At 57.9% G+C, this 134518-nt stretch overlaps 6 protein-coding genes and 1 long non-coding RNA gene across 31 annotated transcripts; 5 read left to right on the top strand and 2 right to left on the bottom strand.

Annotated features, from left to right (window-relative positions):
- The first annotated feature begins 12616 nt into the window (after nt 1-12616).
- Nucleotides 12617-22053, top strand: LOC110364622 (uncharacterized). The gene is made up of 3 exons (XR_002423528.2): nt 12617-13144; nt 18203-18432; nt 20923-22053. It is a non-coding gene; the product is annotated as an uncharacterized LOC110364622 (long non-coding RNA).
- Nucleotides 22054-22485: 432 nt separating this feature from the next.
- On the top strand, nt 22486-60893 carry ATP2B4 (ATPase plasma membrane Ca2+ transporting 4). 7 transcript variants are annotated; one of them, XM_065038981.1, is made up of 22 exons: nt 22486-22657; nt 38780-39231; nt 41785-41982; nt 42644-42901; nt 43702-43827; nt 43944-44069; nt 44393-44428; nt 45975-46136; nt 46238-46452; nt 46544-46786; nt 46899-47140; nt 47436-47670; nt 48021-48200; nt 48464-48551; nt 48691-48797; nt 49556-49747; nt 49860-50073; nt 50477-50688; nt 51037-51144; nt 51889-52071; nt 54082-54171; nt 58861-60893. In XM_065038981.1, the coding sequence occupies exons 2-22, from the start codon at nt 39036-39038 to the stop codon at nt 59164-59166; spliced, it is 3717 nt and encodes a 1238-aa protein (XP_064895053.1). In that variant the 5' UTR covers nt 22486-22657; nt 38780-39035; the 3' UTR covers nt 59167-60893. The 7 variants fall into 7 exon arrangements, with proteins under 7 accessions (XP_064895053.1, XP_064895051.1, XP_064895052.1 ...); XM_065038979.1 differs by having other exon boundaries at nt 54082-54274; XM_065038980.1 differs by lacking the exon at nt 44393-44428 and having other exon boundaries at nt 54082-54274.
- Nucleotides 60894-64765: 3872 nt separating this feature from the next.
- ZC3H11A (zinc finger CCCH-type containing 11A) lies at nt 64766-81332 on the top strand. Of its 13 annotated transcripts, none has more exons than XM_065038993.1 (19): nt 64770-64932; nt 69674-69729; nt 71097-71149; nt 71509-71705; nt 71829-71948; nt 72384-72507; nt 72940-73143; nt 73470-73586; nt 74069-74146; nt 74576-74686; nt 75416-75478; nt 75739-75834; nt 76043-76108; nt 76613-77113; nt 77538-77608; nt 77770-78094; nt 78331-78500; nt 78903-78970; nt 79512-81332. In XM_065038993.1, the coding sequence occupies exons 4-19, from the start codon at nt 71652-71654 to the stop codon at nt 79768-79770; spliced, it is 2427 nt and encodes an 808-aa protein (XP_064895065.1). In that variant the 5' UTR covers nt 64770-64932; nt 69674-69729; nt 71097-71149; nt 71509-71651; the 3' UTR covers nt 79771-81332. The 13 variants fall into 13 exon arrangements, with proteins under 13 accessions (XP_064895059.1, XP_064895065.1, XP_064895058.1 ...); XM_065038986.1 differs by having other exon boundaries at nt 74069-74149; XM_065038983.1 differs by having other exon boundaries at nt 64816-64932; nt 70725-71149; nt 74069-74149.
- A 90-nt stretch (nt 81333-81422) lies between these two features.
- Nucleotides 81423-83488, top strand: SNRPE (small nuclear ribonucleoprotein polypeptide E). The gene is made up of 5 exons (XM_065038996.1): nt 81423-81554; nt 81758-81784; nt 82151-82213; nt 82457-82535; nt 83225-83488. Exons 1-5 carry the CDS (start codon nt 81501-81503, stop codon nt 83278-83280), a joined length of 279 nt encoding a protein of 92 aa, XP_064895068.1. The 5' UTR covers nt 81423-81500; the 3' UTR covers nt 83281-83488.
- A 1776-nt stretch (nt 83489-85264) lies between these two features.
- SOX13 (SRY-box transcription factor 13) lies at nt 85265-117817 on the top strand. 6 transcript variants are annotated; one of them, XM_065038971.1, is made up of 14 exons: nt 85265-85485; nt 111785-111986; nt 112512-112617; nt 112837-112923; nt 113152-113324; nt 113660-113728; nt 114071-114185; nt 114265-114347; nt 114428-114587; nt 114924-115033; nt 115156-115252; nt 115334-115477; nt 115807-116023; nt 116144-117817. In XM_065038971.1, exons 2-14 carry the CDS (start codon nt 111786-111788, stop codon nt 116415-116417), a joined length of 1836 nt encoding a protein of 611 aa, XP_064895043.1. In that variant the 5' UTR covers nt 85265-85485; nt 111785; the 3' UTR covers nt 116418-117817. The 6 variants fall into 6 exon arrangements, with proteins under 6 accessions (XP_064895043.1, XP_005510389.3, XP_064895042.1 ...); XM_005510332.4 differs by lacking the exon at nt 85265-85485 and adding an exon at nt 90156-90174; XM_065038970.1 differs by lacking the exon at nt 85265-85485 and adding an exon at nt 97982-99321.
- Nucleotides 117818-118343: 526 nt separating this feature from the next.
- ETNK2 (ethanolamine kinase 2) lies at nt 118344-126443 on the bottom strand. 2 transcript variants are annotated; one of them, XM_065038972.1, is made up of 8 exons: nt 126153-126443; nt 122328-122587; nt 121725-121862; nt 120520-120662; nt 120336-120419; nt 119920-120089; nt 119588-119661; nt 118344-119435 (listed from the first exon to the last, which is right to left on the bottom strand). In XM_065038972.1, the coding sequence occupies exons 1-8, from the start codon at nt 126426-126428 to the stop codon at nt 119363-119365; spliced, it is 1218 nt and encodes a 405-aa protein (XP_064895044.1). In that variant the 5' UTR covers nt 126429-126443; the 3' UTR covers nt 118344-119362. The 2 variants fall into 2 exon arrangements, with proteins under 2 accessions (XP_064895044.1, XP_064895046.1); XM_065038974.1 differs by lacking the exon at nt 126153-126443 and adding an exon at nt 125756-126083.
- Nucleotides 126444-128847: 2404 nt separating this feature from the next.
- REN (renin) lies at nt 128848-133689 on the bottom strand. Its single transcript, XM_065038568.1, has 10 exons — nt 133682-133689; nt 133008-133164; nt 132755-132878; nt 132359-132477; nt 132026-132222; nt 131240-131248; nt 130788-130910; nt 130103-130247; nt 129928-130026; nt 128848-129501 (listed from the first exon to the last, which is right to left on the bottom strand). The coding sequence occupies exons 2-10, from the start codon at nt 133146-133148 to the stop codon at nt 129340-129342; spliced, it is 1119 nt and encodes a 372-aa protein (XP_064894640.1). The 5' UTR covers nt 133149-133164; nt 133682-133689; the 3' UTR covers nt 128848-129339.
- Nucleotides 133690-134518: the final 829 nt, after the last annotated feature.

Genomic DNA, 134518 nt, shown 5'->3' with positions numbered 1-134518 from the left:
GGGGTGGATGACACATGGATGGAGGGACACTGGCTGCCGGGGACATCCGTCCCCCCAGGCTCGGTGCTGTGGTGATGAGGTAATGGAGGGTTTTGCTGCAGTGGGCCGTGGACAGCTTTTCTAAGCATCGGCTCCTAATGCTTCCCTGAATAGCCAGGCGGGCTCTCGGGCGCATTAGGAATCGATGCACATCGCAAATGGATTGCCTGTGCTCTCTCCGGCTGTCTCTGTATTTGCCCCCTCCTCAGCATGTCCAGGGACCAGCTCTGTCCCCACATTGTCACCCAGATGATGGGGGGACACCAGGGATGATTCCCCCTGTTCAGGGCTGCAGCAGACAGCTCCATCCCCACCCTGGTCCCACCAGGATGGACCATCACCTCCGGGTGAAGCTGCGCCCCCTTACTGTCTCCCCGGGGACTTGTAGCCCCTCATCATCTCTGGGGACTTGCAGCAGACAGGGACAGCGGATGGAGCGGGTGACAAGCGTCTGCTCGGGCCAGCCAAGCGGAGAGGATAAACGATGACCCTGGTGAGCGCAGGGATGGGCTCTGCATCTCAAGTGGCTCCCTGGGACATGCCAGACGGTCCCTCCCGTGGGGACCCGGGACCTGTCACCTTCCAGAGCTGGGGGGGAGGAAGGAACGGTGTGATGGCACCGCGAGTTCGGCTGCAGAAGGTAGAAGCATTTGGGAAAGGGGTTGCTCTGCCTTGGGGCTCGTGGGGAACCCGCCCGTTCCCCAGCCGGCTGCTCCGCACCGTGCTGCCCAGACCTGGCGGACACTCACGTGGCTCCGCTGATCAAACTTGCATGAGGACATGCGCAAAAATCAATGGTTGTGCTTATGAATTAATGATCGCTGAGCAGGTCGATGCAGCCTGCCCGTGCACGCTGGATTGTTAATGAACAGCAGCCGTGGGAGCGCAGGCAGGGTCAGCGCTGCTGCAGTGCCTTCTGCATCTCTGTTTATTCATGTTTTAAATATATTTATTTTGTGTTTGCTCCCAGAGCTACTTCAAGCAGAGAGCGGGTGATTTCCATGAGAGGGACCTGGCGTGTGTGTGCTGCAGGGACGCTGCTGCTTTCTGAAGCTGGGGGGACATTGGAAAGGGCCGATGGCTCTGGGCTGTGCTGGAAGGGGTTGAATCAGAGGCAGGCTCTATAAATATGCATGTGGGTAATTTCTAATCGAACGCCACAGCTCTCGGTGCTGGCATGTGTCACTCCCGTGGCATTATCTCTGCAATTAGAGCTTTTCCCCACAATTGCATAAGAACGTCTGGGTGACTCACCGGGTTTGGGGGGGAGATGCGAAGGGCTGCGCCTGCGCGCGTGTGAGGTGTGAAAATCAGCCGCTCTGGGCTTTGCAACTCGTTCCTGAGCAAACCTCCCTCCCAGCGATTCCACCGCCCTCCCCTCGTCACCGCCAGCACCCTGCTCTGGGGACACCGGGCTGTCCCCTGCGCGAGCTCCCAGTCCGCCCAGCAACACCTGCTGCCACGGGGCTATTTCTGTCCGTGTTATCGTGGCCCTGTTTGCACACTGACGACCCTTGGGCACCAATAATAGCATGTTTCACATCCCTGATTAAAACCACCGCGGTGTCAGGATCGATAAGAATTGGCAGTTGAGACCATAATAGGTATAATAATCCCCATTAGGGTAAGAGATGCAGGGGGGAGTGCGGGGCTGCTGATGTGGTGATGGTGAATCTGCTTCGATCGGCTGGAGCCGCAGCATCGTCCCCGCGAGGGGCAGGGACCGCAATGCTCCCGCTGTTTGGGGTCCCGGCATCGGCAGAGCCCCCGCTGCTGGTGCTGTGTGCTCTGGCTTGGAAACCTGGCTTTGCAATGGTGATCATTGTGGTGTCCCCAGGGTGGGAGGGGGGACAGGGCTTGGTGCAGCCGGGGTTGTTGCTTGTCCTGCCCCAAACCCCAAAGGAAACTTAAGGACTGAGATTATGAAGCAGGGGAAATTCCTTGCTCTGACCCATACTGCCACTGTGTCTTGCAGCGACGGAGCGTGGGGAGGGCCGGGAGGGAGGGGAACACCAGTGGCATTCAAGTAGCTGCCCAGAAGGAATATAAAAATCAATACGTAATTGTGGCCCCATCGATCTGCGGCTCCACCGCTGCGGCTCCCCGCCGCGCTCTGATCGGCGCTCACGGTCGCAGATGAGAGTCCCAGCAGCTGGGGCATTAAACAACGCCAAACAGGTGAAAACTATAGAATTTTTCCTTATATAAACCTAAAATAGAGGGGCAGCTGTGGAGACGGGGGGACTGGAGCAGCCGTGGGGCTGGGCACCCTCTGTGCAGGATTGCATCCCTGAGAAAGCAGAGCGATGTTATGTGCCCATGGTGGCTGCTTGGTCCCCTTCGACTCCAAAAAACACCCTTTACACCCAAAAATCTACCAGCCAAGCCCTGCCGTGAGTCCATGGCCATGGCAATGCCAACAGCGATGGGGCTTGAGGGGCTGTGCGTGATTTGGGGACAATACCAAACCATGTGCCATGGGGACAAGACCAGTCCCAGGCAGAACAGGTTGGTAATTTTTAGACAAATTGTTTTTGCTCGGAAAATGGAGGTTGGTTGAAACCCAGCGTGTTTATAGAAAAACATCGGTTTTGACAGATTCCTCTTTCAACATGTTTTTTAGAAGAAAAAGGAAAGCTTTCCAAATTGTCAAAAGACCCCAGTTGAACACTTTTGCAGCAGAACATAATCCATTTCGCAGCTCCAAATGACTTTTCATTTTGCAATGTAAGTAAACGCGTTGCAAAATCCCCTTTTGCAAGGGGGCTGGAATCCTTCAGAAACAGTCGAGCTGGATCTCGGGATTAACTCATTCCAGCCTGGGGTCTGGATTTTCAAACAAGGTCCTTTTTCCTGCTCAATGATGTGTTTTCATCCCACTGCAGGATGAATACCAGCAATTCCTTCCTGGTGTGGAAATTGCTTCATGCGCAGGCACTTAATATTAAGGGCTGGCAGGGGACCCTACGTGGGGGCAGAGTAGCTCATTTTGTGCTGGTTTTCTCTGATTTACCTGACTTCTGCAGCGTTTTTACCGGCTTGGGCAGGGAGAGGATGCTGGTGGAGGGTTTGGGCCACTGCAGGCATTTCTCCTGTACCGACGGGCGATGCTTTGTGGCCAGACCGCTGGAGGATCTTGTTGTCGCACTGATCTGGTCATAATTCCCTCCAGCGAGGCACGGGATGGCATCTCGGATGGGGGCACCTCCATCCGCACAGGTCTGCAGGGTTTTCCTTGGGAGCGCTGCTGCAGCCCGGAGCAAGGCCCTCCGCTTGCTGGGGAATTGGGATGCTTCATCAGTGTGCACGATGGAATACAATATGCAAATGGGAGATTTATTCTGTTTAATAAACTGGCATCTCTGTAGATTTTGCACTTTTCCAATCAAATTAAGAACTTAATTCCAGATGTTAGTTTTGCCACAGAGGGCTGAGAGGGATGCTGGGGCAGAGCGAGGGCTCCTGAGGTCACAGTGGATGGAGTCAGGGCCATAGGGATGCAGGAGGATACGGAGAAATATCTGGTTTGGTTCTGCACCCAAAGAATTCTCCCAAAGCAGCTCCTTCCTCCCCTGCACGAGCTTTTCCAGGCACAAGAGGGGTTTGGATTTGAGAAGATGGGTCAAGGTGGGTCTGGAAACCCCCAAACAGCATCATGTTCCTGCTGCAGTTGTGTTAACAGCTCATCAGCAAAGTGGTGCCTGTGTTGGTGAGCGGCCAAACTCTGACCTGCTCGTGTCTTTATTATATCTGCTGGCAGATCTCATGCAACGCTTTAATCAAGTATTTCAGTGCCTCCATAGAGCCGGAAAGGATTCGGAGAATGTTGCTGGGTTGTTTGCAAACTTGCCGAGCCTGGTGGTGCTCGGAGCCTGCGGGGGCACGGGGACAGGGCTGGGACCTTTGGAGCTGACCTAAGGTCAGGTTTTGGTGTCCACAGGGATTTCGGTGGCTTTGGGTCTCGTGCCTCCCCCGCAATGAAACAGAAACCTGAAATTATACCAAGCTCATAAACACATCAGCTGGGGAGTCTGCGATGGGTCGGCAGTGGGATCTCCAGTTCCCAGCTCGGGAAGGTTTGAGGAGGGCGGAGGGATGCGGGGAAGAGCCGGGAGCTATTTCGGCTCCCTGTGCCACCCCCTTCCTCCTGCTGCTCCAACTCGGGTGCGAACAAACACTTGACGGGTGCTGTGCCAGCGATGCCGGGAGCACGAGAGCAGCTCCTCGCCCTGCCCGGGGAAACCCCCGTGATGCTGAAGTGGCTGCAGGGGGAAGGACGAGGAAAACACTGCGGAGGGGTAGGGGCCATCCCCGCCCTGGGGACACGGAGGGGACTCTGGTGCTGGAGTGTAAACCCTGGAGAGGGGTGAAGATGCCCAGCACTTGGGGGGCAGCTGGAAGAAGGGGCAGAGTCTGTTATGGACAAAACCCAGGGTTTTACAAGCACCTTCTTGTTTTCCCCTTCCTTCTGCCTTTGTGGAGCGAGAAGCAGCGCTGGCAGCCTGACAAAGCCGCAGTGGCCTCTGGTAGCTGCTGGGGTGTTTTCTGGTGGCGGGGAGGGCCCGAGCGGTAGCGCCGAGGCCGTTCAGTGTTGTCATCCGTGACGCAGATGTGTCACGGTCCCCTGGGGTCCCCATATACCGGCTTGTGCCAGCTCCTGCCGTGGCGACAGTCTCCGTCTCCACACGCGCAGGCACCTGGGGCAGGAGCGTCTGTTCCTGCAGGGGAAGCTGGGCACGACCAGGGCTGCGCGGGGATGGAAATCCCTGCCTGGCCCCAGGGAGGTTGGGGAGGATGTGCTGGCTCTGCCGTCCCCTCCGACACCTCCCTGCCAGCGTGAAGAGAAACTCCGAAAACACAGAAATGTGCTGGTGCAAAGGTTGTGTCTCCTTGGGCTTTGCCAGCCCTGCATGTCCAAGACCAGAGTGTGTTGCCTTTCCCAAAACCGGAGGGAAAACCATGGAGCTGGGGTTAAATCCCTGGGCCAGGTCTCAGCAGACAAAGCATCTGCTCCACGCCACGGTGCCTCTGTCCCCCCATGTCCTGTACCCCCAAATCCACAGGGCTGAACCCCCACCGCCCCTCGGTCCTTCTCAGGTCTCGAGCCCAGGTCGTTGCCAAGGGTTCCCCCGGGGACCTGGCTCCTGCCGTCCCCAGCAGCCGCCCTGCAAAAAACGCTTTCCTAAGAATTCTGGAATAAAAAAAGAAGAAACAGCCCCCTTGTTCTGCTGCGATGAACTGGCTCTTTTTCCAGTCACAAGGGTGAGCTGAAGCAAAACTTTCCATACTGAGCAGGAACAGAAAGAGAGAGGGAGAAGTAACAAGCCCTCCTTTAAAAAAGTTGGGTTTTTTGTGGTTGGTTGGTTTGTTTTTTTTAAATAACCAAAACACCCCAAAAAGCACTAAAGCCAGCAAACCCGAGCTCTGTCTTTTCCCCATCTCCCTCCTTGTTGGAAGAAGCTGAAGGGTTTGCAGAAGTGAGTTTTAAGCGGGAGCAGATGCCGACGTTCCTTGGGCAGGGAGGGCTGAGCCGAGCCCAGGAGGGACGCGCAGATAGAAACCAGATTGCACTAAATATTTGTGTATTTAATTGGTGCGTGGGATGGTGGCGCGAGGGGCACCGAGAGCCGGCTCTCACGCGTTCAGTGCCTCGAAATACGCATGTTTCAGGGATTTTCTTGCCCCGTTGGTGTGTGAGATTTTCCTGGCTTGCTTGCTGCAGGGGCCAGAGAGCCAGGAATGCAGTTTGAAAGCTGAAGGGCCCCGAAAAGCCTCAGGATGGCGGGACCGGGGCTGTGGTGAAACGCTGACTGTCACAGATGGGTATCTCCACCTTTTGGGCTGGGAAATGGGCCGGGAGGTGCTGGCGGAGCCTGGTCCGAGGCTTCGCAGTGGGAGGGAGGGATGGGATGAGATGGCCACCCGGGATGTGCCAATTGGGTTTTGCAATGAACCTGTTCTTCCCCAAATCTCGGCTACAGGTTCCTCCCATCCATGCCCTCCGTGTCGCTTCTGCTAAATCATTCATCCCGGACACTCTCGTTATTGCTCCCATTACTCATGCTGACATAAATTCTTCTTTGACAAAACGCTATGCGGTTCTCATCAACTCCGCACGGCCCCGATGACTCGTGGCCTTAAATCCTGGCCTGAATTATGTGACTTTTCCGCAAACCCCCTTCCCAGTAACCGAAAAATGATGCACCTGCTTTTGCTTTTTAGCCCATGAAAGAGGAAAGAAATAAAACAGGGTGAGAGCAGATGTGCCTCTCCTGGCTTGTCCCTAAGGAGAGACAGGGACACTCCAACAGTGACAACCCCCCTGAGAACTTCTTCCTTGCCCATCTTTTCCCAGTGCCAGCATCAAACACCAGGCCGGGTGGTTGGTGCTGACGCTCCACCGTCGTGCCCAGGGCAGGGAAAGGTGTTGGCACCGGCACCAGGGAGCAGCCGCCCAAGGTGCTCCCGCCAGCTTTCGGGAAGGTTGGATGTTGTTTGTGGAGATGATGTGGGAAAGATGAAGCCCCTCGGCGGTGACCCTCCCCGGGGAAGCGGCGCTTGCTGGGAGCCGACTTCTGTCGGTTCGGGAAAGTGGCGCTTTGAGAGAACTATTTATAAACCGAGTTTTCTTTAACTCCTGAAATTGAGCCATAACTTCAGACAAACAGAAAAAAAAAGAAGAAAAAAAAGGAGGTGCAGGCAAATAAATGCAGGCAAAAATAAATATACAGGCAGCCTTAACTTGCAAAGCAGTTCATGGTTCTGAAGGGTCCTGGTTTGGAGGCATCTGCAATGGGGCTGGCAAAGTGTCGTCTCAAAAGGCTTCCAGGGGCCGGGGGGCTGAGGACCAGCAGCGCTGTCACCTCGGGATGGGGTGCTGGGATTCTGTCCAGCGCTGCAACCACCCCGACCGAAATCCTGCTGGTATTTCGGCCCCACATCACCTCTGCCCCTGGAAACCACCAGGCAGCGTGGCCCTTCTGTGCGGCTCCTACCTGGAATTGCGTGGGGGATTTATGGCCCCGCATCTCTCAGGGTTTTACAGCCTGGTTTGTCACCGTGGCTCGCGATGCCAGCAGGGCTGGGTGACACTGCCCAGCCCGTGTTGTGTGTCCCAGGGCATGGTCAGGACAGCGTGAGCTGCCCTGCGATGCTCCTGCATCCCACAGCACCAGGGGCTTGTTTGGGGCCTTTGGATGGGCAACACCTCCCCTTCCTACCAAACCACGGCTTTTATTTTAAGCCTTCCTTCCAGCCCGTGCTGCCATGGGACTCGCTGGCACGTGCCTGCCTTTGGTGTCCCCGCATCTCCCTCCTGCTCGTCCCCATTCCCCACCAGCACCCCCAGCCCACCCCTAAACACTTCCATCTATTTCTGAGAGCGCAGCTTTGGGAAACAGGTCCATAAATCACCGGCAATGCTTGGAAATAAGAATCATTATTGTGATGAATGGGATTTTATTTCTCTTTTAGGTAGAGGGATCATGGAAGGCTGAGGCAGAGGAGAAGGAGGAAGAGGAGGTGTTGCGTTTTCTATTTTTGACAAGTTAAGGGGGATAAAGCTAATTGCATGAGAACTGTTTGAAGAGAGAGAGGAAGAAACAAGGGTTTGCTGCGTGTCCCTTCTTGGGGTTGGAGGGAACACGAGCGTGTGTGAAGGCTTCCCGTACAACTCTGAATTATTAGGGTAATATATTGCATCCCGCAGCACTCGCATCCTGCAGCATCAGCTCGGCTCTTGCTGGCACCACAGACACGGGGCTTGGGGAGCAGCTCCCACAGCCAAGGGGAAGCTTTGCACAGAATGACTTCAGGATTTGGCCCCGGGCTTGTATTAATTAAGCAGCAATGATCCAAGTCGTGGGGCATTTCCTGGGGATTAATGACTGGCAGGGAGGAGTTAACGACTTGAGATGAATCCAAAAATCCCATTTACTCCAACCGGTGCTGAGTCCCAGCACTCACTTTGTGCCAAGGTCAGCACCACCATTTTAAGGCAATTTTTAAAATTGTTATTATTAATAAGAATAATAAATTGTTGGAGATGGATTCTCCTTCCCGCCACGGCGGTGCAGCTCAATCGCCACGGGCAGCCCCAGGGATGATGGGAACCCCCGCATTGAGCCAGTGTATCACATGGAAAGAGCATCCCTGTCCCTCAGCAGGAGCCTGGGGACAGGAGGGTGTTGGGGACAGTGTCCTCAGCCTCTGCTGGCAGCTCCCAGCCCAGCGGCACCAGGGTGGTGATGCTCAGAAGATGCAGGTTTCAAAGACAAGAGGAGCTGGTGGGCAGAAGAGAACCTGCCGCAACCTTGTGCCCAGAGTAGATGAGGATCCAGCCCCTCAGCAATTATCCCTGATTGAGGGTTGTCATGGCAATGAGAGAGCTGGGCTGGTCCTTGGGTTGCTTTTCTTCAAAGGAGAGAAAGTTTGGTACCTGACCGCAGGCGCGAGCAGCCCGACGGGTGCTGGGTCTCTGCGCTGCCAGCCCCCCAACGCCTGAACACACACCGGAGTAAACGCAAACCGGATCCGTCCCCGGGAGGCAGAGCACCTGCAGCACCGGGGTTCAGCTCTGGCTGCTCCCCTGGGCTCCGAGCAGAATGCAAACTGGGATGCAGCTTGCAGTGGATGCAGCCAACATGACGCTCAGGGAAAGGCGATCTGAAAAATTCCCTTCCCAAGCATCACCTCTTGGTGTAAACCAGCCCTGGGCAAACTCTGCCCTTGGCCTTCCCCCTCAGCCCAGCCGAACGAGAGCAGCCCTGGCACGAGCAGACGGCGATGCCAGGGGCACCGTGGCAAAGAGCGTCCGGCGCAGCGAGCATCACCATCCCCAGCCAAGGGGACACCTCCAGCCAAGCGGCTCATCTCTCTCTGGAGCCAAAAGGCAACTCGGCGCTTTGTGAGCAGCCGGGGACCGTCCCGGCCCTTGGTGGGAGCTGCACTTGTCTCCTAAACCCTGCTGGGCACCCAGCACCACTCCCCTGCTCCAGCCGGGAGCCTCTGCAGCTGCTCATCCCACTCTCACTCCTATTACTGGAAAGTTTTATAGCTGCTCACTGTTTGTGATTAATCATTTTGGTTTAATTGCTGCTCCTCTGGCTGGCAGAGGCTCAGAGGGGATTTTATGCCTCTTGGCTGCTTCTCCCAGGTATGTTCCAGGAGCAGCAGCAGCAGCCCCATGACAGCGGGTGCCCCAGCTCTGTGGGGTGCAGGTTTGGGTGGTGTCTGTGCCCTAGCGAGCAGCACCCCAATGGAGACCCAGTGTGATGATTAGCTCCTGCAATAATGCAGTTGGACTTGAGGCAGCAGCCGCTCTCCCTGGGACCATGGGCTGCAGCAGGGGTACGGGGATCAGGGATGCTCTGCACCCCCCGTGCTCCCCATGGGTGCTGACAGCCTTCTGCCAAAGGCTGGGAGATAGCAGAGGAGGGGAGAGACCAGGGAGCTGCTGGATAACCCTCAGTGGTGTCTCTGCACACAATGGGAGCAGCAGCTTCAGGAGGGAAATAGGAAACCCCCAAGCTGGCCTGTGCCCAAGAACGGGACGGTCCTGCCCCTGCAAACAATGCAGTGCTGGGGTGTTCCCAGGCTCGAGCTGGTCACAGCTCCGCGTTGCTCTTTTGTGGGGAACGATGGCGTTTGACAACGTGATTTTGATTCGAACAACGCTCAGGGTTTGATCGTCAGCTGGGAACTGACGTGCTCCCCTTAGGGATCCCCGTGATGGGTGACACTGCGCAGCCACACGCGTGTCACACGGTGCCTTGTGCCACCAGGGCAGAAAGGAGCCGGAGGGGCAGAGACACCTTTGGCCAGAGCCCTGATGAGCTGCAGCCCACATAACTACGTCGCAGCATTGCTCCATCCCGGAGAGGATTCACTTCTCTCTCCCTTGGAGGGTTCTCATGGGAGATAGCATGAGTTTGCCTACAAAACAGCTTTTTCCCTGGAGGTTTTTCCGGCAGTATGGGTTGGAGAATCTCTAGTTGGCTCTGCCGGGCTCCCCAGCCATCCCCAGAGCATCCGCGGCACAGGCGGCCGCCGTGTCCTTTGGTGCCACGGGGACAACTCGGCAGCCAGGACACGGCTGCCCGCGCTGCCTCCACCTTGCCTGCGCTTCCATGCTGAATAATTGAAAGCTCATGCAACGGCCACAAATATTTAATAGCTTGTTCATCAAAAATTTACCCTTGTTAAAGCTGTCATTTTAGATGTCTGACAGGGCTGGGGAAAAGGCAGCAGGGAGGTGGGAAGGGGGCAGCAAGAGGGGCCAGAAGGAGCCGTAAAGGATGGAGAATTCGGGGATGCTGTGGTCCCATGGGCAGTTGGCCTGGGTAGGGGGCTGCCCCGGGGGTGGGACCCTCCTTTGGGATCAAAAGGCACCTGAACGTGGTGGTGCCACCATCCCATGCTCTCCCCACTCCATCTGCTCCGCGGCAGCATCCCTGGCTCTGGGGAGGGCATTGCATGGACTCAGCCCCTTCAGTTAATTCCCTGTCCCTTGTTCCTGGCTCCAGGCCATCTCAGGGCCCTTCAGGACCCTGCACGGTGTTGGATGCACCCTTGTGGCGCTGGTGGCCGGTCCCTGGGCTGGGTGCAGCGCTGGCATGGCCGGGGCATGGAGCTGGTGCGAGGGCAGCCCGGCTGCCGGCACTCCTGTTGCTTTTCTCCTCAGCTGCCAAGCAAGCAGTGGGGATGTCTTGGAGGCCTGGAGCCTCCACAGCTACCGGCAGTGATGGCAGAAAGAGATATAAAAGGCCGTCCTACTTAACAGGGTTTATATAAGGAGACGTCGCCATGGCAGGATGGGAAAACAGACGGATATTGGAAATGATGCTCTGAACGCTGTCTTTGCAGGGCCATGCCTGTTGAGGGGTGAGGTGGCACCTGGAACCCACTGCAGCATGTGGGGGTCCCAGCCACCCCCTACTGTGTCCCCGCTGTGTCCCCACTGCAGCAAGAGCTGCCCATGAGATGGGTCCCCAAACAGGGCTGCCCTTCTGCTAGGGGTGCACAGGTCAGCCAGCTCCTTTCCCTCCCACTTGCTCTCCCAAAGCCTTCTCGTCTCTAATTAACACTCTCATTCATTAATTTATTTAATGGCATCTCTGCATTCAGCTCGCACAGCGCTGTGAGCACCAGGTCAGTCTTTCCTGCTGCGGTCACAGGTGGTGAGTGGAGCTGCTGCACTAGTGTGGGTGGGTTTGCACCCTGCCGGGGGGACCCAGCAGATATTGGGGTTCAGGCTCTGCAGGAGCCCCCGCTCAGTCCCCGGTGACCCTCGGGGCTGGAAGCCAGCCGGGAGCGAGCGGCACCTCAGCCAGCAGCGTGCGGTGCCGGCAGGTTCGCTCCCCTTATGGAATGGCATGTTGTGAGCGGGCGCGCAGATGTGTTTATTCCTGTCAGCCCTTGGCGGGTGGCACGGAGCAGGATTAGCTGGGCAGGAGCGGGTACCTGCTGCCAAGTTCCCCCCGAGAGGTGCGTGGGGCTGAGCACGGCCACAGAAAATAGCTGGTTGGGGTCGGGGGGTCCTGTTTGCGGCGGGGTGAGGGATGGGTGCTCTGTGTCAGCCGAGGGCTGTGCCTTGGCTGGGTGGGTGCCTTCCCCATATCCCATCGCATCCCAGGGACCTGCTGCTCCTGGGAGGAGCGCAGCTCTGCAACCACAGAGCCTGCAAATTAAAGTGAGGAAAAGGAAAGAGAAATGCCCATAATGACAGGGCTGTGGGAGCGGAGGCTTTCGGGGACGCTCCTCCGGCAGCCAGCCCGTGGGCCGTGGCACCGACCCAGCTCAGGCGGGGGAGCGCCAAATGCTCAGAAGCGCTAGTGAGGTGGCAGCTGTTGAGATGGTGTCCTCTGCAGGGGGACAGGGTGGGTTTTGGGGCGCACTGGTGGCGGGCGGAGCACTGAGCTCCATTGGCACCGCCTGTGCCCCGGTGCGGGCTCTGCCAGCCCCCAGATCTTCCCAAATGGGGAACGCTGTCCCCAGGCTGTCCTCGCTGTCCCCAGGCTGTCCTCGCTGTCCCCAGCTGCTCATCAGCTGCCAGACAGAAGCAGCAAATGAGCTGCTGGGGGAACTGCAGTTTTCCGGGACTGGCCAGGCTTGGAGCCGCTGCCTTGTGTGGAAATCTGTCCCCACTAAGCGCCGGGCCAAAAGCCACCAGGTCCTTGTCACAGAGCCTGTCACCAGTCACTCAGAGCCAAACCAGCTCCCGGGAGAGCTGGAACCAGTCGGTCATCCCCAGTTTGAGTCACCCAAGCTTCCCCTGTCAACCAACAACAAACAGCTACTCCCGCTCAGAAGTTGCGTCCCAGTTTCTCTTGCTGTTTACAGTCGTCTACCTTCAAGGGTTTGCTTTGCTCCATTTTTTAATGTAATTTCACCAGCCTTCAGCCCACAATGCAGCTCAACTCCTCTGTCACGTCACACTTTGGTTTTGTGCTAAGCATCTTCATCTGGGAAACCGGGGAGCTGCTTTGGTAGCAAAGGCACCGATGGCTCCGGCGCCTCGCGGTGACCTGGCAGTGACGGAGGGAACACGGAGCTTCTGCGTCACCAAAACAGCCTGGTTATGGTAAAACTGCTGAAAACCAGCTGTAAGTGCATCCTTGAGCAGCGGGGAGCATTGAGCTGCTGCTCCCTGGTCGTGGGGAACGGCCCTACGGCTCCTTCACCCGCAGGCTGGTGCTTTCCTGGGGGGCCTGGGTGTAGGAGGGTGAATCTGTTTCCATGCAGATTGTATTAGGAGGGAAAAGCCAACGCTGAGGCACAGAAACACTTTCGCTTCCCTTCACGCTAATAATAGCGCTCAAAGCTGTCAGCGGCGACTGAGCCGCCAGGCTGCCTGTGCCTGCGGTGCGGAGCTGGGGAAACTGAGGCACGGAGATCCTTAACCTGGTTTGAGGCTGGGTGTGGGAACGGGCTTGTCCCAAGCCGGGCGCTTTCTGCTGGAATCCACCAGCCTCCGCTGTCCCCTGGCAGTCACCACCGTTTCAGTACTCTCCCCGTTCGTTAAGAACTGATTAGCCACTCTGCTGCCTCCTTTTCCAAACAGATCATCTGTGATACCTAATGAATGACTCCAGCTATTAATTGCAGGGTAAGTCCACTCCTAATTAGGAACTGATTTAGGGAATGAGCACTGGGAGAGCTCTTTGGCTGCTGGTTGCCTTTGAGTTGAGACTGGGGACTATGGTCTGTGGGGCTTTTAAATTAATAATTGAAGAGCTGATTAAGGCTTAGCACACTGGAGAAAACATCGTGCTGTGCCCAGGCCTGGCTCCCCTTCGCTGGGGACGCCCGAGGACCCACGTCCACGTTGGGTGCAGGGGAATGTGGCACTTTTCCTTGTGGATCTCCTGCTTGGTGCTTGCTCAGAGCAAAACCAAGCGAGTCTCCTGCTCAGAGGCAACATTGCGGTGCCAGAGATGATGCTCATCCTCCGAGAGCGGTCGGTTCAGGGCAGATGATGCTAGGAGACAGCTGGAAAAGAAATAAAAAATAAACCCAAACTCAAACAAACACCCAGGAGAGGCCACAGACCGGGCGAGTTTCCGTCAGCGCTGCAGAATGAGCGGTCACTGGAAAATCTTAGTGGGGACTAAGAGGAAAGGAACCAGCTTCTGCTTTCTGATAGCGGTTCCTGCTGCAGCCCGGAGCAGAGGGAGCGACTTAGTCACCGCGGGCAGATGGTGCCGCCTGTGCCACCGGCCCCTCCGGCCGCCGAGCCCGTTCCCTTTAAAGGCATCGCCTGAATTCCGCTGCCCGCGAGGCTGCTCTTCGTCTGGCTGCCCAGCCCTTCGTCAGCTGCTCGTGAATGACAAAAAGCATCTGATCTGTGTAAAGCTGGACATCGACCTCCTGGGCTGCCGGGGGGACTCATCTTGGCCATGCCGCTGCCTTGGCTGCTTTTGCTTTGCTCGGGGATTTGGGTCCAAAGCCACATTCCCAATCACCACACTGGTCAGCTGGGGGAGGACAAGGCTGATTGCTGGGGCGGGGATGGAAGGAAATCAATCAGAGGGGACCAGGACAAGGGAAAAGTGCTGGGGTGTGAGTCTGGCAGGGCTGGAGGGTTCCTCCCATGGCCGGTTTGGTCAGGGAGGGTTGAGCCCACACCTGCTGCCATGGTGGAGCCGCGGGGCCGCATCGGTTCTTCTCCCCGGCTGCTTGCGGTGTTGCCCACAGTTAATGACCGAAAAGAGAGTCTGTGCTCCAGACCTGATGCCTGAGTGATGGTATCTGCAGCCAATTTCCAGCTCGGCAGAGCAGAACAATTTCTATTGAGCTCGGTAAAGAGCACAAAGGCTCTGCTCCCCAAAGGTTACGCTCCCGTGCAGACAATTGCAGGCACTTGGCTCGCGTCTTCCTCTGCAAACCATGGGCTTAATGTATTTACAAATATGCGTACGAAGCCGCGCGGCTGCCAGACCACACAGCACACAGCCCTGGCAGCTGCTGCCCCGGCAGCCGAGCACACGAGCATCCTGGCCACGGGCTTGTGTCCCTGCCCTGAGCACCTGCCTGGGATATATGCACCCTTAACCATTTGTACACAGCATCCTGGTTCTGCAGAGCTGTGTGCAGCTTTGCCCCTTGTCCCATCTGGTGGGGTGCAGGGTGTGCACAGGGAGGGGTGCTCACTCACCCTCCTGACTTCCCTCCCCAAAGCGAATGCTGTTTTTTTGCTGGGAGCTCTGCTCTAGACTCATCCATACATATCCCTTATGTATGCGATGTGTCATGCGTGACCCGGGTTCACCATGAGCTGCCAGCCCAGCCCTTGGCCCCTGTTAGCTAATTGCTCCTTGGGAGCTGGGGATGCGCCAGCCTTTGCGCCTCGCAGCATCACCCAGGGTGCTTCAGCCCTGCCTGCCGCGTCCCACATGGAGCAAACTGGGGCTGGCAGAGAAAAAAGGGAAGGAATAGAACATATTGGTGCCACTGGAAATTAAGGGCAGGTTCACACGTCGCAGCTGAGGAGCAGATCAGCCGTCTCAGCAGTCAGCGGGGAAATAAGTTGCTGGCGTCACTGCTGATGTGAGACACATGCACGTCTTGCAGAAGAGCTACATCTGTGCCATATTTGCAGCACTAGCTCTTCCACCTTGTGTATTGGCATTAGGCGTTGCAGCGTTAGGTTTGTCGGCATTTGGGATTTGAGGTAATTCTGCCCTGGGGCTGGCTGCATCGCGGAGTCTCGCAGCAAGTGCTGGGGGTCGGGAGGCTGGGTCTGGTTTGGGGGAGCAGAATCTCTGGCATCCTCGGGGACCCTGGTGTTAAAGCTGGGGTGCCACCACGCTGCTCACTCACAGGGGTGCGGGGGGATGGAGCTCAGCACCAGGGGAGGATGGCTGGTCAAGATCCAGGAAAGGCGTTTGGAGCCTGACCATCGACAGGTCCCCGTCGCCTTCCCAAACGAGGCCAGGACGTCTTTCCAAGGCTGGTGTGCCTGGATGCTGAGGTGATGCAGGGACGGGGTCTGCTCTTAGCTCGGTGCGGATGCTCAAGACAGGGCCAGGGCAGGTGTCCTCACCTGCACAGTGGCTGTCACACAAATGCTCAGGTCCTCCAGCACACCTGCTGGGTCTCCTGGGCCTTGGCTGCTTTCCATTTCATCTCCACCCTTTCTCCAGGTGCACCAGAGATGGTCACAGCTCTAGCCAGCCCCGACCTGCTGCTGGCTCCTTTCTCCAGCGATTCACAGATGCCGTGAGCTTCATCTCTCCCTGTCATGACTCATTTCTTTCTCACTGAGGCTTTAATTTTTAAAGAGGCGCTCTGAGGAGCAGAGGTTTTAATACCTGCAGGGGCTCCCAGCAGGTGCTGCTGAGCTTTTCCAATCCGTGTGGATGGGGAGATGACACGGGATGCTGGGGCTGGTGGCCCTGAGCAGGGCTCCAGCTGCACCCAGGACCAAGCTGGGACAGGTGCACAGCAGATGGAGACCAGGTTTGGAGCTGGGAACGCGGGTCCCACGCTGTTTGCCGGGTTGTCCCTCTGCTCAGCCCGCAGAGGAAGGCGGCAGAGCGGATGGGGATGTCCACACCGCTGCAAAGCGCCTGGGGTGGCTGGGACTCAGCTGAGAGGGAAAGAGAAAACATTTTGGCTTTGGGAGGACTCCCCGGGTCCTGCAGTTTCTGATAAGCCACGGCCTCCCATGCTGGCTTTGATGGGCCCCGGGGATGGAGCAGTTTGTGAAGGGTGGGGGACGGCTCCAGCTGCCCAACCAGCCTTGACTTCCCTGAACTCCAGCTCTGCTGGGGCTCCCTGGGGAGTAGGTGAAGCCGCCAAGGGCAAGTGTTTGCTCTTCGTGGGGAGACAGCAGGTTTGCTGCCTTGGTCTGGGTATCAGGAGTGTTTGCTGGGGGGCTGGTTCCCTGCTCCCATCCCAGCAGGGCAAAGAGGGGCAGGAGGTCTGTCTGGGGACAGACTTATCAGTAGAGCCTGTTGCTGTAGGACAAGGGGTGATGGTTTTAAACTAAAGGAGGGAGATTCAGGCTGGACCTGAGAAAGGAATTGTTGGCCCTGAGGGTGGTGAGAGCCTGGCCCAGGCTGGCCAGAGAGGTGGCGGATGAACCAACCCTGGAGACATCCCAGGCCAGGCTGGACGGGGCTCTGAGCAACCTGAGCTGGTGAAGATGTCCCTGCTCATGGCAGGGGGGGCACTGGGGGAGCCGGGAAGGCCCCTTCATCCCAAACCATTCTGTGATTCTGCTAGGCGAGGGAGGGAGCGAGGTGCCGCCAGCCCAGCACCTGCCTCTGTTTGCTCCTCTCCGGGTAGCGGGGCCGGTGTTTGGATAGCGATAGGAGAGGTTGCCAGCTGGTGTTTGCTCGGCGTGTTGGCTTTGTGAATGTCAGGCTGCGAGGTGCAGCAATATTATCCTGCTCCCTGGCCTCTGCCAGCAGCTGCGAGAAGGGTTCACGGGGTGCAGCACAGAGGGGGACGGTGCCCGAGCCCCTGGACCAGCACATGCTGCAGAGCCCGTGCACGGGGCTGTTCCCGCTGTCCCGGGACACCCGCGCTGTAAAGGAGCATTTCCAGCCCCACCTGCGGGGTTTCTTGGGGTTTTCCCAGTAACTATTTGCACTGTGTGTGCCCGTCCCAGACCCAGCACCCAGCTGAGGTTGGTCATCGCCACCGGGTCACCCTCTGGAGCAAACCCCAAACTGCCCACCGCCAGCACCCAGGGACCCTCTCGAGTCGGTGTGGGTGGGCATGTGCTCCTCGAGGAAAGTTTCTCCTCTGTTTGTGTGATTAATTCCTCCCTCCCACCACGGACGCCCGCAATCGCATCTATATCCGTGCCTCCCCACTCCCCCTCGACTGTAAAATATTTATAACCCCCTGCATTAGGGCTCTTCTTTTTTCCTCCTCGCCTTTTTTCTCCTTTTATGCCTTCCACCCGGCTCCCCGGCTCTGCGGAGCCACGCCGCACCAGGAACCGCTTCATTTCAATATAACTCAGTGAGCGGAGAAGCTGTGAGGAATAATTTAGATTTTGCTCAGGGAATGCAATGCTTTTTTTAATTGCAGTCATCTTCTTAGCAATGTATTATTGATGGTTATTATTCAAATAAAACAGTGGTTTCTTTTCATTTTCTAGGGGATGCAGTTGCCAGTGTTTATGGTTTTATCTTTTCTTAATTTTGGGAAGAAGTCACCTTTTCATCTTTTACCTTTTCAGGCCCTCTTTGCCAGGTCTCTCCCCATCCTGGGGGGTGTTTGGGGGCTCAGTTCTCCTCAGCTTTGCCCTGCGGCATCGACACCAGCAAAATACCAGCAATGCCTCTTCATTATATTGCCCAGGGGCCCAACGTGCGGCTTTAACACAGGGTTAGGGGAGGCTTAGGCTGTTTGGTACCAGCACGCTGAAGCCTGGCTTTGTGCGGTGAAGCATGCGGGAGCGGAGGAGATGGGGCTTTGTTGGGCTCCACATGGTCATGGTCACCCAGGCTGGACCAGCAGCATCTCCAGCCCCAGGGGAGATGCCTCTGGCACCAAACAGGCTTTTTCCCTCCATCTCTGGGAGGAAGGCACCAAAGTAGGACTCGGGAGCCCGGGTGCTCCTCCGCCTCCCCAGCTCCGGGACTGACAGCTTGCGAGTGATGGAGAGCGGCTCTCCCGCGCTGTCACTTCTCTCTCTCCTCTCTTTCAGCACTACCCACCGCGTTGTCACTGCCGGCAGCAGGGACTTTCCTCAGTCCCACCGAGGTCCCGGAGGTGTTACCGTGATGCAAACACCGAGTACAAGGTTCCTCCTTGATGTGAGGAATGAAACGAGGTCAGAACTGGAGGGAGAAATGTTCATTTTGAGATGGAGCTGAGGATCCAGCTATTTCCCTCTGACTCTCCAGAGGGGACCGGGGGGTCCCCCAGATCTCAAGGGTGGGTATTTGTGTTGCTCCAAGCACAGGGTGCCCTGGTGGGTGCCCCATGGAGAAGGAAGGAGCCCCCACCGTGCCAGCAGCCCTGGCGAGGCTCCATCGCATCCCCGCGACAGCATTTCCCCTCATCCTGCCCACGGGTGCTCGGGAAGCAGCAGCTCGGAGGCTCTCCCTTACAAATATTAGGGGTTTAATCACACGCACTAATAGACCCAGAGCCTGTCGTGGCTCCGGCTCCGAATGGGAACGTGTAGGGGTGGGAGAGGAAAAGCACCGTCAGTCACAGGGCTCCCAGGGAAAACACAGCGTGTCTGGCAGCTCCAGGCAGCTCTGTGACGAATTCCGTAGGTAAGCGAACAATTTTTGTCTCCTAATTACATTCATAAAGCAAAACGGGGCCCAAATTTCTTCTCTTTTGCTTTTTATTTCCAGCCCCCCTCCCTTGATGAAGTAGCTGCTTAATTAGAAATTAACAGGGCTGTTAGAGTAATTGAGAGCAGAAATGGTCTAGGAGAGGTTTGTTAGCAATAGCATGGCAATGGGTTTATTAGCAATGGGTTTATTAGCGATGCCATGGCTGTGGGATTTTTCTGGGCTGCAAAGCTGTGGGGAGCTACCCTGGAAAAGGGGAAAGCCCAGAACCAAGTGAGACAAAACAGGGAAAATACAGAGGGAGCTGGTGTGGCCACGACGGGACCCTCCCCAGGGTGTGCTCCTTGCTCTGAGCATGAGTCTGAGCCTCGCAACAGGCACCTGTGGGCGCTGAAGCTCAACAGCACACGGGGCTGGGCAGAGAGAGAGAAAAGGGGAGAAAGAGGCAGAAAAACCCCCCAGACCCTTTTGCAGCAGCCCCGTACAGCTGCAGGCAACACCTGGGAGCATCTCACCGTCACCCTGCAGTCCCCCGCCTGTCCCTGCCCCGCGGGAGGGGACCCGAGCAGCGGGACCCCCCGCCAGCCCCCGTCATTTCCAACAAAGCCTCTCCCACAGCAGCGACTGGGGGTTTATTTATCCCTGAGCACTGAAAGTCAAATTACTGGCACTCTCTCTCCCTATATTTAGCCCTTGAATGGAGAGAGATTTTACAGGCGCTCGACGCTGCCTTGTGCTTAAGAGTCAGTCAGTGTTTCCATTAGAAACCCTGGGGTCCAATCCTGCGCTCTGCTCCCGGCACCATGACAAAAACCTTCCCCGCTGATTCCAGCGGAGCGACGCTGGGTTTATACCCGCGGGGATGAGATCAGGATCTGGCCTCGGGTTTTGATGGGTTTGTAGCTTGGCTGATACAACTTGGCTGATTCAATTCATTTTGGGCTAAAACTCCACCTACAAGTTCCCAGCCTGGGAGACATTAAAGGCAAATTATTGCGAAGTTTCGTACTGGTTTTAAAGGGGAATCATCAGTTAAAGCTGATTTTTACAGAAGAACCTGGTGGACTGATCTTTTCTGTTTTGGGGTTATTTATCTTATGTTGCTGCTGGTCTGTTCTAGGCCAGGCACTGCTCCGGCCAGGGACTGCTCGCTGCTTCGCTTACAGAGCGCCCAGCAGAAGAGCATTTGGAGAGGAAAACAAAATATATCAAAATATGGATCAGAGCTGAGGTTCCCATCCCTGACCGTGGGCTGTGATGCTGCTGGTCACTGGGGGAGCCTTTGCTCCTTTTCCCAAGCAGCTGAGAGATGCGTCCTGGTCTCCTGCATCACCCTGCCTGCGTGCAACAGGAATCGAGTGGGAAGAGTCAGCAAAGAGGGTTGAGCAGTGGGGGGCAGTGCTCCGTGCGCCCCGGAGCCGGGAACGTGAGCTCTCTGGCCATGGAAACCGATGTTGTCCCTGTGCCACCTTGCTGCGGTGCATGGGACGTGTCCGAGGCGATGGTCCCGCTCCCGCTGCCACCCCAGCCAGCCTTTGGATCTTTCCTCCATGTGCTTTTCCTTAAATGTCAAATGGAAGGGGCTTTCAGCTCCGTGTTTATGGTTGCTCTCGCTGTAATGGAAACACGGCAGGCAGGGGCTGCTGAGCACCAGCTCTGTAATTGCAGCCTGCCACTGCATAGGAAGCATGGTTTTTGAACACATTTTGGCTAGTTCCTTCAACAGCAAGTGCCCGGGCTGTAAAATCTGCCTTTTCCAATTCCAGCCGAAGCCCAAGGAGGCTGCAGATTCTCAGCATTTCTGAGAGCACAAATTGCCCTGTTAACAACAGGTTCCCGGAGGCAGGAAGGCTGATTTCCTTTCAGGAGTCCAAATCCAGATGGTCAGAGATTCCTTCCAAGCTCAGAAAAACCTGTTTTAAAAGGCTATTATGTCTCAATGGCAGTTTCGCATCCCAGCCCAGTGGAAGCACTGTCTGCCGTCTGCACCGCCATCTATTTTTCAAGCTCTTTGCCAGTCACCTCGACCCAATGTGGTCAGCACTGTCTGCTTTCCATTTTCGTGGAGGGGGAGCCGGGCACCCGCTAAAAGCCATGTGTTTGTTCCCATTTTCTGCAGTGGGCGAGCCATGGAGCAGAGAAATGGAAGATGCTTGAGCTTGTTTCGGGATACAAGGTTTGCTCTTGTCATGAGAGTCTCCAGCCTTGGAGTGTTTTACGTTAAGAAGGAATAACCCCATCTGCCTCCCCACGAAAATGCCAGAGCACCCCACCACTGAGGATGAGCAAGGAGTTGCCAGCCCAGGCCCCTTCCCTCCGCTGCAAAGCACAGGAGCAGGCTGATGTGCTGCAAATTACCGAAAAGATGCAGAGACTTCAGTACATCCAGCACTAGCGGCTCCAAAGCCATTCAGTTGACTTCAAACAGCTGCCCGTGCACCAAATCTGCGCCGCGGCCAGCGGGCCGGGCGAGCAGCTCCGCTCCCCGCCAGCCGGATGGCAGTGGTTTACTGGTGCACGGTTTGGATAGCGGCTCTGCAAGGCCGGGGAGCAACTCCCCCGGCAAAGGGCCCAAGGCGTTTGCTCTCCCAGCACAACCGGCCTCCTGCAGCACCGCGTTGCCCTGGGACTGCTCAGGAATGCAAAATTATTGAGGTGCAGGCCCTCAAGGGGGGAAAAACAGCGTTACAAGCGCTAATTAGGGCTTGTGCGTGCACAGATGTTCCACTGGTTTAACTTGAACCGGGTTGCGTGCCCAAACGTGGGGCTACAGACAGGATTAAGGCTGATTTAAGGTTGCCTACACCCGGCGCTGCTGCACCGATGCCACGCTGTGCTGTCGGTTCAGCCGCAGCGTTTCACGCACTTCAGGCACGTTTCAGGGAAGATTTTTCTCCTTTTTGCTTCTAAAATAAAGGGTGAGGATCGGATCTGCCCTGCTGAAGGGACAATTCTTTATGTTCAGCCCTCTGCAGCTCCGAGAGTGCGTGTTCCGCTCCCGAATGCTGCTGTCACCCAAGGGACAGTCGCTCTCGGGGGATGTCAGAGGACTGTGCCCCACGGTTTGTGGGGCTGGACATACCCCAATGGGCACACGCCAGCTCCTGGTGATCAACCACAGTGCCCATGGGGAACCCCAAAACCACAAAGCCCATGAGGAACCCCCAGATTACAGTGCCTGTGAGGAACCCTGATTCTGTCACTGCTCACGGTGCTCTGGAGTGGGAGCTCCAGGACTGCAGCGGGGAGGGCTTTGTGCATCAGGACACCCCCACTTCTTGGGGTAACTCTGCTGCCCGGTGCGGGGACCCTCCCTGCTTGGGAGTGCGTGCACCTCACTGCCGTGGGGGGGTACCCACGCTGTTGGGGGGGTACACACTGCAGTGCCGTGGGGAGGGCCCCATGCTGGCTAAGGAGTGCTTGCACAGGGGGTCCCCATGCTGCTTGGGGGTGCATACACCACCCTGCCCGGGGGGGTGTCCCCAGACTATCTGGGGGTGCATGCACCGTACTGCCATGGGGGTCCCCATGTTGCACACACGGTTCTGCCCGGGAGTCCCCGCGGTGCACCCACAATTCTGCCCGGTTGGGGGGTGCGGACCCCGCCCGTTCCCTCCCGTCCCCCTTAAGCAGCCGACGGGGCGGGCCCGCCACCTTAAGAGAGCCCCTCCCCCGGCGGGCTGGGACGAGCCTTCCTCGGCCGGGCTCTGCAAGGCTCGGCTCGGCACGGGTTGCCATGACAAGCATTTTCTCCCGCTAGCTCCGGGACCGCTCCTCCGCCGCCCCCCCCCCCATCACCCCATGGCCAGCCGAGGGGGCTTCGCCGCCAGCCGGGCGCCGTGGGGGCTTTGCCGGTGAGTGTGGGGTGAGGGTCCCGTGGGTGATTAACGGCTGTTTGGGCAAAGCAGCGATCGCACGGCCCCACCCGCCGCGGGTGGGGCCGGGGGTTTAAGCACCCGCCGCGGGTGGGGCGGTATTTTCACCCACTCCAGTCTCTCCCAGTATGTAACGTTTTGTGCGCTGGGGTGCAGCAGGTGGGATTGGGAGGGGCGGTTTCCCGGGTGGGTTGGTTGCCCCACGGTCCTTTTGTGCGGGTGGGGGTGTCTGCGAGGCCCCCGGTTTCTGGGGGTGGGTGGGAACGCACTCCGGTTGTATCATGCAACTTGTTGCCTGCCCTTGATTGGGGGGGGCGTGGGGCTCCCTGTCGCGCGTGTTTTTAGAGGGCAGCGTGTTGTGGCCATGCAAAGGGGGGGTAAATGGGGGGGTGGGCAATGATGCGACCACCGTCTGGGTGATGCCACCATCCATCCCAGGCCACGCTGCAGCTTGGCACTGGAGGGAAGGGCGGGGAGGGGGGAGCGCTTTGCGGCAGCCCCAAGGACAGAGCGGGGGAAGGTGCTGCGGGGGTGGCTGTGCCCACATGTGGGGCAGCGAAGGGTGCTGGTCCCTGCCCGGAGTGGGGTGAACCCGGGCGGGGTGTGCGTGGGGCCCGATCCGGACACGGGAGGGGCGGGATGGCAGAGAGGAGCGAGTCGAGGGGGGCTGCTGGGTGTTTGCCCACGCCAGGGCCAGGCACGACCCCTCCAGCCTGCAGCGTTTGGTCTGATCAAACCCACGGGAGGAATGGAAAAATTAAAAGAAGGTAAAAAAGAAGCAAAGCGGAGAGGTTGTGGCCCACATGGGCAGCAGGCAGAGCCTCTTCCGCCTCCTGCCTCCAGTGCTCTGCCCGCATCCCAGCGCTGCCCGTGCCACGGGCTGCAGCCTCCCGGCATCCGTCCTGGGGGGACACAGCCGGGATCGTGCCCCTCGGGGGTTCTGGGGGAGCCCCTGGCACTGGGGGGTTGTGTGGGGCTGGGTGGTCCCTCCCTGCTCTGCCGGAGCTCTTGAGTGGGGAGGGAGCCGAGGAGGGACAATAGGTTATTGTGCTCTTATCTCTGGAGACCTGAGGTTGGGTGGGGGTTTGGATTGCAAATCTCAAACCAGTGCAGCCTGTTTGTGCCCGTGGACAGGCCGCCCGGCCAGGACAGGCGGCAGCGGGCTGGGCTGAGGTGAGTGCTCAGAGCTGGGGTGCCCAGAGCTGTCCTGGGGCTGGGGGGCACCATTCTGCACCCCCACCTCAAACGGGCACGCCTGTGCTGTCGGCTGCTCCGGCGGGCAGGCTCTGCGCCGGCTGCCTGCTCTGCCTGGCTCCAGACAGTGCCCTCAATCTTTCGCTTCCTTGAGCACCGAAACGCACCTAAATTATTTAATCATGAGCGAAGAGAAGCTGACGCCCCCGCGCTCCACCAGCCCCACCCCGCAGTGGCATGGGGTTCCCTTCCCAGCTGGGTGTCCCGCGAGCTGTCCCCTCGGTCACCCCCAAGAACTCCCCCCATCCCTGGGGATGGCGTGGGGTCAGGGCCGGCTGCAGGTGCCCCCCAGCCCCAGGTAGCGGGTGCTCTGCCAGGGTGAACAGAGGGAGCTGGGTGGTCTCAGAGCCTCCCAAAACCTGCGTGCCCTTTGATCCCCCAAAGCCTGTTGGCAGTGGTTGACTCAGATATGTGGGTTTTCTGCCCTGTGCCAAGGCGGGTGCTGCACAGGAGGTGCCTTTGCCAGGACAATGGTGCCAGCAGAGCTGGGCAGTGCCCAGGGCAGCGCGGTAGAGCTTCCCCGTACCCCCACACCCCTTGGGGTGCAGGTCTGTCCCACCCTCGCCAGCGGGGCCGCGGGTGCTGCCGAGGGAGGGGACACGCGGGACCTCTGCGAAGCCTCGGCGCCCTCCCCGCGGGAGGGGAGGTGGTGCAAGCGCTGCAGGTAGAGGCTTGAGAGGGCAAAGGGTGGTGTTGGGCGGTGGTGTTTTTTTCGGTTGAGATGATGACGGAGGGAATTCCCTGCCGTGGGTCCGGCTCTGGCGCGCTCTGCGTGCGGAGATCTCTGGCTGTTGGCGTGTGCTGCGGCTGGAGCGTCACCTTGCGCCCCGGGAGCTGGGACCTGCCCGCTGGAGCCCCCCGGGGACCGGGCAGGGAGGGGTGAGCTGTGGCACAGGTCCTTGGGCAGGGTGAGTAAGAGCAGGGAGGGACTGCTGCTCCTCTCTGCTATTGTTTTGCAGCAGAAAGAGCTGGGGTGGAGCTGTGCCTGGAGTTCCCCCTCTCCCCCAAGGCCTGCCCCAGCTGCCTGCGCTGGGAGATGAGTCTGCTCCTTCCCTGCCTGCGCCTCGCAGGGGCTGCGGGTTCCTTTGGCTTGTTGTTTTTCCTTTTTCTTTCTTTTTTTTTTTTTTTTTAATTAATTCCCTGCTAGGCCACGAGTGGAGTTTGCCCGCAGTGTCTGCACACGCCTGTTGCAGCAGCGCTGGAAGGGGCCCGGGGGTTTTGGGGATGCGGGGTGCCCGGTGCTGAGCTCTGCAGCAGGGACTCGCTGCCGATGCTGTTCGCTGCTGCTCCCCCGGGAAGGACCGGCAGCTGCTCGAGTTCCTCCTTGCCCAGGGCCCCTCCCTGCCGGGGATGGCTGCGCCGCGCTTGGCAAATCACCACTGCTCTCCGGGAGATGGAGGAAAACCTGGGTTAAACCCCCGGCGAGCGTGGGGAGGGAGCCCCGCTCTGCTGGGGTGCAGCTGTGCCAGGGACCAGGCTCGTGGTGGGAGCCCAGGGGAGGAATGCGGTGATGCTCGGTGTGACCGTGGCAATGGGATGCAGATCCTTCGGTGGGGAGGCGGCTGCTGCAGTGCAGCACCTCTGTGGTGCTCCCCAGCTCCTCGGTGCTCCCCAGCTCCTCGGTGCTCCCCACCGCCCGTGTCTGGCTCTGGACTCCTGGGAGCGGGTCCAGGCAGGGGGAGGGATGCTGCGCGATGCCTGTTGGCTCCCTGGAGCCCTCCTGCTCAGGGTGCATGGTTTCAGCAATGTTGTTTCTGTCGGACAGGTGGAGATGTGGTGTGCGAAGGAGGAAGTAAATCGGTGTGGGTGAGCTGGGAATTTGAACCTGTCCCTCTCCACCTTGTGCTGTGCCTGGGAGGGGACAAGGACCCGTCCTGTGGTGCTGAGGAGAGCGATGCTCCTGGCTGGGGAAGTGGCGTTGATGGTGGGAGGCTGGTCCATCTGTCTCCAGCCTCCTCCTCTCAAGATCAGTGCCTGTGATGAGCAGTGAGCGGCTGAGGAGAGGGACAGGCAGGTGACAAGGTGACAGCACCATGCCCCTCTCTGCCCAGAGCTCTCCGCTGGGTTTGCCAGCGGCACTGGGATGGGGATGGTGTTTCGGGGTGCAGGTCCAGCCCTGGGGTCCCTTGGTGCATCAGGCTGTGGGAGCCCCGTTCCCTGCTACCACCTGCCAGCGCTTTCTGAGCCCGAACTAATGAAACACTGACTTTGATGTTTTAATTAGTTGCTTTTGGCTTTAATGCAGAGGGATAATAGAGTTTCTGTGGACTTATAAAACCTGCCCCTCTATTTGTTCATTAGAAAAAGGAAAAAAAAAAAAAAGCAGCTAACCCTGGATAGAGAAAGGAAGAAAGCGAATGCCTGAGACATGTGGAGCACATGACAACCCTCTGGTGTGTCACCCACCTGGATGGTGACTCTTTTAAAGCACTAATTAAGCAACTTAGATCCTCTGAGAGCTCTCTGTGAGTAACAGATGAGTTGGGTGTCCTCCTGCATTTGTGAGCTTCTGGGAGGCGTCTCGGATTTACCCAGGACAAGCTGATGCACAGCGACGTGGCCCTGGGGGGTTGGGAATCGGGGGCACGGGGTCCTGGCCGGGAGCATCGTCCCTCTGCCCACAGCACCTTGCCAGCAAATCAAGGGGCTGGCACCGCTCTGGGATGCGTGGCCGTGTCACCACAGCCCTGGCAGATGGAGAGGGACATCAGGACCCCAGCGCAGGCGTGGGGTGGGATGGCAAGCGCTCCTGCGCTGGCTCGCGGGGACATCTGTCCTTCTGCACTGTGCCATCCCATCCTAAATGCTGTATGGAGTGGGGGGAGCTGGGCTGGGGAGGGGGCACCATGCAGCTGTGCCACCAGCTCCGCATGGTGTCCTCAGCCAGAATGCTGCGGTTTGATCGCTTTGGGCACGGGAAGGATCATCCTGCCGGGCAGTGCCAAGGGCTGGCTCGGGAGAGCTCCGGGGCTCAGCAAACCCTTCCCTACCCACGGCACGAGGGTCCACGGTGAGCCTGCGGGGACACGCCGGTCCCCTGACACAGGGAGTGGGACAGTCCCCCGCACCCCCGCCCATGGCGGGCACCCGAGCCGGGACATGGCAGGTCCCCAGGACGGGGACTCCTTGCCAGGGCGGCAGGAGCCAAGTCAAAGCTTTGGCCGGTTGTCCGTGTTTTATGCTGACGGGGAAACTTTTGCTTCTACGCTTCCATGGCAGGGATGAGTCGGCAGCTGGGCTGAGCCGAGGTGCCGACAGCTCGAGGAGCCCAGTGCTGCTGCTGGGGGGCAAGGCTCCATCCCCCCCTTTTCTTGGTTTTATTTTACGCGCTACCCATGTGTTTTCCCAGGGCGTGCGGGCAGCAGCGAGCGGCTGCTGTGCCTGGGCAGCGCGGCGCGTAGGAGTCCCTACCCGGAAGAGTTTGTCCGGCGGGGCCGGGGAGGGAGGAATCCGATCCCTCCTTTTCCCAGGCTGGGATCCCGGCTCGCTCCGCTCCCCGCGGCCCCAGCCGCTCCCCGGCCTCCGCTCCATCCCGGCGAGGGCTCCGCGCTGCCGATCCGCCACTGCTCCACAGCCGCTGGCATCTCCTCTTTGTCTCCTCAAAAGGTCAGCCCTGCCGAACTCACCGCCATCCGTTAAGGAGCCGTAAATAAGCCAGATCCTTCTGCCGTGGGGCCGTGGCAGCCGCCAGCTCCTGGGCTGGTCCCGGCATCCTCCTCTTCCTCCCCAGGGAGAGGAAGGGTTCGTGTCGGGGAAGGGATTGGTGATGCCAGGCGGGGGCTGAGTGTGGAGTCTGGGGAGTGGTGGGGTGGGCTGAGGCCCGAGGCATTTGCTGCAGTGGTAAAAGCGGCGAGCCAAGGGCTGCTCGCGGACTCCTGCCTTCCCCCAGCTAAAAATAAGCCGCCAGCCCTCGGGGTGCTGCCTCTGCTCCCACCGGGGCCGGGGGTGGGCAGGGGGCGAAGGCGGAGGGGATGGGATGGCGGGGGAGCTCGGCTCCAGGGTTGCAGGGCTCGCCTGGGGCTTGGAGCGACCTTTGCTCTTTGAGCATCAGATCCAGTGATCGGATTTTCAGGTCTGGGCTCAGATTTCGGACAGAAGGTGTCTGATTTTCAAGACGGTTTCCCGAGATGCTAATTAAGGACCCTGCTGCAGCAGCCGGAGCTTTACTGTCCCTTCGCCACCTCTCGCTTGCCCGGGGGGTGCTGATGGCCCTGGCCAGCCCCCCGGTGTGCCCTCGGCTTTTCTTGCCCTTTTTGCCAGCTTGGAAATGCTGACGCTTCGTCTCTCTCTGCTCCAGCCCCCGGAGCCTTTGTAGCACAGTGTTGCGGTTCTCCAGCTCTTCATCTCCCTTCCCACCATCTCAACTGCTACTTAAAAGTGACCCCGGGTGGTTTGGGCACTTGGCTGCTGCGGGCAGGTCTCGGGCAGCATGGATGGTTTTTAACGGGTGTTGGGAAAGCTGCTGTCTTGCTTGTGGCATCTTGCAGGCAGCTGAGGGACACGAGGGCGAGTGAGAAGGTGGCTCATCCCTCGAGCATCGTCCCGTCTCATCCCCTCTGTGCAGGGGCTGACGCTCGCGCTCTGGCGTTGGTTCTGCACCGGGCTGTGTCCCGGGGACATGATGGCTCTGGGCACAATCTGCTGGCTGTGAAATTCAGGGCAGGGTGTCTCATGTGCTACGTGGGGCTCCCAGCTGAGCGTGACACCTGTGTGTGTGCCGGGAGAGCCGCCTCGGCTGTGTACGGACCCGTGCCGTGCCGTATCGCTGCAGCTCCGGCGGTGCTGAGCGTCCCGGTGCTGCCCACTCTGCAGGGGCTTTGTGCCGGTGCTGGGCTCTGCCGCGGGCACGTGGCTGTGCCGGTAGCACGGCCCCGGCACGGCCCTTGCTGTGGAGACAGCCTGGGGGTGACCCAGGCGGGGAGGGAGCTCGTGCTCCAGCGTGAACCCAAGTTAAATATTACTCCTGCCTCTGGAGCAGGGAGGCTGGTGCGAGGAGGGAGTTTGCAGGGAAATGGGGACAGGCTGGATTTGTGGCTGTGCCGGGGCTGTTTGGTGATGCTGGCAGCCGGTCGTGCCAGGCTGGTGATGGAAGAGTGCGGCCAATCTTCCCTGGGTGTCCCGGTGCAGATGTGGCCGTGAGTCACATCATCCTGGTTGGGAAAGCGCGGGGACCCAAAACTTCAGTGGGAGCAGCTGCGCAGGGTGCTGGTGGCCCCAGGGCTGGGTCCCCAGTGGGTCCCGCTGTCCCCAGCCCTTATCCCACGGGAGCAGGGCTGTGCTCACCACTGGGGCACATCTGCAGAGCTGGGGGGACCCTTCTCATAGCCAGAAACCCCCGTGTCCCAGTGTGAGCTACGAAAGCGCAAAGCTCCACAGCCTGTGTTTTCCAGTGTGACTTGTGCCGGCTATTTTTAGTTGTCCAAATTAAGCTTGCCTAAATGATGTCTTTTGAGGTTTATTTGAGGGAGGAGGCCTGAAGTGGTGTTATTTCCCAAGTGACGAATTGCTCTATACGCTGACCCCAAATGGACTGTCCAAAAAAGCGAAGGGAAGGACCAAACCAGCTGACTGTTTGGGCAGCGTTTCCTCCCCGAGCGCCGCCGGGCACCTGGGGGTGTTTCCCGAGCGAGCAGGACATCTCCTGGGGGAAGGAGAAAGCGAAGCAGCCAAGACTTGCTTCACCTCCCCATGGGGGAGAAACCAGCAGAACCTCATCCCGCTCCCTGCTCCCGCATCCCCAGGGATCTGCCATGCAAATGCGTGTCTGCCCGGCGGGGCATTCAATCCACAGGCTGCTCTTCCCAGGGGCAGCTTGAATTATTTGGCATGTGCTGGGTGCCAAATGGAGCCGGCTGTGGCTCCCGGAGGAGACGGCTGTTTTGCCTGATGGAGGATGAGGCTGGATCTGTGGGCTGGGGGGTTGAGATTTGCTCTGGAGGTGCCTGTTTTGGGGAGACTTGCCTGAGGGTGGTGGAGAGGTGGCTGCGCTGGTACCCAGCACATGCTCAAGGGCTGGGTGCAGCTGGTCCCTTGGGTGCAACCATGGGCCAGGCTCTGGTGAGCCAAAACCCTTCAGCAACGTGCTCCAGCTCTGTCCGCCGCTAAATTCCCTTGTGCTACCTCCCGACCCGCTGCCTTTCATCTCTTTGCTTCCCTTCTTGGTGGTGTTTCCCACTCTTTCCATCTCTCCCCATCCATGCCCGCCATCTGTGGACACACTCGCCTTCTGTGCGCCTGGTTGCACTTCGCTGGGCATCAGTTTGGGTGTCCCACAGCGCTGTTACCCAGCACTGGCTGCAGGAACAGCCCTTCCTCCTCCTCCTCCTCCTCTCCCTCCCCGCAGCACCGGGGTGTTTCTCTGCAGGGCAGCAGCCGGGGAAACCTCTCGCTCCTGCAGTTGAACGTGAAATGCATCAAATCCTTGCAAGATGTTGCAGACGGTGCTTTGTGCAGCACGGGGGGAACTTGTGCTGCGTGCAGGTGTCCTCTGCTCTCCGCGAGCAGATGGAGCCTGGAGGTGTTTCCTGCCTTGCCTGGCGCTTCCATTCAGGGGACTGTCCCTTTTCCCTTTGGAAAGGACAATGAGGGATCCTCCCTTCCTCCTCCCGCTCCCCCGGACGCAGCTGCCCGCGCTGTTTCTCAGCCCGAGGCCTTGCTGTGCTCCATCCCCGCTCGAGGTGATCCATTTGGGGAAAGAATCGCTAAGAAGGGACCCAGAAAAGCAGGCAGGGAGGGTGGGGGCTCCCTGAATCTCAGCCTCCAGTACACTGGGTGTGGGGGGCAGAGCAAGTCCGAGTGGTGCTGGGGGACCACGAATCAAGTGATGAGACTTGCTTTTTGCATTCCCACTGTCCTTGTTATGCAGAGAGCAAAGAACACCTGCCCTGAGCTTGCCTGGGCTCAGAGGATGGTGGAAAGGCTGATGGAGAGGATGGTGAAGGACCAGCCGGGAAAATGTGGGGGCAGAGGAGCCCGAGCCTTGGGAGCGGAGGGGATTAGAGCTGCTGAACCGCCCTGGGTAGGACGCTCGGGGCAGGGGGCGGGGGGGAATCCTGCCCACACAGAACCCCGGGCACCGGCTGGGTTTTGCATTTTCCCAGCTGGGTGGTGAGCGTTCCCAGCACGTCTGTCCCCGCATCCCCAGCACCAGCCCAGTGACACTGGGGAGCCGATGGGAGCCGGGTCGCGTCGCCGGCCGCTCGCATTGCTCCCTGCAGATCGCCTCGCTCTGTTTGCCTGCCTGCTGCGCTGCTTATGCCAACAAAACGCCCCTAACACCCGGATTGCGGCAGTAATCTCTGCCCTATCGCTGCTAAAGCTGCTATTATCCCCAGATTAGCGGTGGTGCTTAGATACCCACCTGTATAAATGCCGGTGATAGGCAGGGACTGTTCCAAAGCCGCCCACGGCTCCTGCGCCTCTGGGTGCAGCCAGGACAAAGTGGCTGGTGTCCGGCTGTCACCTCGGGTGACCCCGGGGCCGTGCCGGGCTCCGCTGTGCCACGCGGGGCTGATTTCTTCCTCTTGCTTGGAGGCTGGGTGGAGATTTTGGGGGCTGGGGTGATTTTGCTGTGAGATTTTGCTCACTGGGGTGGGGGTGCTGGGTGGTATGAGCCCCAACACGCAGTGGGGTCCTCTGCTCCCCATCGCCTCTGCTCCCCATCACCTCTGCTCCCCATTGCGTGTGGTCCCCGCTCTGCAGTGTCTTTGCATGGACTCAACCCAAGCTTTGGACCCTTGGCTGGATTGTGGAGTCGGCGGCATGGCCATGTCTCAGGTCCGGTTTTGGGGACTGGAGGGGACGGTCCCCAGCTCCCGCTGGGAGCGGCGCACACGGTGCCTGTGGGGACGTTGGTGCCAGTGCCATCGGCACCGAGCGATGCAGCAAACCCTGCGGCCGGGCGCTGAGCCAGCCTCTCCACAAGGGCTCAGCATAGGTAGGGCGACTTTTAAATATATCAGCACTTAATTAAAGCACGTTAACGGTTTTAAAATGCATCAACACCTAGTGCAGGCAGAGGACATAATGAAGCCGGGAGTGCGTTAGCTGGCTGTGGGTTACCTTGGGGCTGTGGCTGGCGCTTGTGGGAAGTGCAGCTCTAACAAAGAAGCTTTGAAGAGCAGATCAGGTGCGTGTTTTCCCCATATTTTCCCCGCCCAGTGTGACGTGACTCCCCCTGCCCTGGGCCAGGGCTCCGGCTGCAGGATGTGGGGGACAGGGACCCCAAGACCATCCTGTGACACTCTGCCTTGTCCCACCACTGGCTGGGATCAGCTCTTCCTTCCCCGGCCCCTCACCGTGCTCTCCTGGCCCATCTGGCTCTCTCCTCTTATTTATTGGGACATATTTTCCAGGCTCTGATCTGCCTCTTCTGCAAAGCTGCTGCTTTGCCCAGATTTGATCTCCCGATGATATCACGGGCTTTGCTCTGCAAGGGTCTAATTTGGTGCCCGGGATGCAAGCTTTCTTCCCTCGTATAAATATTGCCTTTCGGTCCTCTGCGTCTCTCCCGCTCTCCCTCCCTCCCTTTAATTAGACTTCTTACTGCATGGAACAGTTTGCAGTTATATATGGAAAACAGCCTACACTTTCCCAGGAGCGGGGCATGTCGGGAAGGGAAGCGGCGAGCAGCCGGCGCGCTCTCCCTGGGAGCGCCTGTGTTTTTCCTATCGCAGACGCGCTTTTTGCTGGCTTTATTTTGTTTAACCCTTTGGGGCGGGCAGGGGGCTCATGGCCCCCACTGGTTGCTTCATCTTCACCTGCAAAATCCCCTTTCTGCTTGGATTTTTAAAGGAAAGGCTGGGCAACCCACCAGCTTTCCCTGTGGTCTCAGACTCGCCGTCCCCTGCCTCAGTTTCCCTCGCTGCAAATGAGAGGGGGACTTTTAAATTATTATTATTGCTGCTGTTTTGGGTTTTTTTTCTCTTCCTCCCCACCAAAGCGGGGCAGGAGGAAGCCGCTCATCGTGGTGCTTTGGCAGAGGAGGTTGGTGCTGCGCTCACCCCGGTGCCTCCATGGGTGTTGGGGTGCTGTGGGGCTCCCCTTGCAGCATCGTGACACCCCGAGGGCTCAGCCTCTCCTCCTGGCCTCCAGAAGCAGCAAATGCTTCTCCCAGCACTGCTGGGAGGAAGTGACGGGACCTATTTTAAGCCCCCGGGGATGTTCAGGGTAGGAATCCCCTGTCCCTGTGTAAGACTGCTAAAAATATCCCGGCTGTACCCTCGTGTCCTGGCCGATCGCTTGCTCGTTCTCTGGGTCTTGTTTGGCTTGTGAGACTCCCTCGTGCTCTGTAGGTCGGGCTTTGCTTGCTGGTTTTTGCTTTATTTTAAGCCAAGCTGTGCCTTCGCTTCCTGGACAGGGTGCAGAAGGGTGGGAGCCGGGTTCTCCTCCCTGCTGCTGCGCTCAAGCGTGGTGCTGCCTCAGTTTCCCCATCTGCGTGTTGTCATTGCCAGGGAGGTGCTCATGGGCTGCCCTGTCTGCTGGGCACCCACAGGGGCGCCTGAGCTGCCCGGAGCATCCCTGCCTGTCCCCTTTGTCCCCTCAGTTTAAATCCCGTCCTCGCGCCCTCCCCTCCCGCCGCCGGGACGCTGCTCCGGCCGCTCCGTGTGCCCGAGGCTGGGGGGCTGCAGGTGTCGCGTTTGCTGGCGTTCGCTGTCTGTGTGCTCGCGCATTCCTCCGCTGCCGCGCTACCTTGTAAAGCACAAAAGAATAATGAGAGGAGCTGGGGTGATTTAGTGCAGGCGCCGGGAGAGAAATACCAAGGCCTTAGATGGAAACATTCCCCTTGACAGCTCGCCTGGAGGCTCCCTCTTTTTTTCCCTCTCCACCCCCCTGAAATTCCTGGGCTGTGCGCTCTGTGCACTCCTCTGGGCGCTCCGTGGCACCGGGAAGCCCCAGGGGCAGATTCCTGAGCCCCTGACATGGGTGTGCAGGTGGCTTTGGGCACGTGGATGTGTCCCACTTGGGCAGTAGGTTTTGGGGAGCAGTGGGTTTTGGGGAGCAGCACCACAGCTCACTGCATCCCCAATGTTCCACGCCTCCGCAGCGCGCCCGGTGCTCTCCTGCCTCCAGCCTCTTCCCCGCCTTTCGCTGGAGCTAATTGCTGCCTTGGGCATGCAAAAAAACCCAACAGTTTTCCTACCTTCGTTAAGAGGAGGTGAAATACTCGCACAAACGGAGCTGCGGCAGCTGTAATTAGCGGCTGATGGCAGCTGCTGGCGTTCCCTGCGGAGTGGCCTGCGCGGGGAGATGCACTTGTGGAGGAGATCACCTCTGTCTTTCACTTGTGCTTTCCCCATGACCTTGATCCCTGGTGACATCCTTGCTTTTGGTCCCCGCAGCCCAGCGGGAGGCAGGAGAGGAGGAGGAGGATGGTGTGAGGGTGTAACGCAGCTCGGTGCGGGATGACACCCCGTGTTCTTCCCCATCCATGGTCACTTCAGCGCCGGTGTTCGTGTGTTTTGCACCCTGCATGGGGATGAGTGTGCAAACCCGGCTGGGGGGTGGCATCTTGTTTGGGGACATGAGCCCTGACCTGTGCCGTTGCACGTGGCGGCGCTGGGCGCGGGTGCCGGCGGTGGCTGTGTGCGCGGAGCTCGCCGTGTGGTCCTGCCGCGCTCTTGGCACCCGAGCGAGCGGGGAAGCGTGCGCCTCGGCGGAGGCGCGTGGGAGAAATACTACGGGCTCTGCTGCCCGTGGGCTGGTGCAATTCATGCTGCAGTAGCAGGGGAAGGTGAGGAGCTGGTGACGGTGACACCTTGGGGCCGGCAGCTCCTTCCCGCGCCTCCGACAACATGTGTCACTCCACGGCAGGGACCGCACGTGACAGCGTTACACGTTGCCTACGGTAACCGGGTGCTTTTTGTGTGTGTGTGTGTGTCCCCCTCCCACCTCCGGCGTCCCAGCGCGCAGACAGGGGGTGCAGAGGAGTCGGCACCGCGTGGGAGTTTGGGAATTTGAACTCGCCGCCATGGGGCCAGCGGGTCCCGCCATGGGGATGCGGGAGGAGGAGATGCTGCTGTTCCCGGGTGCTGCCGCGGGGCAGCCGGTGGGTCAGTGTAGGAGAAGCCTTGAGCTCCTGCTGACCCCGCAGCGAATTTCCACCGGAGTTGGTGTTTGCGCGGTGAGAACGGCAGATCCCGGGCTGCGGCGTCACCCCCGCGCTGTGCACCGCGACTCGCTTTTCTTGGCTCGGTGTTGCTGCTGCTGAGCCGTGCGAGGCCCCAGCACTTCCTGGGTGTTTGGCTGGTTCCATTTCCAGCTGCAGTGCCCTGGGGGGCACGTTTAGTCCCCACAGTGTTGCAAAATGAAGGCTGGGAGCTTCCTCTCCCACTGCATTCCAAGGAAAATGAGAAGGTGTTGCAGTCATTGAGGTTTCTCTCATCCCGGGATTTTGGCTCGTGCGTTTACCCGTCCCCGTGTGCAGTGCCCTGGGGTGCCGCAGCTGTGGGGCGCGTGTCGCTGGGGTTTCCCACTGGGGAGGGAAATGCTGCCGTCCCCTCCCCGCGGAGCAGCAAAGGAAGTGGATGCCGCGGTGGGAAGAGGCACCAGCGAGGAGGTAACGTCCTGTGGGTGACACGGTGCCAGCCCAGGGGAGCCCCAGTGGGGGACCGTGGCCGGTCCCTTCCTCTCCCGAAACACCCTGCTCCAGCAGCAGCGCTTAATGGCTCTCATGGTGATTTTCCTGGCAGATGCAGACACCCCCGTGGCTTTTCGGCCCCCTCTCCCATCAGAGCATCGCAGCTCCCAGCAGTGCTGGTGGGTGCTGAGCAGTGCCGGGGTCCATGGGAGAGCCAAGAGATCTGCAGCGTCTCTCCCGGGACGTTTTTGGATGAGCAGACAGGGAAAGGTGCTTCAGGGCCATTGTTCTGCTTTAATTGGCTCCTTTGGCTTTTGGAGCCTGAGTGTCGGTCTGTGAGTTGGTCTGTCCATGCGGCTGCGCTCCGGGCTCGGCACCGCCTCTCCGCTGGGGACCGAGCTCGGCTTCGGGTTTCCACAGAGAACAATCTGAAACCCAGGCCAGGGAGGGTAATTTCAGGGTTTGAGGTTTGGTGGTTTTTTTTTTCTCCCCATTTGGCAACATAAACAGCATCCCTGACAGCTTTACACTGAGTTTGCCATGGCAACATACAGCAGCCGTGTGTTCCAACACCCCAGCCCGGAGCAGAAGACGAGATGGACCCGGTGGGTGCTGCCCGAGGGGCTGGATGGCCCAAGGGAGGGCTGGCGTGGGGTGGGGGTAGCGCCTGTCCCAGGGCGGCCGGGCAGGCCTGGAAAAGGTGATCAACTTTGATCCAAATAACCTGAAGTTTGCTCAGTGGGCCCGATCCTGTCCGTCTGGGTTTGCAGTTCTGGGCAGGGCAGATGGTGCTGGGTGTTGCTGCTCTTTGCCATGGTGCTTTCTGCTCCGGATGGTGGAAGTTTGGCAGGAGCTTGGTTTTCCACCTTTTTCGTGGGTGAAATAACCTATGAGCTCGGTCAGGGCTTGTTCCATGTCTGCTTACCCTCCGGGGTGGCCGGGGTGCCCCTGTGGGGTTTGGGCAGAGTGCGCTGAGCTGCGCAGGGATCAGGGACCAGAACTGGCATCAGCAGGACCGCTCGTGGCTTGGCCAAAGGTGCCACATGTGACGTGTCCAGCTGGTTTTTCTTCTATTTTGTCCTTCTTGTCCCTCCCCGAGCAGCCCGCTCTCCTCTCCCCCACCCTCAAACCCAGCGGGTCCCTTTCCTCGTGCCAGCAGCCGCTTCGCTGCCCACGCTGGGGGTGCCGAGCGCTCCTGGGCCCCGTCGCTGGCCGGCGGCCACTCTCCCCAGCCAGGACGGAGGTGTAATGCAGCCGTTTATTATTCCGGGCAGGTTTGTCTGCAGCACCGCATCGGCCTCTCTGCTCCTTGCCAGCGCTCCCTCCTTCCCGCAGCCTGCACGCTCCTTCCCCCGGCTGCCCATCGCTCTCTGGGTCCAGGGGGTCCGTGTCCTTTCCCACCGCCACCCCCAAACACCTCTTTGCCTGCAGGGACCCTTGTCCTGCTCGGGGACACGGTTTGGGATGTGCCAGAGCGCTGCTGGATGATGGGGATGGATCCTGCCCAGCCTGTCCCGTGCTGGTGTGATGGGGCAGAGAGGGGCCAGGAGCGGGTCTGTGACCCCCCGGGCTGGGGCTGGAGGAAGATGCTCCAAGCAGGTGGCAAGAATCTTCCACGGTCCCTCCTGCATCCCCAGGGCCAGCGCTGCGGGAGGGAAGGAGCCTCACGCCTGGGCACAGGCTGGGGATGATCGGTGCCCCGTGGGCTCCTTCAGGGGTAATTATGGGTTTGGCCGTTACAGCATTAATTAACTGTCTTTCTCTTAACCTCTGAGCTCTCCTCAGAAGATGTTAGTTGCTATGAAAGAGGGGAAAATTAGTGTGTTGAGGTGGGGGGAATTATCCTCTTTTTCTCTTGATCAGCAGGAGTCTACTTAATTGGAGCTGCCGTCTTCTACCTCCCGCTGCTGGCAGCTTTTGTGCCTTTAAATGATGGATGAGCTCGGCTCCGCAAGGAGCTGTGGGGTGACCGGGCATGGGCAGGGATGCTGGTGCCCCAGTGGGTGCTGTGATCTCTGCTTTATGGGGCAGCAGCAATGCTATGCCCCCAGGGTGCAAGTTTGGGTGCCACAGGTGCCGCAGTGTGGCGGGGGGAGCGCGTCCCTGTGCTCCCATCCCTGCGGCTGCTGGATGGGACCCTCCCGTGCCGGTGGCATCGCTGGTGTCCCTGGAGTTCAGTTGGTGCCTGTTGCCTCCTGATAACGCCGAGAGCCGCCCTGGGCGCTGCTGGCGGGGAGGAGAGCTGCTCGCAGGGGTGCCTGTGCAGGGAGGGGTTTGCTTTTTGGGGGTCTTGCTGCCCCAGGGGTTGCAAAGCTGGTGTGACCAGGGCTGGAGTTGGGGCTGTTTGCTGTGGGGTGGTGCTGGGACGGCTCCGTGGTGACCTGGTGCCCGTCTGTCGGGTTGGCGAGGGCTGGTGCATCCCCTGTGGGCCTGGGAAGCAGCAATGGGCGTTTTCCATCCTTCTGTTCTTGTCTGGCCACTTGCTATGCCGCCTCTGGATCTCTGTCTCGGTGCTAATGCTGCCTGAGTGGCCATTCCCCTTTTGTTATTCATTTATATCGCTCTAGGAAAGACTTTATTTTCTCACCGTAAAGAGCCTCGCTTGCAGGCTCTTTGCCTCCGCAGCGCTGGAGAGGAGCCGGGAGCATCGCTGCTGGCAGCCGAGCTGGGGAGCGGAGCTGGAGGGCACCTTGGCCAAGAGAAAACCCTTTCCCCCTGGAAAACCCTTTCCCCCTGGGGCCGTGCTGCTCTGCTGCTCCCTCCGTGTCCCGGCTGGCTCGGGGACGCTTGCCCGTACCTGGGGCAGCGCGGTGAGCCGGCGCTCCGGCCGGGACCGCGGCCTGCCGAGGAAGCAGCTGTTTTCCGCTGCCGAGATGTATTTTTAAACTGAAGCAAACGGGAGCGTTTTTCTGGGCCGGGCAGCTGGGGTTGAGTGAAGAACCACCTGGACGCCCTTCCTGCCCGGCCCCATGTGCCGCCGGAGCTGCGGCCGCCGGTTCTCCCTGCGGCACGGCCCGTGAAACACCCTGGGCTGTACCCAACCGGTCCGAGCTCCCTGCAGGGCCAACTTCTGCTCATCCAGGTTTTTTGGTCAGATCGTGCTAATCCCCGGGGCTGGGTGAACAAGCTGGCGCATCCAAACCCCATTATTTCTGGTGGGTGCCTGCTCTTGGGTGCATTGCTCCTGCTCGCCCGTCCCATGGGGTGTGTGCATTTATTAACAGGCCTCCTAATGCCGGTATTCTTGTTTCCCATCCTTGTTTTTGCAGCTCCAGTTGCTGTGGTATCCAGGGAGCCCTCCTCCTTCTGTGGGAGATGCACGCTGGTCGTTGCTAAGGTCGCCTCCGCGGTAACATGCACATCCTGTTTACACCTTTATCCGGAGAAGTTGGGCTTGGTTAGAGGCACCCGCTGCACCTGGGCAGTCCCTGGGGAAGGGACCGCACCGAGCATCCCCCCACCGGACCCTCGAGGGAGGGCACTGAAGGAGCCACCAGCCGGTGTCACCGTCACTGCACCAGCAAGATGACGAACAACGTGGCCGACCACCACCCCGCGAACTCGGTTGCTGAAGGCAACCATGAGGGGGACTTTGGTTGCTCCATGGTGGAGCTCAGGAACCTCATGGAGCTGAGGAGCGCCGAGGCGGTCGCCCGGCTCAATGACTCTTATGGCGGCGTGCAGAATGTCTGCAAGAGGTTGAAGACGTCGCCAGTGGAAGGTAAGCGACCGTCCTGTGGTCTGCGAGGTGGGACCACCCGCTCGGGTCCGGCTGGAGCTGTGCGAGGTTCATGCTGCTGGCTGGGGGGTGAAGGCTCAAATCGCCCTCCTGGCGGAACTCGGAGCGTGGTCCTGTTGTGTCCGTCACGAGTCTTGTGGGAGATGGCTCACTGCATCTCAACAGAATGGTCAGTTAGGGTAGAGAAGGAGGAATAGAAAGAGAAAAAGAGGAGAAGCATCTTCCTGAGGGTCGCCCTGAGGCGCATCCCTGCATCCCTGGGGAGGATGGAGCGAGGCGGGATGCGGGGCTGACTGGCCATAAGAGGGTTGCAGGGGGGTTCCTCTCCGCTGCCCGTGGTTAATGGCTTATAGCGTTAATGACTTACAGCGCTAATGACAGGGCCGCATGCTGTCTGGGTGAGGGGGAGCGTAAAGGTTGGAGTGTGGCTGGGTGCTGTGGAGCTCGTTTGCGGGGTGTCAGCATCTCGGCCAAGGGACAGGCAGGCGGGGGGTCGCTGCTGGGGACGGGGCCGTACCTGTGGGCTCCCCGGATCTGCTGGGCTTCTCGTAAGGACCTGGCTGGGTGCTTCTGAGCATCCCAGGGTTGAGCAGTGGCAGTGATGCTTGCCTGTGGGTGGCAGGTCGCTGTTGGGAGGTTTTGGTGGCAGAATGTCCCCTCTCCTCCCTATGGCCTGTGCTGGCACTTTGGGTCCCCTGTATCGAGGGGAAAGTGCCGGGGCTCCCGGTGCTGCACCCCTTCCTTGGCACTCACAGGGGTGCAGGGGCACAGAGCCCCTGTGTGCAGCACTGAGCGTTTACCTGGGGCTGGGGATGGCGCTGGCAGGATTTGGCTGTGCGCGGTGGCGACGTGGCTGCCCCCAGCCCTGCAAACTCGCGGGTTATTATTAGTGCCGTAAGCTGGGGATTAGCGTGTTTCCCAGCTGTGAGCGGGACCGGGAAGGGGAGACAATATCGGGATGTCATTAGAGAAGGGGGGGGAGTCCCGGTGGAAATACCAAGTCCAGGGCGCAAAACAATGTGCGTGGCCCTGCCAAACTGGGAGCGCGTTGTTCTGGGGGTGGGAGGAGAGGGGAGGGGGAGTGAACCCAAAAGGCTCTGCCTCGGGCTGAGGGTGAGGCCAGGACTGTCCCGCCATCCCGAGCCGCTCCCAGCCTCTGGCTGATGTCGCCGTATCTCATGTCCCCAGCGTGTCCCTGCCTCACCCTCTTGCTCTGGAGGTGAAGCTCCTTTGCCTGTCCCAAACCCCATTCTGTTGAGCCCAGATATCAGAAAAGGCTTTGGAGGAGCCACATTTGCGCTATCCCATGCCCCGTGGCAGCATCCCATGTGCGTCCCACAGCACACGCCGTGTCCACCCGGGCCCTGGCGCCGGCATGAGTCATGCCGCGCTGCTTTGCCATATTTTCCATCCGTCCCGCCGCAGACGTGGGGCGGGAAGTGTTCCCGCATGGGCTGGGAGATCCCGGGATCGTCACGCTGGGTGGGGACACCCGGGCTGCTCTGCCAGCGCGTCCCCTCCCTGCAGCCGCGGGGTGTTGTTGCAGCAGGAAAGGGGGTGCATGGGGGGCAGAATGGGATTCATCCTGCTGCGTCCCCCCCCAGGCTGGGATGCAATGGAGCTGGTGGAGAGGCCTCAGACCCCAGGGGGGCAGTGCTGCCAGGCTGCTCCAGGCACCGCGCTATGTCCGGTGCGTCCCAGTGCATCGCGGGAGCTGGCAGCAGCCCCACAGCGTCTTAAGGTGGAGAGGGTGGGGGGTTACTGTGGGGCTCGGTTACTGCGGTGCTGGACAGGGGTGGCCACTCTCATCTTGCACCCCATCAGCTTTTTAATGGCTTTAATGCAGGGGATGACCGGGGTGGGGGGTGAATTGTCACCTGCCATCACTGGCCCCTGCCCTGGCATGGGAAGGCTGCTGTGCTCACAGTCCTCGCTACCTGGGGGCAGGGGCTCCCCCTTTTGGCCCCGGTCTCCGAGGCTGCTGCATGCAGCTGGGGGGAGCAGCAGCCCAGCCCGGGGGTGTCCTGCCCCTCTCCTTGCTCCCACCTCCCCCTGTTTTCCACAGGAGCAGCCCCATGTGCCCCCCCAACTCCCCACAGGGCTGCTCCAGACCCCGCGGCACATCCGTGGGGCTCAGCCGAGTTCGGAGACGCTCCCGCTGCGCCCAGTGACTCTGAGCGGCGGCGGCTCCTCCGAGCTGGCAGGAGCAGAGGGATCAGGTGGCTCCGGCAGCTCCGAGCGCCGCTCACGGTGCCAGATTTACGGCTAATTTGATGCAGCATGTAAACAAGCCGGCCAGTGCCAACTGGCATTAACTGGCACTCGGGCGCTTTGCGAGGCTGCGGCAGCAGGGAGAGGCGGCTCGGCATGCGCGCTGTCCCCTGCCCTGAGGTGACAGGAGCAAAGCCTTGGCTGCTCCTCGCCTGCACCTTGTGCACCCCCTGGAGCTGCTCCTTGCAGGGCTCCCACGGGTGCTGGTGGGGGCTGCGGGGCAGCTGGGGGGGTTTTCCTCATCTCCATCTCTCCTCACTCCAGGCCTGTCTGGGAACCCGACCGACCTGGAGAAGAGGCGGCAGGTCTTCGGCCAGAACTTTATTCCTCCCAAAAAGGCCAAGACGTTCCTGCAGTTAGTGTGGGAGGCACTCCAGGACGTCACGCTGATCATCTTGGAAATCGCAGCCATAATCTCCCTGGGCCTGTCCTTCTACCACCCTCCAGGCGGTGACAATGAACGTGAGTCCCTGTGCTCCCCACGGTGTGGTGGGGTGCTCGGTGGGGACCCTGCAGGAGCAGGGCTTTGGGACAGTTGCCATCTCCGGAAGGTCACCCCGTTTGTCCCTCCACTCTGGAGCAGATGAGCTCACCCATCAGGTGGTGGTTTCTCCCCATCCTTGGGGTCCTTGCCATGGTGCCACCCCTCCCTAGGGACCTGCGCCGATGGCCATGTCTGGACACAGTTGTCACCACGACGTGGCTCAGAGCTGCTCTTCCTGCTCCTCCAAAAGATGCTCGGACTCCAAGGGGTGTCACCCCCTGTGTGACTGAGCGAGGGCGTTGGGCGAGCGTCCCCTCCGGGTCCCTGAGTCGCTGGAGGAGCCGGAGGCACAGGGAGACGGTGACTCACGGGAGGGTCACGCAGCGGAGGGCGGGCTGGGTGCTGCAACTGGAAATAGAAACCAGTTGTCCCAGCTCCCACCCCGGCTCTCTCAGCCCAACCTCTGCCAAAAATGAAAAGTGAAAAAAGCCTCCGGGGATGTAAAAATGCTCCTGAGAGCAGGGGAAGCCCTTGGACAAGCTCAGGGAGGAGTGACTGTCTTCCAGGCTCTGCTCTGTGTGTGTTACTTGGGGAAAGCGGGTGTCTCTGTGCAAATGAGGTTTCTCCGTCTGAGCGCAGTGTGCGGCCAGTCGACGGGCGGCGTGGAGGACGAGGGCGAGTCGCAGGCTGGCTGGATCGAGGGGGCGGCGATCTTGTTTTCGGTGATCATCGTGGTGCTGGTGACCGCCTTCAATGACTGGAGCAAGGAGAAGCAATTCCGTGGCCTCCAGAGCCGCATCGAGCAGGAGCAAAAGTTCACGGTCATCCGCAAAGGGCAGGTGATCCAGATCCCGGTGGCTGAGATCGTGGTGGGAGACATCGCGCAGATCAAGTACGGTGAGTGGAGGTGGCGGTGGCTGGGTTGTCATACAATCACAGATGGTTTGGGGTGGAGGGACCTTCCCGGCTCCCCCAGTGCCCCAACTGCCATGAGCAGGGACATCTTCACCAGCTCAGGTTGCTCAGAGCCCCGTCCAGCCTGGCCTGGGATGTCTCCAGGGATGGTTCATCTACCACCTCTCTGGCCAACCTGGGCCAGGCTCTCATCACTCTCAGGGCCAACAATTTCTCCCTCATGTCCAGCCTGAATCTCCCTCCTTTAGTGGGAGATGCTCCCGTGCGGGAGCTGGAGCTCTGCGCAGCTTTGTGTTGCTTTAGCAACCTGCTGGTCTCAAAAATGACTCATTTTCACAACCATCTCCTTGTTGGTGAACACCTCCTCAGCAAGGAGACGTCGCCGTTGGGTGAAGTAGGTCCTGCTCCTTGTTTACCAGGGGAGCTGCTCCCATCAGGAAGGAGGTTGATCCAACACAGCGTTGATTTTCACACAGGGCTTTTTCTGCCTGGGTGGGTGATGGGGTGGTGTAACAGTCTGGGTATATTGGGAGGCTTTGAGAAGGACATGATGTTGATTCAGTAAAACCAGGTAAGGGAAAGCACTGTCTAAGAAAAAGGCCTTAAAGAAATGTATTTGTACACCAGTGAAGATTTTGGAGCTATCTGATATCATTTTTAATACCCATCTGTTGCTGCTTCTCCCTCTGGATTTGGTCTGAGAGTGAGTTTTGGGTCCTTTTGCTGGCACACGAAGCCGCCTCCGGTGCCGGGGCTGACCCTGGATCTCGCTCCTGTCACAGGTGATCTGCTGCCGGCAGACGGGATCCTGATCCAGGGCAACGACCTGAAAATAGATGAGAGCTCGCTGACCGGGGAGTCAGACCAAGTCAAGAAATCGCTGGAGAAAGACCCCATGCTGCTATCGGGTGAGGATCCCGGGCTGGGTTTGTGCCGTCAGAGAGGGGGCTGCTGCAGGGTGCCGTGTTGGGGACGAGATGGGACACACAAGTCCCGTCTCACCGTGGCCGCCCCGCTGTGCCAGGTACCCACGTGATGGAGGGATCCGGCAGGATGGTGGTGACGGCCGTGGGCATCAACTCCCAGACCGGAATCATCTTCACTCTGTTGGGAGCAGGAGAAGGAGATGAGGAAAAGAAGGTGAAGAAAGGTAAGGAGATGTATCAAACGTGCTTTTTGCCTTTCTCCCTTGCCTGGGAAGCATCTGCCACTGCGCAACAAGCTACACCCACATGTGTGGGACGCAGTTAGTGCCCGTGACGCAGGCAGGTACGGTGAGCTCTGGCGGGGGGGATCCCTCCCCACTGCCCCCCAGCAGTGTGGGGACGGTGCTGCGTGGTGGCCGGAGGTGACAGGCGCTGCCGGAGCAGCACGTGGCCCTTCGGAGCAGGGCTGTCCCCAGGCTGTCCCACCAGCCGGACAGTGAGCGGGGGTCCGTGTGCTCAGCCCCCCACCCTTTCTCTCTTTGAACAGGTAAAAAAACCGGAGCCCCTGAAAATCGCAACAAAGGTAACCAGCCTCTCCATCCTTTGAACCAGCACCACACTAACTACCGAGCATTCCTCCTTCCTTCCTTCCTTCCTTCTTCTCATCAGTCTGTGCTCTTTGCTGCTCCGGCGGGACTCTCGCCTCGTTGTCCTGGGAGAGGGTGCAATGGTCCCGTGGCCAGTGGCCCCAGCCTGGCATCGCGGTGCCCCCTGGCCCCACTGCGGGTGTGCAGAGCTGGGATGGGGCTGGCTGGTGTCCCTGCATGGGGCAGAGCCTTTGTGCAGGGAGGACAGGGCTCTTCCAGCAGCCTGGACCGCTGGCGGAGCATCCGTGTCTTGGGACGAACTGCATCCATGTTGACACGAGCCACAGCTGTGACCTGGTGGCTCTGAAGCCCTCGTGCCCATCAGGAACTGTCCATTTGCAGGGTTTGTTTGGGCACAGCTGGGGGAGAGATGTGGGTCCCCTCCCGCTGTTCCTGGGGTGAAATGGCCCCTGGGGCTTGGCCAACGTGACAGTTGCACCCTCTCCTCTCATGGCCTCGACTCCGTGAGCGTCTCCTCGCCAGTGTTTCTCACCCTGTTCTTTGCAGGCTGTGGAGGAAGCCCATTTCTGCACCGCTCTCTCCACCTCTCTCTCTCTCTTTCTCTCTCCTCTCAGCAGTTTGAGTTTCCCTCCTTCCCGTCAGACTGTGTCCGGGTGCTTGTTTTGTCCGTGTTGGCTCTGTTGTAACCGTGGAGGTGTCCGATGTGGAGCTGCTGTGAGCTCTAGGGTGTCTCAAGCCATTGAATGAAGTCAGCCAGGAGGGGACAGGTCCTGGGGTGTCCTTGGGCAGCTTTGGGGCCACTGCTGCTTCTCCAGCCCTGACGGCTGCAGAGGAGCCTCCTGGGGGGGTTCTCACCCTCTCCGAAACTTCCAGCTGCCCTGGGTCTCCCTGGTGCAGACCTTCAGCTGGACTAGACCAGCTCTAGCGACTGAAAGCCTGGTGCTAAAACCATGGTGGATGGCTCAGGGCTGGGATTCAAGGAGCTGCCTCATCCCTCTTCAATCTCCATCTGAATTTCTAACCGTCCCCCTCCATCTCACCCCCTCAGCCTCTCCCCTGGCAAGTGACTCCTGCCGAGCTGCCCACAGGGCATTGTGGGGGGACTGGGGATGCTCACTGGGGACCGGGGGGACCAGAGCGTCTCTGGACTCAGCCCAGAGTGCTCCCCATCTGCTGCAGGGCGTCAAGCGGCCCATGGGGAGGCTGGAGGTGACCTGTCCCCACCCCAGAGCCAGGCCAGGGCATTTCTTGCAGCGCTGTGACCAGGGGTCACGTCACCAGTGTCAGCTCTGAGGATCCTGTATCCGTGGGGCTGGGGTAGACGGCAGAAAACTGCCCCATAGAGAGGTGGCAGGGCAGGGACACGAGGTTTCCATGTGCTCAGACGCGTGTGTCGTCGGGAATGGTTCTTGTTCTGGGATTTCTCTCTCTCTCCCACCACCATCTCTCTCAGTGGTCTCCTACAGGTTTTCCTGGTCTCTCCTATTCACACGTGGTGTCTTGTTTTGCCCTGGGCTGTAGCTAAAACTCAGGATGGTGTGGCCTTAGAGATCCAGCCCCTGAAGAGCCAGGAAGGGGTGGAAAATGAGGAGAAAGAGAAGAAGAAGGTGAAGGTCCCCAAGAAGGAGAAGTCTGTGCTGCAGGGGAAGCTCACGCGCCTGGCGGTGCAGATCGGGAAGGCGGGTGAGTGACCTCTGGCACGAGATGTCACCCAGTGGCACGGGGAGAAGGGACCGTCCCCTTCCCCTGCGTCCCCTCACCTGCTGCTCTGTCCCGTCCCCCAGGGCTGATCATGTCGGCCATCACGGTCATCATCTTGGTGCTGTACTTCGTGATCGACACGTTTGGGGTGCAGGGGCGGCCCTGGCTGGCGGAGTGCACCCCCATTTACATCCAGTACTTCGTCAAGTTCTTCATCATCGGTGTCACCGTGTTGGTGGTGGCTGTGCCTGAAGGGCTCCCGCTGGCTGTCACCATCTCCCTGGCCTATTCTGTGAAGGTGAGGCCACGATGCAGCGAGGTCACAGGGGGGATGATGGGGAAATTCAGGCTTTTGGTTCTGACTCTCCTGCTCGTGGTGCCTGTTGCAGAAAATGATGAAGGACAACAACCTTGTGAGACACTTGGATGCGTGCGAGACCATGGGCAATGCCACTGCCATCTGCTCGGATAAGACGGGCACGCTCACCATGAACCGCATGACCGTGGTGCAGGCCTACGTGGGGGACACCCACTACCGCCAGATCCCCGACCCTGAAGCCATCCTGCCCAAGGTCCTGGACCTCATTGTCAATGGCGTCGCCATCAACTCAGCCTACACATCCAAGATCCTGGTGAGCTGGAGGACCACCACCTCCTGTCTTCTGGCCTTCCCACTGCCGGCCATCCCTGCAGCTCCCATCCTGGGGTTTGACATCACTTTTCCTTTCCCTCCTTCCCCTGCAGCCACCCGAGAAGGAAGGGGGGCTTCCCCGGCAAGTGGGGAACAAGACGGAGTGCGCCCTGCTGGGCTTCGTGCTGGACCTGAAGCAGGATTACCAGGCTGTGCGCAACGAGGTGCCGGAGGAGAAGCTCTACAAGGTCTACACCTTCAACTCTGTGCGCAAGTCCATGAGCACGGTGGTGAAGAACGGCAACGGTGGCTTCCGCATGTACAGCAAGGGAGCCTCCGAGATCATCCTCCGAAAGTAACTGTCCTCCCTTGCTGCACGGTCCCCTCCCCGTCCCCCGGGCTTCGGGCTCTCCATGCACCGTGGAGCTGTTTTGGGGGGCTGTGGGGTGAGGGGTGCCCAGCTGCTGTGGAGCAGGGAGGTGAAATCAGGAGGTGCTGCTGTGCAAAGTGTTGAACTCTCTTAGGGTGGCTTTGGTAGAGCTGTAGGGAGCTGGGGAAAGGGGCTGTTTTGGGGCTGGGGAGCGGATCGCTGAGCTGACTGTGTGTGCCACCGCCCATCTCCCTAACTCTCCATCCCGGTCCTTCGTTAGGTGCACCAGGATCCTGGACAAGAACGGAGACCCTCGGGTGTTCAAGGTGAAGGACCGGGATGAGATGGTGAAGAAGGTGATAGAGCCCATGGCCTGCCATGGCTTGCGCACCATCTGCCTGGCCTTCCGCGACTTCCCCGCCAGCGCTGAGCCCGACTGGGACAGCGAGAACGAGATCCTGTCCGACCTGACCTGCATCGCCGTGGTGGGCATCGAGGACCCTGTGCGGCCAGAGGTACCAAACCCCGCGCTCTCCCCCACCCCAACCCCGTGCCTGCGCCAGGAGCCCCTTTTCCTGCTGCTCAGGACCATGAGCCCCTTATGAAAGCGAAGCAGCTCCTCTGTGCATCCCTGCAGTGCCCTGCGCTGCCAGCTCCCTGCTGTGGGCGCTTCTCTCCCATACTCAGACAAAATTACCTGGTGTTGGGGCATTTCCACCCAAACTTTCCACCAGCTGCTACAGGGGGCTGTGCGCAAGCCAGACTGGTTCCACATGCGGCTGAAAGGTGTTTGGAGACACCACATAGGGATGCAGAACCAGGGTGCCCTGCCTGTTTGCCCCCCAACTCTGTCCTTGTCCCCCAGGTGCCGGATGCCATCCTGAAGTGCCAGCGGGCAGGGATCACTGTCCGGATGGTGACAGGGGACAACATCAACACCGCCCGTGCCATTGCCACCAAGTGTGGCATCCTGCTGCCGGGGGAGGACTTCTTGTGCCTGGAGGGGAAGGAGTTCAACCGGCTCATCCGCAACGAGAAGGGAGAGGTGGGGGAACAGCCCGAGTCCCGCTCTGTCGTGGCGGCCTCTCCAATGGCCTCAGCAGTGCCTGGCACTGAATCCTGCTGGGTTTTCCTTGGATAAATGCAGCTGGTCCCTCCGCTTGCTGGGATCCTCAGCCAGAGCAGCCGCAGGGCTGTGCGGGTGGTTGGAGGCCAAGGCACTGTCCTGTCCCTTTGGGGTTTGCTCTCTGGTGGGGCAGAAGGCTTTTGGGGGTCCTGTCCCCCTCTCACACGTGCCTTGTCTTGCAGGTGGAGCAGGAGCAGCTGGATAAGGTCTGGCCCAAGCTGCGGGTGCTGGCGCGCTCCTCCCCGACGGATAAGCACACGCTGGTGAAAGGTGGGTGCCTGCCAGCTTTTCACTGGCTGCATCTCACCGGTGCCTCGTTCTGCTCTGCCTGGCTGCCTTCACAGCATAATTCCTGCTGGGAGGCTGCCCCTGGGGGTTGTTTTCTCTGAACTGCTTGTCTCCGTTTCAGGAATTATTGACAGCACCGTTGGTGACCAGAGGCAGGTGGTGGCGGTGACCGGGGACGGGACCAACGATGGCCCGGCTCTCAAGAAGGCTGACGTTGGCTTTGCCATGGTACGGGCAGGCGGTGGGTTTTCCCCGGGGGCGGCTTTTGCTCTCCGGGGTGAGGAACTAACAGCACACTTGGCTGTTCTCAACACTTAAAGTATTTCTATCTGAGATGGATCTTGCAAATCCCAAGGGAGCTTCTCCAGGAAAGCACCAGGGACCCAGCTCCTTTCAGGCATCACTTCGGTGCCTTTAATCACTGCAAAGCGAGCGCCTCTGTGTGCCAGCGGTGAGAACCGCAGAGAGCCCAGCTCCTGCAGAGCAAACCGCGTCCTCCTGGGATGCTGCAGGTGTTGCTGGGGGGGCTGTGGGGCTGCCATCCAGTTCACACGGGGTAGAAGGCACCAGGAAGGCACCGGGGCTTCAGGATGCCAAATTCTTTCTCTTATTTAGAGGTCACAGCTCTTCCTTGCAGCAGAGATGCCCGTGTTTCCTGGCATAAGGAGGGCGCTGTGTTTATAAGCTGTTTTCCAGCTTTGCTGCACTATGGTCCCTTCTGGGCACTTGGTGACAGGCTGTAAAGCTGCTGGTGGCTCAGAGCTGTGCTCCAGAGCCGGGGTCTGTCCTTGAAAGCTTTGCTGCTTTGGAGCCTCCGCTCCCTCGGGTGCATTGGTGCGGCCACAGCAGCACTCGCCATCCAACGCAGGACTGGCGCCGGCTCCTCTGGCTCCGGGGGATTTTTCTCTCGGGGCTGCTTCTGGGCAGCCAGCAAGTGTGGAGCTCACCCCATGACTCACCCCATCGCTTTCTCCCTGCTCCTCAAGGGCATCGCGGGCACGGACGTGGCGAAAGAGGCTTCGGACATCATCCTGACGGACGACAACTTCACCAGCATCGTCAAGGCGGTGATGTGGGGACGCAACGTCTACGACAGCATCTCCAAGTTCCTGCAGTTCCAGCTGACCGTGAACGTCGTGGCCGTCATCGTGGCCTTCACGGGCGCCTGCATCACGCAGGTGTGGGGCCGTGGGGCTTGCTGGGGGGGAGAAGGGAACTCCTGCGGGATGAGGAGTGACGAGAAGGGCAGTTTCAATGGCATGATGTGGGGTTTTTCCCCTGTCTCTGCAGGACTCTCCCCTGAAGGCTGTGCAGATGCTGTGGGTGAACCTGATCATGGACACCTTCGCCTCCTTGGCCCTGGCCACGGAGCCCCCATCCGAGTCCCTGCTGCTACGCAAGCCCTACGGCCGCAACAAGCCACTCATCTCGCGCACCATGATGAAGAACATCCTGGGACACGCCGTGTACCAGCTCACCATCATCTTCACGCTGCTTTTTGCAGGTGAACTCTCTGGCCTCGTGGAATGGTGGGGGAAGAGGAAAGAGGCAGAGTCCCAGCCCCGTCCCTCGCCAATACTGGGGACCCCCCTTGGCGAGGACAGAGCTTATTTGGTCCTGGATGGGAAGTGGAGGGGTGTTAAGGGGGAGGATTTACGCTCAGGGTGTGGGGCTGCTCCAGAGCCCTCTGGGTGCAGAGGCAGTTTTAGCCAGGGTAGCAGCTTTTCAACATTTTTGAGGAAATCAGGGTTCAGTGGGGTTAGCATGGGCGGCTCCAGCTGGGTCAAGGGAGCTTCAGCAAGAGCCTGGGATCCTAATTCCACCTCCAGCAGCACAAAGCAGAAGCAAGGAGTGGGATCTCATTTTTCCCTTCCCCATCCCCTCCCCAAACCGCCTTGTCTGCTTAGGGGAGAAGTTTTTTGACATCGACAGCGGCCGAAATGCTCCACTCCACTCCCCGCCCACTGAGCACTACACCATCGTCTTCAACACCTTCGTCATGATGCAGCTGTTCAACGAGATCAATGCGCGCAAGATCCACGGGGAGAGGAACGTCTTCGAGTCCATTTACCGCAACCCCATCTTCTGCACGGTGGTGCTGGGGACGTTTGCAGCTCAGGTAAGGGTGCGGGGACAGGCTGGTGGGGCTGGGAGGGGACCGTGCTGCAGGTAGGACCTGTATCCACTGCAGGCACTGCCCACAGCTCTGTCCTGTGTCCTTGTTCGTCTCCAGCAGCTTCTCGGTGATGCAAAACCTGAATACTGGGGTGTAGAGTATGTGGGGAGATGCCTGAGCCGGGCAGCCAGCGCACCTCTGGTGTCCTGGGCAGTTCCTGGCCCAGATGTGAGGTCCTGCTCCTCTTGTGATCCCAGGGAGGGACGAAAAGACGTGTGGCTCTAGGAGATGTCTTTGTCCTTGGCTGTGCTGTGCAGCCCGTGGAGTGACTCGTTCTCTCCTGTGCTCTAGATCATCATCGTGGAGTTTGGTGGGAAGCCCTTCAGCTGCTCCGGGCTCACCCTCAGCCAGTGGTTCTGGTGTATTTTTATTGGAGTTGGGGAGCTCCTCTGGGGCCAGGTAAGAGCCAGTCTGAAAAAAATAGCATTTGCTTCCACGCTGCAGCCCTTCCCTTCCCGCTCCCTCGCTGCCCGTCTTCTCCCCAGGATTGTGTCCAGGCAGCTCTGCAAGGGGGTGATGCCCCACCCCGGCACCACAGCACCAGTGAGAGCAGGAGCTCCCTGAGTGACCCGTTCCCACCCTGCTTGCAGTAGGGCACATCCATAGAACGATTTTGGTTGAGAGAGACCCTCAAGATCATCGAATCCAACCATTAACCCAACACATGTCCTGAGAACTTCATGTCCGTCTGTCCAACCCTCCAGGGATGGTGACTCCAGCACTGCCCTGGGCAGCCTGTTCCAATGCCCCACAGCCCTTTGGAGAAGAAATTGTTCCTAAATCCAACCTCAACCTCCCCTGGTGCAACTTGAGGCTGTTTCCTCTGCTCCTGGCGCTTGTTCCTGGGGAGCAGAGCCCGACCCCCCTGGCTCCAAGCTCCTTTCAGGCAGTTCAGAGATCAGAAGGTCTCCCCTCAGCTCCTGTTCTCCAGCTGAACCCCCAGGTCCCTCAGCCGCTCCATCACACTTGTGTTCCAGCCCCTCACCAGCTCCATTCCCTTCTCTGGACTGTCTCCATGGGTGCTGTGTCTCGCCTGCACTCTGGCATCTCTCAGCCAAGTCCTGGCAGCTCATTGCATTGTGGTGGCTCCGTGCTGCTGCAGCCCATGGGCTAAGGAGCCGCTCTCTCCCCACCTCTCCCCAGCTGATCTGCACTGTCCCAACCAGCCGCCTGAAGTTCCTGAAGGAAGCTGGACACGGCATCACCAAGGAGGAGATCCCAGAGGAGGAGCTGCCTGAAGACGTGGACGAGATTGACCACGCGGAGATGGAGCTGCGGCGCGGGCAGATCCTCTGGTTCCGGGGTCTCAACAGGATACAGACACAGGTACCGTGGGGCGGCGGGTCCGGGGGGGCTCTTCCTTCTCTCTCTCTTTCTTTCTCTTTCTTTCTCTCCAGGGGCTCTGTGTGGAAAGAGGCGACGGCTGCTGCTCAGAGGATGCCATCGCCTCCTGGGCTAGACTTTTCCCACCACCTGTGCCTTTGGTTGGGGAACCAGGACAGCCTGGTTTTTGGGGACAGCTCGGGGCGTGGAGGGTCACCGGGCTGTTGTGGTGCAGAGCAGAGTGTCCCACGGGCGGGGGGCTGGATGTGCTGCCCACAGGCCCCCTGCACAGCAGAGGAGGGGCTCAGGAGCTGCCCTACGTGTGGGACAGCGTGGAAGCTGCTCCTGGTCACTGCTGGGATGCTGCTCCCAGGGGGATCTGCCAGCAACAGACCCTGCTGGTCTCCCTCTGGCTGCTCTGTCCTCCCCCATGGCCCTTTGGCCAAGGGCTCTTGCCACCCCTCCCTGCCAGCTCTCTGGAGCTCTTGTCCCTGCAGCACAGAAGGGGAGGAGAATCAATCTCTTTATATGGTTTTTCCATATGTTTCTCTCTGACTCAGTTTTTCCTGAAAGGGTGTTTTTTTTCCCCCAGACTGGTGGCTGGGCAGGGCAGGGAGAGCTCCCTGCACCAGGTCCCTGTCCCTCGGCTTTTCCCGAGGCCGGGGCAGAGCTGCCCCATGGAGGGGACGCTGTGGGTCCCCAGCAGCTCCTGGCAGCCGGGGCTGCTATGTTACCTTCCATTCCTCTTCCTCTGGGGCCAGCACAGCAGCCGTGTAGTGCCCTGTTAACTTTGCTCCTCCTCTGTAAGATGTTGCCTTGATGGTTTCAAGGCGAGGTTCAGCCTTGTCCCCACCAGCTGGGAGTGGTGGGGGGCCCAGGGCAGCGCTGCCCGCTGGGGGTGCTGAGCTGCCAGCTCATTCACAGGAAAGATGCGCTGGGGAGCACTGGGCTGTTTCGGGAGCATTGGGCTGCTTCGGAAGCGCTCCAGGTGTGTTGCATGTTTGGTGGGTACGAATGGCTGCAGTACCGGTGACCAGATGTGCAGCCAGAGCCTTCGAGGTGTCTCCGTGCAGCTGCTGGGGACCTGGGCTGGAACCAGCTCTTGCAACATGCAAAATGCTCCTGGACGTTGGGATGCCCTGGAGCCTGTCTGGTGGCTCCTTTCCTGTCTGTGGTGCTCTGCACATCAAGCAGAGCAGCCGACAGGTCCAGCCCGAGCGTTTTGTGGATTTCTGTCCCGAATCAATGTGTCTGAAGCGAGAGCCAAGGACTCTTCCCCACGTGGGGAAAAGATAGTCCCTCCATGGTGGGAGATGGAGCTGCAGTGTGTGAAATACCTGCAGGGTGAACAGAGCTGCCAGTGGGTCTGGAGTGTCCCAGGTGTCCTGGGGCTGTGTGCTCTGCCAGTGACAGTGACAGTCTGGGAAGCCACAGTGACTTGTGGCTGCTGCCCGGGTCCTCCGGCCTCGCTGTGCATCCGCAGGGGCCAGTGGCCCATCACCAAGGGGCTTCCTCGCTGCATCCCTGCCAGCTCTGCTCCCCAGCCCTGCGCAGAGCCAGCGAGGGGCCGAAACCTCCTCCAGCCCCCCAGCTGCTGCGGGAGCTGCGGATCCGCGCTGTGTCCCAGCGTTCACCCCCCGGCTCTACATCCCGGGAGGCTGAGAGACCAGAAACCCTTTCCCAGTGCAGTTTTCTGGACCACCAGCTTCCAGCTCGCACCTCTGCCCACCCTCTCTCTCTCTGCTCCTCCTGCAGATTGTCGGATAACCTGAGGTGTTTCCTCTGTCGCTCCCTCCCAACGCAAATCTCTTTCTTGGTGGTGGGACAGTCCCTGCCCTCTCGTGCCTGCGAGACGTGGGGAGCACAGGGTGGGGGGCGCTCTCCTCCCCACCTCTCCGTCCTACTTCTTCCTTGCTGTCTGTGTGTCTGCCCGCCCTCCCTGCTCCCTCGTCCCCATCCCCTCTCCCTGTCTCTGGCCGGGGCGACGCTATCTCACTCTCTGGTTCTTTGCAGATGGACGTAGTTTACACATTCCAGACCGGCGCCTCCTCTTTGCAGGGAGCCCTCAGGAGACAGCCTTCCATCGTGAGCCAGCACCACGATGTAAAAAATGTTTCTAGCCCAACCCATGTAGCTCTTTCCTCCGTCAATTCCACTCCCACCACTTCTGCTGTTGCTGCTGCTGCTGCATCTCCTCCTGCGGGCAGTGAGTGATAGTCTATTACAATGCATGATTCTAATAACCACAGAGAGCACCTGCACCAACCTAACCCAGCCTGTTCTCTCCCCCTCTAAACCTTGACTCGCACACTGATTTCCAAAACGAAGGATGGGGTGGGGAGAGCATTTGAAAAACCAATAATTTTTATACTGTTGTATATTTAACAAGTTGGCGATACTCTCTGGTCCTTCCACCCCAGTCCTTGTTGCTTCCTCCATTTTTACATCTTCTCCTCCTTTGCAGGACTGGTGTATGAGCGCACCCCCACGAGGGGTGCAAAAATTGGCAGTTCTTGTTAAAAGAGCAACTAAAAGCATTGCTGTGGAAAAAAAAAAGCAACTAAAAGCTGCTCTTTCCCGGCTCTGCCCAACCCCAGGAGGCCCGGCAGGGCAGGGCTGGGCAGAGGCGCCGCTTCCCAAGGCTGTGCGGCTCTTTGGGGGCCGAGCGGCCGCTCGGGCCGTCCCGCAGCTGTCACTGCGCTCCGGGGAGCGCTGAGCCGCACTGCCGTGCTGCCTGCACGCCCCGTGCCATTGCACACAGGCCAGAAGGTGCATTTACTTGCTCCTGGGAGCCCGGATGGTGTGTGAGAGCAGCCGGTTGCTGCGGCTCAGCTGGCCAGCGGTGACACATCAGAGCCGCTGGTTTGTAAGCAAATCAGCCTCCCCTGTCCCGACTTGCATGCGGTGCGGGACGGCGGAGCGAGCCCGCGCACGTCGGCGTGCCCCTCGCTGCCCCGGAGCCCTGCGGGGACGGCACGGGGCTCCACGGGTCCCCGGTGTCACCGCCACAGCAGCTCCCGGGTGCTTGTTCTGCGCACGCTGGTGCTGGTGGGCGCAGAGACACGCGGCGCTCTGCACGCAGACGGAGGTGGACGAGGTCAGTGGCAAAGCCGGAGCCTGGCTGCGGGTTTGCAGCCCAAGGAGAAGCCCGTTCTGGTGCTGTGCCCCTCTCCGCGCTGCCGTGAGCTGCGCAGACGGGCTGGCGAGCACGTGAGCGCCAATTCTCTCTGCAGGGCTGTGCCAGGCTGTGAGTAGGTAGTGTATCTTTACCAGATAATTGGCTTTTTTTTATTGCACAGTCATTTTCTGTGTTCTCTCCTTATTAAAGAAATACCCTTGGTGACTCGTTGAATAGCTTTCACTTTCCACTGTTTATACACTGTGGGAGAGAAGAGAGAATTTCTGATAATTTTGTTTTCTCTCTATTTAGCCGACACTGATGCTCGAATTTTTTTTGTTTAACCCCGAAGTTTCCGAAGCAGCACAGCTGCCTTCTGCTCCCGACCGCATCTGTGCACCACCAAGACTTCCTAATGGGAAGAAGACCTGCTTAGGGGGGTCTCAGGGCACTGGGCTTGGGTGGACAAGACCAAAATGCAGGATTTTTTGCAGTCTGTGGATTAACGTTCTCCCCGATTTGCAGCAAGGGAATAGATCGCTTGGATAGCTTGTGCCCTCCCAGGCAGCAAACAACTCTACCAGGAGCTAACCCAGGTCGCTAAGTCTTCCCTTGGTTTTCTGCCTGGACTTCTCTCTGTTTCTCTGCCGCTTCCCTCCCCTCTCTCCAAGCTCCGCTTCCCCCCGTACGGATTAACGGTGTCCCTCTGTCTTCCACTGCACTTTGGTGGGGCTGGACCTCGCAGCCCCTCCTGCCCCGTCCCTCTCGGGGATGGAGGAGCGGGAGGTCAGGGATGACCCTCGGGATGTGCTGTGCAGCGCTGAGCTGGTCTCCGTGAGGGTCTAGAGCTGGGCAAAGCAAACGGGGGTGAATGGTGGAGGCTTCATGCAGAAGATGTAATTTCCACCTCCGTGTGAGCAGTGGGGTTTGCCCAGCACGTTGCGGTGCTGCAGTGATGGTGTGAAATGAGAATAAATGCCAAACTTGGAGGTTATGCTGGTTGCAAAGGTTTCAGATGGAGAGGAGGTGGCGCTGAGCTTTCAGCTTGCTTGGGGAGAATTTCATTTGTGTTTGCGCTGCCTGGCTCATTCAGAACACATTTCCTTGCTGTTACCTTCCTTTGACAAGGGAACAGCTGAATTAATTTATCAGCAGTTGCTGGCAGAGATGGTGAAATGAAAGAAAACCTGGGGAAAGCTGCAGCACAAGTAATGGTGGAGCTGCGGGCAGGGATGGGGCAGGGTCTGGACTCAGAAGTGTTGAGGTGTGGGGCAAGGACAGCGTCTGTGGAGCTGCTCCTTCCCCTGGGCTTGGACTAGACTGGCTGCTCAGTTGCTTTGGCATCACAGAGGCTCTCGGTAGCTTGTTTGGGTTGGTTACACTTGGCTTAGTTGGTTTTGCACACTGATTTTAGGGGTCAGTGCTTGCAGTTGCAGTTCTCAAGATGCTGATGGTGTGACAGATCGGTAGAAGGTGGCCCGCTTGGCGCTCTCCCGTGTGCTGTGCACCCACGCCAACCACTGCATTTATCCAGGATCTTAATGTGTCGTTGGCGCAGCAAACACAGCTCCGAATTGCTGTTCCCACCTCCGTCAACCTTCATTTTCGCAGGCCAGCTGGTGCTCCGGCATCACGGGGGTACCTGGCCCACGCTCATCTCATGAGTGTCTGTCATCCAGCTCCCGTGTGTGTGCCAGGGCTGGTTTGTTCCCAGCAGGATGTGCCGGGCCGGTGCCAGGGATGTGCCGAGCCGGTGCCGGGTATGCCCTGTTGCTGCCCCGTGATGCAGCACCACCTCTCCGAGCCAGATGGAGAGTGGACTCAGGGCATCCCTCATGCGTGGGGAACCCTGAGGCATCTTGCAGGTAAACCCTCCAGGGTTCCAGGCATGAGATTCTTCTTTTAGTAACTTCTCCGCTCTGGTTTTGTGAGTGTCATTTGTGCTGAGACCAAAGATCCGCAGGAGGCTCCCGCTGGCTGCGCTGGTTGGTGACTTTCCTGCCAGCCTTGCCCGTGTCCCAGACCCAGGGGGTGGTTTAACCCGGCTCAGCTCACCAGGAGAAGGGCTGTCGCCTCTGCTCCCCCACCAGACCCGCAGCCCCTTCACCAAGAAGTGGCAGAACACACACGTGTCTTTATTTGCAAGGAGATATCTGAATCGTTCTCCCTGCAGCAGCTCCGCACACTCCTTGGCTGGGTGCTGAGGAGGCTCTTGGTGTCGCGCAGGGATGCTGTGGAGGAGCACCCCTTTTCGTGGGGTCTGGGGATCTTCTCCCTTTGGCGCCCCAGCTTCAGTCTGCAGGGACACCGACAGCAGGCGGGGGACATGGGACGGGGCTTCGCGGGGCAGGGGACAGAGCAGGACGGCTGGCACTGCTATGGGGACATGTTTCTGTCCCACTCACCGCCTGGCATTGCTGAACAAAGCCTCATGGTGGTCTGGAGCGTTTCCTCAGAGAGGAGGAGTTGAGCAGATCTGGTCCAAAATCAGCTCTGCTTAACAGAGCAAGGACTTGTGTTGCTCCTGTAAAACACGGGAGAGCTTGTGCGGGATGCCCAGCGCGTTCTGCCGCACACGACGTGCACGTGCGGGTTGTCGAGGTCGTGCTGGGGCGCAGAGCTTTGCCGCAGCCCCTGCCCCAGCCCTGGCTGGACCCGGCGCTTGTCACCCGTCCAGCTGAACGACTGTGACTTGGCTTTGAGGGAGGGTGAGATCTGGAGGGGCTCAGGGCTGGATTTCCAGAGGAGCTGGAAGGAGCAGCGAATCCACCGCTGCCCGCCATCCCCACTGGTCTCCAGACCAATCCTGCCGGTGCCGCGGAGGCGGCAGTGCCGTACCCCGCTTGTCCAGACTGGACTGGTGCGTTGAGCCCGGCTCCCGGCGGGTCTCACAGGGGCACTGCAGGGCCAGGCTTCCAGCAAAGTTTGGGATTGTGTTTCGTGCAGAGCACCCGAAAGAATTCGCTGCCTTTGGAAACCGCTGGATCTCTGCAGCATGTGGGTGTAGGGAAGGGTCCCGGTGCAGTTGTGAGGGGACGCTGGCACGGAGCTGCCTTCCTTCTTGCATGTGTACCTGGTCCGGTGTTACTGGCCATGGCATCCGCTCGGACCTGCTGCTTCACACGGGCTTGAAAAGTTTGTGACGCCTTTTTAAAGCCCGCTCCTTTCTATAGGCCTGAAAGTGGCACAGAACACACACACATCGCTCCCACAGTAGCGTTTTTTGCCTTGAAGTGAACCCACTGTTTGCCTAACCCACCTCTTTTTTGAGTTGTAGTTCCACATTTTTGTCCTCGTTTATACACACAGATACGCGTGCGCACACATAACGACAACTAATACATTTTGGCTTCCATCCATTCAAAGTGATCCGGGGGGGCGTTTTTTGAGTTTTTTTGTGTCTTTTCTTGCAGCTTCTGAAGTCGCCCCATAGGCGGTGGGTTCCCCATCACACACCTAGTGCCTGAGTCTGCTCCATGTTGGCCCTCCTAGTTCACCGTAGATCTCTCATTTTGACTCAGTTGTCTGTTCAGTGGTGATGTTGATGTTGTTGTTGTGCTTTTTTGTTTTATCGTGTCTTGATTCATTGTTGTACTTTCTCCTGGGAGCTCTGGCCTCTCGTAGCCACTACTGACTCTTCTTTTGTTTATCCCGCACGCTCCCGCCTCCGGCAGATCAAAGTGGTGAATGCGTTCCGTAGCTCCTTGTACGAAGGCCTCGAGAAACCCGAATCCAGAAGCTCCATCCATAACTTCATGACTCACCCGGAGTTCATCCTGGAGGAAGATGAGCCTCGAACACCATTCCTTGACGGCGCTGAAGACGACCCCGAGACTGACGGACTCAAAAAGCGAGGTGGGGGTAGCCTGGGTGGATCTACACCCCTCAACAGAAATAACAATGCAGTGGACAGCGATCAAGCTGAGCTCACCGTCCCGGAGCCTGACAGCCCCTTCCACAGCTTGGAGACATCGGTTTGACCTTAGAACTTGGAACCCCCCTCCTCCTCCTCCACCTTCGCCCTGTGTGATATCGGCACCAGTAACTGATCACACACTGCGGTCACTTCATGTCAAACTGCTCATACGTATATCATGTTGGTGTTTCGGTTTAGTTGTTTTTGTTTTTTTAACCATTATTTAGCAGTGAGAACCAGAGTACCACCATGCTGGGTGTTGGGAGAGCGGCTAAGCCAAAATCGCGCATCTCCATGCCCGATTTTCAGTGGTACTCGCCCAAGCGAAGCAGACAGGTTATTTCCTCTCCACGAGTTCGGCTCCATGCGCCTGTAGGGGGTTTTCACTTTGAAAAGAAATGCATGTTCCAAGCAGGTTCCCGTTGCTGTAGTCTTACACGCACGCTTCCAGCCGGACGGCTGGGCTGCACTTGTGACTTTGGTTTTTCCACTTGTTTTTAGGGTTTTCTTCTAATGTTGGGGTTTGTTCTTCGCTTGTGGGATTTTTTTCCCCCCAGCAGTGGGAAGTGGGGGGGGTTAGTGCAAAAGTGTAAAAATAAACAACAGAACCCAGCCAGGGGAAGGTGTTTACTCACAGGCTGACGGATACAGGGATGTACACCAGTCTTCCACCTTGAAAAATGGTACCCAGCCTCTCCCGTTCCTCCTCTGTGCGCGCACACGCGTTTCTCTCTCTGTTCCCAGATCGGTAGACAAGGAATTTGGTGACTTGGCTGTAACCTTGCTGGATGTAAGAGAGTGTGGTTTTTTCTACAAAGCGAGGTGGAGGTGAACTGGCAGTGGAGAAGTGAAGAAAAGCCCCATGGTTGTGGGAAACAGGGCTCCCTCCTGGGGACCCCTCAGAGCCGCATCTCTGCTGCTCTTGAACAGCTGGGAAATTGTTGGTGAGAGCTTTGCAAAGCTTTAGCAGCTCTGGCCAGCGGGAGCAGAGGGACTCTCGCCTGTTTTGTCTATCCCGTTGGGTTAAATAACCCGTCAGCCTCGGAGTGCGAGCTCGGGTGGACTGCTGGGGAGGCCAGAGGATGCTCCGGCTCTGCTGGGAGCGTGGGGTCGGTGCCAGCGCACGGGTCGGCTCCCGGGCGCCGGAGGGGATGAGTCTGGTTGTCTCTTTAGCCGGTAGGGTCGAAGGGAGGACCCTTGCTTTCCGTAGCACTTGTGCGGCTGCTTTGCCAGGGGAGATGATTCCTCGCAGAGGCGGCAGGTTGGCTTCCAGGGAAGGTCCCATGTGGAGGCTTCGCCTCACTCGCTGCCATTTTTTGAGGGTCGTCTCTTCACCCCGCGTTGTGCTGCTCCTTGTGCTCCTGTTTGGTGAACATCCTGGGCTTTGGGTCCCGCGTGTCCTGGGCACGTTGGCTCTGAGCTGCCCCTCCTGTGGAGCTGAGCAGGAGCAGGACCTGGCTTTGTTGGGCTGAGTTTCTCCCCGTGGGCTCCTCCCCGTGTCCCTGGGTCTCTGCTGCCTTCTCCTCCCCTTTGGCTCGGGTGGGAGCAGAGGGAACCCGGTGTAACCGGCTCACCGCGTCCCTGCCCAGGCTCCATCCCGGGAAGCAGAGAGCTCTCAGCGAGGGGCTGGCTGGTTGTTTCTTGGTTGTTTCCCTTTCCTTTCGGAACGCACAGCCGACTCTCCCGTGCCTTCTCCGAGCACTGCCTGCAGCACCGCCTGCCACGCCAGGGCCACCACTTTGCCAAGAAATTAAGTGTTCCTTAAAAAAAAAAAACAACGACAGCCGCAAACCAAGTGTCTTTGGTTTTGTTTTCTGTTTCCAGCCCAGCACCCACTCGTCCCTTCCTTGGGGTGGGAGGAGGGAAGGACAAAATGGCCCCGTTCCTGTGAGGAAAGGTCCTTCTGGCGGGGGCGGGCTGGGCGCCCTACACTGCCAACAGCATGGAGAAAATGCCACCAAATGCCACCACTGCCCGTTGCAACCGCAAAGCCAGAGTCCCAGCCCTGCCCGCTCCTTCACACGAGCCGCAGAGACACCCCGGGGCTGTTTCCCTTGGGTTGTATGGGAACGGTGACAGGACAGACAGGAGGGGCGGCTGTGGGGTTTGGGTCTGTGCCAGAGGTGACATTGCTTAAAAGATCACTTTTTCTATTTTAAATACGTGCAAAAAAATAAAGGGGGGGGAATATGTTGTTCTTACAAGCTTACGTAAATATTTATTAAATAGTTTGGGGGGGAGACACAATCCAATTTTTCTTTTGATATTTTTTTAATACCTCAGACCTGTTAAAAAAGACTTAAACCAACAACAAGCCAACTTGGGAGGCTCTGCAAGTCCCTCCCCAAAATCTGTGACCAGCAGGTCGCCACAACGCTCCGGTTGTTCTTTAGTTGATATTTTGTTGTTGCTCCAGTTTCCATATTAGGAGGGGGGAAAATAATTATATATAAATATTATGCAAAAAAAAAAAATCTATAGTTTTCTTTAGCTCAGAAACTGATATTTTTACGTCAGCCATATGTATTTTGTTTAAAGACAAAGAATAAAGGGCGAGTCCCGCACGTGGCGGCGGGTCCCGGGGCCGGGGTCGCCGCGTGCTCAGCGATCGATGCCACCCGCCTCCTTTCCTCTGAGCAGCCATCTTTCTACTAGACGCTAGTTGGATGACACAGATGTTTTTTTATATAAATTATGTTGGTATGGCCGGTTGCTTGAAGTATAAACGTTTATTGTGCATACATCTTTTCTATAAAGTATTTTTTGGGTTGTTTTTTTTTTTTCTATTTAGTTTCGGTGATATACTGGCAGCAGGTGACTATTGGGTTAAGTTATTGAGGACATTACAAAACAATGGGGGGAGATTGGTGCTCTACGCTGAAGGGCATGAGCGGCAGCACGAACTTCTGGGGACTCTGCAACATGCCTTGAAAGAGGGGGAGATATATATATATATATCTATATATATTTTTCTTTTCTTGCTTTGTTTGAACTGCCACGAGTGCGCACGGGGGACAGTGCCATGCCAGACAGGAATCAAGTCATACCCTGCGAGACGTGTTAACTTGCCTTGGAATGCTTTGTTATTAAAACACTCTGAACGTGATTTTGCATCCAGTTCTTGATGACGGTAGGGTCTCTGGTGGTGGTTTTCTGTTAAATAAATCGGCAGATTGGTACCAAAGACATTACACCATGTCCTGTGTGCATTGCCGAACAGGCATTTTTAGGCATTTGCATTACGTGATAAAGGTTTCCTTTGATTTGCACAGGGGTTATACTTAATTTTCCAAGGTTTTGTGCAATAAGCTTCGAGGAAAATTTCGAAACAATCTCAAGAAGGAAAAAAACTAAACCAAATTTTAGCATGGGCAGCCTTTGGCTTTCCCCAGCCGAGGTGGCCCGGAGCGCTCGGCCCCTCCGTGAACGCTTCTCGGGGTGACGCGACGTTGGGGCGACCGGCGAAGCCCCGTCCTGGAGCTGCCACCTCCCCGCTGCCACCGTCACCTCCTCGTGAGCGTGGGGACCTCGCAGCGGCGCCTCTCGGGGAAGGACACGCGTACCGGCCACCGCTCCTCACCGCCGGCTCCTCCATCGCCCCGCGGAGCGTCCGACGCGTCAATCGTCCTCCTGCAACCCCGGCTGTCCCCGTGCCATGGGGTCCCACGGGGCAGCGCCAGCCCCGTCCTCGGCTGCTCCTCTCACCCAGACCGGCACATCTCTGCTCAACAACTCAAAAATACACCTTTCATTGAGCAAAGCCCATGGCTAAAACCGCCTTTAGTTTATTTCCTCCCCTTAAATAAATAAATATATATATATATACAGTATTAAACCAACATTTGTGTGTGTATATATATTTATCTGATGCTCTCGCCACAAAACTTTCTTTTTGAAGAGGGCGCGCAGATCTGAGTTTTTCCTTTTTTTCCAGTAACTAAGTATAATAAGCACTGGTATTTTTGTATAAAAAGAGAAAAATACAAAACAAAAGACTGAATATTATGTGGTATGCATGACATTAAAAACAAACAAACAAACAAATGGTGGTTTCAAAGCAATATGTACCCTGGTGTGTTTGCCATATCCTAGAGTCCGGCTTCAAGTGCACCTGATCTGTATTGCATTTTGATATTAATCTCTATGTACAATGTTTTGCATGTAATTTATATGGTTCTTGGGAGAAACAACTTTTGAATGGATTGTCAGTTGGCTACTTCTGAGAAAACAGACTCCGAGCAGAGATAATACTCAAAGTGGAAGCAGAAGAGTGGTCGAGGGGGGGAAAGGGGTTACATATAGTGAGAAAATAAAGCGTGCTGGGGGCGGGGGAGAAGGGTGATGGTTTGGAATCAATAAAGCTTTGGCTGTTGAGCAGAAACAATGCGCAAGTGCATCCAGAGAATAAAATGTGCCCACGTGTAAGTGTGACGTCCTCAGTGTGTCCACCAGCTCGTGCAATCCACCTGGATGAGGGGCTGGGCGTCTGGGGAGCGCGGAGGGGTGGCCGGAGGGATGGGGACCAAACGCCGCCCCACCAAATACCCCCTATGGCGTGGGGTTTCTCTCTGGAGAGGTGGGGGCTTTGTGGCCAAGCCAAGTCCAGAACTGGCGGTCAAACGCCATCCAAACCGCTGCTCACATGCGCAAAGATCGTCCCTTGTCCCTGCGGTGAACAGTGGAGGTTGTGATCTGCAGCTCCCGGGGCTGGTTTGACCCCAGTCCTGCCTCTGTACTGAGGCTGTTTTGCCTCCACAGAGGCACTTTGCTCAGAGAAGGACAACGGGAAATAAAAGCAACCAGCCACTGAAATGTGCTCGTCCCGAGCAGGTTGATGGCACTGGAGCCGCTTATCTCCCTGGCTTCAGTGGAGGCGGTTGCTTCTCTGTGTCTTTAATCACTCCGGGCCAAGCTGTGATGAGAAAATGGAGCCGGGCGAGGCCGCCAGCGGTGAGAAAGTTCAACCCAAAACTCATCAGAGCGTGTGACCCTTGGAGCTGCCGCCGGTGACACGACCGGGCTGTGACAGCTCCGCCGTGCTGTGTCACCACGTCCCGCGGCCTCGGGAGGTGTCTGCGCTGACAGCGTCCTCCATCAAACCCAACAGCCGCAATTTAAACGTAGTCCAGGCTGCATGTAAAGAAAAAAAAGCTAAATCATAGGGCTTTAAAAGTCATTTAGTGAGAAAAATGGCTGTGCCCCACAATAGCAGGCAACCTGTCCCCACTGTCCTTGCTACCAGGTGGATGTTCACTGCTGCCACAGGGCAAAACTGGGGAAAACGGGACACGGACACGGAGAGGAGAGCAGAGGGAGGCGGCTCGGGTCTGTGATCTGCCATGAAGCCTCACAAGCTTCCCGCTTGGAAAGTGTCACCCCGATGCAGCGCCCAGCAGCGTGAGGGACACCGGGCGCCATGGCGGGTGCCGCACAAGGGCAGAGGTGGAGGGGAACGAGCCGCTCTCCTGTTCACCCCCCAGTAAAGCGCTTTGTCTGGCGTTGGAAGCACTGGCGGAAAGAAAAAAGGACAAAAAAAAAAAAAACACGCCCGCCCCACTTTGTTTATAGGCCCCGCCCGCGCCGCTTTTCTCGCTCCGGTGGGCGGAGCCCGCGTGGAGCCCCGCCCCTGCCGGTTTCAACGGGCGGAAGCGAGCCGTGGTGAAGCCGTTGCGCCCGCCATCTTGGCAGCGGGCGAGCTGAGGTTGCCCGTATGTTCGGCGCCATCTTTGAGGCTGGCAGCGGGGAAAGGCGACGGCCCGAGCAGCGGATCGAGGCGACGCGGCGGCAGCTGCGGCGGTCCCCTGGGGTTCGGTAAAGTCCCAGCTCGCCGGTAACTAGAGCCGTTCGTAGACCGCAGGGGCGGGGAAATGGCCTCTCGCTAGGCCCGGGTCCCCTCCGCTCCCCCGAGGGGAAGCAGGCCGCGTCCCCGCGGGCCGAGCGGCCCAGGCCGCGTCCCCGCGCCCTCCCGGCGGGGTGTCCGTGGCCACCGGGGCGCGGCGGGTAGGCCGCTGGGGTCCCCTGGGGCAGTGCGGGCCCTCCGGTGTGAGCGGTGGTGGGGGTGAGGTGTTCTCGCGGCCCCAGCCCCGGGGCTGTAGAGCGGGGGAGCCGCGTCCCCGCGGTCCGAGGTAGGCCCGAGGTCCCCGCTGTCCGGGCCGCAGCGCTCCCGTTCCCCCCCCTCCCTTCCACAGGGTTCGGCTACGGGTTTTATCAGCCCCCCGCCCCGGTCCCGTTGGTCCCTGGGCAAACGGAGCCCTTGGGCAGACCCCGGAGAGGTTGGGTTGGGGAAATTGAAGATCCCAGTGCAGGTGCCTTGTGAGTGTACGTTATTTTGGGTTAAAACCTTGTGCCTTCCCTTTGTAGCAATGCGCATAAGGGCTGTGCTGTAATGTAGTCATCTGGCAAACTGCTCCTCCGTCCCCCAGAGGAACTGCCTTCGGGATCTGACTAACTCTGGATGCACCCGCTTGTCATCTTAATTCCTCCTTTAGGTTGTTTGAAACAACCCAATTGGATGACGTGGGGTTTTTTTTTTTGTTTGTTTGTTTCTTACAAATTGGATCTAAGAGGTTTCTGTTTTCTTACGTTGGTGTTTACAACAAAAGCACCAAAGTGACTTTTGCTGTTGCGGGGATCAGTGCGGGGGGCCCGCAGGTTGTTCCCAGAACTGGTGCTTTGAACTCTGGGCCACGCTCCGACATCAGCCACCGTGTTATCTGATTGTAGGAAAGGAGCTCTCCTGGGGGTGGGGGGTTTTGAAATGATAACAGAGCCACCACTGTGGCACGTATTTGAATTGGACACACGGGCTGGATTTGTTGGGGGGTGGCCAGGTGTTCCGGGAAGAAAGCTGATCTGAAGAAAACTTCCTCTTGCTGTTGCTTCTCATCTGAAATGGCACCCTTCCCAATGGCCACTTCCAGGGGAAATCAGCTCTTTCTGAGATTTAATAAGGCATTTAGTCGAGGAAGATGAATCCTCGTAGTCATTGCCGCCAGGCCCCAGCGCTGATTTCAGAAATAGAAAAGTAATTAGTGTTTTAAACTTCTGTATCTCTGTCTCACCTCAGAGTAGGTGTAGCAGCTTCCACAGTCCCCTTAGTTTGGAACTGATTCCCATTTGGACACCAAGGAAGAAAAGCTGGTGGACAGAGAGAGCGACAGGAGAGCCACCCACTAAAAACAGAGGAAAGAGGGGGTTGTGCATTAAGGGAAAGCCACTACATTAAAAATCGATGCTGTCCCAAAATTTGTGAAGGATTTGGGACCTGCAGGAGCTGCTGCTCCTGCGTGTGCTGCTGTCACACCTGGTGCCACTGCGGGATGGAGGGAGCTGCCCACTGGACGCGGTACAGTAAGGCCAGCGCTGCCGCCTGCAAGAAGAGCAAAGATTCCGGTGTGTGGAGCTCTGGATCTGTGGTTCACAGAGGAGAAGCCGTGGACTGCAAGTGTTCCTGCGTGAACGAGAGCTGGTGCTGCTGCTGGTAACCTGGGGCTCAGGAAACACTCCTGGGTTTTTCTAGTATTCCACAGGATTTCTTGCCCCATGAAGGTGATGCCCTGAGCACGTCTCCACCTTGGGTGTTTCTGTTCCAACTTTTCCTACTGAGCACGTGCTTGTTAGGAGAAAAGACATAAATCTTAACCATGGGACTCAGAGACTCCAAGCTACATACTGCTGTGAAATAACTCCGATATGACAATGCACGTAAATAACAGATGAACAGCTATTATAAATGTGATTACTGAAGGCGTTTTTTTTCTTATTTTTAATGCCAACATTTTGGAAGTTCATACAGATCGTGGCACTAGACACTTTCCATCTATAAAGTGTCTGTACAGCGTTGTAGAAGAAACATTTTTCATGGCTTTGGAGAAAGCACAACACAGAGGTACGTGTTGAACTGTTGATACGTGGAGCGGATCCAACCATGGACTACTGGACAGTGATACCTTTAGATATCCTGCACCAGCAGGAGTCCTTTTTAGAAAACACACAGCTCCCTCCGGCTGGCTTTGCTGAAACTTCTGCAAAAGAAGTTACCAAACTGATGTGTGGCTTTCCCTTCATCCCCTCACCCCTTCCTTTCCAGCTTCCAACGATGAGGTATATTTGAAAACTAATGATTCAGGACTGAATCAGGAGCACTGAGAACAGGTTAGCAGGTGCTTGAGAGATTTACTTGCTCATTCTTCTGAGGCCCATCGATCAATTCTTCACAACTGCAGTGTTCAGACTGTCTTCCACAGGATCGCCTGAAGCAGGAAATAGCTGCTCAGTGAACCTCTCTCTACCTTTTATATGTTAAAGTGATCTTAAAACAGTAGAAGGTGGAGCAGCATCCTCCTGGGAGGGAGATGGGGCTATTGTCGGCTCATTCCAGTGGTCCCAGTGTCTGAAGGGCGCGTGATCCTTGGTCTGCAGGTGGAGGCGGGGGAGCTGCTGTCCCAGTCAGCTGCTGCCATCGTCACATCACATCCTTCTGCTTTGCAGAGCACGTGGAAAGACTTTCAGATCAAAGTGTCACCGTCACTCTTGGACTGGGAGACAAGTGAAATATCTCAGGCTTGAAACTGGTTTTCTGTGGAGTGTTGGGCTTGGATCTGAACGCTCTGTCTTGGCCACTTGGCCCTGCTGGAGAGGTGGCTCTGAACAATTCCTTCTCTGTCTTGGTGTGTCAAGCTAAGGTCAAATCTGTACTGAAGCAGCGTCTGATCTGACGAGCGCTTCAGTTCAGGGTCGTTCTTGGGCAGTTACAGGAGCACCAGGCTGGTCAGCCCTTTCAGGAACAGATTGATTTGCCTCATCTTGAGGGATGAATGTCCGAATTGGGGTCCCGAGGTGGCACATCTCCAGATGGGGCTGCTCCTGCCCGCCAGGGGCAGCTGTTCTTGTGTCTGGGGTAGCTACTGGCTCTGACTCATAAAACATGATGAAAGGTGACCGTGACTCAGGAAGCCGAGACGATCGTCTGCTTTAACCTTTGCCTTCTTGGCTTTGCTCTGGGAGGATCTTGGGTGCTGTCTCAGAACACACCCCAGTCCATGTTCAGACAGCGTTTAACAACTAGAATTGACCCAAACAAATGTCAAGAGTAGAAATTCTGACTTTCTGCTTCAGCTTTGGCCAGAGTAGCTTCAGATTTTCATATGGAGAAGACGTGTTAGCGGGAGGTTCTTCTGACACGGAGCTGTGTGGTTCGCGAGCACATCACAATGCTGTTCTGTAGTTCCGTGCGGAATGAGCCGCAAACCAGCGGTACAGGCAGGTGAAGCAGCAGCAGCTGCTTTGCAGCTGAGGGATCGAAGCAGCTGGGTTAGAACATGCGGTTCCTGGGGCTCTTCCTTGTCATCTTCCCGTCCTCAGAAACAGGGCAGTTAAGTGTCTTTAATATTTTTGTAAGAAATCGAGGGCACAAGGTAGCCCAGCAGGAGGGTGTGCAGGTGAAATGTAACCACCGAGCACCCGCGGGTAGGGGCAATAACGCTTCTCTTGTGCATTTGTTAGGGTGCAAATTAAAAACAATAGATCCCTTCTAGCTTTTCGGCAGCAGCAGGCAGGGCACAGGCTGGGCGCTCAGACCTGGGACCGGGCTCATTTCCGCAGTACCACGACACACAAGCTCGTAAAACAAACCAGACAGACTTGAATGGTGCTATTTCTCTTCCCTTAGCAGAGGTCAGGTTTGTGGTGCTCGTTTTCATGTTTTTCCTCCCCCGGCTGCTGCACCTGTAGTGATTTTGGTTTGGTTTTTTTACAAAATGAGTTCAAAATCTCTTAATGCAAAGGAGAGTTGAGCATTCTGAGCAGCTCCCAGCAGAGCTGGGCTGAGTGCACCAGAGTTACTCGCCTGTGTTCACACCTTGCAGGGTTAGTTGGGTTCCTTCCTGTTCGGCACTCAGATTGCCATGTTAACTGATACCGGGTTAACAAATAAGAAAAGTTGACCTTTTTTCAAGCGAAAGGGCTTTCATGGAGTTTAGAACTTGGAGGGTTTTTTTGGTGGGTTTTTGGTTTGATTTTTATAGTAGAGTTTTGCTTTTTCCCATTTTTAAACAAGATCCCTTCAAATTCTGAGCAGCTCTTGGAGTCTGCTGAGGGAACAACCTAAATGCTGAGCTGCTCGGGCGTTCAAAGGAGGCAGTAACGTTGCGTGATGCAGGTGTCTCTCGCTCCCTAGGGGAAGAAATGCCTTTTCTAGAGCCGGAATTCCCTCCACTCAGCAAAGCGGCGCTCCTTGATTGCCGTCTGTTGGAGTGCTGGCTTGTGCAATCTGAAGAAATCATGCTTGAAATTTAATACAATGGTCAATCGTATTGGGAACGCATTTGGAAAAATCCTTCTTGTCAAATGTCCTCATGAAGGAGCACCAGTAACTTTTAGAGGCAGATGCACAGGGGTCTGTATGACACACAGTCTGCTTTAGAAGGTGCTAAAGGTTGAACGTGAATAGTCCCATTGATACTGAAGAAGGGAAGAAAAGTTTGCACTTAACTTCTGTTTTTATTCCCTTTGTCAAGCAGTCAAAAGCAATAACTAATATGCGAACCCAACTTTTCCTCTCTTTATTTTAGATTTGAGAAAATTACCTGCCAAAAAAAAATATCCTGGAAAATTCACTAGTGTTTGTGTGAGTAAAAGGTTCCAACCTTTTGTTATTTTGTAAGATCTATTTCATTCGGTTTTGTCCAAAAGAGTCAGAAATAGTTTGCACGGAAATATGCAGCCTTTTAATGAAAGGGATCAGAATCACTTTAATCTGAACTTTATTTGGTCCGTTCGGTATCTGAGCTCACATGAAAAAAAAAAAGAAACCCAAACCTGCTTGTGGGTCAATAAAATCAGTTTCTGCTCCGGTGGCACCAAAAATCATCAGCTGAATTGGGCACGTTGTCAAAGCTCCTGCGATCTCGCAGCGATGGATTATGATGGATATGGATTGGGGAGCAGCATGTCATGTGGCGTTTGCTCCGATGGCAAACGGAAACAAATCATGTCCAAAAATCAAGATGATTCCAAATTCTGGGGCTGGTGCCACTTGCGGAGGGAGCGTTCCCCTGGGCCCTGGTGTGCACATCCGTGTGCAGGGGCGTCAGGCATCCCCTGGGCTCGGGTGTGCGCATCCGTGTGCAGGGGTGTCAGGTGTTCCCTGGGCCCGGGTGTGCGCATCCGCGTGCAGGGGTGTCAGGCGTTCCCTGGGCCCGGGTGTGCGCATCCGCGTGCAGGGGTGTCAGGTGTTCCCTGGGCCCTGGTGTGCGCATCCGCGTGCAGGGGCGTCAGGTGTTCCCTGGGCCCGGGTGTGCGCATCCACGTGCAGGGGCGTCAGGGGCACGTGCACGCACAGGTGTGCGCTGGCCCCACGTCCCTCCTGTTCTGGAGCATCGGCCTCCAAGGCACCTTCATCAAAATCTTATGTAGAACTTTCATTTTTGCTGCTTCCCTCGAAACAAGAGGCTTTTTGTGCAAATAGCCAAAATTCCAGTTTTTACTGTCACCCTTGGTTGCCTTTCCCATCGCTCACTTTCGCTGTGTGTGTATGTACGTATTTGTGTATTTATACGCACAGGTATGCTTTTGCTGTACAGGTAATAAAGACGGGGGAAAGTTTTTGTGTTTTCTTAATAGGTGAAGAAATCTTGAAGACCAGAAATTGCAACTTACTGAATTTTAAATTAAAAAAAAAAAAAAAAACAAAAAAAACCAAAACCAAAATTGTCCGGCTGTGGAAGATGGAGCCTCATTTTTGCAGCCACTTTGAACCACAAGTTCATCTTTAAGTGCCCCGGGGTTTTTTTGTTGGCTTTTTTGGTTTTCGGTTGTGAAGAGCTCACTAACCTGGCTGTCTCCAGTCTGGCAGTATTCACATGGACTTGCTTCCTCCGGTAGTTGTCAGATGGTTGAATTGTGGAGGAGAGGTTCCCTTGGCAATGTGAGGAGGAAAATTCTTCCTACCCCTTTATTATCAATTCATGGATTCAGTGTTGGTTCGGCCTACAGGAGAACTTACCTGGGAGTCTTTGAAGATCAGTATCTTTGCTGAAGTTGTCCAGGTGGGTGAACTTGGATGCTCCCTGTGCTTGGAAAATGTTTAATATGTAAATTGTATTGTATAGAGCTGATCAGCATGCACAATTAATCATTGAGTGATAACTCAAATGTATGACCAGTTTTGAAGAAGTGACTCTTCTCTTGGGCTTTCAGCCACACGCAGCAGTTTTTGGTGTATTCCAAGGCGTATAACGATTCCTAAGGGTCCAAAGAGAACACTTGCTGAAAAAACACCCAGCTTAGTGTTGGGATAGCTTTGTCAAGACATCGCCACCCTCAGGAGCCTAGTTTGATTAGTGGGAAGCAGCTGTAAAAATGCTTATTACTTAATTATTTTTCTCTTATTGATACTTTCCTTTAGGGTTACTCTTAAAAAGAAGATTTCACTGATCAAGCCAGAGAAGACTCAGAGTCCAAGAAAGTGCCACCAGCTCTGGCCAAGAGTGGAGGAAGTTCCTGCTGAGTGAACCCTTGGAACCTGCGGGTTCTAAGAACTTACCCGTTATGTCTAACCAAGGAGATGACTGCTACTTCTACTTCTATTCCACGTGTAACAAGGTCTGTTTGGGTTTCTTTTGCTTTGGGTTTGGTTTTTAAGAGAGGCGGGGAAGGAGTGGGAGGAGACGTGTTTTTAGGCTGCCCTGTTTGATTGTTCCGCTCTGTTGGGTTCCCTCGTGCCAGGGAGACAGCTGTTCGTTCCGCCACTGTGAAGCCGCTCTGGGGAATGAGACTGTTTGCACGCTCTGGCAGGAGGGTCGCTGCTTCAGGAATATCTGCAGGTTCAGACACATGGAAATCGATGTGAGTGTTTCCCTAAAGACGTGTGCCCAAACTAAACCGCTGAAAGCTTTGTTCATCACTGTAGGTGAACTGGATGTGCTTTTTGCTGTTGAATGGTACTTGTTTCTGTTACTATGAGGGGGATGGAAGGAAATTGGGGGAAGAAAGATCAATTTCTCAGGAATGTGTCAGCAAGATTAGGTGCTGACATTATTTTCTTAACAGAAGCAAAAGCAGCCACACTGATCAGACTGTGTAAATGTGCTGTGGTAGTGAACAGCCTGCACCGCAGTGGCCTCTCAGGGCTCTTCTGGCCTGGATCTCTTCAGATAACGTTGATTTAACCTCTCGGGGAGAGGAAAGGTGCCCTCCTGTCTCTGGCATGATGTGAACCTGCATCCCTTTGCAAATCGAAGGCGAGTGTTACCACGGGCTTTTCTTCCTTTCTGTCCTCAGAAGAAGCGCAGTGAGATTCCGTGTTACTGGGAGAATCAGCCGGTGGGCTGCCAGAAATCCAACTGTGCTTTCCATCACACAAAGGGACGTTATGTTGACGGACTCTTCTTACCGCCAAGCAAAAGTGAGCTTCTTAGGTCCTTTCTCTCGAAGTATTATGTAGTTAATGTTCAATATTACTTATGAGTGGGTACGATGCTGTAGAAGGTGCCGAGTAACTGTTGATTTATGAGTGCAGGGAGAAGTCTGCAGTCATAGGCTCTCAGCTAAATGGAATATAATTTTGGGATTTAATATTTTCTTCCATGCTCAGCTGCTCTGTGGGATCTTTGCCTTTCAGGTTGCTTTCCCCTCATTTAATCCTTTCTGGGTGGTGGAATGGTGAGATTTGTGAGCTCATTGTTCATGGTGTAAGCCGGGCTGGGGAGGAGGAGACTAAATTCAGTAGCCAGGTGGTTTATCTCCCTGCTCCACCGTGGCTGTGCGGTGAGTGCAGCATTGAGGTGGAAGTTTGAAATGGCCCGATGACAGCCGGTGCTCCTCTCCTCTCGTCCAGCCGCGCTTCCCAGCCCGCCCGAGTCTGCCGAAGACGATGTGAAAATGGCTCAGCTGTCACTGCAGCCAAACAAACTGTCGGTGCAGTCAAACCCCTCCCCGCAGCTCAGGGGGGTGATGAAAGTGGAAAACTCTGAAAACGTCCCGAGTCCCACACATCCTCCGGTTGTGATCAACGCCGCCGATGATGATGAAGATGATGATGGTGAGCGTTTGTTGCTTATTGAAGGCACTTCTACTGTAACTGAATGTATAAATCACAGAATACCTGACCTGTGGAGTGGTTAAAGCTATAGATGGGAGTCTGGAGTCCTAGATATTTTCTACCCAGTATAGCTCTTTCCCTTAAATGAGTTTGTCAGGTCAATATAGCTGTTTAAAAACAATCTTTCTATAAACAGTTGTTTGTAGTTAAGAATAGAAACACAATATGACCCATGGACTGAAATGTCATTGCATGAGCTACAGAAACATGAAAAATCTTGTCTAATCCCCACTGCATCACTCAGTAGGTTTATTTTTGCCTTTCAGACCAGCTTTCTGAAGAAGGAGATGAAACTAAAACACCAGTCCAGCAACCAGCGACAGAAGCCCATAATGGATTGCGGATAATTTCCACTAGGAAATGCAACTCTAATACAAAACAAGGTATGCTGACAGCCGGAGTAGGATGGGTTGGAAGGAGAACTTAACAATTAACTCAAAAGCAATATGTTCTAAAAATACAGTAGAACACAGGGTAGCTGGGTGGAGTCAGTCCCTTGGTCAGACAGGTGAACTCCTCCTTGTTTGCTTCTGTAGAGTAAAGTAGAACCCCAGAGTGGAGTTGAAAGAGCTGGAAATGTGTCCTTTCAGCCTCTGCGGAAAGCCACGTCTACTGCTAGAGGAATTTAATATCGTGTAGATGGATTAAAATGCTTAAAACTGCAGGCTTTCCCATGCATGGGATGAGGGGTGAGGAAAGGTGCCGATCGTTACCAAAATACCATCCGTTCCATGGCTTTTTCACTAAGGGGGAGTGTTGACAGGGTTTATTCAAAACACTTCCGAAAGGCTCTGAGCTGTAAGAAGCTGAGGGTCTGTGCTTTTCAACACAGCCTCGCTTTTCATTAACTGTTTTGTGTTTTCAGATGACAATTTAAATTTTGGAATAAAAACACTTGAAGAAATCAAATTGAAGAAACTAAAGGAAAAAACAAAAAAACAAGGTGGTGAGTTAATGTACTTTCTCATCCTTCTTCCTTCTGTTCACCTTCAGCCCTTTTATTTTTAACCCCTCTGATACTACCGGCGTAGCTGACTGTGCATTGGTGAACACAATGATTAGCAGAGGAAAGGGGATGTTTTGGCACGCTGGGTGCAGACCGGGCGATGCTGGCACTGGGAGCCTGCCGGGCGTTCCCTCTTTAGCTGGGGGCTGAGCTGCTTTGGCACGCAGCCTGTTCTCTGCAACTCCAGCAGCTGCTGCTCCGCATTGGAATTCCAAGGGCAGATCAGAGGGAAATTGCTCATCTCTCATGTTCACACGCGCTCGTCGTTGTATGTTTGACGGTAACGAATAACTGATGGTTATGGTCTTTGTGATAATTTGTCTGGTTTGTTTAGTTGTTTTTGTCTGATTTGCTTGCTCTGATCAGAAGGTCCTTCAGAAGATGCTGTTCATCCTCTCCAGTCTCGGACTATTCCTGTGCCAGAGAAGGAAAACGTGCGCACGGTGGTGAGGACTGTGACTCTCTCTACCAAGCAAGGTAATAGTGGATACGGTCATTTCCATTTCACGGCTCCTGAACCAAAAGGTTAAGTGATAATTCAGACGTGTTAGTCTGCTGGTGCTGCCTTTTCTAATTAAAACGATGCTTTTATGCTTAAAGTCCCTGGTGCTGTGTTGGAAAGATTTGGCATTCATAGGTGCTCGATTTGTTGTGTTGCAATAAAAGATCAAGAAGTGGTTTTTATGAGCCTAGTGTTAAGCCACAGCTAATCAGATATTATCACCATCCTACAGACTCTCAAATGTGCTTAATTTGACTTTTGTGTTCCTGAAGTTGAGTGAGGCTTGTGAACGAGCTAATGCGCTGACAGCGGGTGACAGAGTTAGTGTTTGCGTTACGTGCAGCAGACACAGAGGCTGAAGTCAAAAAGAGCGTCAGTGTGCAAAACGGGCTGAGAAAGGGGAGTCGTGAAAGGGGAGACCTAGAGAAGGTGACATTGTTCAAGTAGCAAGTTATTGAAGCGTTGAAGAGACTGGTGGTGGCAGCTGCAGACAGTGTGGACGAGTCTGTGTGGGAATGGTGGTGGTTTGATCTGCACAAATTCCTTTTAAATGCAAAAAATGTGCAGAACTACTTCTACTTGTTGTCATTTGTTTCTGTAGTTTGGCTACCAAAAGAGTGACTTTTGTGGGACGTGGGCTGGAAGGACAGTGCTCTCCCTGGCTCCTGGTTTCTGTGCACTAACGAGGTTGGCTTTTGTTTCAGGGGAGGAACCCGTGATTCAGCTGAATCTTGCCGAGAGACTGGGGAAGCGGAAACCTTCCACAGGTGGGAGCTTCTTGTGAGCTGCTCTCTGGGTGCCCCCATCTGAACGTGACTGTATTTAAGGGTATTCTTGTTGAACGTGGGAGGAAAATACATTTTGACAGAGATCTGTATTGACTGCAGAAATGGCAAATTTTGTTAGCAACCAAAAGGCAAATACAAGCCAATGTGCCTGGAAGAACTGAAGTTTGTGGCTGACAGTTCTGAAATCCTCCTCCAGAGGAGCGTTCTTAACGTATTTCTCATTTTCTCTCTTTCTGAAGCTGTTAAAAACGTCCTTCCGCTGAAGCGCAACCTTGCTGAGAGGCTGGGGAAGAAGATAGAGATCCTGGAGAATGCTGACAAGGCGCCCAAGCGAGGTACGGCCGCTGGGCGTCTGGACTTGATGCACAGATTTCCTATTTAGGTTTTCTCTATGTCCTTTTTTCTAATGGTTCTTTTGGCCTGTTTTGGGGGGCTCAAGGTAACTTTGAATCCCAGTGACGTGACCTCCTGTCTCACTTTGGAACCTGAGCACAAAATTGAGATTTATGCTGTTTCTCTAACTTTTCCTCTTCCATCTTGCAGTCCAAGTCCCCAAGTCTCTGAAGGAAAGGCTGGGATTGCCCTCTGAACAGCCCAGTACAGAGACAGGTAATAACTGGGTATTAAATGTCCCTTTTATCTTTCCATGAACAACCCTAAAGTTAACTTTAAAACCTGCCTGATTGCTGTTGCTGGAGTGCTGCAGCGCCCGTGCCGGTGGCCGCTGGCAGGCCCGGCCTGGGGGGTGTTCTCCGCCTGCGCCTCACCCCGTGTTCCTGCTCTGAACCCTCGGGAGCTGCGGGACACTCACAAGGAGGATGAAACCGCTGCCAGGAGCAGGAGTTTGGGACACTAAGGGAGAGACGCAGTCTGAAAAATAACAAAATAAAATAGACTCATGTGTTTTGTGTCACAAGTCCCTCTGGATAGCACTGGTTTTCAAATACAAGTGGCTTAAAGGAGGAGGAGAGTATTAAGCAGAATGATAGTGTCCTAAGATGCATTCTTGGTAACACTCAGACCTAGTTTTCCTCTGCACTGATACAAATTTTGGAGATTTTCAATATTGTCGGACTCTTTAAATGTTGGTGCTTCTTTTTTTGATGGTAACAGAGAAGGCTGCTAAGCCAACAGGGGAGATCCACGTGAAAACGCTGGAGGAAATTCGGCTTGAGAGAGCTAATCAGAGACGAGGAGAACCCCCTGCAAAACCCCAGAGCGAAGGACGCTGCAAAACAGAAGATCCCCCCTCGGGGACAAGACCTTCCCCTGCGGTTCGCATCAAAACCTTCTCAGGAGCCCCGGCTGAAAGAAAACACAAGCTATTGGAAGAGGAGAAGCAAAAACCAGAAGAGATTCCTGCCAAGGCTAAAGCGGAGAGCGAGCCCAGGAGGCAGAGCGTGCTCGTTCCATCTGCACCCAGCAAAGCGCAGCTGGCAGAGCCCGCAGGTAAAGCCAAGGCAGCAGGGGAGGTGCGAATTAAAACCTTGGAGGAGATCAAGCAGGAGAAAGCTCTGCGGATGCAGCAGAGCGGAGAAAACGTACCAGCTCCACCAGCGCAGCCCGAGCCTGCCCCGAAGGGGAGGAGGTTGTTACGGATCACAAAGCTCGCAGGTAAGGTGATGGCTTGGTACCTGCCCTGTGAAGCGCTTTGCTTATTGAGCAAATTCCAGGACTCGCTTTCCTTTTTCTTTCTGTGTATACTAGAGGATAAAAGAGTTCAAGGCTACAAAGCCAAAAGGCAAGAAAGTGCCAGAATATGCAGCCATATTATTTTTCCATGCATTATGTTGGTTTTCCCACTGGAAAATTCATTCATTGAGGAGCTTGGTAGTCATAATTTCTCTATGCTGCTTTTTTCTGCCATCTGATAGTGCAATTGAGGGAAAGCGAGCTCCAACGCTGCATGGATTGCTTACCGGAGCCTTTCCTCTGTCCCGTTATTAGACGTGAGGAAATAAACACACCAAGGAAACACGGTAACTGTGTTTCTTTATTTCTGCTCTTGACAAAATATTTTGTTTTGCTTGTTTTAAAGCACCTGGAAGAGAAGAAAAGAAGGTGGTGGAGTTGAACAAGCCTCCCAAAGCCGTGTCTGTGCCCGCAGAGGTGGGTCCTTTATGAAGACATACAATCCATACAATTTCAGATCTGAGGGGTGTTAACGTGCTCTGTTCCACTCGGAGCCGTTTTGGTGGGATCGCCACTAAGATTTTCTTCATGAAACCTCCATAGATTTTTGTCCTATTAGTCCTTTTGTTTCTTCCCAGCCCTCTGATCAGAGTGCAACGAATTCCAAAGTTCAAGTGAAGAGCCTTGAAGAGATAACGAGGGAGAAACGGCAGCTGCAACAGCGCCAAGAAGAGAAGGTGCCGAAGGAGGCAACCGCTGTGCCGTCTCCTGGGGAGAAAGCGACCAAGGCTCAAACCCCAGCATTGGGGAGTCCTGAAGCCAGCGCGGTTCCGGGGGCAGCTTTTCCGCCTGCAAAGAGAGCGTTGGTGAGATCTCCGGACGATGGGGTCGAAAGCCCAGGCAAGGATGCTGCTGGATCCCCAGGGAAACAGGCAGCGCAGCTTCTGGAACGCAAAGTGAAAGGTAGGTGCTGACTATATGTTAGAGACTCACTTTGGGTCTTGTGGTGAAAGACAGACAGCAGATGACACATTTTATCTTTACTCCTTATTATGGCTTGTTGGCAAATAGTACTGAGACTCTGGGAAATGGCAGGAAGAGGTTTAACCAGAAGGGTTATGGGACTGTTATGAAAACCTGTGGGTTTTTTTTCCCCTGAGACAGAGCGAGATTCTCAGTTCTCTCTCCCTTCACTCCAGCCAAACCCAAGGTGAGCCCGAAGCCTTCGGACGGGAAAGCCGCCTCCCCCACGAAACAGGCTCCGAAACGGAAGGCAGCTGAGAGCCATCGCTCGGCCGTGGCGGCTGTGAAACCCCTGAGTGCCACCGGCGGGGACACCAAGGAGCCGGCAGCCAAAAAGGCAGCTGTGGTAAGGACAGAGGCCGAGGCAGCTGCGCATCCCCAGTAAAACGTACACCCAAGTTTAACCCTTCTCTTGGAGAAAAGATGGAAAACTGAAACATCCTACAGGCCCCTGTTCCCCTCTAAACCCAGAAGTGTCTGCAGGGTGACTGTAGCACCTTTCTGCTCTTCGTGAGATGAACGGCAGCATTTCCGTCATGCTCTGCTGTGCTTTCTCTGTGACGTGGAGGATTTTGCGGTGTTCTTAAAAAGGACACAAAGTCATTAGCGAACTTCATGTGAATCCTCCCTTTTCCCCAGGAGCGCCCTGGTGGTGTGTTTTGGTTGAGGCTTGGCAATACCAGAGAAGCAGCGGTGGAGGAAGAATCTGTTCCCTGTGTGTGATAAGAACTGGTTTGCTTTTTCCTAGGCCGTTGTTCCTGCCTTGCCAGAGGACAGCCTGGTCCCCACGCCCGGGAGAGAGAAACCCAAAACCAGGTAACGACCACAACTTGTTCTTTGTTTCGGTTGGTGTGTCTTTCACAGGAAGCATAAGGTTAGGTTTGGTTTGGTTTTTTTAATTCACAAATGGAAAACCTGGAGTTTTTAATGCCACAATTAAACAAAGGAACAAATAAGCATTCCTGCTAGCTGCTAGAAAACCAGATTATTTAGATTCTTTTCTTAAAATGCTGCGGATTGATACAGCGTTTCAGTAACTTGTGTTTTCTGAATGCTCACAGGGGTTGACTAATTAACCTTTTTACAGTCAAATTAGTAAAGGCGGCAAAGCATATGTGGCTACAAAAATGGAACCTCCTTTGCCAGATGTTTTGTCTTCATGGATGAGTCCCCAAACTGAAAAATATACCTACTGATACACTGGCCTCTCAAAGTAGCTGCGGGTTAATTGAATAACAATCCCTGTGTAAGGTCGAGGTGTAGGAGAGATTAACAGTGGTTTCAAGAGCAGGTTTGCAGATGAGGTCTCTGGTTAAGGAGTCCCGTGCACTGATTTGCTCCTTCTCGTTCTGCCAAGTCCTGAAGCGCAGCTGGGCAGCCCAGCGGCCCCGGCGCCACACTCGGACGTCTCTGGTGCCAGCTCCTCGCCCGCCGCGGTGAAGACGCGCCGGCTGAGCTCCACGGGCGCGGGGAAGGCGCCCCTGTCGGTGGACGACGACTTTGAGAAGCTGATTTGGGAAATCTCGGGAGGCAAACTGGAAGCAGAAATTGATCTGGACCCGGGGAAGGACGAGGACGATCTCCTTCTGGAACTTTCCGAAATGATTGACAGCTGAACTGCAGAGTCTTAAGATTTAAAAAAAAAAAAAAAAGAAACCAAACAAAACAATTAAAACTCTGTTTTGTTCAATTGTTCAATTCCCAGAGGTGACCCCTTTTCTAGCTGAGGCTTTGCCGTGAGTCTTAAAGCACAGTTGAACTGGTAGAAGTGGCAGCACCTGCACTCGGTTGTCCTGAGTTTCCCTGCTGGTCAGAGTCAAGGTCCTGTGCGTCCGTTCCGTGACCATCGGTGACGCCTTCGACAGTCAGAGGACAAAGCACTTGTTCATTTGGGGACGGAGAAAAGCCCGTCTACAAACCGCGGTGGTTGGGAATTGATCTACTGATCCTCAAGGCTCAAACTTCCTTCCTCCTCCTCCCCTGGCAAAACTCGATGTTGAGCGTGTTTCACAGTTTTGGAATTCTGGTTTCTCGGACAGTTGCTATCTAAAGCCTGGAGTTACTATGTCAACTCTTGAGTTTTATTTATGTATGCTATCGTTTTTGACTTTAATCTTTCGGGGTAATTTAATGAAAATGTTGGGGTGGGAGGGAGCAGAATAATTAGTATTTTGGACCAAACGTGCTGCCGAGGGTGGTGGCTGGGGTCAGGCCATCCAGCCTTACTTTGAATTATCAGGGATGATACCATGTTGGTGTGAAAGCAGCGGCTCTCACGCACGGGTCCACCACCCCCTCCCGTTTTGTTCTCCTGTACCAAAGCTTGGGGGGGTGGTGCTTTTTACTGATGTGAACAGGATTTGGAGCAGGTGGTCGAGATTCCTCTCACAGTCTGCAGCAAATTGGTCAACTGAAAATTGGTTTAAGTGCCTCTTGGTTCCCAGAATCGCCCCCCAGCTCCTGCCCTTTGCTGGGAGGCAGCGGCTGTTCAGACTCGTGTTCAGATGCTGTTGGTTTGTCAGACCTCCCGATGTCCGTCCGGGAACCCGGTACCGCTGCAGCCCCCCCTGCTCTCCCTTCTGGGCATTTCCCTGCACCCCAAACCCACCCCTGCGGCTTTTGCTCCGTGTGGCAATACAGACTGGAGGTTGCTGGTCTGCCCCGGGTGTCAGCTGGAATTTGTGACCCTGTGGCAAATAGAGATATTTTGAATTATTAAAGTTTTGAAGAACTCTCTTCTGCCTGCGCAGTCGCGTGCTGCTGGCAGAGGAAAAATCGGTGGTTTGAGTTCATTTTTCAGTAGTCTGTTTTTGGAAGAAGACCCTCGTGTGCTTCGATCCCCCCTGCGCTGTCTCAGTTCCCAGAGGGAGATTCCCAAATTCCCAAAAGCTGCTGTTTGGCCCCAGCCCGTTTCTCCTCCTGAGACTTTTGCATCAGCTGCTCGCACAGAGCGACCTGGGGAGAGAGGAGGAAGAGCCTCCACTGCCCGGCTCGGCCGCTGGAGCCGGGGTTCGCGTACGCGTGATTTCTGTACATATTTTATTCTGCCATTTTATATTTGTATTCTATTTAAGGTATGGTGTTAAACGTAGTCTGGCCTCCTCCGCCGTCACCGGTAGTTGAACTGTTCCACACAACAGCAGCTCACAGTGTTTTTAAATAAACCTCACCCGGGAAAGGTGTCAAATTGGTCATTTTTGGAGGTGGGCGGGGCCACAGAGAGCAGTCGAGACGACTGTCCTCCAAGCTTCCTAGAGCGGCCGGGTCCGCCAGCTTCCCACAGCTCCCTGCGCGCTCCCGCCGTGCTCGGCGGCTTCCGGCGGCGGGAGCGTGTTGCGCGGCAGCCATGGCGTACCGCGGGCAGGGCCAGAAGGTGCAGAAGGTGATGGTGCAGCCCATCGTATCCTTCCTGCGGCGGGGAACCGCGGCGGGCCCGCCGGGGGCCGCGGGGAGGGCGGCCGGGGCGGGCGGGCGGGACGGAGCTGCCGCGCGGGCCCGTGAGGGGCGGCCGGGCCGCGGGCGCTGGTCCCGCCGCGGGGCTGAGTCGCCGGTCCGTGTTCTCGGTCCGTGTTCCCGCGCTGGGTCCTTAACGCGCCGCTGCAGAACCTGATCTTCCGCTACCTGCAGAACGTGAGTACCGGGCTGCTTCGTGCCGCGGGCGCTGGAGCCGGTTTGTGTCGGGCCGGGGGGCGGGCTGGGCGGGGGCTCGGCGGTGCCTTCTCAAGGAATTGCCTTTGGAACTGCGGGGGGTGTTTTCCTCTGCGGATTTAAAATGTATTTTAAATCGTGTGCTGCTACACGTCCATCAGTGAACACAGAAATAGTGCAATAACTTAAAAATACCGGAGGAAATAACCGAAACCACAGGTGAGGGTGACGCTGAGTGCTACAGAACCGATGGGGCTGTTACTACGGAGAGTCACTTAACACGCAGGAGAGCGTAAAATCGCTAGGAGTGTTTATGCTCCTGTTTTGCTCTCCTCCACCGTTTTGCAGAGGTCCAGGATCCAGGTGTGGCTTTACGAGCAGGTGAACATGCGGATAGAAGGCTGCATCATTGTGAGTATCAGCATGTCTCCTTTTTGTGTGTTTTGACTGTTTTTTCTTAAATTGGAATTCATAAAACTATTTCTTCTTATCAACAGCAACTACCGTGGGCGTTTCGATATGTTTCATGTCTCTTGAGTGAATAGTCTTAATTGTCCAGCCCACATCAGCACAGCTAATTGTATTTGTATCCTTGTTGCTGAAGCTTAGAGCAGGTGGTTGAGCTCACTGACTGCTTTTCTTGCTGATTTTTAGGGCTTTGATGAATACATGAACTTGGTGCTGGACGACGCAGAGGAGATTCACTCCAAAACAAAATCGAGGAAGCAGCTGGGTGAGTCAGCGCATCCGTGTCACCGGGGCGCTGGCTGAGACCCGGTGCCGTGGGTGTTCCAAACAGCAGCCCTTCAAAGCGCAGAACACGCGCAGAGCGTTGAGTTGGCAGCACGGTGTGCGGATACGGGCTCGGTCGCGGTTCCTGCTGGGTTTTGGGCCGGTGCTTCGGTTGAACGTGCGGAGGGTCTGCCTGGGACCGGTTTTTGTCTGTCAATCTGTGTAACACCCAGGGACTGCGCTGCACTTGCCCTGCAGCCAGGGAGGCTGGGGGGGCCCTGTCCAGCTCCTCGCTGGGGCACCGCCGCGTCGGGGAACCACCTACCTGGCGGTTTTTAATACTTCCCACCCGCTGACGAGCATAATCAGCAGTTTGTGACAAGTGTGACGCGTTCGGGTTCTTAGTGGGGACAGAGCGCTGCTCAAACCCCGAGCGCTGGAGTGGAGATTGTGTCGACTGATCCGTTGGTGTGTGAATTGTGGAGGCAAATTGTGTGGCCAGAGGGGAAGGGACTCTGTGTCACTGACAAAAACCCGGTCATTTGTCACGGTACTGGGAAGAAACTGTCGGTTGTTGTGCGGCTGTTGTCTCACAAGCGCCTTGGCTGTTGTGAAATGTTTTTTGAACACAGGTTGTTGTCAGAGTCTGGGATGTCTCTAATCCCCCCTTTTCCTTTCTCTGTGTTGCAGGTCGGATCATGTTAAAAGGGGACAATATTACTCTTCTGCAAAGCGTTTCTAACTAGGGTTTGTTCTGCACTTGGAACAAAGGCCGCGGTGCTTTGGAGTGGATAAAGTGTTAGTGGGAGCAGGACCGGCAGTAGATGGGAAGTTACGTGCCGCTGGGAGTCCGTGCAGGGTGGAAAACTCTGCGTGTCTTTGTGCGTGTCATTCTTCTTTTGTAGTTTGAAACGATGCATAATGTATTTCCCAAATAAACATTTTTCACGTTAACTGTAGAGACCAATCTGCTTGTTTTCAGCCTCCTGCCCTCCTGTGGGTAGAGAGGGGGGAGAAGTGGATCCAAAATGATTCTTGCCATGGGGCTGTGGGTTCGGGAGCTTTATTTAGATCTGCGTGAGGTGGACAAGGGGGCTGGTCTGGGGTGCTGGAGCTCGGTGGTTCTGCGGGACGGGACGGGGGCTGCGGTGCAGGAACCCACCTCTGACAAACCACACCGGGAGCAGTGCTTGGAAAGAACGTGTTTTCAGGGCGGAGAAGCACAGAGGGCAGTTGCTTTGGATTTAATCTCGAATTTCTTGCTGCTTTGGGCAGAATCTCTAGGTTGTACCACGGAACTGTTAAATGAGTTGGGATATCGGATGTATCAGTTGGGCTTTTATCATGCTAGTTTATTATTATCATCTTTTGGAGGACTGGGTTGTTCTACTTCGGTTTCCACAAGAGAGTGGAGATGCTTGTCCCACAAACAGAAGGTGGGTTCCCTGGCTTACTGGGGACTCTGCGTCCTCTGTGGCTTTTCTGATGCAAAGAAAGAGGAAAAAATAAAGGTTTGGGCTGTAATTGTAACTCGGAGATTAAGATTACCCGGATGGAGAGAAATGAACCTTGATACACAGGCCGCACTAGAAATCATCTAATAATCTTCCAGCGTTTCCAAACTTAAATTTGTGTATCATCTTAAGGATGAACGTTAATAAATTGAAGATGGAGGATTTCTTGCCTCAAAGGGCAGGAATCGGTGAAGCCAGGAATGGGTTGTCTCAGTAGCTCAGGTGTTGCACTAATGGGGAATTCAATTCACCCGCCCGCGTCTTTTTGTTGCTACAGAGAGATGGTGCCTGGAGCCTCTATAAAAACACACTCTCTTCCAAGTAAGGCTGGAGTAACTTGGAAGTAATCGTTTATTTCCCCAAGCGTGTGTAACTTTTTACTAATAGCCTCTCAGAAAGAGGTTGTTTAATGGGATGTGTTGCATCACGTCTCTTGGCTTCAGTTTACCCACTGGAATAAAACTGGCTGGGAGCCTACGGACGTCTGTCTGTCTGCTTTGCACGTGGCCGGCAAGCGGCTGCTCTGTGAGCAGAGTGGGACATTAGGAGAGAAAGAGCTGGTTCTTATCAACGGTGCTGCCACTGGCTCCAAATGGAGCACTTGAGGGCCCCGTAATGCCTCCTAAAGCTCCTCTGCTCTTTGATATTATCGAATTAGCGCGGATGAACGTCAATATTGGAGCAGGTTGATGATGGGAGGAAGGAAGTCCAGGCTAATCAGCTCCGCAGCATCTCATGATAAGGTACCGAACTAGGCAGCAATTACTGGGGGGAGCTGCAGAAGAAGAGGAGACGCTCCCCAGCAGGAAACCGTGAAAAGTGCCCGCGCGTCCCGGCGGGCGTGGGTGTCCAGGAGCGAACACTGCGCCCTTGTTTGAGGGGCGCCTTGTGGTCCAAGAACAGCTTCTGGGCACGACCAGCGCACAGACCCGGCACAGCAACAATCCCGGCTCTGCCGAAACTGCCTTCCTGAGAAACGCTTGTCTGTCCTCGGGAAAAACCACAGGACTGACTCATCTGAGTGCTCGCTGCTTTTTTTTACGCCTGAATCCTTGCAGTGTCCTGAGCGTTTCCACGCCGCAGGCAGCGAGGAGGTGACGTCTCATGAGCCGCTCGAACCGTTCAGTGCCAGAATGAGACTCCAGACTGGCTGCAAAAGAGTGCGGAGGACAGAAGAGGGTGCTCTGGGCTCGGCCAGCTCCCCCGGCCCCTCCAGCCCCGAGTCCTGAGCCTGGGCAGGAACACACAGTTCCCCGGCGCCTCCAGCAGCTTTACTGGCTCCCAGACAACCTGGAAGAAAAGCAAACCGGGCTGTCTGGTGTGGCGGCCGGACGGGGCGCCGGGATCTCCGGGGCACCAGCATGTTCCGCGGCTCATCCGCACCCGGGGCGTCCTGCGCCGGGGATGAGCAGTGAGGGTCTGGTGAGGAGGAGCAAGGTACAGTGACCGCGGCTCTCGGGCTCGGCGTGAGCAAACCGCCCTGGCTTGGCTTGCTGCTGCCTTGCAGCCTGGTACCTTTGGCTTTTTGCCAAATTTGGGGCTATCCTTCATAACATACAGATTCTTTTCCCTCTGGTGCGGGGTGGAGGGTGCAGGGGGGGCACAGGGGGGATGGAAAGGCGCCTTTTGAAGAAGGTGCCTTAGGTGGCATTATGAGGAGCGGCGCAGCGTGCTGGGTGGTTGCAGGGGGTGTCCTGTTGTGGCAGAGATACAGCGCTGCAGCCTTCACACGTCTCTCGGAAGCAGCGTCCCTGTGGCGGGGTTTGCCAGAGAACGTTTTCCCACCACCAGCAGCACTCGGGTACCTGTCCCAACCCAAAACAGAGCTGAGGGTGGTTCTACATACCGTGTCACCGTACCCCGGTGTCTGCTTTTAGGAATGGAGCTCACTCTTTGTTAAAAAGCAAATGATTGAGACCCGCTTCTGCACACATGATGGCCCAGGGAACACGAGGCAGAGCTCACACTGTGCGCTGTTTTGGTTTGAGATCCTTGTGCTGATTGGGGCCGGCAGGTCACAGCCCACGCGGGTCCAGGTGTGGCTCTGCAGCAGTTGATTTCTTTTCTTTCTCGGAAGCGTTTTCACCTTTAGCAGCACTAGAAGATACTTTGAGTAAATATTTGGCCTTTTTCTCTGCCTGTGGCTTCGGGGTTCTGGGAACAGGCTGCATTTCTTCCCTTTCACGCCTGGGAATTGCTCGCCCTGGCCAGCCCTGCTGCGGATGAGACTCCCCGTGCTTGTGAAAGGAGCAGAGCGGTCCTGCCTCGCCAGGGGGACACGGTTTGGTAGGACGCAATGGTTTGTAGGACAGTTTTTCTATATGTTGGAACCAAAAGCTCTGAGGCAGCAGCTGTCTGCACGTCGGTCCCTTCTGGCTCTTGCAAGGCGTTTCTGCGCGTTTGCTCGGGCTGCGTGGGCCGCAGTGGGCTGAGCGTACAGCGAGTGGAAGGGGAGGTGGGATTTGCGGCTGCGTGGGCTGTACCAGGGAAAACCACCTTTCCAAACCACCTTTCCAAACCACCTTTCCAAACCACCTTTCCACCCTCGGTCCCGCTGAGCTCCCTCCTCCCGAAGCCTCCACACCTCGAACTTCAGCGCACGTTATCTGGGAACTTATTTCAAGTGCTGGTATGTTTTAAGGAGCGCGTGCCTAAAAATAATAGTATCAAACAGACACCAGTGGAAGGTCAAGGACTCAAAGGCTCAGAAGCTGTCCCCTCAGGGCAGCATTTAAATATGGAAAACTCGTGTGGAGGGTAGAGGCGGAGCAGCCCCGCAGCACCGCAAGGCTTGCCCAAATTCCCCGCCTGTTCTCCTTCCAGCCCCCGTGGGGTGGGACCATTTCGGGTTGTTTTTTGCCGTTTTTCTCCCTGGGCAATAAATCCGGTGCCCTGTTTTCTTGCACACGGGGTCAGTAACCAGCACCAGCACATGGAGGAGGGTTTGCTGAGCAGCCGTTTTGCCCTTTTCCCCCCCAGAGTCCCTGCAGAAGGGCTCTCCTCGCACACAGCGCCAACAAACTGGCTCCAGCAGGTTTTGTTGGTGGCACTGCCCTCCGTTGGCAGCCCACACACAAGGTGCCCAGCATGGTTACCCCCCCCAGCGTGCCTTTTCACATTCATACTCACCAGGGGCATCATTACTATTGTTTGTAACATCTCTTGGAAAAATGAGTCATGGGCACCGTGCCTGCCCGCAGCAGGAGACGCTGCCACGAGCAGCAGCAGCACCGCCCCCCGCGCTGCCTCGCATTCCAGCCACCCCCCGGTGCAGAGCCGCCTGCTCGGGCGCCGGGGCCACCGCGCCGCGCTTCTGCCAGCGCTGACCTGGGCCGCGGGGAGCCGTCCGTCCCTAATTCCTCACACACACGCACAAAAAGCCTTGGACGGATTTCAGCCCAAGGTGTTGCAGCGAACTCCGTCGCCCAGAAGACGACGCTGTTCCCTGAGCTGCGATGTTTAAGCCCAGTTTTCTTGCACTTGTCTCTGGGCCGTGTTCCTACCCAGCACAGTTTTCTGGGCTCCTCCAGCAGCGATACCAGTTTGCAGCAGAGATGCTGTTATTGACGGCTCTGCTCCACGGGGCAGGCTGTCATCTACCTGCGGGATTTGCGGTGTAGATGTGGGAAAACAAAGCCACAAGATAGCTTCAGGTTTGGGCACTTTATTTTACTCACATGTATTTATTAAGACCCAGGACGGTTGGGTCCTATCCCAGTTTTTGCCCATCTCACCAGAAAAATCACGTGGGATCAGGTTTGCAGGACTTTCCTTGTTGCAAGGGCCAGAGCTTCAAGAGCAGACTGAGCTTTCCCACTGGCCTGGCCCTCGTGTTCAACGTTTTCCTTTCTCTGCTGTTCTTCAGCCTCGTGTCTGTGCAATAGGAGCAATATCTAATAGTCCCCGGGGTGCGGCTGATGGAGCGGCGCGGTGTCCTCCGTGGCTCCTGCTGCCTGCGCGGCTCCCGCTGCCGGGCACTCTGCCACGGCAAGAGGTCTGAGTTTCCAGGGACGCTCCTCTCCTTCCCGAGCTCCCTGTCGCGTGGGTTCAGAGTTAAACTGCTCCGCTGGTTGTTTTCACCTTGTAAACTGAGCTAGAAGCGGGCCAGGTCCGGCTGGAGAGGGATCTTAAAGGGTTCCTGTGTTTCGGTTGCAACTTGTGCGTTAAGATGCTACTAAAGAGAGTGGCAGTTTGACCACCCCGAGCATTTGACCCAGACCCCCGTGACCCCGCTGCACAGGGACACCCAGCGCGGTGCTTTGTGTCGGTGGCACCTGCAGAGCTGCTCTCTGCTTGTCACCCCGCGGGTCATGGGCAGCCCAGAGCTGCTTTGGGGCCCCCCCGCCGTGTCCCATGCAGGTGTTGGGGACAGGAGGGCAGCGGGACCGCGCGTTGGTGGCGATGGGCTGTGGGGCTGGTGCAGCCGGGACCAGCATCCGCTCTCGAGCAGGCTTTGTTCTCGTGCTGCACCCCTGCGCCTCCCCGAGCGCAGCGTTTTGGAGCCCATCCCTTTATCGTAAATCAACAACAGAGCTAATATTCATATCGAGGAAGTGAGATAATATCAGAGCCCAAGGTGGGCTCCGAAATGGGTGCGTGAGGCGTGCACGAGTTTGGGGGCAGAGGGAAGGGGGGGCTGCGGTAGGGGCTCTTTATCAGAGAGGAAATTGCAGTATTCAGGGGGGAGAGAGCGTGTGCATGTGGGTCTGTGCGTAAATAACACTTGCACACTGCAGCGGGGTCCCCAGGGGAGGGTCCCCTTGCTGCGTGGTGGGGACGAGACCCGGGGGAGCAGAGAAATTTGGTCCAGGGCAGGTGCTGCAGCAGCACCGAGATCCAGCGGCTCTTACCACACGTTCCTTGGTTTTCCCAAACAGCTTCTGTTGATCCCCAAGCAAATCCCTTGGTGCTTTTTCCAGAAATGAATCTTAGAGGCATTTGAGAGGCAAGGTCTACCCTCATTGTGTGATCAGCAGCAGTGGGAATTCCCAGGATTAAAACATGCACAAACAAAACAAGGTTGAATTTATACCTTTATTAGCTGCTCTTGCTTCCCTCTCGCTCAGGCGACAATCAGACTGGGCTGGTGGGGTGGGCTCAGCTGGGGGCTGGAGGTGGCTCCGTGCTCCCCAGCTTTAGCATAGCACCCGGATTTATTCTGACATCGGAAGGAGCGTATGCAAATAGGTCCTGGGGTGCTGCACAAACAGTGGCAGGAGGACTCGGGGCTGCGTCGTCCCTTCCCAAGTCCCTTTGATGGCACCACATACCTTTCCCTGGTGCTGGTGGAGAGGTCGGGCTTTGCAGCAGACAACAGCAAAGGCCTCTTACTCTGGGTGCCTGGGGGACACGGGTCTTTCGGGGGGGATGCTTTGTGATGAGAGGAGGCAGCAATAACGCAGGGATGTTGCAAGGCGGCCATGGTGCCCTGGCTGCGGGTGCAGAGAGGGGAGCACCAGTACCGGGCACTGGGAAGGCAGTGGGACCACAGCCACACCGGGTGGGAGCCTGGGCACCTCCATCCAGCCGGATGGTCCTGGCAGATGAGCCTTCAGCTCCCACTGCAAATGCTGGTGGGTTTTTCCCTGGTACGGGTTTGCTGGAGTCTGCAGGGATGGAGACAGCAACCCCGGCCCCTGCGGGGTGAGCCCCCTGCACCACCGCATCCCCGCGGGCTGCGGGGGGTCCTGTCCGCACCCCCCGCTCGGGTGGGTGGTCCTGCTGCCTCTGGCCGTGCTGTGCCGGGCCGTGCCCTGGCTGGCGCGGGCACAGCGGGCTGCAGGGTGCCGGGCCTTTTTAGGAAGGGTGGTGGGGCAGGAAACATGCCTGCCTCGTTATTCAGTGTCCCACACACAGAGCCTGCCTGGCCATCGGGAAACCTCCATCCACGCGCTGCTGGGATCTGCAGCGAAAGCAAACAATGGGATCCCCAGAGACAACAATGCCCCATTGTCCTTTGAAGCCATAACAATGAAACAATAGGACACAGTCTGCTCCCTTTATTCCCAGGCACGCCCCCCCACAGCCCCAGCCCGCGGCCCCGGGGCCGCCTGCGTTCGGGGGGCTCACACGGTCCCCGAGGACCCACTGCGGCTGCTCGCTGTCCCCCCATCCCTTGCTCGCGGGGTGAGTCTGGGGGGTCCCCATGGCCTCCCCGTCCGCGCGGGTTGTGTGTGAGAGGAGGCGGAGGAGGTGGTTTCCAGCCGGCTTTGATCCTCGGGGTTTCATCAGCGGGAGGGATGGAAAAGTCCCGTTAGGTCAGGCGGTGCGTGCCCGGAGAACAGCGGGGCTTTGTTGTCTCCCGGGATGGCCACTTGTCAGCTCTCGCCGTCACAGCGCTCTGGAAAGGTTTCCTGGTGTCCTCCTGCTCCTGGGGACAGACACGGCCCCGGCGGCTGTGCCCCCCTGGTCGCTGCAGACACCCCGAATGCTCTGTGGGCCTGGGGAGGAGGCAGGAGGGGACAGAGGCGGGAGGAGGGGATGGGGTGCAAGGGGTGCCCAGTGTCCTGCAGCAGCTGGGGCACCTCGGGAGCCTTTGAGCTGTCCCCAGATGCCTCTACACTGTCACCCTTTCTCCCAGCACATCCAGCCACTGCACAGACCGAGTCCTCAGCAGCTCCTTGCTCCCGTGGTCCCCCAGCTGCTGGGAGCAGAGGGGTGAACCCGCTCCCCGATTTGCTGGCCGGGCTGTGGCAGCCCTGGCACTGGTGGCTGGCGGCACAGGGCGGTGGGTGCCCCCAGGGTCCCTCTTGGAGGGCACCCAGGCAGCATGGGGGAGATGCTGGGGGGCACTGGGCAGTGGGAATGCTGCTGCGAGGCAGCTTTGCTGTTTCCTGCCATTGAATGCTGTCCTTGTCCCCCCACTGGCTCCCCAAAAGCAGGGATGGGGACAGCCAAGGTGGTGTAAACCAGGGACCACCAGTGCCAGGGCTGCTTGACCAGGCTGGGATCCCCGTTCTGGCTCTGGGGGTGACACCGTCGTGTCTGTGTCAGCATCCTCGGTTCGTCAGCTGTGAGCGAGGCAGCGGTGAGCGGGGGTCCCGTTTGTCCTTTTCCTGGTGCTCATTTGTCACAGAGAGAAAGGAGAACCTGGTGCCAGGCTTGGGGACGTGGGGACCCCGCTGTCCCCAAAGGCCACCTCTCGTTCAGAGGCATGGGAGCTCCCAGGGACATCCCCCCAGCTTCTCCCTATGGGCAGACAAACCCACCTGAATAGGTAATGAACGGAGGAGAGAAAAGAGCCCGGAGTACATTGTGTTTCCAACGGGCCGGGAACAATTGCTAAATACAAATCACACAGAGAAAAGGGGGAGAGAGAGAGACAAAAGAAAGAACCCCAGCACAAAGGAGAGGAATGAAATGGTAAGTAAAGTCAAACAAAAAGGAGCCGGGCTGAGACAAAAGAAGGGAACAATATCCCCGAGGCAATAGGCTCCTGAACAATGGGGACAGTGACAGCGGCACAAAGGCACACTGTTTGCAAGTAGACGTTATCTCACACAGCCACTGGCAGGCCTGGCCTTGGCGCTTCTATTTTCAGGGATGCTTTTGTGCTGCGCTGAACAATATTCCTTGCATGGCTGCAGATAGAGAGATGAGGGGGGTTTGGTTCTTTTTTTTTCCTTCCTGGTGCCAACTCTATAATAAAACCAGGTTCAGCCCTTCGGAGAGCGAGGGGGTGGGTGGGCAGAGCCCATGCCAGGGATGGTGCAGCCTGGCTGGTACTTGAGCATCGGCTGCTGTCACCTCCTGCCAGCGCCAGGCGGGGACCCCGGCACCGCTGGGCACCCGCGGCAGGGCCAGTGCCCCGGTGCGAGCTGGAGCCCGTGGCTCTGGGCTGGGGTGTTTTATGACTCACATCCAGGGCTTAGCAACCCGGAGCTTTGCATTGAGCCAGCTGCACTCGCAGGCCTGTAACCAGAACCGGGCAGACCAGAAATATGGCTTTTCTCAGCTGCTTTTGTTTCAAGCACTTGGATTTTTAACCTCTGAGGTGTGCGGGCAGGGACGTCATGCAGGGCGCTGGTCCCCAGCATCCTACATCCTGCATCCTTGGCTGGTGGTAATCAGCAGCAGCCCCTCAGGACATGCCATGGGAGCGGGTGCGTGGCTGCTCCATCAGACAGGCATCCCAGCCCGTGATGGAGAGGTCGTGATGGCTCATGGGTTTTAGTGGAGCTGGTGCAGGTCTTGTCCAACTCTTGGCTGGAAAACCCTCTTTTGGGGCCATCCTGGTGCCTCCTGATGTCTGGTCCTGCCTGGTAACGGGCTGGTGGTGTTATGAGCCGGGAGGCCACACACCGACACATTTCCCACCAGTGCAGGGTTGTTATTGCAGGGCACGTTATCAAAGCACCGTGTCTGCAGCACCCAGACGCTTTCTGATCCAGCTGGACCCGTCCGTTTGGGCAGGGAGCGATGTTCCCACAAGGTCCCCGTCCCTTCCCTGACATCCCAGCACACTCGTGCCCTTTTCCCCTCTGGTCCCGCACTCTGAATCCATCCCTCCCACAGCACCCACCGCCAGCGGCCACAGAGCGCGGGGACATCACCCAGTTACTGTAAGTGACTCGGGAGAGGAGAAGTCAGGGGGTTGCGAAGGCAGACTCAGAGACACCCCGTATCGGTGCTGATCTCCCGAGACACCCAGTTTTGGCAGAGGGCTCAGCTCTCACTTGAGAAGCTGTGTTTCTGATATCGATCATGCTATCTGAGGGTACATCCTGTTGCTAAGTTTGGCTGCTTCCTCCCTTCAACAGCTGTTGTGCAGCTACAGCTGCTGTAAACCCACGCGACGGGGATGGCGTGAGTAGCGGGGGGGTTTGGCGCTCGTGTAAATGGATCCCGGCTTTGGTTAGACTGTGGCAAGCAGGAACCATGCAACATCTTGGAGGTGCCGTGATGCCAAAGGTCGCGTCCTGCCCTTTCCTGCCCGGCCAGTGAATCGTGCCACGACCAGATGCTGAGGATGTGGCGCTGGGTGGTGGGGGGGATTATTTGGGGCGCTAAATCAAAGCGAAGTGTCAGCGTCTCGTATTGAAGTTGTTCTCGGGAAAACGGTTTCCTAATCCTGACCGGCCGGTATCTGATTCTGCGGTTGTGTGTGCACACGTGCTCCGAGCTGTGTCTCGAGATGCAGAGCGAGCGCAGGAGCAGTCGTTGTCCCCAGGCTGAAGCCCTTGTACGCTCTGTGGCCGCGGGAGAAGCGTGCCTGTGGTGTGTCCTGCCCTGCCGGCCGTGGAGCTCGGCAAGCTTCACCAATCCCCATTTCCAAAGGGCGCTCCAGCAAAAACACACCAACCCTGGGGAGCTCAACCCGCTCCGTTGGGGCAGCAGCTCTGCCCTCCTGCTTCCCCCAGGGCTTTCCAGGCCTGCAAGTCACCGATTTCTGCATTTCAAATCCCCAGAGGCAGATGATGCTCTTTGGTCTTCTTGGCAGCAGCTCCTCCTCACTTCTGACCATCACCCCGGCCTCGGGGCTGGGGACGGGACATGTTGTTCATGCTCTGCCCGCCTGTCTGTGCTGGGAATTTCTCTCTTCTCCCGAGCCTGGTGGGCAAAACCAAGTCTGGCTCTTTCTGATATAATTTTGCCAAGTGGGAGCTCTTTGCTGCAATTAGCTGGTATTTAAACCCTCGCTAACCCTTAACATCTTAATGACAATAATAATGATGCTCCACACGTCCTGCAGTGCCACGAATCTAAAGATTACACTCGCTAATTAATTAAGCCCCGACCCCCTCCCACTTTCCTCACTGAGCAGAAGAAATCGCTAAGAGTCTCTTAAGAAAGGACATAAAGGCAGGGAAATCCAGGCACCAAAACAAGACAAATGGGGATTTGAAGACAATCCGGGCTGGGCCCATGTGACCGAGGAGAGGACCGGGCAGGAGAAAGGATGAAAATGCCAAGCACAGAGCGGGGAGAGAGAAAACAACCGCCAGCTTAAAAACCCGGGGACAGAAAAGCACCAAGATGAAGGGAGTGACAAAGCATCAAAGGGAAGAGAAACCAAAGGCGTCAGAACAAAGGACAAGCTGGAACAAAGGACCGAAGAGGGGAGAACAAAAGCACTAAATAGAAAACAAAGGCAGGGGACAAGAAAAGCCCCTCTGTGGGGCTGGGGCCGGGGTCCGGCCCGGCGGGAGGTGGGTGGCACGGGCGGTGCTGCGGGTCCCGCCGGAGCCGGGGAACCAGCGCAGGCACTGGGAGCCCAGTTCTGCCTTTGAACGGGAGGGAGGAGTGGGGCTTGGCCCCCCCTGGTCCCACGCTGTCCTGGGCGCAGCGTGGAGGTTGGCAGCATCCTGGGGACGTGGCGCTGCCGTCCGGCCGCGGTCCCTCTCGTCCCGCTGTGTGGTCCAGCTGCCCCCTCCCTCCCCACGTGTCTGTCCGGCACAGCCTGCTCAGCATCACCCCTCTGTGCTCCGCGGCACAGACACCCCGGCACAGCCCCCTGCCCCGTCTGCGCCCCAGCCCCGCGGCGTGGGGACAGCTGGGGATGCTTTAGGGACACTGCCAGCCCCATGGCGTGGGGACAACTGAGGATGCTCTGGGGACACTGCCAGCCTGGCTGTGTCCTCCCCACCCCATGGCTTTCCCTTCGGAGAGGAGCCGTCGGCCAGTGCTGCGTGTGTGGCTGGTCCAGCCTGCTGGGCTGTGCTCTGAGGGGGGACAATTTGCGTCGCCCGGATTAAAAACAACAGCGGCATTCAGGTTGGGAATAGAGAGTGGCAGAGATGTGACGCTGCTTTGTTTGCTCTCCCCGTCAAATCCTGGTTTGGAGCTGGAAGTCCCCGTCAGGGCTGTTGGTGCACACGGGTCCGGCTGCGTTACGCGTGCCGCTTTGCAGGGGGGTGTGGCGGGTACCCCAGGGTCACGCAGCCGGCGTGGGGTGAGGATGGTTTTGGTGGACGGGACCCTGCGGAGCCGTTGTGCTGGCAGCTGCAGCCGCCGCTCCGCTCTGCCCGCGGTGCTTTGGCTGCTTGTAGCTGCCCTGGGTTTGGAAGCAGCGGGTGATTCCAGTGTCTTTTGGAGGCGCCAATCTGGCAGGCACTCGGGCAGCCGGAGAACCACTTGGCGAGAGCCACAGGCTTTCTGAAAATCCCCCTTGCAGATGCCAGCAGTGACCCTGCTCCCGGCTCTGTTCTCCATCACCTGCTCTGGCCGTTCACCTTCCCCTGAGCCAGGTGACAGCAGCTCCTCCATGTCCTGCCCGTGGGCAGCCCTGCCCAAAGCCACCCCTTCCATTGGAGGGGCCCGGGCAGTGAGGTGCAGGATTTTATCACCGTGTCCAAACACTTGCTGCCACAGCATCGTGTGCTGTGGCCGCCGCAGGGAGAGTTTTGGTGATTTCTAAATGTTCTGCCCGGTATTTCTGCTCAGGCAGCAGCCAGAGTTCACCTGTGACCTGAGCCCGTGCCAGCCCCGCTCTGCCTTCCTGCAGGATCGTTTTGTGCTCGATTGGACTTTGCTTTTCGGAGGAGCTCTCTCTGAGCATTGGCGAAGAGCAGAGCTGCTCCGAGTGCGCTCCCCATAGAGCAATCCTGGAACATCTTGGTTTTATTATGCCCAGATTAGAGCCTGTTACGCTGCGGGCAGGCTCGCTCGCACAGCCCCGGCTCCCTGCAGTAGCCGGGCACTGCCAGCGCGGCGGAGGAAGGCAGCACGGAGCTCCCAGCTGCTGGAAACGCCTCTGAAGTGGCCAGGATAAATTGTGGTGTTTGGGTGGAAATAATTGGTAGCTTTAATTCCTGGAGCTCACCCACCAGCCTGTCAGGAGCCCACGAGGACAGGCGCCAGGCGGGGAGCAGCCGGCGTGGGGAGGTTTGGGACGTGCTGCTGTCACAGCCATCGGTCCTCGGTGCGCCCGGCCACACTCCCACCCTGAGCCCCAAAACCAGGAGTGCGGGACAGGCAGGGACCCCAGGAGCTCGGCAGGGAAAGGCAGCACCTGGGAGGCACGAAGGGGGTGCCAGACAGTCACGACAAGCTGCCCGTCACCTGGGGACCGGGCAAGGCAGGTTGGTGGCCCAGCCGTGTCCCTCAGCCCTCCAGACTACGAGAGCCGGACACAACGGGGTGAACTGAGGACAGCCCAGAGCCGCCGTGGTTCCACAGGGTTTGAGCTTCCTCGTTAGCATTGTCATATCAGCTTGGGTTTAATGGGCTGCAGATGTCTGTCTGTCTGCCCGTGCGAGACCACAGTGTGTGTGCGCCGGGTCGGGCTCCGCGGGAGCTGGTTCTCACGGCGTGACGGGGACACGGTGCCGGCCTCACAGGGACATGTCCGGCCTCGGAGCCCTTTGGCCATGGGCTTGTCGCTGGGTGTGCAGGTTCCAAGGGACCCTCTTGGGTCCCCTGCTCACCCCACCAGCCCAGCACAGCTCCTCCTTTCTGAGCCTGCCGCCCCACAGCAGCGCATGGACTTGGCTTGCAGAAGGGACACTGCAGGGACACCCTCTTCCCATGTGTTATCATGGGATGCACAAGGCATGGGCCAACCAGACAGCCCCGGGGGGTGCGTGGCAACAACTTTTGAGCAACAGCAGCACCTTCATCTTCCCTGGATTTTCACAGCAGTGCGTGGGGCGAGTGAGCCCCAGGGGAAGCTGGCAGGACCCACGCAGCTCGCTCCGCGTTTGCAATCGCTTTGCAGCTTTCCCAGGCTGGTGAGGAGCAAAGCACATGCCCATTTCCAAACAATGAGCCTGCTTCCGTGCAGGAAGCAAGGTCGGATTTGTTCTCCCTGCTTTGCCCCCTCCAGCCAGTTATAAAGGGGCCAAGCCATTGTCTGAACCATTTCCATGACTCAGTCACCAGTATCCTGCGATGGGGAGGCTGGAGCTCGCAGCCAGCACAAAGCAGGAGGCACAGCTCCTGCGGCCAGCGGCTCCGCGGGCTCCGCGGCAGGGTGGGGGGCTTGGGAAAAGGAAGGCAAGCGCTGGCCGTGCCTTCCCCCTCCGTGCCCCCTGTGCTGGCGGCAGTGGGATCTTTGCCCCCACCAGCTTTCCTGGTCCCTCCACCCATTGTCCTGGCTTCCTTGTGCTGCGGGAAGCAGGGAGGAGCGGGCTGGGAGCAGCGCTGGTTGTGCGCCCGGGTGCAGCCAGGTAGGGAGGGATGGAGCAGGAGCTGAGTGGATTGGGTGTGGAAGGACAGAGACTGTGTCTGCACCCTCATGTCCATCCTGACATGTTGTCGCCATGGTCCTGGGGACACCCAGCAGGTCCTGGGGAGGGTTGGAGAAAAGGAGGTGCTGCTGGTGTGGCTCAAAGGAGGACATGGGGAGGAGCAGATGCAGGGTGGGGACAGTACCCGTGGATGTGTGGGGTGTGTCACCCGGGGATGGGCCACCACCTCCTGGTGCCCATCTAGGAAGTGACGCTGGACCCAGGGGACCGAGTGTGGCCGGCACCTGGAGGCACCGGCCAGGGAAGGCCACCATGGCAACCACGGCCACCATGGCCACCATGGCCACTGGGGACAGGGAGGAAGGAAAGGAAAGTGAAAGTCCGTGGCTGCTGCTCCAGCCTGGCTGTTGCTATGACGACCCAAACAAAGCTCCCGCTCCCTTTTTTTGGCTCAGTTGTGCGGGTCCTCAGCCCCTTTGTTAATTGTTTCCCTGTCCAGTTTGGGGGATGCACCTCCCGCCTCCTCCTGCCCCCGGAGCAGCTCGGGGGCCTCGCTTGGGGCAGCCGCAGCCCCCGCTCTTGCCATGGGCTCGCCTGCCTGCTCAGTGCTGGCGTGGCCACCAATAACCATTTCCCTTGTGTGACCTTGTGGATTCTTCCCCCAGGCTGGGAGGGGGGAGCAGAGAGGGGCTGGTGGCTTTGTGATGCTGCCTGGCTGCCCGTGCATGGGATGGCACTGGGGGAAGCTGGTTCCCCCACTGGGAAGGGGATTCTGAGGGGCTGGGGGGGGGCATGTGGCGCAGGGGGAGCTGCCTTTGCATCCTGCCCTGCTGTGGGTTCAGTACTTGCTGCACGGCCCTGGGATCGCTGTGTCCTTGCCAGGCCCCGGTTTCTCCATCTGTGAAACGGGAACGTTTATCACTGAGCCGCTTTACACACTGAGGTCTGCGGGCAGAGTGTTTGGGCTTCTAAACGCTGCTGTGCTTCGTGTTTAATCCTCGGGATTAAGATGCTGGGTGGGAAACTCTCCCGGATAACTTCCTGCCCAGCTCTGCCCGCGGAGCCCTCGGCCGGGCTGGGCACTCGGGACCCCGGCTCCGCCCCTCCCTGGGTGACGGACACAGGGCAGGGGGGGTGTGCTGGGTGGGTTTGGGCTGTGGGAGCCCGAGCCCCTCCAGAAACCCCATGTTCCCGTTCGTGCGTGGCATCTGGGGGAGCCGGAGTCCCGGGCAGCAGAGGCCTCGTCTTCTGCTCCTGGGTTGGGTGAAAAAGATGTTTGGAGAAAAAGCAATTCCCATGGAAAAAAAGGACAGTGTGGGGGAGGAAACGGCTTCGACTCAATGGGGATTTTCGTTGGTAAAATGTAAACAGTTCTCCTGCAATGTTGACATAACATTTTAAAGATTTCATTATACAAAAAAGACTGTTTGTCAACATTTGTTTGTCCAAGCCAACCTCCTGGCTCTGCAGCTGGAGAACTGCTCTGAATGAAGCGGTTTTGTGCTTTTGGGAAGCTGGGTGACAGCATTCCCGGCAGAGTCCTTGGTGGGATCGGGGGTCTGTCACTTGGTGTGCCGTGGTTTTGGGGTTCCCTCGGCGCTGTGGGCTGTGCTCTCTACCAGCCAGGCATCGATCCCCCTTTTGGGATGGGGTAGGACTGGTCCCTGCACGGATGGGGGTCCCGGGGTGCCTCCCAGGGCTCCTCCGAGTCGTACCTCGGTCTTTGGGGGTGTCTTGTCCCCTCCACAGGACAGCAGGGGAGCGGGTGGGAGCAGCCCGGGGGCTCCCGGCGGTGTCACGCGTGGGTGCCCGGCGAGGCAGGGGGTACCGAGGGGAGGGGACGGGGCAGAGGGGCCGCCCCGGAGCAGGCTGCTGGCTGGCTGGACCCGTGTCCCTCCTCCTCCTTCTCCTCCCCTCCTCCTCCTCCTCGCTCCCTCTCTCCGCCCGGCGCCGGGGCAGCTCCCACCGGAGGCGCTGGGGACATGGAGCGGACCTGAGCCCGGCGCGGCGGCGGAGCCCGCACCGGCAGCGGCAGCGGCACCGGCAGCGGCACCGGCAGTGGCAGCGGCACCGGCAGCGGCACCGGCAGCGGCACCGGCACCGGCAGCGGCGGGACCCGGCGGCAGCGCTGCAGCGCGACGGAGCAGTGAGTGCGGCCGGGGGCACGGGCTGGGGCACGGCCCGGGGGTGGCACAGGCATTGCCGGGGGGGCACCGACGCGGCCCTGGGCGGCGAGCAGCCGCTCCAGTCGCGGTATCCGACCTTGGCTGGGCTGAGCGGGGCTGGGGGGCGTCTGGCAGGACCCCCCGCAAAGCTCCTTTGCTTAAACAAGAGAAGGAAAAAGAAAAAGGGGAGGTGTGGAGCCGCTCTCCGCACAGCCCCGTTCCCGCTGCAAAGTTCAGGGGCTGCAAACTCTCCTCCGAGTGCCCGCCCCGCCGGTAGCCGAACTGGGGCGAGGGAGAGCCCGGCAGGCAAGGGGTTAAGCCACGGGCACCCCTGGGGGACACAGGGCCGGCAGGCAACGGGTTAACCCATGGGTGACATCCCCCCAGCCTTGACCTGGCTGCCAAGGGCTGCCCCACTGCAGCCCCCTCCCTGGGACCCCCGTCCCGCTCACCCCGGCGAGGTTTCTCGCCTCCTCCCGGTGGGACCAGTCCCCCTGTCCTGGTCGAGGATGATGAGAGGCTGTAGGGCATAGTCTGGAAGCCCCCCAAGACACGGCACTGGGGGTCACAGCACAAACAGACACTGTGCACAGACAGACGGACACGCTGTGCCAGCACAGATGGGCACAGCACTCGCTGTCGTTCCCAGCCCCCGGCACACGTGTGCGTCCGCAGGGCTTGGGGCTGTTGGTGGGGCCTCAGGGGTAGGGGTCCCCAACTTGTCCCCCACTGCATCCTGGGACAGATGGGACAATCCTGCCCTGTCATGCATCTCCCGCTGCCTTCTCGAGGTGTGCTCAGCGGGGGATGTGATTTCACAGCTCCAGCCTGCCCCGGGGAGCCATGTCCCGCTGTACCATCTCCATCCCAGCAGGAAAACCGGCCATGGGTTCCACTCACGGGTGTTTGTCTGTCCAAGAGGGGCTGGCATTGCTCTAACAAGCCGCAGTGACAGCGTCGAGATAACGTGTGGCCAGAGAGAGGGTTTGGGACCGAGATCAGCGCTAAACTCTGTCCCTTGCTGGGATTTAAGGGCGGATGAACCCTGTCACTGCATTTACATCCTCCCCGGCAGCCATGGCAGGTCCTGCCCGCGCCCCAAGTCGCGTGTCCGACCCATCCTGGGGGGATTTGTGTCTCTGGGGGCTGAAGCTGCTGCACAGTGAAGCCCCCCCCGATATTGGGGCTTGTGCCATGGGGTCCCACTGTCCGGCAGCCCCATGGTGCTGCGCTGGGGCGCTGGGTGCGGCACAGGGGGTTTAGGGGATTTCACCCTCGGGTGCTGGCAAAGCCCAGCTCAGGGTGCAGCCCCCGCGCAGAGCTGGGTGCTCATCCCTGGGAACCCCACGGTTAAACACCAACAAAGTTAGTGGGGAAAGAGAGAGAAACCGAGAGCTGGGTCACCCAGGGAGCCGTAAAAGAGGTTTTCGTGTGAAATGCACAAATAAATACCAAGCTTTGCTTCTTGCCACCTCTGCCTAACGATCTGCAGTCTGTCACGCAGGGGTTTGGTGCCGGTGAGGGATGCTGCCCAGGAAAAATTACAGACCGCGGCCACATATTGTTGGAGTCTCAGTTACATCTTGTGAGGTACCTTCAGCGTGGAAAACACTTGACTTCCAAAGCAAATCTGGAGTAATAGATTTTAGGAGTGAAAAAGGACCATTAGCTCGGCTAATGTGATTTTCTCCATAGCACAGACCAGATAATATCACTCAGTTACTCTCCTATTGAGCCAATAGCTCCTGTTTGTAATTCATGCAATTTCCTTTTAGTTCAATTTAATTTTGTACAGAATCCATTCTGTTGACACTGATACAGTACATTTCTTTTTTTTTTTTTAAAGCCTGCGAATTCAGGGGCTTTGTGTTAGAAATAACCGCTGTCCCCTGACAAACGTGGGCCGGCTAACGACACTTTTCTAAATCATTTGTGAGTGACACATTTTTACCAGCATCTCCCTTCATTGGTTTCACTGCCCTCGGCGTCTCACCCGGCATCTCGTGCAGGAGGCGAAACCCCTTTGGAGCACTCATAGGTAGGAGCAGAGATCCCAAATTTGTCAAAATGCGTTTTCCTCTCAGATGCGAAGCTCCTCGTGCCGTCGGGCAGCTCCTCTCTGGCGTACCCGCGTTGCTTTTCTCACCCTGCCAAATGGGAGCACCCGAACCCCCTCCCCTGGAAAGTCCTTGTGAGGAGCGAAGTTTGTTCCAGCGGGGTACGCGATGCCCGGGGGGCACAGCTGGGCTTTCTGTCTCCCTGCCGAAATGTCCATTTTCCGTGGGGGGAGCTGTGCCCTGGCACGCGGGGCTGGAGGGAGATGGAGCAGATCGTAAACTTGTTATGTGCTGGCGGGGTTTTAATTTCATTCATGGGCTGCAGAAGCAGCGTTCTGCTCTCCGTGCAGGGAACACAGGAGCACAGTAAAGCTTAGTCTTTCAGTGGGTTTATTTTTACACTCGGTGCTTGCTGGTGGGCTCCCCGGGCGCTTGCCCAAACCTGCTGCTCTTGCTGTTCGTCGCCTTCCTGGAACTGAGACGGGCTGGGGCCGAGCAGCCGTTACAGCGGCCGAGCCGGTCGGGGTGAAGCGTGGACTTGCGATCTGGTAGCAGCGTGTTCTGCGCTCCCAGGTGAGTGCTCAGGGCTGGTTTCAGGGGGTCGTGGGGGCCGTGTCCCTGCTGTCCCTGGGGTGTGGGTCCCACCCGTGTCCCATGTCCGAGCATCCTTGGTGCTGCAGCTGTTGGAGTTTGCTGGTGGCAGCGAATCCCGTTGGGATGCGCAGTGTGGACCGTGGGATGCTTTGCTGGCTGCTGGGACAGCTGGGTCACCTCTGCTGTCCCCAGCGCTCCCGTGTGCTCAGCGCAGCCCTGGCTGCTCAGGGATCCTCCCGCTCTCCGGCGTACGACAGAACCAAGCAAACTTTGCAGGGTTTTGGTGAGGTGCTGGCGGGCTGGCATCACAGCCGTGCTGGCGGCTCCACTCTCAGGGTCCCTTCCTGCAGACCCAGCGGATCAGGGGGTGTCGGGGCCCTCCGGGGCTGTCAGAGCGGCAGGACAGCCCGCCAGCCCACAGCCCGTGGCCGGTTGCCGTTGTGGAGCACGGTGAGTCCCGCTTTGTGCACTGCGTTCCTGCTTGCTCCAGCTTTATCCCATTGTAAACACTCACGGGGGTTTTGTGTCGCGCCGGCTTTGTGCGTGCTCGTGTCATTGCAGAAATCAGAAAAGCTTTTATTACCGAAGCGACCACCTTTCTCGGGCGGTTGTGACCGATGGTAGCGACAGGCTCCCAGTACAGCTCTGCTCTGCTTTTACACCCTGGAAGTTCCCAGCCACGCTAATATGATGTGTACTGCTCATTTTCCTAAAAGAAATGCATTATGTTTTGAAAGCAACCCACCCGCGGGCAGGGCAGTTGCTACCTCCAGCCCGCGATGCCGTGGGGGAAGCCGGCTGGCCTCTTTTGTTCTCTCCTGTGGCCACGCTGCTGAACGCAGCATCGCTGCGAACTGGGAACTAGGAATGAAATATTTTCCCTCAGCTAGAAAACACTGATGGGTCAAAGCCGCCTCTTTTTGTGATGGAGGAGTCGCGCTCGGCAGGAGGGAGAGCCCAGCAAGCCGGGCAGCCCCGGGGTCGGGCGTTCCCCGGCTGGGGGTCCCTTGCAGCATCGGGCCACCCCTGACCAGCCAGGGCTGGGCTCTCCGAGCTTCTGCTGCTTTATTTTTCACAAACTCTGTGGAGGTTTTGGTTTCATTGCACCGCTGGGAGGAAGATTTGGGCTGGTCAGAAAGTTTTGCCTGATGCATCACTAATTTCCACTCTGTTTTAGCACAGTAAAAAAAAAAAAGCAAACATGCAAAAGGGAAATAAATTAGCGCGGCTTGTGACAGTTCTGCTGGGAAAGATCTCGGTGCCTTTACCCCAGCTCGTGCCTTTGGGGGGGGAACTGCAGGAGCGAAACGGGCAGAGCTGCCGGGGCTGCTTGTGCGCGGCTGAGAAGTGCGTGGGCTCCTCCGGCTCCAGGAAAGTTGGCAGGGGCCAAGGCATCAACTTTTGGAAAGTTTTCTGCCTCTTGGACGCCCTCTCTCCCTCCCACTCCATGTCCACCTGCTCCAGGGCCACATGTCCCCGCCTGGAACCGCTCCAGCCCCAAACAACGGCCCTTGGTGTGCCCGCCACAGGCTCGGTGCTGGGGGGAGGCTGTGGAGCTGTGGGGGACACGGGTGGCCCCGTTCACATCAGAATCCCCCCAGCCGCTTGGGTGGGTCAGGGAAAAATACAAGTAGGGGATGCAATGCCTGGATTACCCCGACAAAGCGTTTACTCCAGTGCGCTGGAGCACATGGGTGAGGTGGAGCATAGTGCTGGGGACAGCCCTGTCCCCTTCACCTCCAAGCACCTGCCAGCACCTTGGTCCCCGAATGGCTCTGCAGCTGCTTTTGGCTCCAGTGTGTTGTTTTTCAAGGGGAAAGCGACTTCTGCGAACGTCGTCCCGGAGGGGAGCTCCTTCCCTGCCTCCGGCCCCGCTCCTGCTGCAGCCCTGCAGCTGGAGGACGCGAATTGGGAGATGCATCTGAAACGTTTGAAATTCTGCCTCTCCATAATTTAATGCTCCATTAGCACCCTGGCCCGCTCCAGGCATGTGACCCTTATAAAAGATGCAGTCTGATGGCTGAGGAGGCCGTGCAGCCCCCCCGTTGCCCCCAGGTGTCTTATAAGAGAGGAATGAGATAATGTGGCTCATAATTAAAGCTGCCTGCAGACCCCTGCAAGCACCCGCTAGCCCAGGCCAAAATCTGCTGGCCAGAGTTCCTATTTTTTAGTTCTGCCTGGTGAAGGCAGCTCGTGACAGTTCATTGTCTGTTGGGGAGGAGAGAGGATAAGATTATAAATTAAATATGGCAAAGAGAATTAGAAGAACGCAGGGCAGCAGCGAGCCCAGTGGGGTGTTTGATCCTCTTTGCCCGTGCAAAATGGGGTTATCACGAGCTGGGCTGAGCTGGAGTCTGATGGAGGAGAAGATGTAGGAGCAGGTAGATAGAAATAGCCGATGGCATTGCTGGTACCGTGCTTCTGGCCGGGTGGTGACAGCCCGGATGCCGTTCAGTGCCTGGCAAGCCGCTTGTGTGAAGGAGCTGAGCTGGGTGATGGCGGCGGGTGGGATCGCGGTGGCTTCCACCTCTGCTCTGCTCCCCAAACTGGCCAACGAGGCCACCGGGGAACCAGTCCCTGCTGTACCGGGGGCCAGTCTGCAGTGCTGGGCAACCCGTGTCTCTTGTCCCTACTGTGTCCCTGTGGGATGCAGAGAGGAGAAGCTCCAGTGGGGACAGGACAGGACCAGGTCTGTAAGAGACAGGCAGGTGCTGAGCACACAGCTCATCCCGACCTGGGGACATGTGGGTGCCTGAGGCCACTGCAGCAGCAACGGGGGACCCTACAGAGCTGGGACAAAGCCTGCGGGACACGACGAGGTGGCTGTGGGGACACGTGTGTGTGCAGGGAGCTGGGCAGGAGCCCCTCAGTTTCACCTGCTAAAAGTGAGCTGATGTGGGAAGGGGTTAGAAAACCCGCCGCCCCAGGGTGGCAGCCCTGCCTGCCCTGCCCTGCTGCCCTGCCCGCTGCCTGCCCTGCCCGCTGCCTGCCCTGCCCCGCTGCCTGCCCTGCCTGCCCGCGGGGCGGAGGGGAATGCCAGAGCCCGGCTTATCTTTTGTCTGGAACAATAGAGGGCTTGGCCCTATTGTTCTACCTTGCACGCCCAGCGGAAAGCGGCTCCCCTGGGACAGGGGCTTGCACACGAGTGTGCCCGGCTGCTGCAGGGGGGATTGACGGGCAGGGATGGGCAGGGCTGGCAGGGCCACCCTCCCAAGCCGTGCTGCCTGGCCCGGCGTGGGCCTGCCGCCCGTGGGCAGCTCCACAGGTGAATTGCCCGTCGGGAGAGGTGGCTGCTTGGGACCTTTTCTGCTCTTTTCCTGGCTGTGACACAGGGCTTGGAGGAGCTGGAGGGTCAGTCTGAGGAGGTCCCCAGAGCAGGCTGTGCCTGGGCAGGCGGGAGGACCCATCCTGGGCAGAGGCAAAGCAGATTTTGCCTTTCCTGGGGCTCTTTTAAGCCGTCCAGGGGATGCGGCACATGGCGACAGGAGCTGCCAAAGCCACTCGCTGGAGGGAACAGGCTCGGGGACCACAGGGGAATTGGGGATACTGCAGGGGACACACACACAGGTGCCACCGGGCACAAAGAGCCCCTTGTGCTGCGGGACACAGGGAGCCTGGGCTGGCTGGGGGCTGTGGGAGATGGAGGCGCCTCTGCCCTGGGCTGGGCTGTGTTTTCGGTTGTACAATGAAGAATACCTGGTAAAGGCTTGTTCCCAAACCTCTTTGCTCCCCCAGAGGTGAGGAGCCTGACCGCAAGCTGCTGCGAGGGGAGAGGAGTGAGGTGCAAGGACAGTTGCGGTTTGGAGGGTCTCTGCAGCTGGATCTCTTGTGTCCTGCAGTGCGATGGGTGGTGAGGGACCCCCAGAGCCCAGGGTCTCTCCCTGAGCCTAAGGATGATAAAAATTGCTACCTCCTGCGATTTCCATCTCACAAATGTAACACAACAGCCGGCCCTGGGAGGTGATGCCCATCGCAGCCCCATGGCTGCTGCTGGAGGATGCTCCGGCTCACCCGCAGGGCGCAGAGCACGGGGGGCTGAGCTGCCTCCCGCGCCCTAAATCAGGGGTAACACCGTCTGAGTGACCAGCTTAGACTAATAAGGAGAAGTCAAGCATTTTCCTTGGGGGTCTTCACCCATATTCAGCCACGACACTCAAGCACAGCAGGAGTGGGGTCGGGGCTGCTGTTCGTAAGGGTGTGATGATTTGGGGCAGATGATGGACAGTGTCTGGCACCCGGTACCAGGTCCCATGGTTCCCCGTGTCTGGAAGCAATTGAAGGAGGTGCTGGGCAGGTCCTGGTGAGGCGAGTGAGCCCCGTCTTGGGTTTTTTGAATTTTCGAAGCAGGAGAGGAAAAGGGTCAAATGTCTTCATCCCTCCGTCATGCGATAGGAAAGTATTGTTTACGAAGCAGCCGAGTCAAACATGCCCTCCGCTCTGCCTGGAAACGCTGAGTGAGTGAAATGACACAAAAAACGACACCGAGATTGGCCTCCCCGATAAGCCCGAGGCCGCTTTTGGGTGAGGGGAGGACAGAAACGGCGAAGAAAAGGAGGGAGATGTGCTAACTGTGCCATGTGCGCCAGCAGCGCCGGGTTGGGTGAGTTGTCCCCGTCCTTTGGCTCCTGGCTCTCTCCCCATTTTTTGGGAGGGTGATTCTTTATCTGTTTCGAGTTTTTGAAATGTCTTTCCTATAATCGACGGGTTTATGCAAGGTGGTTTCATTGGTGTGTAATGCAACCAAGAGAGGAAGGGCGGAGGGGAGGAGGGCAGTGAGAAGGGGGTCTCTGAAAATATTAAGACTGTGGGGTTTGCGCTTTTCCAAGAAGCGTTTAGACCTGCAGGGAAGGGGAGTTTCTTCTCCCAGCACTTCTGCCTCTGCTGCTGCTCAGACCTGAGCAAAATGCTTCTTCTTAATGATGCTTTTAACCGCGTAACCTTCCCTGGGCAAGAAACCCATCTGCCTGCAGAGCCGGGGATGGTGCGAGGAGGTTTTTCCTCATTGATACGTCTCAGTGAGTGGAAGAAAAACAAACCAAACAACAACCCAACCCATGGTGCAGACTGTGTAGTCTTGCGGCCAGGAAGCGGGAATGACCAGCGGGTCGCGGGGGCTGTCGCTGGGTTGTTCCTGCACCTTCTTCCTCCGGGCTTCGCACAGATTTAAATGATTCCAGCGCTGCGGAGTTTCCTCCACTTCCCTGATGAGATCGTTCCCTGTCTAATAAATCTCGCGGCCAGGAAGTTCCACCTGAGGCTCGGTTTAATTTTTCCCCTATTTAAAACCCTCCCAGCGCTCATCCCAGTAAAGGAAAAATGTGTTTGTGTCGTGGCTGTGAAGGCAGTGGATCCGTGCCAGTTTACACCCGCCAAAGGATCCGACCGCCTCTCTATATTTGGTTCCATGATTTGGATGGTTATGAAGGTCCCGGTTGGTTTTCTGCCGGTGTCCTGACACGGCTGGGCTGGGGGGGGGCGCGGGGGGTCCCAGCAAAGCCCTCGTGCTGGGGACAAGGAGCGGCTGGGCCACCCTTTGGCGTTTTGCATCAATGTGGGAATTATTTTGTCTCGTTATCATGAGCGGCTTCATTTTCCCATTCCCCCCAGAGCACCTTTTTCCCCCTGTCTTGCAAGTGTTCCCTTAAGCGAATTTAGCAATTAATATGTTTGGGGGCTGGTTTTGTTTTTCCCCTCTCTCCCCGAGTTTTGACCAGCAGGATTGATCTGTTTTCCCCTGCTCTGCCGGGGTACAGCAGAGACACACATTTCATAGCAGTCCTGGAGAGGGCCCGGGGGCCTTTGAAGAAGGCAGGTTGGGTTTTTTTGGGGTGGAATTAGTAAATGCTACGTGAGCTGGTTGTAATTGCTTTAGGGTTAAATCTTCCAAGAGCCTTGCGGTAACAGGAGACCCGCGATGCTGCTTTTCATCTTGGCAGATGGCGAATTGATGCTCCCCCTCGCAAAGAGCCATAACGCGGCCGTGCAGCAATAGGGACCCTTCCAAGGACCAAGGGGGACAGCAGGACAAGGGTCCCACGCCTGGGTGGAGAGGGGACAGAGGGCACCGGGGTGGAAGGGGGGTGCTCGGGGGGCACGTGCAGGGGGGTGACCCGCTGCTCCTTCCTGTGCCGGCCGTTCTGGGGAGTTTCCATGATGCTGATGCTCTCAGTGCTGTCACCGCAGCATCACTGCTTTGCTCTGACCTGCAGAGGCGTTTCTGGAGGCGGTTTATCCTTTAGGGGTGAGAAATTGCCTTTATGGAACTGCTGGTGGAGCGTGGACCAAGACCGACCTGTTTTGTGCGGACAGTGGGAGATCCCAGCTCCTGCTGATGCCGGAGCGTTTTCCATGGGACCCCAAGTCTTGCCAGGATGGAGAGGGGTAGCTGGGGCCTGGGGGGTCTCGCAGGGATGGTGAAGGAGCCATTGGCTAGGGCTGGGCAGGACGTGCCTGGCAGCTCCCGTGGGCATCACCCTGCCCCTGCTGGGCACTCGCTGCTGCCCCTGTGCCCCATTACCCTCCCCAAACCCCCAGCTGCCAAAGATCTCTCTTCTCGGCGTTGATTTTGCAGCTTTTCCGGCAGCGCGAGCTCTGGGCAGCCTTCTGGGCACATGGAGGCTGCGGCTTTCTGTGGCGGCACTGGCGACAGGTAAGATGTTGAAAACGTGGCATTTGAGGATGCGCAAAGCGTCAGCTTGTGCTCCCCCAAACGCAGCATTTCCGTTGCTGCAACACCCCGGTTTGTGTGTGCACACCCGTGACACATCCTGGGGGGGCACACGTGTCCCGTGAGTGCCGCTGCTCCGAGTGGCCGCTGTCCCTTGGGGACATGTGGAGCTGTGGCTGTCCCATGGTGGCAGCATTTCTAGGGCTGAATACTTCAGCATCCAGGTGCTTTCTGCATTTTAAACCTGCTTTTTTTCAGAAGCGGGAAACCCCGGGGTTTGACACTTTGTGCCACATTTCACATACAGCGTGTGGCCAATGTGCGGGTTGTCTCCATCCAGAACCCACGTCCCCACGGCCGCCTGCTTTCTCCTTCCATCCCAGGGAACGACTCGCCATCACGGGATGTTCTGCATCCCCGGGGAGGGACGGCAGCCCCATGAACTTCCCCCTCGGCCGTCCCTGGCCACCCCTGCCCGGGCATGGCAGAGGAAACCATCCATTCTTTCATGTGCGAAGGCACGCTGGGCGGAAACGCTTGGAAACGGCCCCAAAAGGACGTTCCAAGTCTGGCAGGAAAGCGGCCCGCTCGTCTGACAGGAGATGGGCTATTGTCTGTCTCGGTGGCCAGCCGGGATTCCTCAGGCCCTGCTTGAAAGCAGAAAACATCCATGTGTATCTTATTTTTTCCTCTGCCCTCTCTCTCCGGGGGTGCCGGGGGCTGCGAGCGCTGCACGTGGCCGGTGCGTGCACGGCGGCGGCGGCGCGCTCTCGGCGGCACTGCTGTGTGTGCTCGGACGGTGGTTTTCCTCGTGGGTTTTTGCCCCGTGTGGTTCTGCCTTTCTGGGGTTGGTTACTTGGTGGTGGGATGGGGCTGCTTGGGATGGGTGGGTGCGTTTTGTGCCGCCTGGGCAGCACCCAGGGCTCAGCCGTGCTGGGTACAGTGCTGCTGTAACCCACAAACCTCTCTGCCCTACCTGGCTTTTCTGCCCCTTGCTGCCTTGTGCTATGGGGGAGATGCTGGCAGCCCCTTCTCTGCAAAGCCAGTGCGACCGGGAAGAGGCTCAGGGTGCCATGGGGGTCTTGGCATCTCCCGGTGCTCCGGACACGGGGGGTTTGCTGGCACCTTGGCCCCGCAGCCCTTGGGAGCTGTGCTGCAGCACACGCGGGGCAGCCGCGGCCACAGCGTAGGAAGGGTGGCACGGCCACCGCCAGAATGGCAGGATGCACAGCTTTGGGGCTGGAGTTTGGAGGCAAGGTGAGCATGGCGATACCTGCAGAGTATGGGCGGCTGTGGGTTTCAGTGCCTGTAGGACGAGACCCCTCGTCCTCCCCAGAACGCTGTGCCGGGAGGATGCAGCCCCATGCCTGGACCCTGCTCCATCACTGAGGACTCACAGGTCCATTTTGGCTCTCCAGGCTGGCACTTTGCATCCCAACGCCATTCCCTCCTTTCCCCTCCGTCCTGCATTAAATGGGAAACATAAAAGGCAAAGATCTGTTACACTACCCGCGCCAAGGCAATTGTTCTGTCCCTATTGTCTGCCACAGGCAGCCCTGGAGCCCAGCACCTGAGCCCGGGAACCAGCCCCGTAACAAGATAACGGCTCTGCTTTCTCCTTTTTCTTTTCTTTCTTTTTTTTTGTTTGACAAACTGTATAATAAACCCACAATGAGGCTCCTTTCAAACAGGCCCCTATTAGAGTACCGGCCCCATTTTAAGAGTAAACTTCCAGTGGCACCGGGAGGTTACATATGATAGAGAGGTGACCTGCCGGGGAGTGGGACGGTGCTTTTCGTGCCTGTCTCAAAACAAAGGCATTGGAGCATGGCGCTGTGCTGCCTGGTCGCTGCTGCCACCCCGGGCACCCGGGCAGCACCCAGGGAGGATGGGCAGACCAGGGATGCACTGAGCAGGGGGTTTGCCTTTAAAAAGCCCAAAAAGCTGGAAAGAGGGAGCAGCTGCGCACCCACATCTGCACGTCCTGACTTAGGAAAGCACCCAGGGCAAAGTGCTGCAGCCACTGTGTGTGCGTGCCTCAGTTTCCCCAACTGTAGCGTCTCTGCTTCCTCCTCACCGAGGGTGGGCAATGGGTTTTTGGGTGGGTGATGGTTTTTGGGTGGGCGATGGTTTTTGGGTGAGTGATGGGTTTTTGGGTGGGTGCTGCCCGTGCTCGGGTCGCCCTCCCCAAGGTGAGCCAGGGTGACGCGGGCGGTGCCACAGGGCGCGGCCAATCCCGGTGATGATGATGATGATGGTGCCGATGGTGGGAGGAAGGCCACCGGCCCGGCCAGCGCGCTGGTTTGTTCAGCGGAGGGCGAGGGAACTGAGATTAAAAAAAGCCCCGCTAAGATCAGAAAGGCTGGCGCGCACAGTGCCCTATTGTGGAGCTGTCACACTTCCCTTTACTTTATTGCTTTTGTCCAACACCCTATTGTTCCACTTCCTTTTGTCCCCTATTCACAGCCCTGGCTTTTCATTACCCAGCCGGCCTTGTTGTTTTCGTTTCTTTTGTTTGAAGTTCCTGAGAGGAAGGTTTTATTTTCAGCGGTTTGATTAATTCGCAGCTTGAGCTGGGCTTTGTTTGTTATGTAATTGCAGCTTGGCTCAGCCCCCACGCCCCAGCCCACACCCCCAGCCTGGATTTTGGGGGGTCCCAATGAACTGTTGGGGTGTGGGGAGGTGAGAGGGAGTTTGGAGGTCCCGGTTGTGGGGTGCAGGATCACACCCATCACACCCATCTCAGCATCCCCTGTGGTCCCGCAGCCGCGATCCTGGCTCCTGGCAGCAGCCGGTGTAAACCCCACTACAACCTCCTTTTCCCATTATTCCTCCCTGAAAGACGAGTTTTGGGAGGGTAATATTCCTATTTTTGCTGTGTCCCGAGAAGGCAGATCCCCATGAGCTCGGCTGCCGGTGTGAGCACAGTGACATCCATCCATGTTGGGCTTGTTTCCCTGGGGATCTCCCCATTTAGCCCCAGGTGTGCAAAATGTGCCAAGCCATGACGAAAGGCGAGACCAGCGCCCCTGGAAAACCAGCAGCACAGGGCACCCCAGTACGGGGCTGGGCTGGGAATAGTGGTCCCGTGGCCGGGGTGCCCCATGGCCACTCTGTGTCCCGCAGGATGTCCATGAGGAGCCCCGTTTCTCCCGCGCTGGAGCTGGATGGAGCGGGCAGCATGGTGAACTGCACCATCAAGACGGAGGAGAAGAAGGAGAGCGGCTACGAGTCCACACCGGGGGCTGCCCCCAGCACCGAGCCCCGGCCCAGCGACCCCCCAGGGCCGCCGCCACGGGAGGGCACGGCCCCCCCACCCCTGCCGCAGGTGGGTCCCACTGTGGTGACAAACACGGATCCCGGCCCTGGGAAAAGGAGGCAGTTGTTTCCCCAGGCGGTTGTTCCTCACCCCAAGGAAACAAAGCTGAAATGTGTGGTCCCCTCAAGGCCTTTCTGGCTGTTGTTGATGCTCTCAGGTCAGCTCAATTTGAGGGCTTTGCCTTTGGCGTGGAGCCCCCTGACCACCTCCATCTCCTCCGCCTCCCTTTCCCATTGCGCTTGGGTTTTCTCTCCTCCTGATCAGCAGCCTCAGCCCTTCTGCTCCCTGTGCTGCCTCCCGGTGGGGACAGGGGCCAGCGAGCTGGGCCGTCTAAATAAATAGCCAAAACCTCCGGCAAATACGTCTTTGTGGCATGAAGAGCAGAGATGCTCTCACGCCAGGCTGGGGGATGAGCCTGGCGGAGCGTGGTCCAGCAGCTCCGGGCATCCCACCAGCCCAGCATCTCCTGCCCGGAGACCTGGGGACATCCCCGTCCGCAGGAGCAGGTGCCAAGTGACGCTGTGTGTGTTGCAGGAGTCCCACTCACCCGCTGGTGATGCGCGGGAGCCCCGGCACTCTGCCTTCGAGCCGGCCGGCAGTGGCCAGGAGAAGCTGGACTTCAACAAGAACTTGAAGGAGGGTAAGAAAAGTTTCTGAGTGGCCTCTTGGGATCCTCCCTAACTCCCTTCAGATCCCCAGGTATTTTTGCAAAGCTGTGGGATGGGACGAGCTGCCCCGCGCCGTGGTGCAGAGCTGCCCCGCGCCGTGGTGCAGAGCTGCCCTGCGCCGTGGTGCAGAGTCCCGCACTGTGCTCACCTGGCTGTCATTCCCTCTCCCCGGTCCCCACCGGTATGCACAGTGATGCCAACCATCGAGAAGTTACTGTCCAGCGACTGGAAGGAGCGGCTGCTGGGCCGGAACACTGCTGAGTCCAAGGAAGTGAAAGGTGAGGGACACGTGCCTGCAAGAGTGGGATTTGTTCTTTTCCAACCAAAACGTTAATTTGATTTTTTGGGGTCGCCTCTGACTGCACATGTCCAGCACTTGGGGATCTTTATGTCCCTTGTGCGTTGGCCATTCCCTGGCCATGCATCACCCACCAGCACCCAAGGGTGGTGGAGATGCTGTTCACCCTCCCCAAGCCCTTCACCTGCAGCCGCTTGGTTTCCTCCAGGAACCCAGGAGAGCCTGGCAGAGAAGGAGCTCCAGTTACTGGTCATGATCAACCAGCTGTCCACGCTGCGGGACCAGCTGCTGACGGCGCACTCGGAGCAGAAGAACATGGCCGCGATGCTCTTCGAGAAGCAGCAGCAGCAGATGGAGCTGGCGCGGCAGCAGCAGGAGCAGGTGGGTTTGGGTTCCCCTGGGCAGCGTTTGCCAGGGACCATCCATCCCTTTGGGGATCCCTTTGGATCCCTTTGCAGGACCTGGACAGGGTCCCCTGGGAGTGGAGGGGAGGTGGCTTTGGCATCAGGGGCAGTGGGAATTCTCTGTCTGCCCAGAAACTGTCATGTTTTCTGTGCCCCTCCCAAAGACTCCTCTTGCTCCCTGGTGCTGGGATGATGGGGACCAAAGGAAATGGGAATTACACTTCTTAAAGTAATTATGCCACCCTGGGTCCCTGCTGCCGGTGCCGGTGCTGCCGGTGACACCACTGAGCCCCCCTGTCTCCCCTCCGCCAGATTGCCAAGCAGCAGCAGCAGCTCATCCAGCAGCAGCACAAAATCAACCTGCTCCAGCAGCAGATCCAGGTAAAGGTGGGGGACACCTCCTCATCTTCCCCTTCCCCTGTGGGGTCATTGCAGCCCCATCACATGTCAGCTCGTGTCCCCTCCCAGGGCCAGGCAGGGTGACCCACGGCAGTTCCATGCTTTCTCTCCATCCACACAATCACAGCTGGTTTGGGGTGGAGGGACCTCCCCAGCTCCCCCAGTCCCCCCTGCCATGTCAGGGACATCTTCACCAGCTCAGGTTGCTCAGAGCCCCGTCCAGCCTGGCCTGGGATGTCTCCAGGGATGGTTCATCCCCCGCCTCTCTGGGCAGCCCATTGCAGGGTTTTACCATCCTCATTGTAAAAAACCTTCTTCCTCTAGCAGGTCAACATGCCCTACGTGATGATTCCCGCCTTCACCCCCAGCCACCAGCCTCTCCCAGTCCCTCCTGACTCCCAGTTAGCGCTGCCCATCCAGCCCATCCCCTGCAAACCAGGTGAGCGGGATCCCCCTGGACTGTCCCAGCCCTGGGGGTGGCCTTGTCCCCCCAACCCCTGTTCCTCTGCTCCCCGCAGTGGATTACCCGGTACAGCTGCTGCACAGCCCCCCTCCTCCCACGCTGAAGAGACCCACCGGCTCGGGCCACCTCCAGATGCAGGTACAGCCCCAAAGCACCTCCATCCCCTGTTCTGGGGTGCTGCGGGGGCTGAGCTTCATCCCCCCTCCCCTCTGGCACAGGAGACATCGCAGCCGCTGAACCTGACGGCCAAACCCAAGAGTTCTGACCTCCCCAGCGCCTCCAGTTCACCCAGTTTGAAGATGAGCGGCTGCCAGTCCCTCACACCGAGCCACGGGGCCACCAGGGACCTGCAGAGCAGCCCGTCCAACCTGCCACTGGGTGGGTTCCCAACTGCCTTCACTGATAGAATGACAGAATCACTTTGATTGGAAAAGCCCCTCAAGATCGAGTCCAACCATTCCCTCACCCCATGTCCTGAGAACCTCATCTCCGTCTGTCCAACTCCAGCGCTGCCCTGGGCAGCCTGTTCCAATGCCACACAGTCCTTTGGGGAAGAAATTGTTCCTAACATCCATGTCCTCCCCCAGCCACCTCCCTGAGTGAGCACCTGCCACTCTGTATCACCCCCTCGGGGCACATAGTTGTGGTTTCTGGGGTGCTGGGGGGTGTCAGAAGAGCAGGTGCTGATGGGTGCCTGTCCCGCTGTCCTGCCAGGGTTCCTGGGCGAAGGCGATGCCATCACCAAAGCCATCCAGGACGCACGGCAGCTGCTGCACGGCCACAGCGGAGCCCTGGAGGGATCACTGAGCAACTCCTACCGCAAGGTGAGCCTGCCCGCTGGGGTCACCGTCCCCCTCGCCGTCCCCCATCGCAGCCAGATCCAGATATCTGTCTGCGAGCAGGTTCGTGCCTCAGAACTGGTTCCTGACTCTCCACTTTCCCACAGGACCACGTCGGGATTGATTCTTCCCCCGGGAAGGAGCGGATGGAGGAGACCCCTGTGCACCGGCTGGACGAGGCTCTGCTGACCTGCGAGATGGACGGTGCGGATGGACGGGAGCACCGTGGGGTGACCCCCCAGCTCGTCCCTTCCTCCAGCTCCTGACCCGGCGTTTCTCTCGCAGGCTCCCGGCACTTCCCCGAGTCTAGGAACAACAACCACATCAAGCGGCCCATGAACGCCTTCATGGTGTGGGCGAAGGACGAGAGGAGGAAGATTCTGCAGGCCTTCCCGGACATGCACAACTCCAGCATCAGCAAGATCCTGGGTGAGTGCTGGGGATGGCAGTGGGGGGCTGGAGCAGGACCCCCCAGTGCATCCCCACAGGGGACCGGCTGCTCACTTTGCTCATCCTCAGCCACCATGGATGGGTGACACCCCCAAGATGATGCTACTTGTAGCATCGCTCTTGGAGATGGTGAGCGCATCTCACCCGCTGCCCCGCCAGCAGCAGTCCCACTGTGGCTCTCGGTCACACCAGCCATTCCCCGTGGTCGTGTCACTATTAAAAACCAGCGGTGCAGTCAATTGAACTTAATCTTGAGGGTCTCTTCCAGCCCAAACGATTCTGTCATTCTATGGCCCCTCTCTGCACAGGCTCCCGCTGGAAGTCCATGACCAACCAGGAGAAGCAGCCCTACTACGAGGAGCAAGCCCGGCTGAGCCGGCAGCACCTGGAGAAATACCCCGACTACAAGTACAAGCCCCGACCCAAACGCACCTGCATCGTGGAGGGGAAGCGGCTGCGTGTGGGCGAGTACAAGGCGCTGATGAGGAACCGGCGGCAGGACGCCAGGCAGGGCTACTTGATAGGGTAACGCGCCCCTTCCCCCCAAACAAGGGGGTCCCCAAGGTGCCCATGGAAGGGGGTACCCCGGGATGCATGGGGGGCACCCCGACACCCCAAGCGGTGATCGTGTTCCCTGTCCCGCAGGCCCCAGGGCAGCCAGCTGCCCCCCGGCTCCTCGGACGTGCTGTACCCGCGGGCGGTGGGGATGCCGCTGGCGTCGCCGCTGGTGGAGCACTACCTGCCCCGCGGCGCCGAGCCCGCCATGCCTGTCATCGTCAACACCCGCAGCCTCAAGGAGGGCGACGGTGGCGACGACGGGCACTTGGTGGCCGATGGCGAGATGTACCGCTACAGCGAGGAGGAGGACTCGGAGGGCGAGGACAAGAGCGATGGCGAGCTGGTGGTGCTGACGGACTGAGGGGGGCTGGCGTGGCGGCTGCCACCAAAAAGGTGGTGACAGCATCCCCAGATGGGACGGGACTCGGCCAACCAGCTGTGCTGGGAGCAGAGGGGAGCTGCTGCCTGCCTGCAGATGGGTGCCACTTTCATGGTATTTTGGGGAGGGTGATGGGCACTGCATGGGGCCATGGCTGGGACATGCCAACCCCATTGAGCAAGATGGTGGGGGCACAGCGAGCTGAGGCCACCTGGCCCAGGGATAGGGTGCCACAGATGCTGAGCTGTCACCCACATGCAGCCCTGGAAGGGACCTGAGGGTGTCAGGGTGTGGGAAAACCTCCCAAGCTTCTCCCAGCCCTCCCGCACCCATGAGGCTCTGCAGAGTGGCTGCCACCTCCACTGCTGGGGACACGGGATGGGGACACGCTTGTCCCTTGCTCAGCCTGGTCTGACCTCCCTGCCGTGTTTCCCACTCGGTCTTTAGAGCCTGCTAGCAAATTTCCACCAAGCCGTTTTTAGCTTCTCCTGGCCCAGTAAAAGCTCCAAGGAGCCCTTTGTGCTCCTGACTGCTCTGGCCCACTTTGTAAATAAAAGGGGTGCCTGTACCCCGGTCCTCACCAGCCCCTGCCCCGGGCACAAGCCCTGGCCATGGTGGGCATGTGTCCCACCCCTTCTGGGCACCTCTCCCCACCATGCCCGGCTCTGCGGGCTGCTATGGTGACCTGCACCCCGAAAATGACAGCCATAAAACAAACGAACAAAAATCGAAAAAAATTACCCGGTTCTGATTGGAGCTCAGCCTGGAGGTGTTTGGGGTGCAGCACGGCTGTGTGTCCAGCTGTCCATGCAGTGTCCGGCTGTCCATGCACGGTGTCTGTGCACCTCCCTGTGGCAACAGCCAGAAACAGGCACGGTGGCTGTGGCTGCAGCCGCAGCCTCTGGTCCGGCACCGTGGGGCCACTGCCAGGGTGGAGGAGCAGCTGGGGGTGTCCAGCCCCAGGGTGGGGGTGCTGCAGCACCAGGACCCGGGTGTTGCTCCCCTGCACCCCCAGGGCTGCTCGCGGGACGGCGTTTATCCAAGGGAGCATCCTGCCTCCTCTCCTCTCTTTCCCTTCGTCAGTGCTTTATTTATTCCCCCCCGTGCTGCTCTGGCTGGGGTCCCTGAGGAAGGGGTGCCAGCTCCCAGGGTGGGGGGCTGCGCTGCAGAGGGGGCTGGATGCAGATATGCCCGACAAAGATGCAGCTCTTCCTCTCCCTTTTTTTTTTTAATTTCTCTTTTTTTTTAAAAAGACTGTAAATATAGATAGAGCTTTATTTTGTTAATAAGATGATGAGTAACTTAACCTGTATATTTCACATACTTGTTTACAATTGCCCCCTCCATCCCTTGGCACAATAAAGATGACTTTTTGGAGCAGAGATCTGGGTCTGGACTTCCCCAGCCTGGGCTTGGGGACAACCAAGGGTTGGACTGGGATCTCTCGCCCCAGGCAGTCAGGACATAGATGGGGGTGCCTGTTTCCCCTTCCCTGCCCCTCTTCCAGCACCCTCTCCTTCTCACCTCTCACCTGTGTTTTCTCAAGGTCTCAGCCCACGTGGCTGCGGATTTGGGGTTCAGCCTGTTCTGCGGGGTGCCCGCTGCTGCCACGCTTTCCAGCCTGCCCTCAGGGGCTGCCAGGGCGCCCACGATGCCCATAGGGGAGCAGGTCTGCAGGAGGCTCTTGCAAACCACAGGGACAAGGACAAGCCACGGCAGCTGCTGCCAGCAGGGCAGAGGCAGCAAATGCTGGGTGCAAACACCCTCTCGTGCTGCACGGCTGCTGCTCCCCTGCAGCACCCCAAAGGGGGGTGAACCCCAGCAGAAGGGCTGGGTGCACCCCAGATCCTGTGGGTGCTGCCCCTGCTCCGAGTCCTGCCCCAGTCCCCACAGACCTGCCATCTTCCATTTCCAGCTACCAGCAGCTTTTATTTTTGCACCAAACGAACACAAGATGCAACAACAGTCCCGGTTCTTGCTGGGGCAGGTTCCTGTGCCCGTGTGGAGGGAATGGCCACCACGTCCTCAAACCCCTCGCTGGGCAGCCAAGGCAGGGGCAGAGGGGTCCGATTCCACCCCCCAACTGGTGCACAACCACCATCAAGAGCTGGACGGTGCTCAGCAGGCCAGGGTCACCCTCACAGAGCCAAGTGCTGATGCAATGAAGCTGTGCCCGGTGGGTCAGCCCCATTCAACCTCCTGCCAGGGGGTCCCACGCAGGGACACGGCCCCGAGAGGGCCTGGGGGAGCCAGGGAAGGCAGAGCCAGGGGCTCCCAGGGAAGCCGCAGTGGGACAGGAAGGGGGTGCAGGCACCCAGTGCCCCCAGCACAATCCCGCTGGTCCTGAGCCCACGCAGCTCACGGCCATCGCTGCCCCTTGTGAGGCGGAGCACAGCAGCACTCGCCCCTCCTGGAAAAGGGTCCCATATTCAGGGGCAGCTCCAAGCCCAGGATCAATATGGACCCAAAAAAGGTGCTGGTTTGGGGGGTGGGAACCCCAGCAGCACTGGGCAAGAGGGGACAGAGAGAGCAGCGAGGGCAATAGGCACAGCGTGAGCAGCAAAAGCAACCGGGCAGCTCTGGGGGCTCCTGAGCAGATGGGGCGACCCATTTCCCACCTTGGAACAGCACAAGGGGAACAAACTGGGTGCCAGGCCAAGCAGCACAGACCTGCTGAGCGCCAGGGCTCAGCGTTAAGGCGATGGTAAAGGCTTCCTCGCGGAGGCAGGGGCCTCCGAGGCCGTGGTCCTCTCCAGCATCTCATGGTCCAGTTTCAGGTGTGTCCAGGGTCTCCTTTAATCACTGGGTCTTCTGCCCCGTCAGGACCTGCCCTCGCCCCGGCCGGGCTGGGGAAGGGGCGAGGGGGATGCGAGGGCTGTGGATGCAGCGAGTACAAAACAGCTCAGGGCCTCACGGAGCCGGAGACGCTATTTGGAGATCTGCAGGGCTGTGACCACCGGCTTCATCTTGAAGTACTGTTTAAACCTAAGCTTTGCATATCTGCCAAGAGAGGAGAGATGGAGAGACATGAGACACTTGTGTCCCAGCCCCGTTTCCCCTGGATCCCTGAAACACGGAGGGATGACTGGGATCCTTCTTGCTCCCATCATTTAACACTGGGAGCAAATGTCCCCTGGCCCCAGTGGACTCACCTTAAGAAGTTAAAATCTATGGTAGAATATTTATCCTGGATCAGCCCCCAGCACGCCCAGAGGAAATGGGATGCCTGCAGCAGAGAGAACAAGGACCAGAAATGGACACAGAACATCCCTGCACCTCTCCTGCCCGAGGGCTCGGTGCCTCCCAGGTACAGCCGAGCTCCTTGGGGCAGCCTTTTGCCCCACATGTCCCCAGAACCCCCAGGCTGGAACCTGCACCCCCATCCTCACCCGCTGAGCTGCAGCACGAAGCCCCAACTCCCCCCAAAATCCACTCCATGAGCAGCCCCCGAGAGAGTCTGGTTCCTTCCCACCTCCCCACTCACCAAAGAAAACTTGTTCACTTGCACGTAGAGAACCTCCAGCTCCTCCTCGGACACCCCCGTTCCCCCCCGCTCCCCCTGGGTGAGCTGCTTGTACGCCTGCAGGTAGGAGCGCAGCCACTGCAGCTGGGTCTCCTTGCTGGGGTACAGCCGATAATCCACCTCCTTCACACCTGCAAGGGAGCGGGTCATGGAATTTAATTCAAAACCCCCACCCCTTGTCCTATCGCAACAGGCCCTGCTCAGAAGTCTGTCCCCATCTTTCTTATCAGCCCCTTTTAAGTACAGAAAGGCCACAATAAGGTCTCCCCAGAGCTTCTCTTCTCCAGGCTGAACACCCCCAGCTGCCTCCTCCATCCCCAGGGACAGGCAGACCCCAGGGAGGGGCCTTTGGTGACACAGAGAGGAGCCCAACTCACCTGCAAACTCATTGAAGTGGTTTCCGATGTCGAAAGCCTGGTAGTTGTAGCCAGTGTACTCGTAGTCTATGAAGTGAACGTGCTCTGCGGGGGTAAAGGTGGGGGCTGTGGGGTGGACCCCAGCCCTGGGGAGCAGGGCGAGGGACGGACCCTCCACCAGACACGCGAAGCCGCTGCCACCGACCTCGTGTCCTATCGTAGATGATGTTCTTGCAGAGCAGGTCGTTGTGACACAGCACGACGGGGGATCCCAGCTGCGAAAGCGTGTCCTGCATCCAGGCCAGCTCGTGTTCCAGCATCTCCAGGCTGGGCACGTCCTGCTGGAGGCTGGGGAGGGCATGGGGGGATTCACTTCTGCCCATGGGAAACCTCCCTTGGGGGCACAGGGGCAGCATGGCCCTTGTTTTCCCGTGTATTTCATAAACAAACTCATTGGTGACACCAAGTGAGGGCTAACAAGGTCATTTTCAGTGGGGTAGCCAGGTTTGGTACCCAGAGCACTGGCAGATGCTGACACCTGCATCCATTCCCCAAACCCACCCAACCAGCCACGGAGCGCCCATTGCTCAGTCCCAAAGCACCCAACTGACCCCAGGCATTGGGAATGTTTTGGCCTCTGCCAGAGCGTGTGCCCTCTCCCTAACCTCACAAGTTCCAGTTCCAAGAAGAGAGCTGGTTAATGATTACTTAACTAGCTGCACCAAAGGTGCAATCGTGGGTAAAGTCTGCCTGCAGCCGGGTGAGTACTGAGAAAGGCTCCGTGTCCTGCCCTGCTGCTCAGGGAACAGGTTAATTATTCGCTTGCCGTCGGGTTCGTTCACCTCCACCACCTCTTGGGGCTGCCCGCGTCCTTCCCAGCCACCCCAGCTCTCACCCGGCGTGAACCCCGGCTCCCAGAAACACGATGAGCTGGTTGGAAATGGGAACTGGCTGCTTTAATCTATCCCGAGTTTCTAACATCCCCTCTAACGTCAGCTCAACCTTGCTGTTAAGATCCTCGCCATAAGAAGGGCTTGAGCTTCTGTTTGTTCTAGGGAGGGCTTAAAAGACAGGCTAGATTTGCAGGGAGGAGGATTATTACAGCAGGTGGGAGTTGGATCCTGCCTGGGCGCCGTACAGACACAACCCAGAGCTGTCCCTGCCCTAAAGGGGCAGGAGGAAACGTGCTGAACACAGAGATGCTCCTGGGCCTTGGCCAATGAGTTCACTCACAGAGGGATCGTGATCCAGATGTGGCCACAGGGCCGGATCCAGCCCCGACTCCATCCGCAGCCCCACGCCCAACCCCGCCGAGGCTTTACCTGCGCACTGGGGCTCTTCCCCTTAGAGATGGGTGGGCAGCGGATGCCCAAGCCAGAGCCTGGCTCTTTGGGATCCCTCTGCCTTTACCTGGGGTTGGATACCTTTGGGCTGAGCTCTGTCTTCACGAGGGTGAGGTATTTGTGCAGCTTGTGCCAGAGGATGGGCTTGGGGAGGCTCCCGTTGGCGTGGATGGCGTGGACCCGGGCCATCTCCTGGGCCACCAGCCTGGAAGGAGACACGGATGCAGACGTGGCTGTGCAGCACCAGTGCTCCTCAAAACCAGCCCTAAGACATCTCCAGAGGGGTTCCCCAAAGAGCCACGTTTATAAATGCAGGTTCAGCACAGCTGGAACTCCCCTCCACCTGCACGTCTCTGAAATATTTCAAGATCCTGTCTGGGTCAAAATTACAATAGCGTTCACCTTGCCAGGGCAATTTCAGGTAACAGCCGTGGCTCTCACGCAATCTCTAGTCACCAAAAGCTGATGCTTTAGAAGCACAGTGATAAATCTAGCTGCAGTTTGGATCATTCGTCCCCCAGCACCAGCCGGGTGCTGCACATCAGCTCTGTTCTGGAGCAAAGCCAACGAGGGGGAGAGCTGGAAACACACAGCAAACCCCCCACTGGTGTCCCCATCCCGCATTTTCCCCCCGGCCCTGCACACCCGAGGACGTGGGGGTGCTGCACACCTGAAGATGTGGGGGTCCCGCACATGGCTGGGCCCCAGCGCAATGCCCGGCAGGAACTGGTAGCAGAGCCCGTTCTGGAAGGCGCAGTAGAGGTCGGGGGCGCAGCCATGGGCACGCAGCACCTGGAAGTTCCTCAGCTCCGTCTCCCGGTCCACGAGCAGCTCCGTCTTCCTGCCGTAGACGCGGACCAGCACCGCGTCCGCCATGGCCTCGTCTGTGTAGCACGCAACGAGCTTGTTGGTGATGCCATCGGTGAAGAGCTGGAGGGGGAGAAGGGCGGCAGAGCCGATGTCTGTCCATCCCTGCCACGCCAGCCGGGGATGGGGGACACCCGCTTCCCATCATCAGACCCAGGGAAAAAGCAATGTGGCAAAAGAAAGCATGAAGCCACAATTCCCGCGGCAGGTGGCACAAGTTTGCAAGGCCTTGAGGCTCATGCACCTATAGGGAGGCTGCAGGGGGCCACGGGCACAAGGCTTCAGCTGCACCAAGCTGGCGGTTTGGGTGGAAATCCTGCCATTTTTCACCCGGGAGCTCAGGAATAGCTCGGGCCAGATGTGGCGCCAACACGCTTGGCACCCGACAGCCCCGGGAATCGCTCCCAAACACAAAAATATCAGTGCAAACCTTTGGCAGAAAATGAAAAAAAAAAAAAAAGGCAAAAAACCAAACAACCCAACAACAAGAAAAAACCAGCAAACAAGACGGAGCAAACAGCACCACCCCATCTCCTCCTCCCGACCCTCCCCGCGGGCCGCGGCGCTGATAGGCAGGGACGTCTCTGCCGGGGACGTCTCGTGTCATTGCTCTGACGGCTCCTCGCAGATGGAAAGGGAGTTTTGTTCTCCCATCGCCCCGGCTTGGCCGCCTGCCCACGCACATACAGGGGCTGCGGCTGCGACCGCGCCGCGCTCCTCTCCCCATCCCGCCGCGATCGCAGCCGCCCCCAGTGCGCTGAGGGGCTTGGGGCTCCGTCACCCCATGGGAAGCCCCATCGTCCCCCAGGCAGGATGCTCAGCCCCACGCAATTCTTGCTCGGCACCGGGGTGCTGCTGCTCCCCATGACAGCAATTTCTTTATCCCGTTTGGGTTTGCGGAGCAGGTGTGATGCTGGTGGAGCGGGAGGGGGGCGAGGGCACGTGCTGCAGCAGCAACGGTGCTCGGGGGTGGGACAGCTAATTTTAGACACCCCACTCGGCAACTCACGCTCCTATATAGGGTGCCTATATATAGGGCTCCCCGTGCAGCCTCCCGAAGGAAACTCAGAGCACTGGAATGAGATGCCCGAAGTCAGACAGTGCTGACACCCCTCGTTACACAGCTGGGGTGTTGGATTCGGGGTGAGCACAGCAGGCAGCGAATTGGGTGCCATGTCCCCTCGGGCTGGCTGCGTTGGCTGAACCTTCTCAAGCAACAGAGCTGGTTTTCCCAGGGCAGATAATCTGTGTTTCCACCACAGTGCCCCGCTCAGCTCTCTCCTCTCCTTATCCTGTCAGGCCCCAGAAGCCAGAAATTCAGCAAGCGGAAGGTGTTGTGGCCCATTCCCGCAGATGTTGCACCCTGGGGCCGGTGCCCTCCATGAGCCACATGCACATCGGCCACAGGGAAACGGCTCCGTGTTGCGATGCTCAGCGCCACCTCGCCTGTGAAGTCCTTGTGCTGCTTTGTTTTGGTGCTCAACAGCCTGATCAGCCCTTTCCAGCGGGTTTAACGGGATTACTGAGCCTTATTCCCTCTGAATTCCAGGCCACTATCTTCGGAGAGCCACCCGTGGTCCAGCAGCATCCTGGTACCCACACGCACACAGGGGCTCATCTGCTTTGGAGGTGGCAGCTCTTCCAGCTCCCGAGTGCAGCAGCTTGGGTGATGCCCAGTGCTATTCCTCGTGGATCCGAAGTGCCAGCAGCCATCAGCAGGGCCACAGCGACTAGTGCGATCCACACCAGGAGCCTCATGACAGTTAAATGCAAAGCAAGACCCAAACCCCGTGCTGAAACGAAGCAGATCCATCCAACACCCTGGTGCTGTGCATACCCATAAGACCCCTCCCCATCCCCAAAGCACCGCCGGGTCGGCTGCCTCCCCGTGCCAGCTTGCAGCGGGGCACCTCGTTCCCAAAGTCGGGCTAAAAGAAGTCCATCCACATGGAATCCTCACAGTGGTTTGGCTGCATGTCGCTGCTGCTCTTCTTATCAGCAGCTCAGGGATGGGGGAGTGTGTGCTTCCCTGGGAGCGTGGCTGCCTGACTCACCGGTACCATCCGTGCCTGCTCGGTACGGAGATGCTGCTGCCCAGGGACAGAGCTTAAAGGAGGAGAAGCAGGAGCCCTGGAAAATGGGCACAACCTGGAGCACAGGGGGCTGAAGACCCCAGCAAGCAGAGGGCAGGCAGGGGACGCCAAGCACCCAGACCCTTCCTCCCCATCTTCCACACCCTGCCCCAAGCGTTGGGAGATTTTTTCCTTGTCTCCGTACAGCCCCTGCAAGCAGCTGGTGCACTGGCACCGTGCGATGAGGTAGTGTGAACCGGGCACTGCTCCAGTGCACCGAGGAAAGCAAACAGGGACACTAATGGGAACCAGCTGAGGACCAGAGTACCGCTCCGATCCCTCCCAAACAGCCCTCGCAATAGCAGCTCAGGGAAACGCCACTGGAGATTCCCCCCTCACTGACAACTCCTAAGTTTTTTCTCCCTTTTTTTTTTATTTAATTAAAAACACATGCACGTACACACAGGCTGCTCTTGAACACTGACCCCCTCCAGTGCCTGGACACGGCCTGGATACCATTGCCACCTGGGTCTGTGCCCAGGGCTGCACAGAGCCCAAGACATTTCCTGCCCCTACAACTATGTGCTTGAAGGAACTCCATCTCCAAGCTTCCTGCCTATTGCCATCTGCCCTTTCATATGTATTTTCCTGCAGCTTCTTGTATTTAATTACACTTGGCTATTAATACATTTTTAATGACACTCCAGGCACACAGGAAGCGTGTGCCTTCAGAGGACATGCATACACACGTATAGACATTTACACGCACCCAGCTCCGCCACCTCCACACTCCTGTGCCCATGGGCAGGAGCCCGGTGAGGGCACAGACACCGCCAGCCTCGCATTTACACCCCAGACCTGGCAAGGAGGGGGACGGGAACTCCGGCAGCTGTCAGCCCCACAGGACCAGCTCTCCCAGCAAAGCCCAGTCCATGCAGGAGCCCAGCGCCGAATCCCAGCTCCCATCCAAACCTGCGCACAGCCCATGGGACATGGCAAAGGTGCAAGGCCACTAGTAACCCAAGCAAGACCTGCTCCAGGAGCAGCTACTCCTACGAGCAGGCACCGCAGCACAGCGTGGGGTGCAGGGGTGCAGCACCTGCAGGGGGGACCCCATGGGGACCAGCAGTGCAGGCTGCATCCCCCCAGCATCACCCACCTTGGCAGCCTCGAGGGACCCTGGGGACGCACTCGCATTCACAGTCACTGCTCGGTGACTGCGCCAGGGGTCCCCAAAGCCTGGTGTCACACCTTCACACACCTGATTGACCCTCGTTACGCTCTGAGAGTGGAAAGGAGAGCAGGAGGGTGGGATGTTGTGCACTCCTTTGCAGCTCCAATAGCCCCCCACAGCGGGTCCTACAGTCACCCTCACACGGACTCTAGACCCGCCCGAGTGGGCTCTATAGCTGCCACAGGGTGGACCGTATAGCGTTTCAGGGTGCACCCCACAGCCCCCTCGGGCGGACCCCGCGCCCCCCCGGCTGGGCTCTGCAGCCCCCTCGGCCGGTCCCCGGGGGGGTTCCCCGCAGCTCCCCCACCCCGCCGGGTCGTACCTTGGTCTTCACCCTGCCCGGCTCCCAGCCGGGTCTCAGCTCCCGCATGAGCCGCAGCGCTCCGGGCAGCACGTCCCCCTCGTCCACCACAATGCCGAGGAGCGGCACGGCCGGGGGGGTCCCGCCGCCGCCCCGCTCCGGCCCCGCGCAGTCGGGGCAGCGGCCGGGCGGTCCGGCCATCGCCAGCTCCGCTCGCCCGGAGCCGCGGCCCATGTGCCGGGGGCTGCCGCGGGGCCGGCGGCCGCGGGGAGGAGCCGCTCGCCGTTGGGAAGCCATGAGTCACCGGCCCGCCTCCCGCCCGCCTCCCGCGGCAGCGCCCGGCCGCATTGTGAGGTCAGCGGGGACCCGCACCGGGACCCGCTCCCCAGGACCCGCACCGGGACCCGCCTCCCCCGGGGTCCGCGTCGGGATCCGCCCCCCACGACCCATACAAGACCCGCACCGGACCCAGGCCGGGACCCCACCCCGGGACCCGCCCCCCAGGACCCGCACGGGACCCGCACCAGGACCCCCCCAGTGATCCGCTCCAGACCCGCACCGGGATCCACACCTGTCCCCGCCCAGGTGTCTCCTCCCCCCCGCCTCCTCAGCCCCCAAACCCCTCAGTGATCCCGCCTGCCCAACCCTTTGGGATCAGAAGGATGGGGATGCTGCAGATGGGACGTGCTCTGGGCTCCAGGTCCTCTCTGGACTGGCCTCTCCAGCCCTGCTACCATCTCACACACCAAGCACTGACCCCCAGAGAGGATTTGCAGGTGGGCTGGAAAGACATTTGATAGTTAAAGATAAAACATGACTTGCGCGTTGGCACAGCCCCCCCACAGCTCACTGACACCGCTCCAGCCCGGCTTATTAGCAGAGGAAATAGCAACTGCACATGGTTCGGAGCAGGGAATGCCCCCTCCAAAGTTTACAGCTGCCTGCGGCTGAAACCAGCTCAACAGACCATGGAGACTTGGGGAAAATCATTTCAGGAAGGGGGAAAAAATAAACCAGCCGGTTCCATGTGTTTCTAAATATAGAGTGAGCTCCGCCAGTTTTAATAGGATGGTCATAATTGCTTCTGCAGCAATCACAAGTGTTAACACGGGGCAGTTGCAGGTGAGCGGTGCCTCCCAGCCCGGCCTGACAGCGGCCACCAGGAAATTGCCCTGGCACAGGCGATTAGAGGTGTTAATAGACTGGCCGAAGGGGCCCGGGAGCAGCGCTGCAGCAGCCCAGGCGTTTTTCCCTCCCGCTGCTCGCAACAACTGTGTCGAATAGGAACAGAACTGCATCCACAAACCCCATCCTATTTTAGGCCAGCCTGACCATTTCCCAGCTGACGGCTACAGGCAGAAGCCATCGTGGGGAGTGAAGTCACCTCGTGCTTTTCCAAGCTCACATCCGCCTGAACCTTCTCCAGGCTGGATCCTTTGTGGTGTAGAATAGCACAGAGGAGGCTCGGTTATTTCCAAGCAGAGAGTTTTCCTGTGGTAGGAAGGAAGGGAAACGCTGGATGAAAGCGAGATACACCAACCGCTGGGGCCCCTTCCCTCCACCCTCAGTCCCCAGGAGCCATCACCACTGCTCTCCCTGCCCTGTGTTGGAGGTGATGGAGCAGTGCTGCAGCAGGCGATGGCAAGAAACAGGGAACACCGCTGGGTGCCTCCAGTTTCCCATCCTTGGAGACCTAGGGTTGTGCAGTCCAGCGTTAAGAGGTTTAAATGCTGTGTGGCTGCAGAGACCCTCCCGGGAGGGACAAACATCCGCTTAGGGACATCCTCTCCACCGCGAGGCTGCGCTGGAAGGGTCACAGAGCAGCATTTGGGTGCTGGCAGGGGCATCACTCTCCCAAACACCTCTGCAGTCTGCGAGGCAGCTCCCTGCAGTGCTGGGAATTCAGCAGCAGCCATCGCTGGGGGCAGAAATGAGGATCAGAAGCTCCTGTGAGTGATTGCACTCAGATGGTGGCTTGCTCCAGGCTCTGCTCCAGCTCCCGAGCCTTGTGCTCCCCTTTCCAGGCACATTTCCCAGGGCTATGGACCACGGCAGCCACAGACCTGAGCCTCCAACTGGAGATGAGAGTGTGTTGCAAACCGCTTGGTGCTGGGGAGCATTTGGATTCCCAGCTGCTGGGCTGCGACTCAAGCGCTGCAGCTCTCCCGCGGAACTGGAAATGTCAGCCTCTGGCTGGGAGCACTGGGCTCGCAGCTCCAGCGCTCCTGCTGAGCATCTCCGCACCCGGCCAGGCCAGACACAAACCTCGAGCTGTCAGCTCGAGTCAGCGTGGCAAGGAAAACAGACCCAGGAACCAGGGCAGCAAGGGCTGCCTTCCTGGTGAGACAAAATCAGCCCTGCAGGCACCTTCCGCTCCCCAGAGAGCAGCGAAGCAGACAGATGTACAGCCCTGTCCCTCTGTCCCCAGCAGTGTGGTCCTGAGCCCCACACAGGAAGGCAGGTCAAGGCATGGGGAGCCCACACAGCAGCTCATCTCCTGCAGAAAGGGCTTGCTTGCTGTTTGAAAATATCCCAATTTGCCTACATGTAGATGCTGTGGCAGCAGCTGGGAGGGAGTTTCACTCTTATGAAACAGGGAAGGACAGAAATGCAGTGTCTGCTGTGATGAACCCCAGCAGAGGGACAGTTGTTGTCTAGTTCTCTTAGTAAAAGTGCCCAATTTCTCCCTTCTGCAAGAATAAACAACCACCCAGCATCCTGTTGCTCTGAGACTGTTTAATATTTAAGTCATGGAGAGGGGCAGGGTTAACACCAGCTAAAACCATCATTAATCACAGCCAGATTATTTTTCTCCCATTCAAACAACAACACAAACTGTAACAGATGATCCCTCCTCAGCCTGTCTGTGACCTGCAAGCGCATCCCCACCAGCAGCGATCCGCTGCATCTCAGATGCTCCATTGCACATCACCCTGCAAGAGCCTGGAGGTGCAACTCCAGACACAGGATCCCGCTCTGATTCCCCGGCTGAATACGCTCGCTAGATGAGCTTAAGGCTCAGCTCTCCTGGCAGCAGAGACTCTCAGGAAGCAGAGCGGGGGTTTGCAGTGGGAGAAGGTTTTGCAGTTGCTTCAGTACAGAGAGGAGGTGGCTGAGCTGCAAGGAAACGCTGTTCTCGTTTGCACTTCATTTCTTCTCGGTGGTACTCTTGCCTCCAGGCTGGTTCCCCCATTGCTCTCCCCGGCCGTCAGCGGGCTGTGGCAAAGCCGATGCGGTTGTTGCGCCGGTCGAATTTGGTGTAGTAGTGCCCAATGAAGCTGGCGCCCAGGATCCAGAGGGGACCAGCTGGGGGTGGGATGTCCAGCCCCGAGAAAGCCACCACACAGACGTCCTCCCCGTACTGGGATTGCTGCAAGGAGGAGGAGATCCTGCAGTGATGGAGGTGCCGGGAGGAAGATCTCTCCTGCAGCGTGCCCGAGGAGGGGCTGCGATCCCCACATCAACACCCTCTGCTCAGCCTCGACACTGGAAGGAGGATCCCTGCCTGTCTCTGTTCTTTACTGCTCACCCCACGTCTCCCCAAAACCACCCAAGGAAGCAGCGACAGGTTGGTCTGGCTCATCCAGACACCTCTGCCGAACAAGAAGGTTCGGGGAAAAAACAAGCAGCATCATTCTGAGGCTCATCTCAGCTGCGCTAGAGGAGCCAGGAGGGTGCAGGATGCTGCACCCCGAGATGCAGCCCGAGCTGCACGCCGAGATGCACCGCTCACCACAGTGGATGCACCCAGCCCAGGGACAGCCGCCCTCCCACCCCCACGGGGGACGCAGCTCACCCGCAGGACGTAGGCTGAGCCGCTGAGCACATAGGCCTTCCCGCCCAGGTGGAAGGAGATGCTGGGCAGCTGAGGGACTCGGTCGCAGTCCACTACGTACTGTGGGAGAGGAGACAGCGCTGAGCCCCTTTGCTGCGGTATGGGCAGGAGCGGGGCAGAGGAGGGGGTTGCTCACCTCTCCTTCGGCCATTTCTGCTGCCCCGATGGCTTTCATCAGTACAGAGACGGGGCCGGCTGGGCCGGTGATGTAGGATGCTCCCGTGTCAACAGCCACCGAACAGCCTTCCTTGCAGAACAGGATCTCAGCCCCTACGGACACCCTGGGGCAGGAGGGGACAGGGGGGACCCTCAGCCTCCGGCAGCGGTTGCAGCTGTGCCCCCAGGGCTGTGTGTGTCGCATCCTTGTCCAGGGAACAGTGGCCAAGCAGAGCCACGCTGCTCCAGTGCCGTCGGAGCACAGACTCTCCAGGGGAACAGGAACCTTCCCCTCGAGCTTCTCAAATGTGGAAGCCAAGCTTCATCATGTGCGTTGGGTATTTTTTGTCATCTTTTTAATTTATTTAAATTAAACAAAGCAGAATTGTTTCAGTACCTCACGCTCCTTCCGCAGGACTGAAGGGGGTTAAACTCTTCCACTGCAGCTTCCAAGTGGAATCAGCCCACGGTGCCACCCCCTCCACACTCCCCAGCCCGGCTCCTTTCAGAGCATCCGCGCAGCTCTGTGCCGGAGGAACCAACCCCGCGCCCCTCCGGAGGGAAAGCACCCGGCAAAAACACGGAGCGAACACAGCGCCCTGAGCACCCCCTTCCCAGCACCCAGCCAGGTCTGCGGGTTGCCGGGTGCTGTGCACAGCGCTCACCCCTTCATGCTGATCTGCCAGTAGCCGCTCTTGCTGACATTCAGGTAGTGGAAGTCCCCGGTGTAGTAAGCTGGGTCGCTGCCTCCGAGGATTATTTCCCCCCCAGGTTTCAGAGGAGTGTTCCTAGGGTGCAAAACACAGGGGAGTGATTCCCCCTTGGCTGCTGTCCCCCAAAAACCAGTGAGAAGGGACCAGCCCCAGCTGGTGAGGCTCTGCTGACCCGGTGAGCAGCAGCGGGGAGTAAGTTGGAGCAGAAGGAACCCCGAGTTAGTTCAGAGGGGTGTGCGTGCCGCGGGGAGGGGGTGCCGCATGCTGAGGTCTCCGAGCAGGTTGGTGCTGTGCAGAGCTGGTGTGGGGCTGCTGGGTGTGTGAGACCCACGGAGCAGCACCCGGGTGCACGGGACTGTTAGTGGGTGCTGTCTCAACAGTGCTCGTGCTTTTTTTCTTCTTACTTCGAAGCTCTGCAAAGAGAGAGATGCTCCGTAAGCCTGTGGTTTGAGTGCAGCTCTGTCCCTGGGGTGCCAAGGGGACCCAAGCAGCACCCGGACAAGGCTGCAGTTGCAGGCAGCATCATTAGGCTTCGTTCGTTATTGATGGATCCACCTTCAGCTGAGGTAAAGGGCCACCATTCCTGCTTTCAGCATGTGTTTGTGGGGCTGTTTGTCACTGCGCATTGCCAGGGTGCTGTACCTGGGGTCACTGGGGGGTGCTGGGGCAGGGGGACAGAATTCCTGCTCTACCAGGACAGGTGCCCCACTGCTCCCATGGGTTTTGGTGCTGCTGGGAGCAGGGATGCTGGGGGACAAGACTTTGGGGCAAGAACTGAAAGGAGGTTGGGCTGCTGGTGCAAGTTTGTCTTCAATAGATTTAAAAAAATATATTATTATTATTATTATTTTAAATTGCCTGTAGATGAAACACTAGATCCACTTGTGGCTGTGATTGCTCCAGCCCCACTAGCAGAGCTGGCGACTGGGCAATCTGACAGTGACAAACGAGGGGGGAGCAGCCGCTCCCACCCTCTGCACTCTAAGCACCCACCTGGTTCTGCCTCTTGCGCTGCCTCATTCCACCCCAGACCCCCCAGGCACCCTCCACACCCCACCCCAGCTCCCGCACCCCCAATGCAGCTCTTTCCCAATCCCAAGACGTAAACCCAGCACCGCTGTGTTGTGATGCTCAAACCCCACAAAACAAACACCTCCCTGGCCCTGGCGCCAGCTCCCCATGAGTCTCACCGGCTGTAGTAGACAGAAAACACGTCTTCCTTGAGGATCTGCTGCGAGAGGATCCGGTCGAAGACGGGGGTGATGCCGTCGATGGCCTGGCTGGGGTAGCCCATGCCCAGCACCCCGTCAAACCTGGCGAAGATGAAGGGGAAGGCAGGCAGCGCCGTCGCCTCGGCAAACACCTGGATGATGGGGATGTCTGACACCTGGGGGAGGGCGCAAGTGTCCTTGTAGGGAGCTGGGGGGACTAAATCCCCCAAGGACCCCCCTACTCCTGGGTAAGTGGGGATGCTCGTGTGGAGCCAGCAGCTCCAGGTCTGTGGATTCGGGGCACAGACTCACCATGACGATGTCCTGGCTGAGGAAACCCTTGACGCTCCCTGTCCCGTAGCGGATGGCGAAGCCGGTGCCGTTGGCTATGAACGTCCGCGACTTGGAGGAGTCGTAGCGGCTGTGGGAAACTGGGCACAGGGAGAAGGTGCATCAAAGGGGGTGAGGGAGGTGGTGATGGCAGGACTGGCTGAGGGTCTCTGCTCCCACAGGCTCCACAGGACGATGAACCCACCCTGCCCCAGTGCCAGGCAACCAGACAGCAGCAGACGGAGCCCCCCACCCAGCAGTAAACCCACCCCAGCCCGCTTGGATCAGCTTTCGAGATGGAGGGTCTTACTGATGTTCCCTGAGCTGAAGCTGGAGGAGCAGCCCCCACCCCGGCTCTGGCCATGCCCCCGTACTCACCACAGGCACTGTAGAGGGGGGAACACTTGTAGGACGGTACCCACAGGTTGGCCGAGCCCGTGTCAAAGACCACCTTGAAGGTCTGCGCCGGGGTGCCGATGCTGATCTCGCCGAAATACTGGGTCTGGAAGAGGCATCGCTGGGGAGCATCACTGGGGTGACGGCTCGGACAGGAGGGGGGGTCACGCAGATCCAAGCCCCTGGTAGCAGGACCGCATTGGGGTGACAAGTCCCCACACAGGGAGACACTCACGTCCAGGTAGTTGGTGAGGAGAGTGGGAGCCGTCCCGTTTCGGGGGCCGGCTGTGCCGCTGCGCCTGCTGCGTCCCAGCTCGGGGAAGACATCAGACACCTTCATCCCCATCTCCCGCAGCGTCTGGCGGATGGAGGGCATCCTCCGCAGTGCAACCCTGCCGGGGGGGCCAGGGCAGGGCTGGGGGACCCGCAGGAGCCCCCCCCAGCGCTCCTGCCTTTGGAACTCCAACCGGGTGGCTCTAGATGGCAGCAGCTCCCCACAGCACCGTGGGGCTGCCAGCCCGGCCCCCGCGGATCCCTTCCCACGGCACCCCCAGCCCCACACCCACCCCGAGGTGGGGGGGATGTAGCATGGCCCACCCGCAGCAGGGACCCCACGGGAGCTGGATGCTGCAGAATGCACCTACCGACACCGGGCAGCCACCCATGGGCTGAGCCCAGCCCAGTACTCCATCCTTGATTATCTGGGAGATGGGGTGATGCTGAGCTGTGCGGTGCTCAAGGAGAGAGAGGAAGAGGAGCGAGGAAGAGCGGGTGAGCTAGTGCAGAACAGAAAAGGAGGAGGAAGAGGGTTTCCCAGCATGGCTGAAGCAAGAGGAGAGTCCTTTGGTCCTCAGCACCCAAAACCAAGGGGAGACAGCGAGACCCACAGCATCGTGAGCCACCTGCTACCTCTGCAGAGCCTGAGCTGGCAAGGGGAAGAAGATGGTGGCCCATGTCATGGCCAAGACCACCAGACACTGCTGCACTGTCCTGCTGCGTCCTGCTGGCATCGCGCTCTCCCGGGGCAGCCACCTCCTTTGCCAGCAGCTTTGCTGTGTCCCAAAGGGGAGGATGCTTTTATAGCCTGGGTTCCTGCATCCCTGTGGGTTTCTCCTCCCCACTGGCTGGGGGAGGGCTGGGGATCCCATGGGCAGCACCGCGCACAGGTGGCTGGGTGGTGGCAGTGACAGTCCCCACGGAGGTGGCACAGCTGGGAGACCCCCGTGCCCGGTGGGCACAGCTGACAAGCGCTGCTGGCAAGGGGAGCTGTGAAGAGCTGGGAGCTGCAAAGCCACGCTCCTTGCAGTTAGTGGCATTGCTACGTGTCAGCACCCGGCTGTTGCCGCCACAGTGCGCGCAGGGCACGGGCCAAACGCCTGCTGGTGTCAGTCAGGAGAGCTGGTGGGTGACACCGACACAGGTGGTGGTGGCACAGATCTAGATGGCAGTCTGGCCAAGGAGATGCTCCTGAGCACCATTCTGCAGGGGAACAGGGTTTTGCCTAAAAGCCCAGGGAGGAAAAAGCAAAGGGTGCTCAGCCACAGCCCCCTCGGCCACACAGAGACCACCCGCAGGTCCCTCAGACCCCACTGCCCTTATGGGGCTGCTCAGCTCTCAGAGAGGGGAAAACACCCCATTTCCCCAGGCTGGGTGCTGGGTGCCGAATCAGGCCCTGTGGCTCTGAGCCCAGCGCTTGACCTCAGGGAACCTCGGTGGGAAATGACCGCAAAGGCAATAAAAACGTTC

Source organism: Columba livia, chromosome 22, assembly GCF_036013475.1.
Source record: "Columba livia isolate bColLiv1 breed racing homer chromosome 22, bColLiv1.pat.W.v2, whole genome shotgun sequence".
NCBI classification, from domain to species: Eukaryota; Metazoa; Chordata; class Aves; order Columbiformes; family Columbidae; genus Columba; species Columba livia.
The sequence above is the reverse complement of the archived record's forward strand: the minus strand, read 5'-3'. Positions and strand labels throughout refer to the sequence as shown.

Coding starts and splice junctions, on each gene's coding strand:
- ETNK2 (XM_065038972.1), bottom strand. CDS start 126,428: ATGGCTTCCCAACGGCGAGCGGCTCCTCCCCGCGGCCGCCGGCCCCGC. Junction 121,863..122,327: donor CGGGACCCCCACATCTTCAG/GTGTGCAGCACC, acceptor GTCTCCTTCCAG/GCTGGTGGCCCAGGAGATGG. Junction 120,090..120,335: donor CCACTTCAATGAGTTTGCAG/GTGAGTTGGGCT, acceptor GCTCCCTTGCAG/GTGTGAAGGAGGTGGATTAT.
- ZC3H11A (XM_065038987.1), top strand. CDS start 71,652: ATGTCTAACCAAGGAGATGACTGCTACTTCTACTTCTATTCCACGTGT. Junction 71,706..71,828: donor TCTATTCCACGTGTAACAAG/GTCTGTTTGGGT, acceptor CCCTCGTGCCAG/GGAGACAGCTGTTCGTTCCG. Junction 72,508..72,939: donor CTTCTTACCGCCAAGCAAAA/GTGAGCTTCTTA, acceptor CCTCTCGTCCAG/CCGCGCTTCCCAGCCCGCCC.
- SNRPE (XM_065038996.1), top strand. CDS start 81,501: ATGGCGTACCGCGGGCAGGGCCAGAAGGTGCAGAAGGTGATGGTGCAG. Junction 81,555..81,757: donor AGGTGATGGTGCAGCCCATC/GTATCCTTCCTG, acceptor GCGCCGCTGCAG/AACCTGATCTTCCGCTACCT. Junction 82,536..83,224: donor AAAATCGAGGAAGCAGCTGG/GTGAGTCAGCGC, acceptor TCTGTGTTGCAG/GTCGGATCATGTTAAAAGGG.
- ATP2B4 (XM_065038981.1), top strand. CDS start 39,036: ATGACGAACAACGTGGCCGACCACCACCCCGCGAACTCGGTTGCTGAA. Junction 39,232..41,784: donor GAAGACGTCGCCAGTGGAAG/GTAAGCGACCGT, acceptor TCCTCACTCCAG/GCCTGTCTGGGAACCCGACC. Junction 44,070..44,392: donor GGAAAAGAAGGTGAAGAAAG/GTAAGGAGATGT, acceptor CTCTTTGAACAG/GTAAAAAAACCGGAGCCCCT.
- SOX13 (XM_065038967.1), top strand. CDS start 108,603: ATGGAGGCTGCGGCTTTCTGTGGCGGCACTGGCGACAG. Junction 112,924..113,151: donor TGAGTCCAAGGAAGTGAAAG/GTGAGGGACACG, acceptor GGTTTCCTCCAG/GAACCCAGGAGAGCCTGGCA. Junction 113,729..114,070: donor TGCTCCAGCAGCAGATCCAG/GTAAAGGTGGGG, acceptor TTCTTCCTCTAG/CAGGTCAACATGCCCTACGT.
- REN (XM_065038568.1), bottom strand. CDS start 133,148: ATGCCCTCCATCCGCCAGACGCTGCGGGAGATGGGGATGAAGGTGTCT. Junction 132,879..133,007: donor TCCTCACCAACTACCTGGAC/GTGAGTGTCTCC, acceptor TGCCTCTTCCAG/ACCCAGTATTTCGGCGAGAT. Junction 130,248..130,787: donor TGGCAGATCAGCATGAAGGG/GTGAGCGCTGTG, acceptor CTCCTGCCCCAG/GGTGTCCGTAGGGGCTGAGA.